The sequence below is a fragment of the Salarias fasciatus genome, chromosome 11 (genome assembly GCF_902148845.1).
Source record: "Salarias fasciatus chromosome 11, fSalaFa1.1, whole genome shotgun sequence".
NCBI classification, from domain to species: domain Eukaryota; kingdom Metazoa; phylum Chordata; class Actinopteri; order Blenniiformes; family Blenniidae; genus Salarias; species Salarias fasciatus.
The window spans coordinates 13,866,542-13,971,899 of NC_043755.1; the positions used below are offsets into that span (position 1 = coordinate 13,866,542).

The 105,358-nt window shown below is 44.2% G+C and overlaps 12 protein-coding genes across 17 annotated transcripts; 7 read left to right on the forward strand and 5 right to left on the reverse strand.

Moving 5' to 3' along the window:
- Nucleotides 1–4,007: 4,007 nt before the first annotated feature.
- On the reverse strand, nucleotides 4,008–32,068 carry lars2 (leucyl-tRNA synthetase 2, mitochondrial). Its single transcript, XM_030102736.1, has 21 exons — nucleotides 31,929–32,068; nucleotides 28,736–28,980; nucleotides 27,160–27,291; nucleotides 21,218–21,309; nucleotides 21,081–21,141; nucleotides 20,899–20,988; nucleotides 20,452–20,595; nucleotides 17,425–17,532; nucleotides 16,333–16,492; nucleotides 15,819–15,923; nucleotides 15,335–15,450; nucleotides 14,948–15,228; nucleotides 12,051–12,149; nucleotides 10,190–10,327; nucleotides 10,012–10,115; nucleotides 9,648–9,827; nucleotides 9,197–9,366; nucleotides 8,441–8,518; nucleotides 8,252–8,363; nucleotides 6,319–6,446; nucleotides 4,008–4,406 (listed from the first exon to the last, which is right to left on the reverse strand). The coding sequence occupies exons 2-21, from the start codon at nucleotides 28,967–28,969 to the stop codon at nucleotides 4,227–4,229; spliced, it is 2,712 nt and encodes a 903-aa protein (XP_029958596.1). The 5' UTR covers nucleotides 28,970–28,980; nucleotides 31,929–32,068; the 3' UTR covers nucleotides 4,008–4,226.
- A 10,448-nt stretch (nucleotides 32,069–42,516) lies between these two features.
- tmem158 (transmembrane protein 158) lies at nucleotides 42,517–43,960 on the forward strand. The gene has a single exon (XM_030102772.1). It carries the CDS (start codon nucleotides 42,660–42,662, stop codon nucleotides 43,359–43,361), a length of 702 nt encoding a protein of 233 aa, XP_029958632.1. The 5' UTR covers nucleotides 42,517–42,659; the 3' UTR covers nucleotides 43,362–43,960.
- Nucleotides 43,961–45,821: 1,861 nt separating this feature from the next.
- cdcp1a (CUB domain containing protein 1a) lies at nucleotides 45,822–54,016 on the forward strand. The gene is made up of 9 exons (XM_030102741.1): nucleotides 45,822–46,071; nucleotides 46,705–46,908; nucleotides 48,390–48,752; nucleotides 48,843–49,211; nucleotides 50,535–50,726; nucleotides 50,814–51,188; nucleotides 51,271–51,627; nucleotides 51,796–51,883; nucleotides 52,010–54,016. The coding sequence occupies exons 1-9, from the start codon at nucleotides 46,002–46,004 to the stop codon at nucleotides 52,452–52,454; spliced, it is 2,463 nt and encodes an 820-aa protein (XP_029958601.1). The 5' UTR covers nucleotides 45,822–46,001; the 3' UTR covers nucleotides 52,455–54,016.
- Nucleotides 54,017–54,355: 339 nt separating this feature from the next.
- Nucleotides 54,356–55,849, reverse strand: clec3ba (C-type lectin domain family 3, member Ba). The gene is made up of 3 exons (XM_030102774.1): nucleotides 55,461–55,849; nucleotides 55,287–55,385; nucleotides 54,356–55,169 (listed from the first exon to the last, which is right to left on the reverse strand). Exons 1-3 carry the CDS (start codon nucleotides 55,561–55,563, stop codon nucleotides 54,769–54,771), a joined length of 603 nt encoding a protein of 200 aa, XP_029958634.1. The 5' UTR covers nucleotides 55,564–55,849; the 3' UTR covers nucleotides 54,356–54,768.
- A 1,239-nt stretch (nucleotides 55,850–57,088) lies between these two features.
- fez2a (fasciculation and elongation protein zeta 2a) lies at nucleotides 57,089–62,881 on the reverse strand. Of its 3 annotated transcripts, XM_030102762.1 has the most exons (10): nucleotides 62,454–62,881; nucleotides 61,235–61,343; nucleotides 60,944–61,060; nucleotides 60,641–60,773; nucleotides 60,154–60,419; nucleotides 59,935–60,015; nucleotides 59,726–59,801; nucleotides 59,576–59,641; nucleotides 58,349–58,372; nucleotides 57,986–58,003 (listed from the first exon to the last, which is right to left on the reverse strand). In XM_030102762.1, exons 1-9 carry the CDS (start codon nucleotides 62,801–62,803, stop codon nucleotides 58,362–58,364), a joined length of 1,209 nt encoding a protein of 402 aa, XP_029958622.1. In that variant the 5' UTR covers nucleotides 62,804–62,881; the 3' UTR covers nucleotides 57,986–58,003; nucleotides 58,349–58,361. The 3 variants fall into 3 exon arrangements, with proteins under 3 accessions (XP_029958621.1, XP_029958623.1, XP_029958622.1); XM_030102761.1 differs by lacking the exon at nucleotides 58,349–58,372 and having other exon boundaries at nucleotides 57,089–58,003; XM_030102763.1 differs by lacking the exons at nucleotides 58,349–58,372; nucleotides 59,935–60,015 and having other exon boundaries at nucleotides 57,089–58,003.
- Nucleotides 62,882–63,975: 1,094 nt separating this feature from the next.
- On the forward strand, nucleotides 63,976–66,591 carry ubxn11 (UBX domain protein 11). The gene is made up of 12 exons (XM_030102379.1): nucleotides 63,976–64,186; nucleotides 64,279–64,379; nucleotides 64,460–64,511; nucleotides 64,590–64,660; nucleotides 64,735–64,831; nucleotides 64,960–65,165; nucleotides 65,240–65,317; nucleotides 65,396–65,528; nucleotides 65,598–65,698; nucleotides 65,808–65,890; nucleotides 66,235–66,363; nucleotides 66,450–66,591. The coding sequence occupies exons 1-12, from the start codon at nucleotides 63,976–63,978 to the stop codon at nucleotides 66,589–66,591; spliced, it is 1,404 nt and encodes a 467-aa protein (XP_029958239.1).
- A 257-nt stretch (nucleotides 66,592–66,848) lies between these two features.
- Nucleotides 66,849–77,656, reverse strand: cep85 (centrosomal protein 85). Of its 2 annotated transcripts, XM_030102742.1 has the most exons (14): nucleotides 77,560–77,656; nucleotides 76,006–76,065; nucleotides 75,778–75,909; nucleotides 72,525–73,318; nucleotides 70,962–71,092; nucleotides 70,633–70,750; nucleotides 70,340–70,525; nucleotides 69,919–70,071; nucleotides 69,668–69,822; nucleotides 69,432–69,549; nucleotides 69,276–69,326; nucleotides 69,081–69,188; nucleotides 68,742–68,967; nucleotides 66,849–68,650 (listed from the first exon to the last, which is right to left on the reverse strand). In XM_030102742.1, exons 2-14 carry the CDS (start codon nucleotides 76,043–76,045, stop codon nucleotides 68,487–68,489), a joined length of 2,376 nt encoding a protein of 791 aa, XP_029958602.1. In that variant the 5' UTR covers nucleotides 76,046–76,065; nucleotides 77,560–77,656; the 3' UTR covers nucleotides 66,849–68,486. The 2 variants fall into 2 exon arrangements, with proteins under 2 accessions (XP_029958602.1, XP_029958603.1); XM_030102743.1 differs by lacking the exons at nucleotides 75,778–75,909; nucleotides 76,006–76,065; nucleotides 77,560–77,656 and adding an exon at nucleotides 73,831–74,143.
- A 2,569-nt stretch (nucleotides 77,657–80,225) lies between these two features.
- Nucleotides 80,226–87,506, forward strand: wdtc1 (WD and tetratricopeptide repeats 1). Of its 3 annotated transcripts, none has more exons than XM_030102748.1 (16): nucleotides 80,226–80,244; nucleotides 80,856–80,996; nucleotides 81,127–81,210; nucleotides 81,317–81,363; nucleotides 82,150–82,261; nucleotides 82,712–82,899; nucleotides 82,983–83,165; nucleotides 83,245–83,339; nucleotides 83,424–83,539; nucleotides 83,634–83,709; nucleotides 83,796–83,880; nucleotides 83,987–84,157; nucleotides 84,250–84,485; nucleotides 84,615–84,783; nucleotides 85,615–85,807; nucleotides 85,936–87,506. In XM_030102748.1, exons 2-16 carry the CDS (start codon nucleotides 80,931–80,933, stop codon nucleotides 86,131–86,133), a joined length of 2,019 nt encoding a protein of 672 aa, XP_029958608.1. In that variant the 5' UTR covers nucleotides 80,226–80,244; nucleotides 80,856–80,930; the 3' UTR covers nucleotides 86,134–87,506. The 3 variants fall into 3 exon arrangements, with proteins under 3 accessions (XP_029958608.1, XP_029958606.1, XP_029958607.1); XM_030102746.1 differs by having other exon boundaries at nucleotides 80,231–80,751; XM_030102747.1 differs by having other exon boundaries at nucleotides 80,231–80,348.
- A 1,314-nt stretch (nucleotides 87,507–88,820) lies between these two features.
- On the forward strand, nucleotides 88,821–91,873 carry LOC115396761 (transmembrane protein 222-like). Its single transcript, XM_030102776.1, has 6 exons — nucleotides 88,821–88,997; nucleotides 89,215–89,299; nucleotides 89,496–89,527; nucleotides 89,608–89,704; nucleotides 89,792–89,922; nucleotides 91,157–91,873. Exons 1-6 carry the CDS (start codon nucleotides 88,879–88,881, stop codon nucleotides 91,242–91,244), a joined length of 552 nt encoding a protein of 183 aa, XP_029958636.1. The 5' UTR covers nucleotides 88,821–88,878; the 3' UTR covers nucleotides 91,245–91,873.
- Nucleotides 91,874–92,309: 436 nt separating this feature from the next.
- LOC115396748 (trophoblast glycoprotein-like) lies at nucleotides 92,310–94,462 on the forward strand. Its single transcript, XM_030102760.1, has 2 exons — nucleotides 92,310–92,599; nucleotides 92,819–94,462. The coding sequence occupies exons 1-2, from the start codon at nucleotides 92,340–92,342 to the stop codon at nucleotides 93,786–93,788; spliced, it is 1,230 nt and encodes a 409-aa protein (XP_029958620.1). The 5' UTR covers nucleotides 92,310–92,339; the 3' UTR covers nucleotides 93,789–94,462.
- Nucleotides 94,463–96,997: 2,535 nt separating this feature from the next.
- Nucleotides 96,998–100,938, forward strand: kdf1a (keratinocyte differentiation factor 1a). Its single transcript, XM_030102764.1, has 4 exons — nucleotides 96,998–97,335; nucleotides 97,597–98,642; nucleotides 99,026–99,100; nucleotides 99,761–100,938. The coding sequence occupies exons 2-4, from the start codon at nucleotides 97,616–97,618 to the stop codon at nucleotides 99,847–99,849; spliced, it is 1,191 nt and encodes a 396-aa protein (XP_029958624.1). The 5' UTR covers nucleotides 96,998–97,335; nucleotides 97,597–97,615; the 3' UTR covers nucleotides 99,850–100,938.
- Nucleotides 100,939–103,756: 2,818 nt separating this feature from the next.
- Nucleotides 103,757–104,637, reverse strand: nr0b2a (nuclear receptor subfamily 0, group B, member 2a). Its single transcript, XM_030102769.1, has 2 exons — nucleotides 104,103–104,637; nucleotides 103,757–103,998 (listed from the first exon to the last, which is right to left on the reverse strand). The coding sequence occupies exons 1-2, from the start codon at nucleotides 104,635–104,637 to the stop codon at nucleotides 103,757–103,759; spliced, it is 777 nt and encodes a 258-aa protein (XP_029958629.1).
- Nucleotides 104,638–105,358: the final 721 nt, after the last annotated feature.

Below are 105,358 nucleotides of genomic sequence, written 5' to 3' on the forward strand. Positions count from 1 at the left end.
TCTCTAAATCTAATTTTCATAAAGGAAATCTATACTGGGACACTTTCCAAACTCCAGAGAATCTGTGGCGGGAAACTGCACTGCAAGGTTCCAGCTTTGGCACAGGGGGGTGTCAAACATGCAGCTCACGGGCCAAAACCGGCCCACCAGAGGGTCTAGTCTGGCCCAGAAGATGACAAGGATGAAAAAAAAAAAACAACACAAAGAAAACTCACCTTTAATCCTTTAAAAAAAAAGAGAGAAAGGGCAGTCATGTAGTATAATTTTAACAGTATTTTTCTGCTGTGCAGAATGTTTTGAAGAGTCTATATTTAATTAGGCTTCGCACATTTTTCCATCCATTCAGTTACTTTGATGATTGATTTATATTTTGTGAGATGGGTAATGTCTTTGAAGGAGTTATTGTCTCCTCTTGCATGTTTCAACCTGCTGTCTAAACAGTTTTACCAATGCATGGTAATTAACATGGTAAACTTTTCGATAGCGCAGCACAGCATCCACTGACAAACTGAGAATGGTTTTAACACAGACAGTGGCTTTTAGTAGAAAATATCAAAAAATGACAAACCAGAATCTCACAACAACTTGCACAGTGCCATAGAACTGTACTGTTACACCTGTTGGAGTGGAGCGGTGGGGGGCATTTACAGTAATCTACTGTTTCTATTTCCAACTAAATGACGCCACAAATTCCTGCTCATGAGCACATAAACACCGCTATAGCTCCTCAGTTTGTGATCTTACTGTACACCCACACAGGTTGAGAGTACAAGAACTACTCCTATTTTGACACATTAATATCGCTTAAGTTAACTAGTCAGTTTGTCTTCAAGGAAAAAATAACAAAAGGACCCATGGACCTTGACAGGAACTTGGGGATTACATTAACGATATATTTAAAAAAAAAAACGAGCACTTCATATTCCACTCTCTAAAAAATATTTGAAATGGTAAAAAAAAAAAAAAAAAATCACTCATTTAGTCATATTTTGCCACTGGGAGTAAATAACTGTTGTTCCAGGGCAAACAGGTGAAATACAACAGTTTTTCTTTTAAGAACTTTAAAGCAGACAGGTTGTACTTTGGCATCATTTAGACTCATTCTAAAACTCCTTCACAAACAGCAGTGCATTACGCCGTCTGTGTCATTAACTCATTGCAGTCATTTTGAACGCAACCGGAAAAACATAGGATGTTACCAGATATGTTTACTTGCTGATAAAGGGTTCAGGAAACAGTTCCAATAAGACATTACCATAATATTGACATTACCATGTCAATTATTTACTTTTTTTCTTCTTCTTCCTTAAAAAAAAAAAAAAGTAGAAGGAGCCATTTTCTATAAGGATAAACAGAAATAAGTTGTGTTTAAAACTATTGAATATTCTATGACAATGCACATTATTATAAGTGAATTTATTGTAACTGTAAAGAAATACCAAATAAAATTACACGTTAATGCAATAGAAGAAGCGCAAGTGTGACAGTTATATTCTCTATTATAAACACAAATATTTGAAATTCTCATTAGTCTCTAACCAGCATTCAAAAAGTGGTGCTTTTTCAAATGACTCCAACATCTGATGACAATAACTTCTGGAAAACTCCAGCACTCAACCACAAATCACTTCCTGGAGAGACAAGGCATCTTCTGCGTCACATTTCAGAGATGTAGTTCAAACATAGTAAGCCTCTGACATGCAACATCTGTCAGGCTGAGGAATTTATTCAAAACATATAGCTCTGCAAATAGGTTTAGGAAAGCACTCATTTGTGGCTTTCACTGGTTTAAGCTTTAATCAGGCAGAGTTTGCTGTAATGAGTTGCTCTGCTGTGCGCTCAATTAGACAGCTGATCGGCTGACTGGATAAAAACAGATGGAGCCAACGGAAAACTCCTCCTAAGTCTGAATAAAATGAGAGGAGTGGATGAGGGAAAAACACATCTGACAACACCAGTACGATATTTGCCATTTCTTCTTTGCAGCGATGATTTCATATGATCTTCAATACAGACACATGACTGAGAGCAGATGCCATTTTCCATGTGTGTTGTTGTACGCAGCGATGGGATGGAGCCAATACAGTAAATAAATGGCCGGATCCAACATGACTAATGGTCTGTCACCATGGAGAAAGGCAGTAAATACACGAACAACTTTGGCAAGTGTCATGAATTTACACACACGCTCAGAGTTCAGCTGTTTCCTGAACACAACTAGTGAAAATCTGCTGACAACGATGAGCTCACGCACAAAGCATCCGTGAATGACCACATTAACCGGGCCCGAGGGATCATGAGCTGTGGCATTTAGGCGTCCCCTCCCGGGGACGTCACAGATCGTTGTCATGCTGCACATCTCCTGTGCAGGGGGGAAAAAATGAAAAAAATGCTCCGGCTGTGGTTCAAATTCCAAATCAAAAGTAAGTCACAGCAGAGTATTGTATGTTTGGTCGATGATCCTTGTCGCCATGGAAACTGCAGAGCAGAAAAGTGTTAAATGAAGCCTGGGGGCTCGCAGTGACAAAATTAATTATTAGAGGAAATGCATGAGTAAAGCTCTGATCTCATTTTTACCGAGAACACTGTGCAGAACGATCACACTTTAAGTCTTGCGAGGCAACTTCAGCCTGGGAACTGTTTCCTGTCATGTTTGCCGCATCTAAAAACGGCCATCCTTTTAATGACACAGCAACTTCAGCCTATTGTTCGGGGCCAGTTCAAGTTCAGGCGTGTTTATCAGCCGCCGCTGCAGAGGAAAGTGAGGGGAAGGTGTGAGGAGAGCAGCGGTGGAGACACAAAGGGAAGGGAGCAGGGGTTAATAACGAGCTCCCAGGGATGCGATGGGTTAACTCGCATCGCCGGGCCGAAGGTGTGAAAGAAAATATGTCAGACACGGAGAGGGGAAGATAAAATGCCTCTGTGCAACGCTCACCCAGTGTTTTGTGCTGTGACAGCATCTGTTTGAGATAAAAACCCCTGTAATCCGAGACGCTACAGAGAATGGCGAGCGGAGTTTTGGCCCTGGGCTGCATGTGCTCCTCATATTCCGGATCTCTCTTCCTGTTATTCTGTCTGTCCTCGGAGCTTTTTCCAGTCACCTGATGGTCAGAGATAAAGTAAAAGCAAAGGTTAGCGAGATCAGGCAGGAATGTGTTGTTTTTTTTTTCTCCCTTTCTTTAACTAAAGTCACAACATCAGTCACATAATGAAGCGCAGCATTATTTTATCAGACGGAAGATGCTATCTTGATACTATTAAAATAAAAACAAGCCCTGAAACAGGAGCTGACTCTGCACGCCACACGTGACGAGCATTTTTCATGGATCAAATCACTTCAAGTTCAACACACCGGCAACCGGCAGAAACATCAGACGTGCGCAGCTACCAGAATCTCAGTCTGAAAAGAGATGAGAGCGCCGCAGCTTGTGACAGACAAACGCTCTTATGTATCAGATAACTGCTTACTCACACCAGCTTTAAAGATAGGTCAGTGGGTGGATGCGCGGATGCATTTCAGCGGCCGTGGCGCGTAGCGAGCCGAGGCCAACAGCTGAGTCATAGGTGGCCGACTGTGATGAATAAGCACTGCTGGAGATGAAGCTCACAACGGCAGAGAAACCCCCCCACGCCGCGGTGGCCAAAGAGTAAAACCCACCGATCGGACGGGGCTCTTCAGAAGCACAGCGGCGCGTCGAGAAGTCAAACATGAGGCCACGGATCAGATGGAGCGGTTTAAAGCCGCACCAGAGGTGGACAAAAGCACCGATAAGGCCGATCGGGATGGCGTGAGTCGGTCTGAGGCGTGTGGGAGACGGAGACGTGTGAAGCCGTGCTCATGGGTGCAATGCTGAAAGAGGCATTATGGGAGAAAGGAGAGAACGTGAAAAATGACCGGCCTCAAAGTCGGAGTCTGAGCTCATGTGAGAGTGTCAGCATCTGACTAATGGGAGGTTCATCTGGAAGAGACAGGTGCTTGATCTTCCACACAGATACCGGAAAGCCACTGCTTTTTGATTCTTTTTATTATTCAAAATAATATAAATAAAAAGCCTTTAGAATTATTTACATTGACAGTACGACAGCTGATGTAAACTGGATTTCATCTGTTCTATATATGACATTTAGAAATCCACATCTTTAGCCTCTGCTGAGTGACAGACATCCACGTCCATTTAGTTGCAAAAAAAAAAAGGAAAAAAAAAATAGTGGCACAGGTCCAAACATCACTCATCAACCAGGAAGTTGATGAGCGCCGTCCTCGGGGAGAGGATGACTCGCTTGATGCTGCGCTGGCGGAGAAGCTTCTGGCCGATGGAGCTCTCCAGGACCAGCTGCTCCACCCGGCCGCTGTCTTTAGACGCCTGCAGAGGCACCGTCACCGTGCCGCAGGACTTGTTGTTTATCTGAGGGTGAGAAATGAAAGAAGAGAAGAAGATCAGAGAGAGGACTAATTGTCTTTGAAGATCTCCTTTCCTGTTCATTTATGTTCCATTTAGCAAAAGTTCTCCCATGTGAGGCTGTGTGTAAAACTTCTTCTTGGCGCAAATGTTCTCAAAATAACAGACTCTGCCTCTCCTATATTTCTCCTGAACCCTTGAAGACATGTAGTTAGTGGTAGGTACAGGGAGGGCACCGGGACTTGTGTGTTTAGACACAAGTGCACATGTGCACATGGCAAATATGATCCCATCTCTGGAAGCGGCTGCAAATTAATGGTGTGGGTGTGTTTCTGAGGCCGCCGATCCGCGGCCTCCATTCTGGGACAAACCCAGAAACGTGATTAGAGGGCGGAGTGAGTGAGGAGGCCCACAACAGAGAGCTCATTCTGCGGGAAACGCAACATCAGTGTCGCTGAGCACTAACTCAAATATAGAGACTCTGACTTACTCTGTCTCTGTGTGTCTTTGTTCTTCTACGCTGGTGAGGCCTTACATCATGTTGGAGTGGGGACAGAAAAAGATTTACCCCAGTGGGGGTGAATCAAACTTTTAGAGCCGTGATGAAGGTTAGGTTAAGGCTCGAGTTAAGTGAGTGGTGGTTAGGAACAGTTTACAACACTGTGAGACACTGACCCCGCTCACATGTTTGGAATAATCATGGATTTCAGGATTCAGAGCGACATAAAGCACAATTAAATACTCTCACTTTAAATTATCTGGCATTAATTGCTATCGCTTGGCATATCTATTAAACTTTACAATAAATCTTTAATTAGAATACTTAAAAAAACAGAGAGATGTTTAAAAAATGTGTGTTTTAATGAAATACAAGTGTTCCAATTCTGTAAATTTTGATCACGTTTCAGATCTCAAAAAACAAATTTATGGCCTCCACTCACACAAATACTGGGAGTGTATACAGTCTTTCACTGTGTGTTTCTTTGTCAGAAGAAAAAACAGCTGAAAATACGTTGCTTCTATTCGTCTGGCTGTGTTTTCTCTTATCGCAAATCACATGGGGATTAGGACGCTCGCTGTCAGGAGATACAGCTCTCTGCACCGAAAGCAGAGCTTTAATCTATTAGCTCACTTGATGTTCAAGGCAGTGTGTGTGTGTGTGTTTGTGTGTGTGTCTTTGTGTGTGTGTGTGTGTGTGTGTGTGTGTGTGTGTGTGTGTGTGTGTGTGTGTGTGTGTGTGTGTGTGTGTGTGTGTGTGTGTGTGTGTGTGTGTGTGTGTCTTGGACCAGATTCAAGTGGATTTTGTGAAAGTCCTAATCACAGCTGGATATTCCCGGTGATTGTTTGATCGCCTTTGAAATGCAGACGCTCACTTTAACTCCTGGTGATGAAACCCGCCGCCACACCGAGGCCCTCTGGTGTTCGTGAGCAACAGACGACTGACAGAGCAACGGCGAGTCAGAGACCACGCTAATTCTTCTCTTGACTTTTAATTATTGACTAAATTGTCCATCTGAGCTTGGGGTGCTCCACTTGACATGCAGAAACCGCACACACACACACGTGCACACACACTTAGAGGCATGTTTGCTAATCATAGGCTGTCCTGAAAATTACAGACTTTGAACGCAATCATAGAAATAAGAATTTAAGAATGGAGCTTTGAGGGAATAACCTGCGGGATGCAAGAGTGAACATGCACACATTACCGTTCATTCACCGTTCACTCTCTAATGACTGAGCATTTATTTTGAAAATATCTCTCTAAAAAAAAAAATTCAGTTTGTCAAGATAACTTCAGCTTTCAATACCTGGTTATACAGTACTGAGAAGTTCATGTTACAAGTCTTGCCGGTTTTTTGGAGGCTGCTGCTTCACTTCCTGCTTCCTGAACGCTCAGGACACTGTGAGAACCTACCAGCACAGCCAGCTCTACGAAGTCAGGGGCCTCCAGGTACTGCGGGTCCACCGCTGGCCAGGCCTGCTGCAGGACGTCTCCTCCGCGCTGCAGGACGGGGCTGAGGGGGTTTTTCACCTGGCACAGACCTGACGGTAAAGAAAAGAGCCGAGGTTGCTAACAATGCCTCTCTCAAAGGGAAGAAACACGTTGCCACAGAGCCGTTACAGCACGTCTGCCAAAGAGCAAGGAAATACGTCTGAAAATAGATGAGAACAAAGTAGGCAGGGGGGGTGAGTGACGTTATTTTTATTTGTGATCCTTCGTGCTGAGAAAACATCTCGATGAGGGGTCACGCTACAGCCTCCTCGCTCTCAGTTAAAGCAGTGAGTGTACGTCCTACTGGAGGCTCAGGGGAAGGATGTGAACTTCCTCTATCCTGCAACATGTGTTTAAGATTACAACGGACGAGCGAGAGTGAAAAGTACAGCGAGGGCAGCAGAGGTCACGAGTCCGTCACATGTACGCGCTGTCTGAATGAGTACAAACTCATTTTTTAACGTATCTATTTGCACGCAGCACCTTTTTTTTTTTTTTTTTTTTTTGAAATAAACACACACTTGTTCTTCGTAGCTGCAGTTTATCCGTGAGTGTGACCGTCAGCTGAGCGCCGTGTGTTTCCGGAGCCTCGCCGCTCTCAGCTGAGACCTTGTGTAAAAGTGTCAACAACAATACAGGGATGTCCTACGGGCCAAGAGGAGCACAGACGCCATCAGGGGGGCATGACACGTGCAGTAAGGTCTTCCCTTCAATTGTTTGTTTGTTACAAAAGGTCTCAATCACTTTGCATTTTGCCTCATTTCATTGCAGATATGTAGGATTTGAGTGGTTTTAGAAAAAAAACTCTTCATGTAGCATCAAAGTCGGGGTTTGTGTGGGACTTACAGTGCTCTCACACCTGCTTTTTACAGGAAGTCCCAGTTTAATATTGAAACTGAGCACAGCGCAGTTTCAATGAACACAGTAATCACAGGATCACACATCGGCCTGGAGGGTTTGTCTCAGAGCGGCTCCGGTCACACTCTGCTGAGGTCCTGAGAGTCGAAGCCAAATCATCCTGGCTTTGGATGATTTCAAAAATGAGCAACTATCAACAGCTCTGAAGAACAGCTGATGTATCTGCTGTGTTTTCTTAATGATTCTTGTTAAGGGGCGTCCATATTTGGCGATTCATCTGGACCAAAGTGGAAAAATGCAAACTGTCAGAAATCCAAATGTGTCACACTTAAAATGTCGACTGCATCGATAAATTACCGGTGTTTAATAAGCTGTGATCAAAGGTTCGTTTATTTGGGGCCGGAGTTTTAGGAAAGAGGGATCACGTCGCCCCAACTGTCACGCTGCACGTTTTGACTCACACATCTCGAAATGGTTCGAGCGAAACTGCCGTTACGCTCATGGTCTGAGTAATAAAGAACAAATCCAGTGGTGAAATGTGTGTTTCAACAAAAATAAATAACAGTTTTACCCTGAAACTATTTTTTTCAAAGGTTCCTTATAAAATCTGCCATGAAAAATTCATGCTGGGAAAGGGAAGCCCGCCTTTGAGAGCTGCTGCAGTCTCTATGAAGATGGCATTCTCCAGGGAGGCCCGCCCCACGCTTTGAAAAGCACTCATGTGTGGCCGCTTCCTTTTTGAGGCATCGAAAATAACGTCAGTTTACCACAAACTCCACAGCCTTTTGTCGCCATGTCACTCTCACCCTCCATTCACAGCGAGGTTCTCTGATAGGGGTTAAAGCCTCAAGCTAGTAATTAAACATATAAATTGGCACATGTATGTGCGGCGCAGACATTACCCAGCTCTTTATCACACGAAAGAACTAGTTTTCATTGGGTTCCATGTGCAGGAGAACGTGATCCCCGATCAGTAAACACTGTGGACGTCACTGACCTGCCCACAGTTCGGAAGCCAAGTGAGGAGCCATGGGTGCCGCCATCTTGACCAGGGCAGCGAGAGCTTCCTCAAACTCCACGCTGTGCAGCAACACTCTGGCTGTAGCGCTCTGAAACACGGGGTTTGCAAAGCGTTACGACCGGAACGATTATACTTGCAACACGTTTCTTTCAGAGGCACACTCACATTGAGGGTGTTGGTGAGGCCCATCAGGCGGGAGATGGCTGCGTTGAAGAGGAAGTCCTCAGTGAAGTGAGCCGTGACCTAGAAGCAAGTTAAAGTAGATATGTGAGGATTTCGGTGAACATGAACGAATACCTCGAGGTTTATTGACAGTCATCACATTTGATCTGAGCCTCTGACTAATATAGAAACAGTGGCAAACGGAGAAGAGGAGTGTCGGCATTCCTCTGCTGAGCTTTCTGAGGAGAAGCGCCTCGGGGAGCAGCAGGTTGATCAGTGGAGCTTTTCTGAGGGACAGATCAAAGGACGGTCCCTGCTTTGAGGGCTTAAAGCAAACAGCCTGAGGTCCTTTAAGAGCACTGGCCCCTGTGAGGGGAGGGGAGGGGGGGCAACCTGGCAGCCAATAGAGGCTATTTATAAACGGTGAAAGGAGATGGAGCGGATTTAAAATCAATTTTCATCCCTTCTGCCATCACTCTTTACACGGAGGGTTTCACGTTGCGATGGATGGATCCCGGGACTATTTACTGCGGGGCTGTGTAACGAGTGACGTGTCACCGGAGTGCCATCGAGCTGAACTCTGAACCTGGGACAGGCCATCGTACCTTCATACTATGCCATTCATTTCTTTAGTGAGGCGTTATTAATACTGACTGCAGCTCAGGGGAACTGGTGGAAAAACGCTGCAGCAATCTGCCGCTGTTTAATAATAAAACCGCCATGAGCTTTGGTGCTGGTTTCTGGATTTAGAGCAGCTACCTCCTGAATGGTGTAATTCTTGTTCTGCCAGATCTTTTTGGCCTCTGCCAGCTCCTTCTTTTTCAGCAGGGAGGGGTTCGGGGGGTCTTCGAACTGCCGCGCTCCCCTCAGCTTGGTCACCAGCTGCCACAGCCGAGCCTGCCACCGAATAACTCCCGGAAGAGTGTCCGCTGAAGTGGGTCAACGCACAGAGAGGGATTCAAAGGACAATTTGAAATGCTGTTCAGACGTAAAAAGAGCACAGATAATATGGAAAAAAATCCATTAATCCACCTTCACACCGACTCAAGATCAGAACGTTTTTTTTGACTACGGGAGGAAAAACCAGAGTATTTTAAGAAAAACATGTAGACTCTGCACAGGTGAAAGTGAGTTCTAACCACTACTCCACTGTGTTCCCATTCTGTTGATGCCTATGCCAGTGTAACTTTGCGGCGGTGAGTCGGCTCACTCTTGACGTTCCAGAGGATGTCCTGCTCGGGCGGCGCGGCGGAGAGGATGTAGAGTCGAACGGTGTCCAGGCCGTACTGCTGGACCACCTCCTGGGGGTCCAGGCCGTTGTGTTTGGACTTGCTCATCTTCTCCCACGTCACTTCAACGCGACCGCCGCCCAGTGCGACGGGCTCTTTACCTGACGAGAGAAGTTCAGGAGGACCGGCACCAAAAGCATACATTACATTTTTTTTCTCAGTGTATTTGCATCTACCATTAACTGTTAGCTCAGATCCGACCACGGGCAGGAAAACTCGTTCTTGTGTCATATTTTACGAGTGTGTTACATTCAGAGTGGCTCTCTAGATTCAGCTAGCGTTTACCTGTGAAGTCTATTTCTTCTCTTTTCAGGTACTGCCCGCTCTCAGCGAGTCTGAAGGTCTGGCCCTTGATCAACCCCTGGACAAGGAGCTTCCAAAAAGGTTCCCTAAAAGAAGGTTAGAGGACAATAAGACTTGTACGCACACAGAAATACAGCATGTATGGGAGTGCGCTCTCCACCTGTGAGCCACAAGACCCTGATCCCTGCAGAAGTGGCAGAGGAATCGAGCGTAGTACAGGTGCATGACCGCATGCTCCTTCCCTCCGATGTATACGTCCACTGGCAGCCAGTGATCAGCCAGGCGGCGCTCAAAAGGCCTGCAGGAAGGAAAACAACAAACCCGTCGATAGGTATTTGCAGGTGCATCTAAAAAAAGGAATTTTCATGAAAAGCTTGTTTTTCCCCATAATTTAGAGACACATTACATTTATTATAAATAAACTGAAATATTTAAGCCCTGTTCAATTTATCTTTGTCTTCATTTTAAAGTCATGAAAATCAATAATACAATAACTCTATTGATCATAAAAATCAGAAATACGTTTGAAATAGTTTAGCTACATGTATTGTGTGTGCAAAAAGCTGATAAAACAATCCACAATCCGTTTAATGTACTTCAGAGGTTGAATTAAGAAAGTGTATTTTTTTTTAATTGCAAAACCATCATCTTTAAAATATTCATCCAATGACAGCGCTGCAGTAAAGTTATGCTTCCATGAAACATTCTTAAAAAGCATTTTGTCACACTGGTTGTTTCATGCTTTGTCAGACATGCACACACTCCTCCTCCAGGGGGCAGGCTCAGTCTGACACACAGGAATCCAGACAAACACAAGAATCCTCAACCCTCTATTTCACTGGTATTCAGAAAGAAAAGTTAAACATTTTTTAAATTTTACGGTGGAAAGACTTCTCTCCTCGCAGTCTTCTTCCCCAGGATTTTGACGGGGCGGCAGCATGTGCTTAGCCTGGCTGCCATGCCGGCCGGCGGTAATGATGTCTTTTAGGGCAGGCAGACTGCTCTCCGTGTTCGTCACCTTCCACACAAGTCATTACTCTCCTTCACACCTCTCCGCCTCCCCGGCTCCCTCTGGGGCCGACGGTGTCTCCGGATAATTGACCCGAAGGGGTGAAAAGTTATAAACCCATAATGCTGGAAATAATTTGGCCAGTTTACTGGCATGAAGCCAAAGTACTCTAACACACACACACACACGCACACATTCACAGTCACAGTCACACACACAGATACTCCCATCCAACACCAGCTCTCATTTCCTTCCTCTTACTTGCTACTTTCAACATTTCTTCCTTTTTCATCCCTCTTCACAGCCCCATAAGGCTGGCCGGGCCAAGTGAATTGCACAAATACTGTAATTGCTTTTTCTGTTGTGGCATAATCGGTCCAGCTAAGAAAAGTGTTGGAGAGAGTCGCCCCCCCCCGCTGCCGCCATCCTTTGTAAAGCAGCTTTACTGCTAGGTCAGGGCACTGGGAAATTAATCTCTTTTGTTAAGCTCAGGGTATCGCCACCATCCCAGCAGGTGACAGCCACGGCTCCATAATCTCCACTGGCAGAGTGTGTAACTTTCAGGGAAGTGTGTGTGTGTTTGTGTGTGTGTGTACCTAGTTTATGAATGTTTGGAGCAGGGAAGAGTGAGAGAGAGAGTGGGTGATCTGACAGAGAGCTTAATTATGCGCTTCAGTATATCTTTCACAAATGGCACCTATAGAGAAAAGTGTGATGGAAGCGTGAAGCACCAGAAAAATCCAGTTTGTATTTATACGCATGGATCACACAAAGGACGGTGTGCTTTTGTACTACACCAACAGATATGTTGATCTATCATCTTGAAAAACCTTTTTCTTACATTTTTGAACCAAAAAAACTTGAAAAAATAAAATCATTGCAATTTCTTCTAAATTTATTGCAGTGAAAAATGAAAAAAGAAAAAAAAAAACTCTGCACATGTTGGTCTCAAGTAGTCAGGAATAGATGAAATAAAAGAAATAATGAGATCTCAGGAGGCGACTGTTGGTACCTGTGTTGGTTCTGAGGGTCTGTGTATCTGAAGTAATACCATGCTGAGTCCACAAACGTGTCCATTGTGTCGGTCTCCCTCCTGGCCGGGCCCTTACATCTGAGAGAGGGAGACGGAGACAGAGTTGGCAAGGGGGAGCACGAAATTAATATCGATCGGACAAATTAGAAAGCAAAACAAATGAACGATCCACGTTTGTGCGCTGAGGGAAACGGCTCATTATGTGCTTTGGGTGGGTGTGCAAGTGTGCATGTACACACATGCAGAAAGTGTGCAAAGCCGGCTCCATCTGGCTGTGGGGGGTCACGTCCCTGCAGAGCGGCGCTGCTGACGCCAGACTGGCACTGGAGCTCTGTTCTCCCGCCCCGACTAACAGGCTGTGCTAACAGGGAGCGCGCTGGCAGGCCGCGCACACGATTGTTGTGTGTTTGTGTTGGAAATGCCACCCCGCGCCCCTTTTTTTCCCATCCAAGCCAAACAGCGCTCGGGTACGTGACGCGAGAAGAGGACGTCCACAAAGACATTGGAGGAACGGAGGCTGTTTCTTTTTGGTTTCTGATTGAAATCATTCAACGCAAGAGTGAAAGCATCTGCCTTTTACTTTGTAATGAGTCCCAACAGACCTGAGAGCAGCGTCCCAGAAAGATAAACAAAGAAACAGCCCTGAGCCTGGTCACAGTCCGTGGATCGGAGCTGCTGTGATGCAGTGGGCTGTTGGTGACACTGTTGTTTTGTCTTGCCGTCTGTACCAGTGTGACACACAAACATTCATCTGTATCGAGTTTCTGCAGTCACACACTGACGGGCAGACAGACGCAGCCCGAAAAAAAAGAAAAAAGAAAAGAAAGTCGACCAGAAACCTCACCGGTCTATAATAAGGATGTAATGATGATGTTAGAGCCGGGGGTTGCCCGGCAACAAGGCGAAGGTGTAGCGAGGTTAATATTTGGAAACCAGGTGTTGCTTAACATGAGGAAAACTCTCTGCACGACAGCCAGGCTCCTTCATCCGGACTGGAAAATGGAGAAAGTTAAAAAATAAAGATGGTTGAGAGACTTCCCACACCTCCTCCTGCTTAAGACTGTCCAATCAGAGGCCAGAGGGTTTTTTTTTTTTTTTTTTTTTAAAGACAGTCAATACTAACTCCAGCCAGACTGTAGTGGAGTAGGTCAGATGACACAGAGAGGATTCACTCTGAGGTTTTCCTTTCTCTCAGCAACAATAAGTTAAGCACAAAATCGAGTCAGTAAATCCGGGGCGACCTGTGTGTTAGGAGTCGATGTGTGTTTGGACCACGAGCCAGAAAGAGTCAAAAGGCTCTCAAACAGATGCAGCGCAGGAGGCAGCTGCCCACTCCATGAGAAAAGCTTCTTTTTTTTTTCCTAAGGAAATCAGCACTCCATCTGCTGTGCGTTCGTGTGTGTGTGTGTGTGTGTGTGTTGGTTGGACGTGTTGGCTCAGCAGTCTCTCGCTCGTCGTCTTTACCTGGGTATTCATAGAATAACGCACAGAATCGCGCGCACCCCGGTAATCAGTCTAAACCACGGCAGGGTTCACTTGGCAGGCCAATTTCCAGTGTTGCGGAGGGTCGGGGAGACGAGACCGGCGCACAGGAAATGACTTCCTCAAGGACAGATAAAACTCCATTTCTGCCGCCCATCTCTCATCATCCTGCTCGTCTGTGTTCCACTCGAACTTTAATTGGACATGGTCGACGAGTGAAGGGAACAAATTTCGACAGACACTTAACAACGGAGGGGAGACGGGGGGGGAAGAGAGGAGATAACGTCCTGGCGATTATAGCCATCAATCACCGCTGATGGGAGAAATTATAGCAGCTTTGTGGAAGTGAGTGAACATAATCTGATGACTTGTGCCATCTGCAACCGAGCGGGCCTTTGTTTTAATCAACATGGCTCCACGACAGTGATTAGTTCCATTCAGAGAGGAATCCCCATGTCAGCGAGGGTCTTTTCCAGAAAGTCGCTCTGCGTTCAGCACGCTCGCTGAGACGAACGCCGAGTAGGAGGTGTGTGTGAGTGAATCACCAAAGGTAAATGTGTGCGCGCCGTATTTATGAGTCTCACTCGAGGCACAGCTGGCTTATGTAACCCGCCATCATTATCATCTCATGCTGCTCCTGTCACAGATGCCACTCATTATGTAACTCCGCCTGAACAAAAAGTATTCATCACACAATTTGCAGGCTGGGCTTCTTGTTGCTGTGTGTTCCTGTAAAGCTGTCAGTCCTCTTCGTCAGCGCCGCTCTCCCGAGGAAAACACAGGAAGCGCAGAGGAAAGGCAGTCACCGGAGAGGATTTACACATAATTCAATTCTCACTCGGCAAACGCCGTAATGGACCATCTCTCTCTCTGATGTCTCACAGTCCGACAAACGCAAACAATACCGCATCCCGGGTTCAAAAACCACACGACTGAGAAGAGCCGCTGTGGCAGTAATGGCACCAGAGCTTCTGGAGAGGATCGGTGCCTTACTCAAGGGCACTTCAGAGGGGCGGGTTTCTCACTGTACAAACAGGGTCAGACGTTCACAGCTCAGGACTGACAGTGAAGGAGCCACTTCACTCTCACCGTGCAAATACAGTCACGAACCTCTGTCAAATCCAATACCAAGTTCACTGGTCCTCCAGGCCATCACAGCCTCCATGCAGGTAACAGTAACAGTAACTGATTACCTTATCATGGCACCTTTTAGAGGGTCGGATATATTCGGCAGAGTTGAAATGTTAGAAGCAGGAGAAGGATTTGAGTGATAAGGATCTGGAATTGACAGTGCATCAGTTTGTTCAGGCAGCAAACTCAATTTGTATTCCAGTGTTTCTGCTGTCTGCTGTTACCTTGAGATAAATAAGTCTGTATCAGTTCTCCGTGCTCACCTGGGACACTCGCAGTTCACCCAGTCGTGCGCAGCCTCCAGGGGCGACGCTCCTTTTCCCGTGAGAGACAGCTTCGGCAGGGTAACCGGGAGCTCCTCCTCGGGGACGGCGACTGGACCACAGGACCCACAGTGCACCACGGGAATGGGCGTGCCCCAGTACCGCTGCCTGGATATCAGCCAGTCCCGGAGCTTGGAGCTGGTTAAGTGTCCTCCAACCTTCTGCTGCACGGCCTTCTGGGTGATGGCTTCAAAGCCCTGCTCTCTGCTGAGGCCTGAGAACTGCACACAAGACGGAGAGAGCTCAGGAACAAGACGCCACGGCTGAGTCACAAAAGAGGCTGGAACGTTTTCTGCATGTTCATGATGATCAGATGTTGTTGGAGACCTCGGCAGAGTTGATCAGGGTCTGCGTCCCGTCGTCGTCGGTTTGCAGCACCGTGGTCCAGCGCAGGTTTAAAGCAGAGGCGACAGACAGATCATCCTCACTGCAGTCTGGGACACCTGTCAAACCCGAGCATGAGAAGACATTAAAAAAAAAATAAAAACATGAACATAAACATGGGTACAAAACAATGACCCATGGAGACGAAAAGAATAAAATTCCCTGTGGTGATGTTAAGTGTGTGGTGTTAACAATCCCCCGAGTCCCGCCGCACTCAGCGACACAAACGCCCACACATTTCACATCTCCATGAAATCAACAATGCTGCCGAGCGAATGTGTGTGTGCTGCACACACCTGACAGTCTGAAGACACTGAATGTTTTCACTCATTCATATATTCTCTTTGAGCGTCGGATTCAAAGGTTCCACCGATAAATTGCAAATGAATGTGAGACGCATTCGCCCACACAGACTCCAGGAGCTCACCGAGCACCGTGTCCAGATAGTCTTCGAAAGCCTCCTTGCGTGAGATGACCAGGGGAACATCCTGGCCGGTGAACAGGTTGTGAGCCACGACCTCTGTCAGGGAGTCTGGGGGGGGGTGGGAGGCAAAACGGAGGGAGGTGTGAGAGACGCGGCTTCCCCTGGCAGCTCATTATCCACCGCTGAGACCACTTCCAGGGAATCCCAATTAACATACACAGAGGCTTCTACCACCATAACCTGACAGCGCAATGCTTAAAACCAACATTTGCATAAGTCCAAGTCCGAAAAATTCACACAGTGGTGATTTGCAATATGTGAAATTTGTACACGTTTAATTATAAAGCACGTACTGCAGTTGATCCAGTGCTTCACGTTTCAACCAATTTTCTTAATTAGGAACGGCTCAAATGACATCCCATGCTGCTGGTGGGTAAAACACCTAAAAAGGTGGATTTGCGTCTGAAAATGAAAAGCTTCTCCGTGCTTTCAATCATTTGCTGAGAAGAAAACTGACCTCGGCCAGGCTGGAAGTGTTTCTGCAGGGCGGGGCGGACGGCGCTGCTGCCGTTCAGCAGTCTGTGGGAGGGCAGGATGGCCAGGTAAGCCCCGCCGAACACCGCCTCCGGGGAGGAGCAGTAAGCCGACAGGGTCTCCGCCGTCTCCTCACCGTTCACCTGGGAGATGAGAGCAGAACAGACAACAGGTTTAGAGACCCGCTGGCGTAGGTCTGACCACGCAGTCAACAATCAGTGAACACAAATCTTCTTTAATTCAATCAAATAAGGAATCACACCAATCTTGGGAATCCCGTATTTTAAACCACTCAATTTGAAATTACTGTAATACAAAAAAATCCCACTGGAATCTATGTGATACATAATACAACTCCAGGATGTAACATAATCCCATAATATTATACAGATGACACACACTCACTTAACGCAGTTTTAACTGGCAATTAGTAAACATCATATTTAAAGCGTTAATACATATCTCCAGCTCTCTGAGGGGCTCATTCATTAAAGAGTTGCTGTAAATGTATAATGAATAAATAACATAAGCAGCCACCCAATTAATTAAACCACCTCTGGTTTAAGCTTTAATTATTCAAACAGGCAGATAAACGCCTTCTTTCAACACAGAGACAAAAACACACACACAAACGTACACTCACATCCTGTACTTAGAGAACATGAAGACTTTTTACATTAAGGCGCTGCCTTGAGTAATCCTTTTTTTCCCTTTTTTTTTTTTTACAAGGAGAGTGGTTTAGTTGAGCTTTTTTCGCCACTCAGTTTGAAATAAAAATGTGTCTCTGAGAAGAGCCGATAGAAACTAATGTGTAAGGGGTAAAGTCGCAGATGGATGCGCCCACCGACGATGAAGATTGAAGTCAGGATTTCTACGTCCTGGTTCGCAACATTTATCTCGATAATAGAAACACATAAATAAAGAGGGGCGGCACGGAAGCAAGCAATCGGTGCATAGAGTGAAAAAGATGAAAAGCAGAGGAGCTGAAGAAAGACACAACAGGAAAGCAGTTGGTGGAAAGGAGACCGAGACAACGTGAAAATGTGGAATGATTATAAAGTGAGCTGGGATTCACCTTGAGTCTGAAATCGAAGTAGCAGCCGGTGCATTTCCCGATCCAGTTGGCCTGCATGCCTTTGACCCCATACCACTCCGGAAGGTCCTGCAGGGCGTCCAGTAGCGGCTGAACGGAGGCAGACGGGAGCAAAAACACAAATTTACAAGTTTGGAAAGCAATCATTTTTCACAGTGAAAAGTAGTTTTCCCTTCTGCTTTTTTTTTTTTTTTAAATCACACTTACATGCTTTATTTCATCAGATAAATGTTAATATTAGACAAAGGTAACCTGCTGCTGCATGTACTAGTCAGAGAGGTTAATCCTTCGGTTTCCACTCACAGCTGAACATGCTGAAGGTCGACTGGCAGCTCTAAACTGTGAATGTGAGCAGCGGTGACCTGAGACCTTCCCATCGCCTACGGTCAGCTGTAATCGGCTTCAGCGCGGCGTAACGCTATGTTGCTATAGTGAAAATGGACGGATGGATAAATAGATGTAGCCATCTCAATTTACTGTAACACAGTGTGCCCCCCCCTAAAGCAAAGCAATTTATTTTGACATAGCAACAAAGCCAATCAGGTCACATTATGCAGACAAAAAGGATTATTTAAAAAAAAAAAAAAAAGTGACCTTTACTGACCCTACGTACCTGGATAACACAAAGCAATCGCCTATAAAGTACACAGTTTCCTCATCTCCCTTTCTCACGCCAACAGTATTTTTACATGACTAAAATAAGCTATGCATATCAACGAGGCTCGGGCCAAAAAGCCACAGCTGGTTTGAGGCTGCAGATCTTATAATTCGCTTCCCTTCTCTGCCTGCCACAATCCATTACCCATAATCCCTTCCGTGGCGCCGCTCGGCGTGCCGCACCTCATGAGAAAGTTATCAATACAAACATAAACACTGCCTGTCGTCGGCACTAGCATGTCTGCAGAGTGTGTCGGTTATGGACTGGCTCCAGAAAAGGGAGACCTACATTCGAACGAATGTGTGTCAGCGTGAGAGAGACGCACTCGGAGCAGAGGAGACGGAACCAGAAATTAAGTGACAGGAAAAGCCAGAAAGAGCAAATAACAGTTAAGTGAAGTGTTTTCAGTTCACTGGGCGAGAGTACAAAATATCCTTTAGCACACAAAGTGTGCAAGTGAAATTTTTAACAGCAAGGACAAGAGTCTCCATGGCAACAACAAAGAAAAAAAAAAGCGTGAGAAAATTCATGGTATAGCGATAATCAAGGACGAGTGTGAGTGTGTGTACACGAGAGAGAGAGAGAGAGAGAGAGGGAGAGAGAGGGAGAGAGGGAGAGAGGTGTGTCAGGAATCAAATCGATTGAATGTTTCCTGAGTCACATAAACAGTCGAGCACCATCAGACGGGCTTGTTTGTTTTGTTTTTTTTTCTTATTTTGTATAAATGATAATTACAGTGAAATTACTTGTTGTAATTGTTGGTTTATGAACAAAAGTGAAACAAAAATAAATGAGCTGTACCGTCAGCGAGTTCTCACTTCTTGAATCATTTAGATGTCGGCGTGGCGAAAGAGGCGGGCGAAATTTGTCTGAATGCAACAAGTGTGATTATGCATGAAATTGAAAACTCTGCTTCTGCCATGTGATGATTTATCACGCTGCGAGAGAAGAGGGAAAAAAAAAAAAAAGAAGAAGAAAATCCATCTAAGAAATGACACACAATCATTATGCAACACGGAACGACTCACAGCTGAACTGAATAAATATTGTCTGAGGTTAATGTTGTCTAACAGACGCGGACTCATGTCGAGGCGAGCAGGCAAAATGCACATGTTGGAAATCACAGCCCAATTACATGGCTTTTTTTTTTCCTTTTCTTTTTGGCAAGCTCCGCTTTGACTCGGTCCTGGTTCCTCTCCATCTGTCTCTCTCACTTCTTTCCCTCAACACATTCCTCTTCCTTCCTTCCCTCGCACTGCTCTGCTCATCAGAGAAAATTAGAAATGCAGGAACACATTGTCACAGCGGGCCGCTTCCGCCTCCTCTCACACCTCTGCTGCGGACGAGCACGGGCGTCTTCGGCGTCGCACCTGAGACCCGGTGACGCCGTCACCGAGCGGCCGGCCGCAAAATCAGCCGCAAACCGGAACAAAGGGTTTGGGAACTTTGTCACTGTATTAGGGACTGAATGTATTTGAATTACAGCCAACAAAATGTTTAAATCAAGGACGTATCTTTTGAAAATAGGAGAATACAGATTTGTATTTGTTGGACTGTGAGAATAAAGTGGGAAAAAAGTGGCAAACTGAGGTGACACCAAATATAAACTCGATTCCTTTTCTCTTCTCGCACTGCATTTCTTAATAGGTGAAAGAAAGAAATAACACTGTTATTTGTGAAAGTGTTCTTAACTTTGCAGCTTTCTTTCCACACATGCCAAATACTTTTACACAGTACTGTATTTTTAAAATTTTCTTCAAATTAATCACCTACAATTAATAACGATTGAAGCTAGTCGGCTCCTTGAGCATTGATTCATGTGCTTCAATGTTTTTGGTTCATTTTAAAAAAAGTTCTAGTCAGTTGACTTTTGCCTCCACATGGAAATAACACATTTATGTCTAATAAACTCCCCGCTGTGCAGCGTCCTGCAGCACGTGCACCGTCACACGCCTGGCAGCAGGCAGGTCCTGCATGCAAAACACACGTCGCTCAGTCTTCCCGTGGCTGATTGGTGCGATTCTGGAGGGCCTGATTCGCCCTGCTGCAGACCTGGAGGTTTCTCATCAGCCAGCCAGGCCACCTGGTGGTCTTACCCCGAGTCCGCTGGTCTCTTTCAACTTTGATAGAACGCCGCGAGGCTGCAGATGACGGTCACCGGGGGTCTGATTGCAGAACCGCACAGCTGCAGCTGCTGCTGCCGCGACTGAAGCGTCAGCCATGATTGTTTTTTTGTTTTTCTGGAGGGATCCGCAGCTCATTTTTGTCTACATGATGGTGTTGGCCAGCCACTCGGATGATATGTATCAAACACACACGCACACACACATACATCCTTTCAGCAGTGATACCTTGGCGTAGTTTGTCGTCTTGATGAACCATTGTTTGAGTAGTTTCTGCTCCACCAGAGCCCCAGACCTCCAGGAGCAGCCATTTTCATCCACCTGCTCATCAGCCAGCACTGTCTGATCGACGGGATCCCAGTTCACAACAGCCTGGATAACGCACACACAGACACACACGCACAGCACTGAAAAGAAAGAGCAGAGCTCAGGAAGGGGCCTGGATTTAATAGACAGACCGAGGGCTTATTTCAAGGTCGTCCCATTTCATTACACATAATCAAAAGGGTCCTACACCCGCTTGCTTCTTTTCATTTGATTCATTTTCTTCAAAAGAGCGACGGGTGAGCTGCCTCAATCATTTCTGTAGCAGTCAGCGACCTCAAACACGAGCACATCATATTAGTCCTTCCAAAGGAAAACCAGGATGAGCTCCAGAGCGAAGGCGATTCCCACCTCCTTCTGGTACGCCAGGCCCGCTTCAAAGAGCCTGATGAAGAGATACTGCGTCCATCTGTAGTAGTCTGGAAGACAAGTGGTCACTTCCTGTGCGGAGAGAGAGGCAGAGTCAGTTCAGCAGAAAACTCCTCAAAGTAGAAACAGACGGCTGGAGTCTCTGGTCGGTGCTTTGAACACACCCGGTCCCAGTTGAAGCAGAGTCCCAGGCTGTCCAGCTGCTCCCGCATGGCCTGGATGTTACTGAGGAGCGAGAGAGAGGCAGCGGTCAGGATGAACAACGGACACTTCTGATATACAGAGGTGTAGATTTGTCTACCTTTTGGTCCACTCCTCTGGATCGAGACCTCTCTCTATGGCCGCATTCTCAGCTGGAAGTCCAAAAGCATCCCAGCCCATTGGGTTCAACACCTTCACATGAAAATAATAATAGCAGTCGGCGTGAGTTAACTAATAATAACATCATGTATTTGAACAGAACATAAATAGAAATAGTGTTTTAGAGTGTTGTACCACAGTAAAAACTGCATAAAGTTAAGCGTACTCTGTGCATGTAATTAAAGTCCAAGGACAAAAAGGGTGTATCGCAAGTAATTAACTACAAGAAGGTCTTTAGATAAGACTGAGTCTTTAACAGTGATTTTACAGTTGATGCAGTGAACCGGAGCTCCTCTGGCAGTTTGGGCCACAACCGGACTAACAGGCAGTCCGATCCAGCCCTCGGGACAGTGTTACAGAGTGTAAAAACAAACATACAATTAAGATATTAACTGCAAATCATTAGAAACAAACAAATGAAGCAGTGAGTAATCGCTACTGAAGCTACATCAACATCAGTCCATGCTGTGTTTCCTTTCTTTTCACACTGTTCATTACAGATGTTGCAAAAATAAAAAAAATCTAACTTTTGTTATTATGCCACTTCTGACAAACCAACTTTAAAACTAAGCATCGGGAAGCGTTTTAGACTCAGTCTTGCATATCAAACTGTCCAACACTAAATTACTATCATTTATATATTTTAAAGAAAATAATCAATTGTTTGATCATTACATAATTTTCCTCCACATAGTTTTTCAGTAGTTTGATAAAATCTTGAAGAGAAAATAAACTGATGGAGTCAGTCTTAGTGCTTTCAACCTCCTTACAAGCTGAAAATTGGAGAAAAATCAAAGCTGACATGTGTCTCTATGGATAAAATTAGCAGCAAGTAAAGTCCTGTTGATCTCAAGCACTGGATTGTTGTATTGATCGGACTGTGTTTCAGATCAAAGCGTCCAGGTCGATATGCAGCAGCCCTGTTTGATTCCACTAAACGACGGGTAATGAAGGAGCTGTGTCCTGACAGACTGAGCTCCTGCAGCGACACAAACGCTTTCTGCTGAAGCCTCCATCCTCACAGCAACCACTCTTCTCTCACCTGAACAGAAACTTTAACTCTGGCAAGCCTCTTCTCCCCTCTGAGTACTTTTTTTTTTTTTTTTAATGCTGTTGCTCCTGGTGGACTTCCCACTCCATGATGTGTATCTTCTCTCTCCCCAAACACAAACGTAGTTTCACCTGACTGGAAACTGCTTGCCCAGGAGCAGACGCTCCCTCAACATCTGTCAGGAATCGAACCCGGTTCTGCTTCGTGCACACAGTCTACTCCATTCACGCCGTCTCATTACGAATGGTGCTATTAGCATCTGCTTTACGTTTACCAGACAGTACACCTGAACGACTCTCCATGTAACTTCTTTAAGTGAGACAGTGGATAAAGGCACGTTGTTTGTACTGCTGTGACTCGGTCTTCTTAAGGATTAGCTCGATACTGCAAGGTTTACACCAGCAGAGGCAAGAAAAAGAGTGAGACTCCATTCATGGGAGCAGATGATTTGTGTGAATACCTGTCAAAATGTTGAAATGTTTTCAGAAGTCAGAGCGGCTCCACACCGCGGTCTGAACTCATTTCATTGATTGGACTCTAGGAATGCTAAAATCCTGACTACATTTAGCTCTTTTTTTTCAGTTTTGAGATCCTTTCTGTGCAAAGTTTACATATTTTCAGTGTGTATGTGTGGATTTCCTCTGGGCTCCTGTTAGTGTGACTGTCTGTCTGTGTGTGTGTGTGTTGGTCCAGTGATGGACTGTCGACCTGTCTGGAGTGTGTTCTGTCATTACCCACAGCCAGCTGGCATCGGCTCCAGCAAACCTCCGACCTTCAGTTGGATAAATAATTTAACAAGAACTGCTTTTTCCACCAAAACAAGTAAAAATTAATTGATCATGCTGGGATTAGGTTATACTTGTGACTCAGATCATATAATATTTTATGGCCAATCTATGCAAACAAAATATGAAATTCCAACAGATGAATAGACTTCTCTTGTCACTGTATTTGCTTCTGCACAAGACATGCTTTGAGGAACCTACGACCACGCTGCGCGCCGACACACAGGTGAAGCTGCATCTGAAAGCTGAGTGGAGCGGAGCCGTGGCTGGAGCCGTGTGGGCGGACACTCGTATGTAACAGAGTGACTCCGCTGCCTCGCCGCTCTCCTGTTCCTCCCCGTCATCCAGCGAGCTGTTGGATGCACCGATCCATCTCCGCTTGGCACCGACTTGTTTCGCTTAGCGGCGGACAGACTGTCATAGAAATCACTCATCACGGACTCCCACATCCTTCTTCCACAATCTCTTGTCACTCATGCCTCTGAAAAATGCACCGATTCTCTCATAACCAACTTGGACTCTTGTTTCCTAGCTTTTTGGCAGTGAAGAGCGAATTATTTAGCTCATTAATAGCCCGTCCATCATCGCTTGTTACCGTAAGGACGCCACTTCCAGCATTTACATTTACTAATCAGCAAACATCCTGACAGGATGTATGCTTTTCTTCCCCCTTGATATTCATGGAAGTGGTGTTTTGAGGGTACCGTGCTCGCCGTGTGCCTGTATTCCTCCCGAGCAGTCACACCGGCGAGCCACACTGAGCTCTCCGAGCTTAATACCATCCAGCTCGGCCGTACAAATGAGGGCCATGCAGTTACCAAGGATACAGATTCGTCTGAAACATCAGACCTGTTAGAGTCCGTACGACGATCCTCTCCAGCCCTTGTCTCCTCGTCACCATGCCTCTGCTCTATTTTGCTCACGCCTTCCACTTCTGTGCTTTCATCTCATTTCTCTCTCAGTGAGCACAGAAAAGGAAAAAGAGAAAAAAAAAAACAAAAAACAAAGATGAAGAGCTAAAGAGACGAGTGAAGGAGACGCTGTCTGGAGCGTCTGTCGGGGGGGGGGGGGGGGGGGGGGGGGGGGGGGGGGGGGGGGGGGGGGGATGTGGGCACCGAGAAGTTAGAAAGCGGATGTTGTTCTTCGGGAAACAACTTTTGTAATCAGGGTCACGCTGGCTACTCTAAGCTGTCGCATCTGGATTTTCTACTCTCAGAATGCCCTTTCCCGCTTATTGTTAGATTACATAACAGCTGCACTTCCATAAAAACTGTGTTCCGACTCTGAATGGATTAAACACCATGCGTGGTGAAGTGGAGATCTCAGGGAAACAGTTATATCAGGTCAAAATATGCTACATTTCAGAGGGAAACAAACTATTTCACTGGAAACAGCGAGAGGTTAACAGACATAAGTTTCATTATTACGATATAGATCACAGAAATCCTCTTATCACTGTGAAGGAGCAGTCAGTGGGCAAAACCCTGCAAAATTAAACCTAAATATCATCTTTTTTTTAAGTTATTGTTTCAAGAAAACGTTCAATGGAAGATGTTTTTATATTCATTTACTGAAGATGTAAAAATGCTATGATCTGAAATACAGTTTATATAAAGTTTGTTATTGAAACATTCTCCTGTCACCTTGAATGGATACTGGCGCGCCTCGAAAAATTACAATATCACCAAAATGTTCATTGTTTGAAGAGTTATTTCTAGTCTTTCAACTGAGATTTCTCTCAAGGTTTTTATATTACACATCCTGTTTAAAAAATAAACCTTTATCATTATGAAATAATAAAATGTGATAAAGATAAAAGTTTTAAATACGCTCTTTATGTTAAAGCAAATATCCAGTCAGCCAATCACAGGCAGTTTGCTGGAATTAAAACCACGAAAGGGGAAGATTTGTGTTACCCAGAGTGACGTGGAGCACTTATTTTAGAAATGACTGATCTACTGAGACTTACAGAAAACGGTCCAATCAAAAATAAAACATGCAGGGAGCAGCGGTCTGCGTGGTAGAAACAGCTCACTGAGAGCGGAGAGGGCAGAAGGACTGAAGCAGAACACGGTGATTAAAAAAGAAACTAATCGGGAACCGACGATCACTGCTTATGCAAAGGAGCCTCTGTGAGGATGAAACATGGTGACCCTCCAAGCAGATGGGCACCGGAGGACGGAGACCACGGCAGACGGTGCTTCTGTCGGCTAACGACAAGAAGCCCCGGCTCCGCCGAGCAGTGACTCAGTAAATCTGGACAATGGAGGACGAGGGAGTCTGGTATCTCATGGAAATCCTGGAGGAATTTCCAACATATCTCATAATATGACTGCATTTTCTTTGTGTCAGTGTTTGCAAATCGCAAATATTTTCTTAACTCAGTTTAACAAATAATTTGCAGGACTTTCCAGTGTGTGTGAGTTTGTGCAACACACGAGTCCCAACACCGTAATTCCAGGTGAACTCTTAGTTGATTTGTAAACTTTGTTGCATTCCTGTGTTTTAACCGAGTCCTATATTGTTACAGACCAGTGAGGTTTGGGGTTTTAGATCTTCACTGGTCCAATAAGCCTTGATCAGTTTTTCCTCATCCCGATAGTGGAGTGAGAATGTAGCTCAATGATGGCGGTTTTAAGGTAAATGGGATTTTTCTTGGCGTTGGAATGGCCCCTCATTGTCTTGTGGTGTGAAGATCAGTTAAACGCCAGCAGCTGTTGCTGCCCATGTCCGTCTCACTGCGGCCGCAGAGCAGCAGATCTCTAATGGCTTCTTCCAGCGGGGTCATGTTCTGCGCGCCACATTTTTCTCCATCATCATCTCGGATGTATTTCCACTCACTGTGCTCAGATGGACACAGTCACCAGATCTGTGTGTGTGTGTGTGTGTGTGTGTGTGTGTGTTGAAACAGGCATCGGGAAGGTGTTATTCACAAATCTGCAGCGATGTGTGATGCCGTCATGTCAATCTGAACTAAACTCTCGACGGGTTTCTTTTTCCTTCGCCATGTTTAATTCATGCAAAGAGGAATGGAGGCTGTTTAAAAGAGGAAAGGGGGCCGATATCATTACTAGCACCATGTAAATGACGCATGCAATTAGTATCAGGCATTATAATTGCTCGAGGACATTTTTCACGGGTGAGATCTCGAGTTTAAAGGTTACATCTATTCTACACTAAAACTTCCATTGTACATTCCTGTCACTTCAACAATGAGCCAATCACAAATGAAAGCTTTGAACTTCTAATGCAGCCCCGCTTTTCCATTTCTCTCCCCTTCCTCAGTCTGCGGCATTGAAAAAAACATTTACAGAAAGTATCTACAAAGGGAGTGCCTTCCTGGGAACTGCGTTGAGGAAACTACCATTACTGCGGCGTCCCTGCTCCTGTCTGCATTAAATGTTGTTTATAATGTTCCTGGTAAACCATGAAACGCGGAAGCAGTCGGTCAGCTTTCCATGAATTAAAGGCTTCTTATTAGATAGAAAACAGCGCTCAATAATGACATTACAATGGCTGCATTCGCATTATGAGGCTGCTCATAAAGTCCCAGTGTGCTGTGAACAAAAAGCCTTCATCCAATGCTGTCGTGTGTAGTACAGTTTGTTAAAATTACAATTTATAGTGTTTGAATGTGTTTACACTGCTCCATTCCATTTTGTATCGCCGCTTTAAACTGTTATGTTTAAAATCTATTTAGAGTTTTGCTTAAACCAGTTTTGACTTTAAAAGAAACTTTTCCCACTGAGTCTCTAAGAGCAGGTACATTATGAATAATTACAGCTCCCAAAAACATAACAGGTTTTGTTTTGCTTCATTTTTCACAGGTGCTCTTTAAAATGTGAACAGTGCTCTCTTCTGTACAGGCGTCACTGAGAGACAGCCCGTTTTCATGCATGACGGCAGGATCCTGCAGCACCAGGCAGGTGAATGGACCTGTGGTGCTGCTGGAAGAGCTCAGTGTGTCGACCCGGCCTGTTTTTAGAGAGACAGAACAGACACACACACACACACACACACACACACACACGCTAAAAGCAGACGTACCTGATGACCTCTCATTCTCTGGAAATGGCCGATGGTGTCGCTGATGGTATACACTCGAACGTGGCCCATGTGCAGTCGCCCCGACGGGTACGGAAACATGGAGAGGACATAAAACTTCTTTCTGTTGGAGTTCTGGGAAGAACCAGGAAAACAGTAAAAAGAAAAATAAATAAATATTATATATATAAACAACTATTTGAGAGAGAGCTTGATATTAATCCTGAGAGGCCACAATAGGAGAGAGCAGGGTAAAGTTCTCTCCATTATCAGTCAGGCTTTTGAATGAGCGCTGAATAACAGAGAGCATTAAACTGATGGGGTCAGGACAGGAATAATAACTCATCCCGCACGGGGCAGAGGGAACTCAGACTGACTTCTGCTGTACAACTGCATGAGGCTCACAGCGGCTGATTACGGTGTCAGAATCTAAATGGCGCCGGAGCGGATTATAAATGGTTTACAGTCGCAACACTGTTGTCACGGCAACGGAGCAAGTACTGGTTACACCCGGCCGTACGTGATTACAGGAAACCTGAGTCATGAATTTTTCAATAAATTAATTAGGACCAGGGTCTCGTCACGAAAGCACTAAATCACTGTCGGCGTGTCCGAGGAAGCCACGCCGTCCCACCATTAGGCTCCATAATCAGCCGCAGCGCAGAGCCCGAGAGGAAATACAAGCGCCGCTAATAGTCCAGAGGATCGTTTGGATTGAGGCGTCACTGTCGATCAACGTGTTAGCACGAGCAAAATTTGAAGTGCTTCAGTTGTATACAGATTTGCATGAAACAGTTTCACAGAGCAAATAGTTTACCACTGAGAAACAAAGATGGAAATTCAGCAGTCATAATGTTTGGTTTGTAGATCATACACTGTTGAGGTGATACATATGTTCACACATCACTTAAAAAAAAAACAAAAAAAAAACACTGGTTCTCACAGTGGAAAAGGTCTCCAAGTACAGCGGAGCTGCGAATTCAACTTTTTAATCAGTCCTGGCTGCTGCTTTCACAGTGTGTGAAATGGGGCGTTTACCAGTCAGAGAGCTTTTGGTTGTTTAGGTTGTGACATAACTTCTACAGGCAGCAGGAGAAGCCTGATTACACACTGGTGTGTGAACAGAACTGTACGCCAATTTGCAATCATTTCTGCAGACATCAGCCACTCATATCAGCACCCATTTATGTTTCTCCACAACCTTCTTTCTGAGTTTTTGTGGAGTGACAGCGCATTAATCTGCGACTATTTTCATATTTGTTTAAATTATTTTTGGACTAAAAACGCCAAAACATTTGCATATATGAATATCTGCAGCTGTATCCTGTGCTTTGAAAGCAAACTTCTGAAGACTTTGGCTCTGAAAAGGCAGCTTCATTTATTTTCTGATGTTTGGGGGCAGATGACGATCAGAGGCCACGTGGTGCAGCAGTGAGCTCATCCAAGTTTATCAAAAGTAGGACGGGATTGAAAGAGTCGCATGAAAACATTAAGAGAAGAAAACTAGTGCAAAAATCAACTTGCATTTTGACTTGTATGATTAAAGCTTTAGTGGTAAAAGAGTAAAAGCTGCGCTCACCTCTGCCTGTGCGTCCTTTTGCCACTGTGCCATGATCCGCGGGTGCCACCATTGTTCCACTTTGTGTCTGGTCTCGGTCCGGTAGTCTCGCTCCCACACCCCGGTCTCGCTGAACAGGGTGCGTGCGCCGGGCGACAGGTGGCGGGCCGCTACGCACAGGAGGGTCCCTTTGCCTCGGCTCGCCCCAGCTGCACGCAGGGGGTAAAGAGCCAGCCGTCTCATACACACCTGCATGACTGCGCCTCCTGAAACACAAAGAAAAACAGGAAGCTGGAGGTAACTGGGTTGATCTGTTGAAGAAAACCCACCTGCACACAGGGAGAACATGCAAACTGCAAGAGAAAGTCACCAAGCCCAACAAGGTGAAAATCTCTTCTTAACTTTAATTTGTATTTTGCTGATATTTCTACATGCATGCACCAAAAAGTTTGTTCCTCTCCAGTTTTAATGCTGTGAGATGATCTGGATCGACACACTGATGAGTTCACTTGTCACCAACAGCCTGAGTGACAGTGAGGATGTTTTTTCCTCACTGCTGCTGTTTGGCAGTTCTGTGTTCTTCACACGGCGTCACTCACACAACACCATGGTGGTGTGAAGTCAGATTTGAGCATGATGTAACTGCGGCTCAGCTTCACTGTGAGGTTCTGGACCGGTCCCTCTGACTGAAACGCCGCCACAGAGGTGAGAATGATGTGCGGAGGAGCTCCAGCTGCCTCGGGACATCAGCGAGGGAAAGCTTCAACAGCTGATTATACAATCCCAAAACAGGAAGATCCTGGATAACAAGCTAATAGTTAAGCAGTCTCTTGATTGTTGGCTATTTCTGTACAAATAAGTTCTCTCCTATGACTTAAAGTAGGCCAGTTAGTAAAGAAACGTATGTAAGAAAAACTGTTTGACCTTAAAGTGTCTTTCACTCAGAACAACCACACACGCAGTTGTGTGTACATAAACACAGTTTCCAAGGTAACCTGAGACATTCGTACCATCTCTCCATCCTTGGCTGTGGAGGACAACTGCTGCTAACCTGACCTGTCGAGAGAATAATTTCACAGCAGTGACGCATCTGGAGCTCAGACAGTGAGACCTTTATAACCGCCGAGCGGACGGAGCGGTGATCCTCCCTCCCTGACATTAGAAGGACATGGCAATGGAAATTAGGTAAATAAATATGACTGTTTATCTGAAGCAGCGGTGGAGGACTCACTGAAAAGGTTACTCAGAATTCTTTAATACTAGAATACTGCAGGGATTAAGAGAAAATGTTTTCATTTGTGAGTTGTAACCTCAAATCTCAGCATCAAAATAGCAATCTGTCCTCAACAAAACTGTTCTGTGAAATCACTATCAGCCTTATTAATCACATGAATGTAAAACATTCCTCTCCTCCACCCACCTGCTTTGAGGAAAGTCTTTCCCTCCTGTTTTCTTTTTACTCCTCTTACTACAGTCCCTCAAATGGAAATTAAACTACTGATTTAAAGAACTTGTCTCTGGGATTAATAAAGTGGTTCTTTTCTATTCTATTCTATTCCATTCTATTTGTCACAGCGTCGAATGCTCCTCCCTCAGGCTGAGGCCGGGAGAGCCGTGCACTCAAGACAGTGCACATCTCGGAGTGAGTGGGCTGTGGCGAAGGACTGAGATAATGTTTCCATGGAAACCAGACTCATCCATTCGCGTGTCTCCCATGAAGAGTCACTGGAAACTTATGCAAACAACCTCCTCTGGGTGTATGCAGATTGGGTCTGGAGGGGGAGTCACACTGTCCATATCAGGTCTGAAAGGAGGTCAGGTCTGTACTTTGCAAAGTTATAAAAAAAGCAGGAAAAGTTGACATGAGTGTCCTATTTAAGATGCTTTATTCTTTAAACACATTTTTATTGTTTTATTTAACACAGCAACTAAAGCACTGTTCACTCAGTGAAAATATTTGCATTTTTTAATGATCATTTTAATATTTTTTGGGGGGGTAAAAATGTTTAAACAACTATAGCAATATTAAAATGTAAACAAGAACATGCATTACCTGTTATAAAGACGTAATACAAAATTGAGAGAAGGTAGAAGATTATGTCCCTGAGTTTGGGGTATTAATATTATAATTATTTCCTGTTAAAGTCAGGTGAAACGTCACATTCACATTATAAAATATTCATACACACTGAAAATGAAAATTTAAACACATGACAACACACATGCTACATACTACCTGACCCTTACACCTTTGACAAAAGTCATTTAAAAAGGAAAAAACATCACCATAACAGCATTACCAACACATAAGTTGCCTATTAATCATCAATCTTGGAAGCAAATCTCAGTCTGATTTGCTTGGATAGGTAAAACTGTGAAATACAGAAAAGTTGCAAATAACAAAAGGCCTTTAGACATGCAGCTGATTACAGAATTTGCTGTTTATACTAGGACTTGTTACTGTTTACTCAATACCAAAATGAACTGTGTACGGAAAATACAGGCAAAGCAAGCACTAATTATACAATAAAGAAGTTAAAACAAGAATGTACAATAATAACAAAAACAGGCCAGTTCATGAAAAACTGCATGTATTCCTCGACGAAAGACCAATAAAATATATTTTAGTTACATTAACAGTACAGACAAAAAAACAAGAGTTTTCAAGCATCTTACATGAATGTTTATCTTCCAAGCTTTTACTCAGCCTTCCAAGATTTTTATACAATTATCGCAATTAAAAAATTATATAAAATATAACATAACGTTCGTTTGAAGTGGACAAAAGAAAGACATGTAATGTTAAAGGCAGTGCATAGCACAATAGACAATACAACAAATACAGTTGCATCACATGACAAGTAAAATAATGGCAATGAATAATAACATCACATAAAGAAATTGTGATTGGAGGAACAGAATTAATTTCTAATTCTAGTTGTTTATTCAGCTCACCCAACATCCACGTGCAGTATTAAGTCATCCTGTACAAGGAAGGACGTTTAATATCTTAATTTCATTTATATTACAGGAGTTGTCAAAGTTTACCAACAAAGACAATCAAAGACTCGTTTATTACGAGCAAACAAAATACTGACCAATGAAGTTTTGAGTCTGCAGGAGATAAGCTTGTTAAAGCTTCTTCCTGACTGACTGGTTCTACATGTCAACTAGAGGACGTGAACGAAAATAATGTCTTTCTGGCTGTACTTACAGTTTACTTTATTGCTCCTTTCTTTCCGAGTTAATACCACGAAGTGATAAAAACAATAATCCATGTCAAAAATATTCCTCCGTGCGCTAAAAAAGGCTGTAAATGACCTGTCTCTCCATATCACTGTCTCATGATGGGCGCCGCCATCTTGGATTTCAATAATCTTTATTAACACCCTCACGTCGACAATAGACAAAATGTAGTGAAAAAGAAAAAAAGAGGCAGGATTTAATTTAGTCATTGCTTCACCCTTCTCAAAATGCTTGCTCCCTAACTCTTTTTGAAAACCTTTCTCAATAAAGTGAGTTTTATTTTGCAATTTGTGTTCACTAAGATGACCTAAATGTCACATTCCGGGCTTCACTGCTCATTTCAGTGAAAAATGCAATAATCAAGTCCTCTTTTCTATTTATTTTTTATGAAAGTCCAGTTTGTTTATCTCCTAACCCAACCTTTCCTCCACAGACACAAAGACTGGTGGTAGCTGCTCAATAATGCAAATTTAATAGCACAAATAAAAAACGAAAAGGAGTTCAGATACTAACGAATAGATCTGTCAGACACTGTCCGGAAATATCAAAAAGAGACAAGCAAAGATACCCAGAAACTACAAAGTGATTTAAAACTGGCCGGAAATATGGCACAGTCACTAAAACACGCAAACGCAAAGACATGCACAGTGGCTCAAAGCATAAAGACAAAAACAACAGAAAAGTGAGATAAAATGATAGAAAAGATCCCAAATATCTACAGGTATATAACATCAAGAAACAGGCATTATGTAAATGGATGCAGCTCTAACAAAAAAAAAATGATCACAATGAGAAGATATAAAACTTTCACAAAGGAATACATTATGATGAAAAAAATAAGTTCAGACTGGCACAAATAATAAAATGAACAACGCATGCCAAATACACTTTTAAGGCAAAAAAACTAACCAGAAAACATGCAAAATCACAGCCAAAAAGCACAACGACGCCTCTTCATTGTGTGTGTGTGTGTGTGTGTGTGTGTGTGTGTGTGTGTGTGTGTGTGTGTGTGAGAGAGAGAGAGAGAGAGAGAGAGAGAGAGAGAGAGAGTTTCAAATGACGCAAGTGGAGAAAAGCCACTGTAAAAGTGAAGTCCATTTGAAGTCCATTAAATAGAACATAAAGAGCCACAAACACACACCAAATGGCCCCTAATGCCTCTGAGGAAGGCGGAGAGCCTTTCAGTCTCCACATATTTATAACAGTTTACCAACAAGACAAATGATTTATACTCCAGGTTTGAAAAATAAGTCTGATGGCTGAATAGCGGGAGACGTTTCTTGTTTTGTGGAAATGTGATGCTTCCTTATTAATGGATGTCTGTTGATCTGTGAAGCATTTTTAAAACTTCATTGAGCACAAATGAAGTCGTCCTTGTGAAGGGTGCCTGACATCTTGCCTTGATCTTATTTGATCTTTAATTCAGGACCAAAAAGTTGAACTTTCTTGTCTAACCTACTTGTTTGTTTGTTGAAAGTGCGTTTTATTTTATATTTTGGGGGGGTCAAACTTTACTCAAACCAAAGTAATCAGCTCAAATCATTAAATAATCATGTCCACACAGGGAGGCTTGCCATTAACACTCCACTGAAATAATTCTGTGACACAGATTCACCGCCGGCAGCGCTTCAAGTGCCCGATCCTCCGGAGGGGCTTTCATTATATGTGATTTCTGAGTGCAGTGCGATTGCTTTGATGCCAGTTTTCAGCGTAAAGCGATTGCTGAGTGGTATAGCACCTCGACTCGCTCTCAGCTTCATCACAGAGCGGAGAGGCACTGAGGAGGGAGAAGAGGAGGCAGAATCTCACCAGCCTTTCTTTTTTTTTCTTCTTTATTCGGAGAGCTCTCCCTGTGGTTCTCACCTTTGATCTGACATGCAGACAGAAGTAATGAAGAAGGGAAGAAGTCAAAGTCATTGAGAGGAAAGCGGGGTGCGACATCATTAGCAGGAGATAAAGAAAGTTCCTTTGTCTGACGTCAGTCGGCTAAACCTGGGGATTCGCGCCGTCCTGCCGCCGTATGGCAGACTTAAACGGCAGAGGAGACCCTGACTCCCACCAGAGGCTCCCCAATGGATGCCCGATCAGTTTGTCTGCAATTCAAAACACTTTCATCACTATTGTGTTTTACAAGGCGACTTTGACCAAAGTGGGTTTCACCATGCGATGCAGAGAAAAGGAGGCCCATAAAAGCTCAGCTTGAAGGTCACATTTTTCCGGTCAGGCCTTATTGGAGTGCCTCCCTGTTGACAGTCAGCGTTGTTTGAACTGGACCAGATATGGAGTCGTGGAGAGGAAGCAGAGCCGGATTGAGTCATCTGATGACCGAAGCACAAAACCTCATCACAGCAGGAACCACAGAGGTCAGAACACCATGATTTGTTCTGATTAGGCCTCGTTCCACATTGTAGGATGAGGGAAATGTGCTTTTTTTTTGTCTGTATTCAACATCAAAATGAGCTGATATGAAGTTTTAAATTGACGAACATTTTTCACTTTAAATCAAGCTTTGTGTGAATTTGATGAGTTTTTGAAAATCAGGATTGGGACTTCTATAGCTTTGATTTCACTTTTGAGACATTATTGTGGGTGTTTTAGAACACTATGTTCCTGTTTTGCACAGAATTCTGATGAATTTATCACCGAATGCACTAAAAAAACTCTGTTTAAGAGAACAGTGTGGCGACATGTACAACCAAATATTAATGTTGACAGTGAAAAATGAAAAACTGCTATCAATCTTTTTCATTAAAGACACACCATTAAATTAGGCAACACAAAACAAGATGGAGAAATTAACACAAAAACTGAACAATTAAGAAGCTGTTGTTACTGAGCTGAACATTAAAATCAGAGACAGCCTTTTTGGGCGCTCTCCGCAAAAACCTGACACTGACTTTTCAATCTGAAACAATCTGATCAACAAAAACGCATAAATGAAAACTGGTTGAATGAAGGGTTCGTGTCAGTTACAACTACAAAGGGGGAAAAATAATGATATGGTATCCAATCTAACAAATTACTTTTTCCTTTTGCTTTTAAAAACTATTGATCCCCTTGAGAAATTCATTTCTTTACATTCAACTCATCCTGTTGACCTTTAACCTCAGCTGCACATCCTAGACTCAGTGAGCCGCTGCAGTGCAGATCTACAGATCAGCTGGGGGTCAAAGGGCATTGATCCGGGACCCTACAGTGGCGACTGGTCAGCAGAACGGTTGGATGTGAATGTGAGAGCCCTTTAGCAATGAGATTTATGAATCACATGAAATGATGCACTTGGTGCAGATGTGCCAGAACGCATGAGTTGACAGTGCTGTGGTGTCTGCTGGCTTCCAGTAAACACTGGAAATAAATGAAGGGGTCAAATATCCCAAAAGAAAATATTGTTTTTCCAAAATTGATGAAGACATCTAACTGCTTTTAGAGTGAAATGTGCAGCTCCAGGTCAGTGTATTTTGACCAATGTAACCCCCCCCTCCATCCCATAATGTGACACTTAAGTAATAATGATAGGTGTGATATAACAGGAGCAGATGGAGGCCTGCTGTCCTCAGGGCGTCTCTGAGGGAACAAAGCCAGTTTATTGCAGGAAATCTGTGGAGAAACAGCCCACTGGTATCAAACATGGAATCGGTTCTGTGAAAGTCTCGTCCTCTTTCTAGCTGCCAGTTTTGTCTCAGCGCGCCACTTCTTTATATTTTTTCTCTAATTAACGTTTCAAAAAAAAAAACTTCATGGCATCCGTTTCTCAATTTAAGAGCAAAGTCTTTTTAATGAGTTATTCCTGGCTGGATTAAAGTTGTGTATTTATAATGCCATCTCAGGAATGAGCAGTCCCTGAGTAGTTTTTCAAACAAATTACTTTAGAAAGCAACCAATCATCCTCCTTCTTTTTTTTTTTTCTTTGTTGCCCCCACTTCTGCCTCCTTGTTTTCACAGTGACAAACAACCCATGGTAATCATCCCCTCTCCCCCGTTTCGGAGGACGATTGCCTTTCACCAGCAGAGAACCAGATGACAAACGACCACACGGAGCTGCCAGGGCAGCGGCGCGTCCGCCGGAAAGCAGATGAGGGGAGTCGGAGGCTGACTTGTCTTTACCTGTCCAAGGTGACCTTTTCGTGAACGGGCGTGTGATTCACAATCCGCATCAATGAGAAGTGGGCCCGTGGCGCCACGGGAGAAGCAATCTCACACCATCTCGGCTCCCGGAGACCGAAGGGGGGAAGATGGCTGATAGGCCTCTGCACGCCGCTGGCCGAGGTTCGGGGGGAGCCTGATAAGTGTGATGTTATTTCCGCGGCTTATTTCACATTGACAGTCCCGCGTGTCCTTTACTTATCGGCTCTCGTGGAAGACCGACGCCTTCCAGAGGAAGCATGGTAGTGCAAAGGAGAAGAGGAGCTCTGGAACCAGGTCTCCAGCGGTCTGTTGGGAGCTCTCCGTCTCCACCAATCCGTCCTGCCCTCGTTTCTGTACTCCGCTGGATGAGAAGAGACAAGCTGTTCTACAAAATACACATTTGTTATGTCTCCCCGTTCACTTCGCCTGATTTTAGTGAAGCCACTTAGCAATTAATGCTTGTAATTAGTGCAGGAATCCTCACTGCCTCTAATCCACAGCTCTCAGTAGAGTTATACGTGCTCTCCTGCCAGCCTCGGCTCTGCCCGGGGTGGCAATCTGATTAAGAAATCCGTCCGATGCGTCTCCAAATCCTCATCTTGTGCCCTCGGGTTGAAATTATACTTCTTCCTGTGTGCGTGTGCCTGTTATAATTGCAGTCATTTAAAGGCAAATAATGAAGTTAAGACTGAATCGCACATTGAGCAGTAAATAACTGGTCGATAGCGAAGCTCGTGACTGAATAATTCAGTGTAAGGCCTATTTTGGCAGCAGCTGGAAGGGTGACCATTTCTTTACTTTTTTCTACTCCAATCCTTTAAAAAAAAAAAAAAATTCAAATTTTCGCACCAATTTGACCTGTTCACTTTGACATGGAAGATTTTGTCATGTGCCGGTTTATTAAAAACAGTTCACATGTCCAAAACATCTGCGACGGTCCTGATTAGTACTTACTGCTGTAATTTCCACTCACACCAGCTTCCTGCTATGAGTTCAATTACCGGGAGTCGTCTCGTGTTTAATTTAACTCATCAGTCATGTGGCGTAAAACGTTGCTCGCACAAGAGCGCATTAATAAAAAAATAATCAAGAAATGTAGAGGAAGAGTACCACCTGATGGCTTTTTTTTACTTTCAGTACTGTTGTCTAGATAGGAAAAAAAAAATAAAAACAGATGTACAGGTTTTTACTATTTTGCACCAAACTCCAAGAAGGTCAAATACTGTAGATCCCATAATGCAAAGCAGCAAAATGTTGAACCACCTTTCATATTGAAGCTCGTAGCAAATTACAAAGACTCAGTGAATTGCAGCAGCTGACAGGAGGGAGAAGAGCTGCTTCAGACAGCGGCGGCTTTACAGAGCCACTGTCAGATGATTGAGGAATTTTTCTGGGATTCGTGAAGAGTCACTTTAATGGAGGCACGCAATGTGAATAAAGAAAAGGAACACGATGACGGCTATAACTACATCAATCAGTTTATCCTCTTTATATTGTACAGTTTAAATGCAGGCGTTTCACAGGCGATTGACAAAAACAAAAAGAGACGGAAACATTTGAAAACATACAGTATTTAAACATGACACACAGATAAAATGATGATGATGAGTAAGCTAAACTTTTTGAAAGATAAAAGGTGTCATGGCCCTCCAAATGAAGGATGAACTCCTTATTTGTCTTATTCCAAGTGAAAATAACTTGTCATGTGCGTATTAAAGGTGCTGTAGGCAGGATTCGGCATCTCCGCCATCTTGCTTAGGCTTACCTAAGCAAGATGGCGATTTGACCCATCTAAGATGGCGATTTGAAACCCAGCACAGCCAATCCTGTCCTGTTTTCTCTGACATCACGCCCTTAGGCAAGTTAAGCCCCTCCCACAAGAACATGCAACTAACGCCCCTTGACCAATCACGGTTAGAGCCTCATGGGCTCTTCTGATTGGTCAAAGATACCTGGAGCTGTCGAGATTCCTTTTCAGCTCAGAACAGAGACAGATGGAAATGCTGCGCCCTCGCGGTAGTGCAGTTATGCTGCACTCCTAAAGGATTATCAATGGATACTCTAACATTTAATCCAAAGAAAACACAGAAAAATTAGCATTGACTAGCAAAATCCTGCCTACGGCACCTTTAAGTTACAATGACAGTACTGAAACGATTCTACTCGTTTCACTGAACCAAGATCAGCTGACCTGAATCCCTTGCCTCAACAAATGAAACCATTCAAACACGCTCGCTTTCTGACTCATTTCAAACAAACAAACAAACCAAAATAAATACAGTATGATGCCTGCATGTCATTTCATCTCTCTGAATTCTTCTAACATTTAGACTGTGATTGTAATATCTTTACCACATCATGGACATTGTTTGCTTTCATGGCTGTGATTTAGTTTGCTTCGTCCCAGATGAAATGGATGAGACACAAACTGCGGTCTGATGCGATCTGACCCGCCGTTTGGCCCGGATTGCTTTTGAACACAACGCTGTGATGGATATTTCAATCTGTTCTGATCTTCGGCGGTAACAACACACATGACAGTCGTAATAAAGATGTTATTAGTATACCATCCAGACAAAACGTGTATTTTCCTCGACGCGCCGCCGCTTCCCTGCTTCTCTGGAGTTTTGTTGCCGTGGTGATAAGTCCTGGCAGTGATTGGTGGCATGACAGGACTGCTGGAGACAGATAGAGGATTCAACAGGCTCAGATATAAAACAAGAGATTTACCCTCTGACGACAAGGACACACATTACCAATCCCCAACTCCTAATGAAGCCAGCCAGACTAACGGAGTGAGATCGAGCGCCGGGCTGATGAAGGCCAGCCAGGAGACGCTTCTTTCAGCTTCCTCAATAAAGAGTCACATTTGGAGAAAATAAATCTTCCATCCATTTTTTTTCCCCCCCTCTTTGAAACACTTTTATCTTAGTCCATTTGCATTTTTTGTCACCAAAGCAATTTACATTTTTATAGCATAATTAATGAACAAGAAAGTCATTTACATTTCCTTGCTCTGTTCACCAGCACTTTGTCTGGAGCGTATCTGATGCGGAGGGACCAGCATTTGGAAAACGTGTGGGAGTGTTTGCAAGCACTAGAGAGATGTCAGAGTGAGCAGAAAAGAGAGAGAAACAACTACATGATTGTTTTAAAGAAAAAAAAGGGGCCGAGCAGAACGCGCCGCCATAATTAAACAAAGAGGAGGGGACGGGGGGCTTTCAGGTGCAAATTGAGGCCAAAGCATCCTTCACTTTCGCTGGCCCTCACATCAAATACACAGAGGCAGGCCTGTAGAGCAAATTACGCCGTTTAAAGAGCACAGGGGGGGAGAAAAAAAACGGCTAATACAAGTGGCATTCATTTTTCTCTGTCTGCCAAGATGAAACAGAATAATTCATCTCGATTTCATATCTGGTCAACGGCCCCATTCTGTCAACAGCTTATTGTCTTTTCTGATGCATTGTATATACATTGTTATATGGTATATACATAAGAAGCTACATTAATTATTCATTCTAAGCTGTATCCCCCGTTAAGAAGCAGTTTCCAAAAGGCAGGATGCTTGAACCATTAAGTGATTGACAAACGAGGATGTTGTCTCATGGCTCAGACTGAAAGGAAGACAGAGTGAGGAACAAGGGAAATATCACGGCTCTGCGCCCTCTGAAGACGACAGCGTCCACGTTTTATTTTGAAACAGGTCAGAGAAGTGTTAATTTGAGTTTTTACAGGTTTGACGCTCTTGCTCTGAATTGTATTATCTTGTGTCAGATTTAGGAGAAGTGATGAGCGTGAAAATGGCAGAAAAAAGGGGATATATCGGCTTGACTGTGAAGGGCTGCTAAGACACTGTTGGTCGTCTTCCTGTCCCGAGGTTGGAGGGTCTATTCCCCATCCCATTGTGTGTGGATGGGTCCTTGAGCAAGGCACTGAACCCTGTTCTTATGTGTGAGCTTGTCTGGCAGTCATCTGAGTAAGTTATTCTTTTTTTTTTCTGAGACAAAAGTCTGCGTTTCTGTTCGAGAGAATCAATCATGACTGTGGAAAAAGTATACGTTTTCATTATAGATGCTAAAAACACACGCCATGATCACAGGAAAGATCACATTCGAAAATAAATATCTTCATTCTTCTGTCTTCTGCACAGCTTTATCCAATTCAGAGTTTTTACAATGGAAACAATGGATCAAATGAATACAAACACTGGATCTGAAATGATAAATGCAGTTCAAACAAGGCCTCCATAAAGCTTTGTTGTCCAACCTGGGGTCACGGGGCAGTGACGCCGGTCCCAGATGACTCAGGGCAAAGACAGGGCACACCCTGGACACACACACACACACACACACACACACTTTGATTGCATGTGTTTCTACACACAGGAAAGAGACTTAAGCCAAAGCCTCCTCAGTGACCGCAGCTCAAAACCCTTCTGACCAAAACCTGACCAGGTGTTCCACCCATACCCCTAATATTTAAACAGGTATTAAAATTCTCGGAAATTGAGAGTAACCACAGCTGTGTCTCCGGCTGTAAGTGTAATCAGATTTGCTGTTTGAGCGGGATCCAAAACACAAGGAGGGCAGGGCAGCGGAGGGCAGGGGAGGAGGAGGAGGAGGAGGAGGGTGACTGAGTCCTCCTCACTATCAGACACAGCAGCCAGGTGAGACACGCTGTGTACAGAAACCCCCGCTGCTGCGCCGCTGCACAGGCACATGTTTATTGATGTGTGCGGCTTCCCCTGAGTGCACAGCGAGAGAAACAAGCAGCGACGTACAGAAAGCTCACAAAGCACCGAGCAGATGAACAAACAAGTCAGGGGATTACAGTGGGCGGCTTTACCTTTGCAACAACACAAGCTACAAATACCAGATAAAACTGAACAGTTTGGAAACAACTGGAACTGGATTCATTATTTAAGCTTCGGTTAAATGTTCTTTCCTCATAAATCCCTTTTTGGCTGTGGGAGGATATAAATACAAATAAATGTGGTTTTTCACAGGATGGAGGTTGAAAGTGGAAGGTATCTCTTCAGATTTCCTATCATCATATCTGTTCCACTTGTTATTGTTCAAGACACTCCATCATTTCAAGGCACAGACATGCTGCTGCCTTTTCTTTTCACCTACTTTACACCGCTACAGGTAGCTATAGTAACTAGTCTTGTATAAGGAGGATCTGCAATCACGCCAGAGTGAAAACAGGCAGATGTATGAATTGTAGTGCGAAGAGATTTCGTATGATGTGTGTCCTTGTTTCAGAGAAACATCCTGTGAGAGAGCGGCGCCACTCGATTTTCCATCTGCGCTCCGACACTGAACGGAAGGAAACACTTTGAAATGACTTGACTTCATTAAACTAACATTTTGTCAAGACTATTGGTACATTTTTCACTGCAAGCTGAAAGTGTTTTACATGATGATTCACTGTGAGAGAGTCGCCCTGGACAGGCCTGGACTTCTACATATTGATCACAAGTTTCCTGCATGTGGAACAGATTGCCTCATTAAGTCAGTCAGTAAAACAGAACAATAATTTGTTTGAACATGCTGAGGGACTTTTTCAAGTCAAAAATCCTTTTTATTTGTCGTCCCACAGAGATCAAAACTCAGTCTGTAGGTCATTTCTGGTGATGGGCTGTGCTGAATTCTGTGGTTTATTGCAGGAGACCAGGATCACATAATCCTGAATGCACCTGGTGGACCTCCATGCACCAAATTGCAAGGTAAGTCAGTTGGCAATTGTTTGAGAGATTTCAATAAATAAAACCTGAACAAAACAACCTAATTTATCATCTCAAAAGCAGAATATATATTAAGCATTTCCCACAAAGTGAGCACAAACTATGTCCCTCCTATTTGGTTTAATATACTCACGAGTGACTCTGTTTGCCTTCATTTCGTTGTCAGATGTGGCTCTATGTGCTGTTTAACAAAGAGTGAAAAATATTCCCATTATTAACCAGTGATGAACCACTACAGACCTATAAACATATTTAGACTTTTTTTTTAATCAATTTTCAGAACTCAGGTTGCAAGAGGGACTACTCTTAATTCGATATTCTTTGTTCTGTGGCACTGCTTCTCTTTCCTCAGCTGACTTTGATGAAACAAACCACATGCCTTCCCTCTCCCCTCAGATATAAGTAGAGTTTGAGTATTCCTCTGAAGGCTCAGAGAAAGTTTATTGAGCATGTGCATGTGGGGATGTGCGCTGTCCCTGCGCACTGGAGCTCCCAGCTCCCCCTCTCCTCTGTGTTTTGGTGCTCGGCGCTCACACCTGAGCTGACAGCAGAGGAGAGACGCGACCACCGAGCCGGCTGGGCTCGGATCATCTCCGGGAGGAGAGAGAGAGAGAGAGGGGTGGGAGGAGAGGCAAGATGCGCGACAGGCTTTGGATCATTTCTTCCAAACCAGCAGGGACGCTGAGATAAACACCCCCTTTGGGAGCTGCGTTTATTTTTTTTCTAATTGTTACAAATCAGCAGCGACTGGCATCACTCAAGCATCGGAGCATCCTCGTCCGTCGTCGTTCTCCGCACCATGCCAGCCGGAGAGACGCGCCCGGTGCCATGCTGAACCACCCCGCCGCCCTGCTGCTGGCTGTGGGCGCGCTGGCCGCGCTCCCCCCGCCGTGCCGGGGCTGGAGCGATGAGGACCTCCTCCTGCCGCCCGTCAACTCCTCCAACAGGTTCCTGGCGAACCTGGAGGTGGACGTGCGCTTCTCCAAGCGGTCCGTGGAGGAGAGCGAGGCGTCGGCCGACGCGTCCCCCCTGCAGAGCCTGTCCCAGTGCAACGTGAGCGTGCAGCGGCTGCTGCCCACCTCGCTGGTCGCGCGCTGGGACAGCAGCTTCGGCTTCCAGTGCGACGTGCTCATCTACACCACCAACAACCACGGCAGGGCTTTCTTCTCCGCGTCCTTTAACCGGGCGATCTCCCCGGTCGTCATCGAGCACCTGGGGGTCACCGGGGGTCAGCAGGAGCTGCGGCTGTGCGTGGGCTGCGGGATGTCCCGCTACCGGAGGTTCGGCCAGGGCCGGGCCAGGGGCCAGCAGGCCGGGGACCAGGTCACTTTCTGCTGCGTGGATTTCAGCCTGGACGAGCTGAAGGGGGACAAAAGTTGGAGGCTGAACAGGAAGCCCATCGAGTCGACCCTCGTGGCTTGCTTCATGACTCTGGTCATCATCGTGTGGAGCGTTGCTGCTCTCATATGGCCGGTGCCCATCATTGCAGGGTTCCTGCCCAACGGCATGGAGCAGAGGAGACCGAGATAACTGAAATAATCAACCTAATAATTATAGCCTGTGCTGCCTATACTATAATTGTAGCCATTCAACTGTTCTCATGAATGATTGTGGAGGTTTTGGGGAAACTTTTTGATCAAATGACTCAGTTTTGGATGTTCTTTGACTCTTAGACCTCCTCTTCTTTAGGACAACCAAGGTAAAGTATGAAGGATTATTATCATCATACTAGCCAATAGTACTCTATATTCTGGGACCAACACCAATGTGTTTTGTATACCCTTGTAGGCCTTCCTATTAGTAAGCGTAGACTGTGCAAACCTTTCTCTTTAAAACAGTGTTTGTATAGTTTTTAATCTTTCTAGAAAGTCTCTTGCCTTATCTCATGTGTAGGACTTTTGCACTGACAGCTGGACTTTAAGGTGTGCCGTCTCATATATAGTCATGCTCTGCAGAGGTACATGTAATAGTTTTTTTCCAATTATTTCTGAACAATAGATGTTGTTTTTTGACTGAAATTGAGCAAGTTTCAATACTTATATTGTTAGATTTCTATTGTCAAGCTCAATATATGTGTTTATTTGTAATCATGTTTTGACGGTTTCAATGAAAATAAAACTGACTAGACTGGAGCCCATCAGAGTCTTTCTGATATGTTCTTTGTAACCTTTGACTTCAGATTTACTGAAGACTGAAAGCCATGAGAGTCTCATGGAATCAGTTGCAGGGACACAGCATTGTCATCAAGCAAAATAAGAAGTGATCAAATTATAATTGACAACATATTCCTCAAATTATTCGGCACTTGAATTTGTCAAATATAAAGAAAAGCCTCAATTCAACATACAGAGGTGAAACAGACAGCTGGGAAAGGCTCACATCACTGTGTTTGAAGGATAAAGTCAGTATGGATGGATGGATGGATGGAAAATCTGTATTAGTAAAGATAAATAAACCTGAGGTCAATCTGGATAAAGAAGTAGCAGAGCACGTAGAGCAACCAGAGGTTTTTTTAAGCTTGGTTTGCGCCTGGAGCTGACTGACCACTTTTGTTTTCAGCAAGCTTCAAAATTCAACTGTGGTCAAAAAGTACGCTGAAGAATGTTTATTTGTACTTACAGTAGTATATCAAACCGTTTTACTGACCATCACAGACACTTACAGTAACATCCTCCAGACTTTTATAACATAGTGGTAAGTTTCATGTTCGCTGTGAAGTGATTTTTTCCCCCTGAATCAAGTACATTATTTTGTGGAGGTAAATGAAAATATATCAAAAATCTATCAAAGACAAGGAGAGCTCACAACCCTGTCAGTGTGTGTAATATTGGTAAAAAAAAAATTAATGAATAATACAACCTGGAGAGAAAGTTTGACGTGTTAAACTGGAGTTTCATATCAGTGTCTGACTGCATGTTCTGGCTCAGCTGTTTAAAGTTTGTCATTTTAGATAACAAAACAGTGGTAAATCAACTCTGACCATGACGAATTGCTTCACGTTTCCTATGTACTGTACCCAACAACTCTTTCAGTATAAATGTTTAGTTTGCAACAAAAATAGAAATTAATTTATTAGAGTTATTTCAGCAGTCTATGAATTAAGTAATTTGTGAGAATGGTTCTGTCAGGTGCTTCTGACTGATGGATGTGTGAATAATTGATCCTTATAGGGGGTTAGGGTTCAGGGACATTCCATCTATGGAACTGAAAAATACACAAGATGGTTAGTTTGCCCAATTGTAAACCTATAAATGATGGAGATGTTGCAATTATTGTGTGCTAATCTGTTTTACTTTCGACAACCTAATCAACATTTCAAAACTGTACAAAGTGATTTGCTGATCTTTTTTTAAAGGTTTTTTGAATACCACTCATTTTTGTTATTTGACCAATAATAGCCTGAATTTACTTTAGTGCACTGAGATCATTTTGGTTACACAGGTGCAAGAATACAATGAAAATGTTAATTTTCTATCATTCATTTCAAAACAGTGAATCCTTCATGTAATTTCCATTTATTGCATATAATTAAAAATTATTTCTCGGTTTTATTTGTTTATTTGTTTTATTCTTAACTCACAAGTGATGAAACATCATAATGTCTCTCAAAATATTTTTTTATTGAATCCCATTCGTTTTCTTATTTTGTAACGGAGCCTATAATAAACCACAATTAAATTTCAAAGATCATTTAACGTTTTTAGTTGATATCCTTAGAGTGCAATGAGTGTTTTGTGATTGAATTGAATATTTGTCAGTTATATATGAAACCCCCTTTGGCTTCTTTTCAATAAATCTTCACATAACCTCCCATATCTTTAAAATTAAATAAATACATACTTGGATGTGCGGAGCCTTCTTTTTTTTTAAAGTGCCTGGGAGCCTCGCAGCATCCATGCGTAAAAGGCGCACGGACGGACGCACACCGCACCTACCAAAATGGCTGTCCTGGCCACGCCTTTGTTTTACCTAGGTTAGAGAGAAGCCCTGTTGACACACTCTCACATCAGGAAGTGGACGAGTTGTGACTCAACACCTACGAGCTGAGCTTCACGTAGCAGGGGAGAAAAATGTGGCGCACAGGGATCCCAGCTCCGGAGACGGAAGACGCGCAGTGCTTGCTCTGATTCGTCCCAGGATTGAAGTTTGTGTCCTACAATATAAGACAGCATGTCCTCCCCGGCAGGTAGAATCTCCCTACAGGGTTTTCTTCTTGTACTCATCGTATCCACTGTTTCAGGTGAGTGAGAGTTTAATTATTAACCAGCGGTGAAGATTCACCGAGAAATGGTCGAGAGGAGATGGTGACGCTCCAGTTTAATACTGGAAATGATTGACATTCAGATTACAGAGACACTGTAGCACTTTTACTTGTTTAAATGCATTTTTCAAAACTGTTCCCTGCAAGTGTGTATAAATGTACCTGTAAAGCAAGGTCAGAAGAGGCAGTGTTGAGTTTTTGACTGTTTTCCTGCCAGGTAGTGCATGCTGTGTCATGTGATAGATGATAGGCTGTGTCTGTTTTGTTCACTTATTTATAGACGGACATATCTCAGAGTGAACCAGGTTATCTGGGATAACAATCAACCGAGTGAACCAGAGCATTAAGGTGCTGCTGTGTGGGAACATGTCTCCCTGTTTGCTCAGCGGCAGCCTGCTTAGTCAGAGAGGGAGTAAAGCCAAGCCGGTGGTGGACTCATCCCTCAACACACTTAGTCACAATAAGGTTTTTTCAGCTGTTAATACAACCACAAAGTTAGTAATAAGATATATGTGTTCCCTTTAGTCTCATCCAGAAGATGATTTGATAATGAGTGTGTTTATCCCCTGTCTTCATGCCGGATTATGACTGTGACTGTGCTTTTTTTTCCAGGAGGACCCAAGTTCACCGTTTCTCCGGGCCATGGCACCGTCCTCACCTTCAGCAACAGTCAGGGCAAAGGATGCCAGGTGTGCACTGGATCGGGACGCTCACGGAGATGCAGCGTGTCTCTGTCATTAAAGGACAACACTCTGGTGGAGTTCGACTGCACAAGGCCTCAAGATGTTTTTACCGTGGAAGTTGTGCAAAATATTGGTAAGTGTTTAAGATAGCATTTTAACCTCAGTGAATGTTGTGGTGCAGTGGACTTTTTTATGCTTATGGTCTACAAGTCATAGTCCAGATTATGGATAAAAAATGATGCTGCCTCTATTTTTGTGTGTGCAGTTTCTCATGCAGGTTTAATTATTCTTTCCTAAAGGGTTCACATGAAACATTTGGCGTGCTGAGAACCACAAGTTGAACAAAATTTAGCCAAAAAGTAATAGATTTCTTAATGAAGAGAATGTCTCACATGTTTAAAATAGGGCTGGGCACGTTAACGCGTTAATAACGCGTTAACGCACTGCTTCCTTAACGCCGACAAATATTTTCATCAGGCGTTAACGCCCCCCACGCCGCCACCCCACGCCCCCCTCCCCAACACACACATTGTGCTCCAGCTGAGCTTCAAAAACGCACACACATCTGCTGCGCTTTCTGCGCTGAAACACGGACCAGTCCTGATTATTTGCCATAATGAACTCAGCCGAATTATCAGAACAATCACGAGGAAAAGGCTGGTTTGAGACACAAACTGAAATGAGGAGCGCAAATATGACAAAAACGAAAGTGAAACTTAAATCGCGTCTTTTGCCGGCAGATAGTTTTCGGCCTGCTGGGCAGTCTTCAGGCGCTGAAAACACGCAAAAATAAAGTCAGTTTCCCTTCAACACACAATCTGTCTTAACGAGGCACAATTCGGCTTGACTGAATTTCTCTTTCTGAAGGTCAGAAACAGAATGAAGTTTGAGGAAGTGTGTGCTCATAAAAAAATTAGTTTTTCCTCTGCTCTGCTCTGCTCTTGCTGGTGTGTGTGGGTGTGTGTGTGTTGGGGGGGGCAATCTTGGTAAAGACTTAGTATTTTACATTTTTATGTTACTACAAATCATATTTGATGAATCGTAAAATTATTATTGTTAAATTATGCTATTTGCAAAATTCTTGCAAAAAAACAAGGTCTCTGTCCCCGACTGGGGGCAGGATGATCATTAGAGTACTTCTGAAGTCATTATTGTTTTATGTGCGTAATGCAATTAATCGCGATTAATCGCAGAAAAACTATGCGATTAATCGCAATTAAGAAATTTAATCATTGCCCAGCACTAGTTTAAAAGAATAAATACATCCAGTGTTATTGCTCTGCATCTCTACTCTTCATCTTTTATCTGGATATTGTTTGAACACATCTGAGATCTTCTGCAGACGCCGATGCACAGCTTTACCTTTCAGTGCCTAGATGTCCACGTCAGTCTTTTCTTTTTCCATTCAATCAGTGGATGTTGGTACTGGTATACAACATGGTGAAAATGGGTAAAGAGGTGCTACAAGTGCAAACAATATACACAAAGAAAAGTAAAGCTATTAAAAAGGAGAAAGTAGTGGTATTGAATGCAAAGTGCTGCATGTTGCTCATAGCCTGTACAATGTCCATATTACTGTTAAAATGAAATCCCTGTCATCCTTTTTTTTCCCAGAATGCACTGCGAAGACGTGCAGTGGCCACATCGTCCCGACAGACTCCGGCTCCCTGCCCTTCTTGGACTTTACCCGCAGGTTTATCTGGAATCTGAAGGCTTCAGCACCAAAAGCTCTGAGAATGGACTTTACCGACGGAGGGCTGAGACAGATTGCTCCGTCTGAGAGATGTCCAGACGGCCACATGTACACCCTGCAGGTTATTCAGACCACAGGGACCGTGGCCGTGGGGAAATACTGCAGACTGGGCTCCATCACCAGCGCTCAGATACTGAATCAGGGGAGACTTACTCTGGAAATCCCAGCAAGACAAATGCTGCAAAGTAGCCAGTTCGACGTGTCTGTAGGAGAAGAAATCAAATGTAAGTTAGCTTCGTCGTTTTACCTGCCTGACAGCTTCTCTCATGTGTGTCTTTCTGAGTCAGAGTCTCATTTCATGTCCTCCCTCTCAGCTCTGGCCAGAGTTTCTCTCATGTTACCGAAAGGAACCTCGTCGTCGGAGCTGCTCTCGCCAAACTATCCGGACACTTTTCCCGACGACGACGTGATGGAGTGGTACTTTCAGGTGCCGCCGAAGCACAAGACGGCCGTTCAGTTCCTCAATCTGACACAGCCTCAGTGTCTGAAGAAGGAAGCGGCCGTGGAGTACCACAGCAAAGGAAGGGGGGCGCTGGTCCTGGGCCTGACGGACGCCCAGCCGGCCCAGACTGAGGGGGACTTCTCTCTGACGCTGAGGAACTGCGAGATGGACCGAACACGCTCCGGTTCTCCTGGACTGTCTCTAAACATCAGGGTGTCTGCCAAAAGTACAAGTTCAACAGGTTTGTACGTTGTTGGGTTTGGCTTCATCGCAGCATTCTTCATAATAACTGCCTTCTGATTGGTTATTCCTCTAAACATTTGTCAGATATTCATTGGATTTCTGATCGTAACATAGATGAAAAACATCATACAACAACATAACCATGCCTTTAAAAAGGTTAAGTTTTTCTTCCAATCAACTAAATCAAACAGTGTAATTTGTATATCATAACCAGAAACTAAATGTTTCTATAGGTATAATATTAGATTTTACATCATAGAAATGAAAAATACTGTCTCAAAATATTACACTGGATGGTTTAACAAGATTACGTATCATAAATACATTTTTAAACTTTAATAGAACACGAGTGTTAAAATAAATGACAGAGCACTTAGATTTTCAGTGAAGCTACGATATTATGACATTTATACAAAGGTGCTCATGTGATGCTTTGTGGTTACTCTCATCCCAGAACCTGAAACGCACCAAATATTTTTGGATCTAATTTTTTTCCGAAGCTTTATTGTTTGGACTCTTTCATTCCTCCCTCATTTGTTTAGTTTCCAGATTTTAGTGGGTGGCAGCATATTCCTGCCAATAAGCTCTAAAATCCCACTGATCTTCACTGAGACGCACAAGTCATTAACTCAGTGTGAGTTTGTTTTTTTTAGTAACTTTGCCTCAGCTTCGTTGCTCGGAGAGGAGCTGGATACCTGTATTTCTACAAAAAGAAAGTGAATGTTGGGCGTTAAGTAATCATAGTATTAGTAATTCTAAACAAAAGCTCATCCATCCACTTAACAACATAAACATTCCTGTTTTTTGTGTTTCACAACTGTTTGTTTATTTAACTTCTGTATTTAAAAAAAGATGCACAAAATTCCTTCCTGAAAATGATCTACAAGTCTTTGGAACATCATTTTTTTAAATAGATATTATAAAATGAAAAGCCGACCATTTCAGAGGTTAAAACTTTAAACATTTCCTGTCTGATGGGCCCGTTTTAAAACCTTGTTGATAAAGAGTGATGCCACTTCAACATGTCCTGACGCGCATGTTTCTGATTTGGCTTTTTGTCAATTCCTGCCACAAGCGTAGCGTTTCGCAAGTCAGGAGCACAGTCAAAGATTCCCCGTTTTTTGACGTTGCAAGTGAGTAATGGCGAAGAGGAGCGTGGGTTGTGTGTGTCCGAGCCCCCGGGTGACGGGGAGCTCTGAGATTGCCTCACGTCTGACTCACCAACGACGACGGCGTAACCCACACAGCTGAAACTGCACGTGCGTCCCCGTCCTGAGAAACTGAGTGAACCGGTGGTTTGTGGCGTTCTGCTCCCTCCCAGTGATGTGCAAAGTGGACGCCGGCAGGCTGGGAGACCTTTCCCTCCACATCCACAGAGTGAGGCCGGCCTCCGACTGCGTGATGAAGATAAACTCTGCGGCGAAGGACAAGATCACCGTCACCTCAAACAGCGCGCTGACTTTCCAAGACTGCCTTCCAGACGATGTGAACGTCACGGCCACAAGAGTCATAGGTCAGAGGAATCAGCCAACTACATTTCCAGTTATCACTTCTTCACATAATTTCCTGAAAAACGTCTCCTTGTCTATTTTCTTATCAGGGTGCAGTGACCTAAAAGACTGCCCCAAGGCTCCAGTCGCTCTGCTGGTGCCCCTGCTGCCCTCCTGCCTCCCCGCCCCCCTCAGCAGCGTCACCTGGACCCTCCGTCCGCCGCAGCAGGGCACCGTTCAGCTCTCCTCCCCCGCCGGACCCCTCAAGCAGTCCCTCCCCGGTCAGGTATGCAACGACAGCATCCTCTTCAAAGTGGACGAGGAAGGCGGAGGCACCGTCGGGCATTTCTGCCCTCGGGGAGCCATCCAGAAAATCCAGGTCCACACCAACGTGTCCGTGACGTGGTTGTCCAACATGGGGGCCCGGATACAGAGAAGCTACTTCAAATATGTGCTGAACGCCAGTTTTGAAAAGGAAATAACAGGTAACACACAGCTTGACCTCAATCAAACAAATGAATGTATTTCTCAGAACGATAAGCATTTTTGTTTCATGCTTCTCTTCAGAAAGGTACATCTTCACCGTCTCTCCGATGAAGGACAGCCCGGTGCTGCTCGCCTCTCCCGGCTGGCCGGTGGGAATGGAGCCTTACTCCACCGTCTCCTGGATCGTCTCCGTTCCACCGAAGATGGAGGCCATCCTCATGTTTGCCAACCTCAGCCAGCCCAAGTGCAGCAACCGCCACACCAACATCAGGGTGCAGAGGTTCGGCAGTCCCGAGGAGGACTACAGCCGCCGGGAGGACGAGGAGGCCGAGATGGAGATCAGCGTCCCCGAGAGCTTCTACCTCAACATGTCCAACTGCAAGCCCGAAAGAGGAGACTTCAGCGTGATCACCAAGATCACCCTGCAGAAGGCCCGGAGTAAGAGCAGCTTTTATTTAAGTGTAATGGGATGAGAGAGAGGGATAATTTCTCATGTCTTCATGTTTCAATTTGATATCAGTTACAGATTAAAACATCTGTTCATATCAGTCAGTGTTTCACAGAGAGGTGTTAAAAAGTGGTGTTTGTTGTTAATTCCTTCTCCAGACCGTCTCCTCACCATCATCCTGAGTGTTGTGGCTGCTCTGCTCGTCATATTTGCCGTGGTGCTGGCGGTGGTCTGTGTGGTGGTGAGGTGCGTCTTCAATCCTTCATTCTATTTTGAGAAGTTTCTTTTTAAATTGCTCTATTTTGTTTTTCTTTACCACATGACAAATGTTTAGCTTACCCCTTTAAACTTTCACGTTCTCCTCGCAAACAGGAAGAAGAAGAAAAAGCTTGATCATCAAGTGTCGGTCTACAACCCAAACGGCACCAGCTTCCTGCCGGGGCCGAACGGACGCCCCAAGTCGGACGACGAGAGCGAGTACCACGTGTACGCCTCCATCGAGGACACCCTGGTTTACACACACCTGCTGAAGAAAGGCGCGGAGATCGGCGTCTACGGGGACTTCGACACGTACCGGCCCTTCCCGGGACACTCGGACTCTCAGAAGCCGCCGGTGTCTACAAACGCCGACGGCGTGGAGGTGGACACCTACCGGCCGTTCAGACCCCCGTCTCAGCAGGGGCCCCCTCTTCCCAACAGGCCCCCCAGCCACGTTCAGTCCCTGGTCGACAATGAGCTCTACCACGAACGGAATCGGACCGAGGAGGGGAACTCTCCACACCTGGGGCGGCGGATGGAGCCAGAGGGAGGAAACTGAGCAGGAGATTGGATTCGGCTTTCTCATATTCATGTGACCCTCGTGAACTTCGGGATATTCATTCCCAGGCCCAGTGATTGCCTGCAGTTCAGCATCGTCAGAGCAATTTTTTTTTCTCTCGAGTGGAGCTTTTTCAGCAAAAGTGAGACAAAAAAAAAGCCCTCAGACCGTTTTCAGCCCTGCCTGTAGCTGTTACCACGTCTTCTCTGGAGAGATCGTTTGAAGCAATGACCGCTTTAATTTGAAAAGTCTTTATTTGTACTATATCCGTGTTGATGAGAGTGGACGGGAACGCCTGTGTGCTGCTTCCAGGCTGAGTTTCTCGTTCCTGATGTTTCATTGGTCATAAAGGGGAAACATGCTGCATTTTGCATCTTTAAACCGGCGTGTGTTTCAGTAGACTGGAGTGGAGGACACAGTCACTGCTATTTTTTGATCCATACACCACAGAGATGCCTTACAGAGATTAATACACTCCTGATAATGTCGCTCAAGGTGTTGGTTGTCTTAAATAGATTTTTATTAAGGAGAAAAATATTTCACTTTGGAGTTTATGCTTTTATGTCTCTGAGAATCACTGCTGAAAGACTTTATTTTACTGTTTTATATGCACAGACAGACTAAACTGCGTTCTGTGAAGAGACAGTGATCACAGTGTGAATGACTGAATGAGAGTTAGATTGTAATATGATGTATATTTGCATGTTCAGGCGTCTCTGGTCCAGCGCGCCTGCTGTCTGGCACATCCTTGCAGTTCAGACAAGGAGCAGCAGAGGGAAACAAACTTAAGTCTTCCAACCAACTCAACCATTCCCATGAAGAATCAGCTGGTCTTTCGACTTCTTGCATCTCTCTAAGTAGCAGAAATTTATTTTTTTAAGTGAGTGAAGTGTGTCCCCGTGTGCTTTAGAGTCACAGCAAGCGCTTGAAGGACGGAGAAGAGGCTCGACTCTCCGAGACGTCCAAACTTTTTGCTCTGACGTTCGGGTGACTAACATGAACGGGATTTTTTTCTGATGAAGAAACTCTGTGGGCGGAGACACAATAAGTGACTGTACTCAGCAAGAGGGGGAGTTCACTAGAGATGCTTTGAGTGGGGGACTTACTGAAAATGTTTATTTTTTTAATGAAAGAAACTTGTTTTTGGAGTTTCATGAAAGGACGTTCATCTTTTCTGCGCTGCTGCTGGTTTTATCTCGACATCCTCTTCAACTGTTCAAATATCTTGGATCCCTCGATAAGAGGTCATGTCTGTTGCTGTTTTGATGCTTTACAGCCGTGGTTTGTCCCATGCTAGAAAATATTTTTGGGTGAATGTTTTCACCTTATAAGATCTTGTTAGTTTTTTTTTTTTTTCCAATTGAAATTTAAAGAACAACTTTTGTCCTGCTGCTTAGATTCTTTGGAAATTAAATCTCAGTTGTTGTCATTGTTGCGGCACAAAAGCTCATCTTTACTTTTCTTTACACGTACAGTGAATTTAGTTTTAAAAACGTGTGTTAATGAAACAAATAGTTGATTTTCTCATGTCATCGTGATTAAAATCTCTCTGAAAACGGGCATTTCCATGATCACAGACTGTTTTCTGTTTCTTCAATCCATTTTTAATACTCCCCAGAGGAGCCCTGCCCCGATCTTTAAAAACTACCACTGGTTTAAATAATTTCACAGTTTGAACCACTAGAAGCTCATTTTGTAACTGAGTAAACAACTGGGGCCTAACAAGTAGGCTGTGAATTAGACTTGACTGTTTCATTACTGTTTACAAGAGAAAAATAGCAACCATGAGAGAGTTTTAACCTTCACTGACGGACGTACTCTGTTACATAACTCGTTTTCCTCCTGTGAGGATCCAGTAATGCTCTTTCTGACTTGAGCAAGAAGGCAACAGGAGGCTCGTATGATGACATACATGTTTATTCACATTATATAATAATAATAAAATGAGGTTTTAAGCAGCATAACTTTACATTTAGGTCTGAAAATAAAAGGTTGCCAAACAAAACCCAGGAGGATTGTTCCTCAACATGAAAACCTTTTATTGTCCTGATGAGCGGATAAGACAGAAGTGAAAAAGTTAAGCTGTCCAGTGTTTACTGTGATGAATCTAAATTGCTGTAATGTAGGACTGAATAGCTTCTCAACATACTGTATCACAGCGGTCTCCCTGCTCTGGACCAACATCTGGAAAGCTTTAAAAGATGCAGCACATTATAGGTTTCCAATGCATTGCATGACTAATAGCTGTAAAAAAAAAAGCTGTGAACGTTCCTTTGAGCAAGCAGCAGGTGTCTATCAGGGGACCATCAGTCTCTCAGATGATGTTGAACTCGCACACCGAGGCCTTCTCGGCCCTGCAGCTCTCGTCGAACCACTTGCCGTTGGCCGTGGTGGAGAGGATGGCGCAGTTCTGGGCGCGGCCGCCGTCGGGCTGCAGGGTGATCTCCGTCTCCCAGTTCTTGAAGCGCACGCCGGCGCCCGACTGGTCCACCCACTGGCCCTCGGTCACCATGTCGTTGATGCCCAGCCAGATGTGCTCCTCGGGGCCGATGCTCTGCCGCACGTAGCTGTAGAGCTGGTCGTTCTCGTCCCCGGTGACCGGGGCGCCGAGCGTGCCCCCCTTGGCGATGCAGTCGTCGCTGGCCGCATGGAAGCTCTTCTTCACCGGGTCTGCAAGGAAACACTTCCCGAGGACCTTTGTGCCTCTCAGGCAAACTACAAGGGAATTTTTACAGATTACTTGTTATTTTGGGTCTACATCAATATAAAGTTAAGAAAACCTGAATAAGTTAGTGGACTATTATCTTCTTGAACATCATTTCTGAATAATACCTGTCTGCAAAGCTTGCTGCTCTTTCAATAAATTCAACTCTTGAAAAATGTCTTGAACCTGTTTCTTCAGTTCCTCGATAGCAGCATTGGTGGTGGAATCTGTTTGGAAAAGCACGGGAGATAGAAATGAGCCCAGACACTGGGTTTAGGTGCTGGTCTCCGTCAGGTTCCTACCTTTCTTGCCATTCCTCTTCTTGGGGGTCTGCTGCAGCGAGCAGTGTGTCAGCAGGAGAAAGCAGAGCGCCATCCACATGCCTCTGACCTCCATTATATTCATTAAAGTCAAGTCCTACGAGTCCACGGCGGAGAGACTGTTTTCCGTGCAGCAGCTCTTGCAGCTCGGAGTCCTTCCCAGACTGTTGTGTTTTACAGAGTCGGAGTGAGAGGCACGGCAGCTAAATGAGGAAATCTTATCTCAGAGAACAAATGCTTCACAGATGTCTAACAGCTCTGGACAGGCTGCAGGGAGACGGGCGGCGACAAGGCTTCTGTGGTGTTTAACAGGGTTCAGACAGGCATGACTTGAGCTCCCAACGTGTTTAAAAGTTAACGGTAAATCACTCAGGAGGGGGGGGGACTCGCCCGTTTCTCCCTTTGAGTCATTCATCAGAAATGAATCCATAAACACACGAAATCAAATACACACAGCGAACATGATGAACTGCCATGTCCCAAACACTGGAGGTTACCTCCGTGTTACCTCTTTTCATTTCGAGGAGCCACAGGCTGAATGTCCCGGTTTCTCCCAGACTCCACATCTGGATCTCCTCAGCGAGCTGGGGAGGCACGGCTGACATTCGGAACACACTTACATAATGAATAAATACTGTTGTGTAATTACTTTTGCTGATGTTTTGTTTCACCAGAGTTTTGGTGGACTAAGCCAAACGTCTAAACGTCTGACTATTGCCTGAAAAACCTCACAGCGACACTAAGATCCACTGAAAATCTGCATAAACATGAACAAATATGCCTGATTTAAAAAGAAAGTTCTAAACTCAGAGGTAGACAGATTGATGATTTATTAAAGCTAAGCTAAACAAAGGAGAAACAAATTTCTGTAGCAAAACGGTATTTTTGAGTATTTTTTCACATACATGTAATTTTACTCATACTTTAATAAAAGTTTCAGTGTTACTGAGTCTGCTACTTGTACTACATGCTTCGTCACAATTAATAATCAAACTTTTATTGCCCATAAGTTTGTTCTTTTAACAATTCCTGTTTATTTCTGAAAGTTACCCTTTCCTACTGTGTGTATGAAATACACAATACATACTTCAATAGTATGAAAAACAATACTGCAGCATTGTCTGAATAAAGAATCCGCAACCTGCAGCATAAACTTTTTTTTTTTTTTTTTTATCAGATTTTCATTTTGTTATATCTGCACATTTTGGAAAGTAGAATTATCTCCCGGTTGAAAACATAAAAAAAATATATATATATTTTTAAAAATAATTACAAAGGGTGAAATTATTAGTATGGCTGAAATTACCTCTAAAAAATGGGGCAAAGGTAAAGAGCTAAAGAAGTTAAGTCAAAAAAGAAAAATACAATTTGATAAAACAGCTTAAATACATAAAGAAATAATAAAACGCTGACCATGCTTATGGAAATTAATCACATAAGACACAGTTTCACGAAAACTATCAAAACTATACAGTTTCATAAACAGTGTTATCCTACATTAGTATAAGACGGTCTGGCAGTAATAGCTGTGACTATTCCTTTCATGTTTGGCAAATAAAAAAACAGCAATAAGACAATTAAGACAAAGAGACAAAAGAGATTAAATTTAATCTATATTTTTGAAATACAATATTTACAAAATAAATAAACAGTGAAGCAGGTTTTCTTAGTAGTCTACTCTCATAACAAACATTCACTGAAAATTGAAAATAAGTTATTTATAATGTACAAAAGTTCAGGCAAAGGCAAAGGCAGCTTGTACAGAGTCTCTATATATATAACACACGCGCACGCGCACACACACACACACACACACACACACACACACACACACACACACACATACACGCACACGCACGCACGCACATACACACAATGCCCATTGGTGCTGTTTTTCCCAGTCAGTTATAAAAAGTTGAGACAGTGCAAGGGTCACAATTCAGTTTTCACTTAGATGCATAGTTAATAGTTAAGTCAAGTGAATTAGCTACCATCAGTCAGATTTGCATTACCTTCAGGAAGAAAACAACGGTGGTGTGTACGACTGAGATCTGGAAGGTATTTATGGATTTAGGACTAAGTGATTCTGTTTTGATCTGCTCAACGCTCTGCTGCAACACCGAGGATCAATCTCGTCTTGAATACTCCCTCATACTGCAGGGTTCTCCACCCATGTGCTTCATGCAATTGTTCACTGCTCACTCTATGACTGAACACTTTTTTTTCAATTATAGCTTTGCGCAAACTCATCACCAAAAAGAGCCAATCTCATACTTCTTTCATCATTTCAAGGAAACACTTCCACAGTGCAAGAGAATCCAAAAAAACACCAAAGAAAAGAAAGTCAAAAACCACAGGAATGCACAAAAAACAACTGCAACCCAATAAAAACAAGAACACAAGAGAAAGGTAAGAATATACAGAAATAAATTAAGTGTGCTTCATGTTTTCGGCGAGTCTCCTTTAAGCGGCGACGCTGATGTTGACTCTGCAGGGAGTCCGGCTGGTCTACGTCGGGCAAAGCACTGGAGGAAGAGGAGAGATTTAACGTTGGGTTTGATGGAGCAGACGCAAAGTGCAAGGTGACACAAATAACAAGGTGAGGAGAGAAAGCAGAGGAAAAAATAAAGAGGAGAAATCAAAGACTGAATGGAAAATAAACCTGCTGCAAGGTAACACCCGGAGAGGCGGTGAGTCTAAACACTGACAAGCACAAAAAAGAGTGCAGCTGCTCACTGTGCAGGACAGGGGAGGGGGGGCAGTGAGGAGGAGTGAGGGGGTCAGACTGCACTACAGCTGGACGGTGGAGGAGGAGCGCCCCCCTGCTGTGAGTGACAACACTACACCGGTGGAGACCACACCATACAAACCTGCGTCCAGGCTTCACACCACAGCTAGGCGATGTAAGGCAGTGAGAAATTAGACAGAGCACAGCATGAGGAGTCCAGAAGGACTGAATAAAGGAGTGGAGACAGAGTGTGAAACGTGAAAGAAAGCACAAAAAGAAGTTGATTATCGCTGCACGTGGAGTTTTTTTGTGTCCTTGCAGGGTGAAAGGCAGTTTGCTGGTAAAATGAGTTGATAAATATAATCTCATAAGCCTCTGCTAAACCTGCGTTCTCAAATCCTGGAGAGTTAAATTCCTCCCTGCGTCGGCGCATCGCATTCAAATGATTCTCACAACTCATACAGAGCTGGTTATATGAGTCAGGCGTGTTGGAGCCTCCTGTGGAGAAATAAGATCTCAGACCAGGAGCTTTCACAGCTCCAATTCACCAAAACACTTCTTTCCCTCTAACCGTTACAGTTATCTAGTTAAATGTCAGGTTTATTACTGTTTTTCTACATCACAATTTATTATTTTTATTATATCTGATTGCATATAAATAGAAAGAGTTGTGGTTTTCGTTACATGTTTGCAACCTTCCCTACTCTAAAAATGCTTTTCAATAAAACCAGGCATATTTTATTCCTTCACTTAAAAAAACAAAAACAAACAAAAAAAAAAAACCCAATTTCTTCTCAAAGAAATAAATAGGGAAAAAGGCAAGTTGTACAAGGGTAAATGGCCCTGATACTTTGAAACTCTATTAGGATTTTGACAGGATAAAAACCATCCGAGCTGATCACATTCACCTTCCAAACAATAAAGGGATTCAATGAAAATTTGGAACAAAAATCTAATTTAGGAACGACCTTGAATGTATCTTCATGAACTGATTTCAGAGGTGGTTCAAATACGATAATAGGCAAACGCAATTAATGAAATTGGCAAATTAGGCCAGAAAAATGAGAGCAAAGGGATGCTCATACTGGCAGAATTGTCTGAACAGAGATCGATGGACGCTTCACATTTATGAGCTCAGTTTGTCACAGACACTCCAAAAGCCACTTGAAAAATTTGTGGATTACAGTAAAAAAAGGTTGTAATAAGTTTAGTCGTGGTCCTTTGAGGTTACACCATCAGCACAGATCCCGACAGACGACCTTTATTGATCTTGTGGCTTCAGTGAAATGGGAACGGCGGTGCTGACACACTGCCTGCGTAGCGAGGCACGGATGTTGAGAGAGTCTCAGCCAGAGGGGGAAGCGCTCACCTTTGAGGATGTAGTCTGTCAGGAGGCTGGGCACCTTGTCGCTGTCGTCTCTCATTGCATGTAAAACTGCAAAGTGAATTATTCCGTCAGTAGGGACGATTTAAGAACAGAAAACAGCTCAAATGGCATGGTGTAGATGAAGAGGCTCACTCTTGGTCAGGATCTGGAGGTCTTCAATGGAAGGGGGGTGTCCTTTCTTCTCATAAGGAATGACTGTGGTCAAATACTGCAGATCGACAAAAGAAGTCAGGGAAAGTGGAGAAACTAAACAACAGATGCGTCAAAGTTGAAGAAAAGCAAACAATCTGATTCTGATTGTGGTTCAGAGGAAACAGATGAAGGAGGAGGAGGGAAGTGACCTGTCTTTCACTGCACCCGCTCCCAAAGGTCTGCCTGAAGCTGTTCTGAATAACGGAGGAGAGACCCTCCATGCTGAAGCGCTACAGAGGAAGGAAGAAAGGTGAAGAAACACAAGAGAAGAGGGGAGATCACCAAAGAAGGAAAAAGCTTTCAGGAAGATCTGATTGGCTTAAAAGTTGAAAAAGTCTTTCAGCCATGACTGGATGTGAAGCACTGACCGATCCCAGAGTTTTCTCAGCGATTCCCTGCGACGCTCCGGCCCCGCCTTTCAGCTTCTTCTTCTTCTTCAGCGACTCGCGGTGCTCCTTCTGCCGGTTCTGCACGTCGATGAGCGCCGAGATGAAGCAGTTCTTCACCTCCTTCTCGAAGTCCAGCTCGTCCCGGAGAGCCAGCTGCTGCACCAGCTCCTCCGAGAACCTCCGGATGCTGGTCTCAGTGTCCTCCAGACGCACGTTCAGCTCCGCCACGCTCAGGCTCCTCACTCCTGGAGCAAGGAGGAGAAGAAAGAAATGTGTATTATTGAATAGACAGTGATGCTTAATCCCCTGGACTGTCCTGCCAGGAGTCCTAATCACATTTGTGTGCTAAAACAACGCTTTGAAGTGACTTCTTTCATCATTTTGTATAAAAGCTAAATGATTTATTACAAGCCCCCTTTTCTGTTTTCTGGTTTTCTCCTCCAAACCCTGAGCAGCAGACACTCACTCTCCTCCAGTCCGGGGCTGCAGTTGTTCCGCTCGATGTCCAGCGACAGCATGGACAGGTCGGACTGGGAGGGGTTGTGCTCCGCCTCCGCGTCGGGGGAGTCCTGCATCATTTCTTCAATCTCCTCAATGACCTGCGGAGCATCAAGTCATCAGAGAGGCGGCGCTCAAAATAGCCGGCTGATGAAACCCAGATGGACGTGAGCCACGTTAAGCCGCCGCCCCGCTGCCCCGCATTTAAAAGCTCCTCTCGGCGCGGCTGCATCTGGGATGGACTGAAGATCCGTCTGAAGCGTTACAGTACCTGCTCCGCTGTGAAGAGAGGCTCCTCCGCCAGGCAGGAGACGATGATGGAGTGCATATCCAGCTGCTCCCTCAGCTCCTCGTCGTCCGACGGCTCCGTGGCGACGTCGGGGTTTGTCTAGCCGGCAAGCCAACAGGAGGAGGGGGGATTTAATCAGAGCGCTAAACCCCGACACAATGAATATGTGAGATTTGTGCAAGGGAAGGGCGCAGAGATTTGGCGGGTGAGGAAGAGGAGCAGGGGATGATGGGAAAGTGGGGCAGAGCCGGGATGGGCGGTGGCGTCACTCACAGGTTGCTTTTCCTGGTGGATGGCCGGGACGTGCAGGGAGAAGGTTCGAGACCGCCGCCAGTCCACCGGCATCACGCGGCCGTAGTTACTGGTTAACGCGTTCCAGATTCTGTAAACACAATAAGAGGTCAGTGACACACCTAGTCTACAAACATGCTGCTCTGTGAAGAAATCATCCAGGTTATTTTAGCAAAGACCCTGTTGTCACGTGGATTCCAGAGAAATACTTTTTAATATCATATCTAAAAATATAACAGGCAGATTAGACAGTGCTAATGCTGAGGTTAAAAGTATAATCCCAACAAGTTGGAAATGGCTTTGCGGACATCTGAAAGGATCACTGTAACTCCAACCAGTGGCTTTAACTCCGGATTCATGAATGACATATTTAGCCGATCGGCAACATTTATACTTTAATATTCATAATGTGGAGCGGAAACCGTTTTTTTTTTCTTCTTTGGATCTTTCCCAGATTTTCTCTTAAGCCCTGATTCGATCTCTGATTTGTCAAAACATCACAGTAAAGCCAAACACTGGGGACACACACTCATGACTGTAACTTTGAAGCGTGTCTCGCTCTGTGTTTGCCCTGTGATGGACTGTTGACCTGTCCAGGGTGGATTCTGCCACTGCCCTGCTGGGACAGGCTCCAGTCTCATTATCCTGAAGTCCAGATCTGCCAGACTCAGAGGAACCAAAAGCATCTCGCTCTCCTCTGATCTCTAGTGATCCACAGGTTTAGACAGAATCTTTTCCAAGTTAGAAATGATCTATTCACTATGACTATTATTCTACAAATGCTGCTAAATCTAAATAGGATATATTTAAAGACACAATAAGTCCGATCATCGACACAGGTCAATTATTTCATGATAATAGAGATAAAATAAGCTTTAATGTAAAGAGTATGAACAAATGGCTAAGAAGTAATCACAAAACAGCAAATGTTAAAATTTTGACTATATGAATCAGCCAGTATTGGGTTTTAAAAGCCTTTTAGAGTCAGAGAGAGAAGGTTTATCGATGCCTGAGTATCCAGCTCTCTTTTATGTTTGTATTTGTGGTGTCGGGTTTATTGGGATGCGGCTCCACAGCAACTGAATGAAATGTCCTGCAGCGGAGAACATGCATTTGATGACAGATGATGAGAGACATGTAGCCTGCGGACAGGCCACACACACACACACACACACACACACAGAAACACACACACACTCACTCGTCTTTCTCCAGCAGCGCGTCCTCGCTGATCGCGCTCACAGGCGCGATGCTGTCCGTCTTCACCTGGAAATTTTGGAAGCACAAAGATAATTTCTCATCGAAATCGTTCACCAGGTCCTCCATGGACCTGAACCCGGCGGCTCCCCCCGGGGAGAAGCTGCCGTCGGGGAGATCCTCCTCCTCATCCCCGTCCAGGAGCGGCCGCGGAGCCGCTTCCCCCCCGGCGGCGGCGGCGGCGGCGGCGGGGTAACCGCGGCCTTTCCCCGGCAGCTCGGCCGCCTCCGCCGCCGCGCTCAGGACACCCAGGCTCGGCCAGTCCTCGTCGAAATGAGCGATGGGTGCAGCCATAGCCCGGAGCAGCCTAGAGTCCCCCGGTGGACGGCGGATGTGTCGGTGTGGGGCTGGCGGGCCTCCGCATCGCCTCCGTCTGCCGCTCACATCCAGCAGCGCGGCGAGGCGAGGCGGAGGCAGGCCGACTAGCGGCCATCCGCAGGATTAGAGCCCCGACCTGGCCCCGACACAGTCCGCAGGAGGAGAAAACTGCCTGAAAACACAAAAAAAAAAAACAACTCTAAACACACATCTAAATGTCACGTAAAGTGGAAGAGTTTGGACAAATATTTATTTCTTCTTTGTGTAATGCTTCACTGCAATTCATTCTGACACAAAGTCCAAGCATACTTTTTTATTTTGTTACAAAACAGCCCATTTTTTGAGTTCATTATTGCTAGTATAAAAACATTTAAAAAGAAAATATCCTGTGAGAGGCTCTCAAACAATAAACAAAATACAGAATGTTCCATTTATTGGCTTATTATGCCTCCATTAAACATTAGCTGGGTGATTATTACAGCCTCTGTCGTGAAATATATTCAATCTCTAGAAGTTTTAATATTGCAAAACGCATGCAATAAAAATCAAAACTATCAATTAATTGAGAAGAATAATACCACTCTTGTGAAGTTTTAGGACAGCTACGTTTTAATTCAAACTGCTGAAGGAAGAGCGCCCTCTGGTGGGTGAAACGGAACTCCCAGCCCTCTCCTCGATAACAACCTGCTGTGTCGCTCATGGCAACACACTCCAAACAAACTTCAAAAAGGCAGGAAATCCCTCTGAACAGTTCTGACCTCCAACAGAGAAAAGATGAGTTCCCCTCTCTCCATGCTGAAGAAAACCAGGCGCGCTCCTCTGCTGGGTGATCCTGAACTCAGGTAGGTTCTGTTTCCCCCAGCATGCATCTAGAAGTGTCTGTGACTCTGTCTGACTCTTTTGTGGAGTTACTGACGGGCAGGATCAATGCAACTGTGTTTTACCCGCAGGAACAAGCAAAAAGTACCTTTTAAAGGTAATCCAGTGCCAGGTATGAATCATTCCAGACCTTTTATTCAGTACAAAAATCACCCGATTTGTTCATATTCAATAAAGGGGAAAAAAAACTGCAATTATCTGATTTAAGTAGTTAGAGATGCTCACATTTAATTGGAATAAATAATGATAACTTTTGCATAAATTATTAAATGATCAAAATTGTTTCCCAATCATCTAGTAGTATCAAACTGCTTCGACAACCTCAAACCTGTTCTCTATTTGATTCAGTGTTTGTGTGTTTTATTTCAGAGTTTCAGGAATCATTGCTTCCTGATGATTCTTCTGAGGGTCCTCCAGTATCATCTCACATCTCTGCCAATACTGCGTCCACGTCAACATCCAAAGCTTCACGTAAAAAAGGTAAAGCATTGTGCTTTAGTGCTGCAAAAAATTACTTGTTCTGAGAAAATGAAAATCTGATGTCTGGGTGTAATTTATTTGCGACATTCAAGGCTCTGCTCCAACCGACTTTGAGCTCATGTCTCTCATGATGCGGCGAGTGACGGCGCTGGAGAAAACAGTGAGGAGACAAGCTCAGGAGATAGAGAGCAGGGTGAGGAGGCTCCTTTGAAGGAAACATTAAGCTGTCTGGAACTGAATGAGCATTTTCAACTTTGACTATTTTATCTGAAGGATAAAAAGATTTCAGCGCTTCAGAGGAAACTTAAGATTCAGAACCAATCAGGTATCAAAACATCAGCATGAACACTCCTGAGGTGATGATGTTGAATAGAAAAGCTGTGAGGACTTTGCATTCATTCAGGGACTGAACTTGCCGAAGACGATCTTCACCGAAGGAACCAGCAGCTGCAAAACCAGCTGTTTGAAATGGAGGTAAGACGAGTTCATGAAGCGTGCAACCATGCTGTCCACCTGGACGCTCAGTCCAGCTTTCCTTTATGTTGCAGAACTTTCTGAGTGACTACGGTTTGATCTGGGTGGGTGATGCAGAGAAAGAAGGTTCATCTGAGGATGAGCAGATCCTGGATCCCCCTCAGCGAGGTAGTGTGACCTCTGCTGACCCCCGCACCGTCCGCTGAATAACCCCTCGATGGTGTCGAGTTATTTGAACCTGCTGAGGTAAAATGTGCTGAGCGAGTTCATTTGTCTTGACGTGCTTCTTCCTCCTGCAGACGGGAGCTTCCTGGTGAACTTTGACCTGGTGGTGCAGAGCATCAGAGAGCTGAACATCCTGGCAGGGGAGGGAGAGTCGTTTGTGCGAACGACAGCGGGACGAGCGCAGCTGGCCCAGAAGGAGCCCATTCAGCTGAGTCTCTACAGCAACGGCATCCTCATGTTCGACGGTCCTTTCCGCTCTTATCGGGATCTCAGTACACAGGTTGACCCTCTCACTCTAATCAGAGCTACACACAGGGCGAGTCTGTGGAGTTTTAAAGCCTCTTCCTCCTGCAGCAGTGCGTGACAGATCTGATGGATGGGTACTTTCCCTCCGAGCTTCAAGACAGATTTCCAGACGGTGCGCCCTTTGAGGTGCGTCCGTTTTGTGCTTTTTGTTGTCTACTAACTTGTGAATCTGTGTCTGATGAGAAAATATATATTTTTGTGCAGGTCCATGACAGGCGAGATGAGGAATTCATCCCCACACTCCCAATGGAACAATTCCCCGGTGAAGGACAAGCGGTCAGAGGTGAAAAACCTCAATCAGCAAGCACAGTCAGCTACAAGCTACCTGGTCTGTGGTGTAATCCTCTCTTTGTCCCGGCCTGTAGTTGAAATCCTCTTTGTTAATGTTCTGTCTTCTGATTCACAGTAAATTCCAGAGCGGATCAGTTCCTGGACAAGCTGCCGAAGGTGGTGGTCAAACGTGGTCGAGTGATCAAAATCAGAGAACCGATAAGAGCAATGCTGCAGGTGAGGCGGGATCAGGCTGGTTCCAGTCATAAATACTGGCATCATCTGGATTTATACACACTCTTGTTTCTCACATGATGCATTGCTCATTGTCTTGAGTGTTTTCTAGGGTGTATCTGATGTCCAGAGCAGCGGCAGCAGCTCGGTAGTTCTCCTACAGACACCAGCCCTGCAGGAAGTGACAGCGAGGTAAACAAAGCCTGCAAGACTTCAGGTTTTTTAAAGTAAAACTTAATTGACCCGCCAGCAGGGGTCAGTCATTACAAAGTCTTGCTGTGATTTCAAGTTGATGGAAAAGACATAATCTGCAGTAATCTCAGGAGGGATTTATCTGCACTGCAAACTTTGCTCGTTTACACTCACAAAAAAATGAACACGCATAGTAAAGAGAAGAAACTTGGTCAACTAATGCCAGAGAACAGACCCTGCAGAGACACATCCAGTCACCAAGAAGGCCATAAGAGACAGAACACATCTTTAAATAAGTTTTTTTTTATCTTTTGCTTCATTTCTAGATCATTGGCATCGACTGGCAGCCACCAGTCACCCCTCAACGACATCATCACCCTCAAGGTGCGGTCTGAGGACGGAGACCAAGTCTACATCGTGAAGATGCGCTTATCGGAAACGGTGGGTCACCTGAGGAAGTACCTGGACCAGCACAGGTGAGCCGACGTCCCCCTGCGCTCGGTTCTGCTGGAGCTTCCGTTTATCGTTTCGATGCCGACTGTCTGATTTCTCCACGTTTCAGAGGACGGGGTTTTCCACCTGCGTACGATATCATCAGTGCCCACCCCCAGCGGCGGTACGACGACGCACACACACTTCAGTCGTACGGACTGACGACAAACACCACTCTGCTGCTGCAAAAGAAGCAGGCGGCCGTTCACTGACTGAAGCCAAGGAATCGAATAAACACTGGTTTTAAACTGTTAATCTACTCTATTATTTACAAACTAATGACGGCTCTGCAGGATTATTCAATCCTTGCTTTCACTTGAGCATTAGTTGAGATAGAAGCCCGCCAAAAAAATAAATCAATATGAAACAATACAGCTTTGATGCAACCAAATGTTGAAAATCTTTATTTCCAGAGTATGCAAATACAAACAAAAGGACAAAAGTATGAAAATATAAATGTCTTTTTCCCTTTTTGCAAAAAAAATGAGATGTTAAGGCATGCGGAGCCTGACTTTCCCAAGAGAAACCTTGTGCTACTAAGTTTAAAGGTCCCATGAAATGAAAAATGGCTTATGTGTCCCTGGGTTCTAGTTTCCTTTTTTTTTTTTTTTTGCACATTTGTCAAAAAACAAACCTCAAAAAAAAAGTTGCATATTTTTAGGTTAAAATCCCTTTCTCTTCCTGTAAAGTGTCTAGTTCTCTTCTAAAATGGCTTGAAAAGCAGTCTGTAAATATAAAAACTCCATTCAGTGCAGTGATGTGGGATCCGGGGATGAACCAGCCAACCCCGACCAACCGCCATCAACACGAGGGATTCAAACACCGACAGAACGTCTTTCCTGTCTCACATCTAAAACAGACCTTAGGAGGAAAAATTCAAACGCGAAATGCACTTCATGGGACCTTTACGCAACGAGATGCTCAGACACATCAGCACAACAGCAACGCATCAGGAGGAAAGCTTTCACAATGAGTTGTCAATGCGAGCAAAACAGTAAACGGAAAAGGAAAAAAACAAAATACTGAATATTAACACTCTTTCTCAGTCATACGAAAGTCTTTGTTAGCAGTTATCAACATGAAGTCAAATCTACACAGAGCAAACTCTAGGTAGATCAACAGACTAAAGAGTTCACTTCGTTCGTCTACCAGGAACAAAGACTGTCGGGGTTTCCACGAGCTTCGTGACGTGACGGAAAGTTTCCTACTACATTCAGAGTCAGGGAATGTATTGACTATCCTACTGTGGGTTGATGATGCTGAGAGGAAGGTCGTATTGGAAGAGTCAGCTGCAGACAGCCCTTTGCGCTCGGTCTGAAATGAATTCGCGTTGCGGTTGTGAACGTGACGGGAAAGGCACATGTCGGTGTTCATTCAGAACGGCGCTCCAACCTTCGCAGACTCGCACACAGCTGCTTCCAGCAGAGATTCTTTGGTTTTTAAAACGGTCGTAGGCCCGTTGGTGTGGGAAGCTGATTTGGTATTGAACCCTTCAGTTGTTACATCCTAATAGCTCACAGCAGTAACTAATATTACAGTGCTCGCCATTTTAAATAATGGCGCTTTAGTAATGTCTCCTTGCAAATTCGGTTAGAAGCAAAAGTTAAAATATTTCCAGTTGATTGTCAACCACTTCGAGGATAATTCCCCTACAGAGGGAAATTCAAATAAATTAGGAGGGATCTCTACACAAAACATTATCCGCTAGGACAAAAACTATAAGACTGTTTGGTAACTGACAGCATCGCTTTGTCATTAAAAAACACACACACCACGCTCACGCTCTCACGACGCAAAAGGATCAAGTATTCGAGGTAAGTTATTCTCTGTTAGCCCTTGGACTGAAATAGATGAACTCACCGGGGGGGGGGGGGGGGGTCTGAGCTACAGGCAGGCTTGAGACTTAACGTTCAGTCAGCTGAGGACAGGAGGAGCGAAACCGTTTGAGGATTCCTCTGTCCTCATTAAAAAAAAAAAAAAATGAAAAAAAAAAAAATCCAACCCTCTTTCTGACATTTAATAACACTTCAGGAAGGACGGGCCTGTTAGAAGAGTCAGAGGTGAACAGAAGCATCCGTGAGTGTCCTTTGCCACCTGAGGGTCGAGGTTATTGAGTGATGCAGTTGTCCCCCATGTCTTGAGCGTAACGGTCCAGGATGACGTTGCGGAGTCCCTCGACGTCACGGCGGAGCTGCTGAGCCTCGACCAGCTTCTTCTGGAGCACGTCGGGATTCGTCCAGTCCTCGTCCTGCTCCGTGACTGCTGAAGAACCTGAGAAAACGAGAGAGTTGGGACATTTCACGCCTGCTGTAACTGTAACTACAACGGAGACATTTCTAACTTCTAAAATCTAAAATCTTACAGGTGAGGCCGAGCAGCAGGGAGAGGTTGGGGTCTTGTCCCTGAGCTCTTTGGGTCAAAATGCTGCACAGGGAGCGCAGGTCGCTGAGGCAGGAAGCGATCTCGGCATGTAGCCTCTGTGTGAGATGAGTCCCGGCCGGCTGCACGTGGCAGGAGGCCTGGTCGGAGCTCCTCTGCTCCTGCAGAGTCAGATTCTGCTCCATCAGCTCCTGGTTCTGGGCCGACAGCTACGACACAAGAACGAGCACAAACATCAAGAAAGCTGCAGCTGGCCTTCCTTCTCTCTTTTTTTTTCTCACTCAGTTATACAGAAGATGGTTAGATAAGCCGGTGAGCTCACCTCCTTCATGGCCGTGTGGAGCTCCACCACATCTTGCTCTTTCGCCAACACTTCTTCTCTGAGAGCCTGAGAGCTGCTCTCTTCCTGAGAAATCTGCTCCTCCAAAGCCTGCCGACAAAGAAAAACAAATGCTTTAAAAGATGTCAACCACAAACGCCACACTGCGATGCAGATTCACTAGAGCGAGTCAAACACCTGGATCTGGGAGCCCAGCTGTTCCATCATTCGGTGTTGCTTCTCAATAACCTGCACAGAAAAGTACTGAGGTTTAAAAACAAGCAGTGTAAATAGTATCATGAGTATGCCTTAGGGACAGTAAGCACACAAACTTTTCACAACACAAACAAAGACCTTTTTGAGTTTTTGCTGCTCCTCTCTCAAAGTGTTGTTCTCCCCTCGAAGTTTCTCGATATCCAGAGAGGGGAGTCTGGCTCCGTCCTCCAGGCCCTGCTGCACACGCTGCTGCATACTGATGAAGACAAAAATACAAACAGAGCGCTCATTATGCCGAGTTAATAAAGTCTTTGTGCGCGCAGGGAACAAAAAAAAAAAAAAAGAGATATGACTTTGGAAGTCTGTGCTCATACTCGGTGATGGTGGTCAGCAGGTCTCTCTCCCTGCGTTTCTGCTCCTCCAGCAGAGCGTCTTTTTCTCGTATCTGTGAGCGGGTCGTCTCCAGACAGGCCTCCAGTTCCTTGACTTTGTCCTGGAGCTGCGCTGCTTTCTGCTCGGCCTCCAGGAGCTGAAGGGAAAAAAACAAACACATCAAGTGTGATGATTGACCTGAGTGAAAGGGAAGAGCCGGTCAGTGGGAGTGAAGCGATGAAGGCATCCTGACCTGCTTGTTCTGGCTCTGGTAGTCCTCCAGAGTGGGCAGGTCAGCCAGGTAGCGCTCCAGGGTTTCAATGCGCTGCTGGTTCTCTCTCTTGAGCTCCGCCTCCTTCTGACACTTCTTCTTCAGGTTGTTGATGTGCTTGTCTCGATTGCGGATCTGCACACATTGATATGATCTTAATGGGAGAGGATCCGACACATGGAGGGAGGACTGAGGCCGAACACCCAAACTGAGAACAGTTTATCGAGATCTCATCAACATGTGTCCTTTAATCAGAAAAACGGATTCTTTCAAAAGCCTTGCATCAGAATAGAAGCAAAGGTTCCAGTTTTAATTGGAGGCTGTCTCTGTCTTCACTCCATGCCTTAAAGTGGTTCTCTGGATCACGTCACGTGTTAAAGGGAGGTATGTGGTAAGCACGAACCCTCTCTTCCTGTTTCTTCATCTCCTCTGCATGTCTCTCGCAGGCTTCCTTCAGGCTGTCGGTGAGACGCCGTGTTTCGGCCTCCACTGCTCCCAGCCTGCGCTCGGCCTCCGCTTTCTCCAGCGTAGCGCAGTCGGAGCGCTCGGTGAACTGTGCCCTCAGGAATGCGTTCTCCCTCTGAGCCTCCTGCAACAACAACGGCGTGCGATATCAAAGATTCAGCTTTCGGCTGCGTTTTCTGTGAGCGGCAGTGAGAGATACACGTAATGACGGCAGAGCATTTCTTTGCTCACCTGGAGACGCAGCATACACATGTCGCCGTATGAGGTGCCTCGGCCTAAGAGGGCACCGTGGACCTGCAGCTCGCTTTCCCGCAAACGCTGCTCCAACTGAGTCATATGCTGCTTTTGTCTGCATAAACATCAAGTCCGACTATTAACTCTACTGCACAAGCACCAGGCGGGGACAGAAAACAGCTGTTGTGTGATTATCAAGTTTGTAATACATTATGACAAAAAAAAAAAGAAAAAAAAAAAAAGGATTAAAAGCATGGGAAACAAACATCTGACAACCTCCGCTTACAAAGTTGCACTCTGAGTATTTAACTATTCGAAACACTTGCCTCTCGATGATGAGTTCCTTCTCCTTCAGCAGACTCTCACTGGCTTTGACCAGAGCGTCCCACTTCCCAGACTCCGAGTGGACCGGAGCTGAATACATCGATGGGTACTGACCAACTCCGGCACTCATTAACTGCAAAAAACAAAACAAACACAGAATCATGTTAGAATGGAATATCGCCCGCAAAACTTCACTCAGGGAAACGGTACAAAATGAGGAAAGACACAACAACTGGTGCACATTATTGACTTCAACCCAAGTGATATTTTAACGCAATACACCAGTGCTTGCTTTAACCATCCTTGGTTGTAATTTCTAACTATATTTTAGAGGTGTCCCACCACTAACACACCTGGTTCAAAACAAATGGGTCACCATAAGGTTTCTGAAGAGCTTGATGAGAACAAGGGTCAGAGAGACATCCGACACATGCCGGGTTACTCCAGGACCAGACGGCCAAATCTACAGACTGCATGCAGCACACGTGATACGTGTCGCCACGAACAAAACTATAGATAGATCAGCGTACAACACAAAGTGCTAACAGCTCATAAGTCACCTGCAGCCTCAGTTACCCCAGTATAGGACACAGCTATCAAAATAACCTGGTATAATTCAAATGATCTAAACTAATAAATGCTCCAAGTACATTTTGATTCAATGTCTGGAGTTTGAGTTAATCTCACTTCAGCATTTGATTAGTATTATGAAAAGAAATACCAAAATTGTATAAGGCACTCAAAATCAGCTATTCACAGCTCACACACTAATGATGCAAAGGAAGGAAAAACCAATACTGGGACTGAATGAAGAGTTACAGCGGTGAAACTGAAGTGTCACCACCTCACATGCAAAAATCGCCACATGCCAACCGTCGCTCTCGAGTAGCACTCAGTCAGCATCTGCCTGAACAACTGAGAACACAGCAGGACTGACAGAGAGCTGTTGAGTAACAGCTTTTTTTTTTTTTTACACTATTTCAACAGCCGTTTCTTCTTCTTTTTTCACCATTTCAATAGTAGTTTCTTTTCTCTCTCTTTTTTAATTTTTCAACAGCTTTTGTTCCACTATTTCAACAGCTTCTGCTTTTTTCTCTTTTAAAGAACGTGAAATAAAGACATATTGATGAAACACAGGACACTGTTTTCACTGTGTGATAACATGTATCTAACAGGGAAGCCGATTGATTTGACAGATCCCTCTTTGAATTAGGACAAGGCATCATCTTGCCTTTAGGCATTTTTTAGTGGGACATTATTTTGCTGCTGGTGACCTATATATGTGCGCAGGAACTGAATTACTCGCCAATATACATGACCAACTGACCCCTATGTCAACCTGATTTGGCTTTTACCATGATACTTTACCCAGAAAATACATGGCCAACGCAAAAATGAAACTTTTGGCACTCAGCAAACCTACTGTGATCAGATGAGAAAGAGCAGCTTCTACACTGTGAGCTGAAAAGAGCAGTAAATTTGTTTGTCTTTTTAATCTATAGGTCCAGGTTTGTCATTTCTTCAGCCACAGTGTCCTAAAGTCTCTATTTAAAGTGAATACTTGCCTGCATTTGTTCCATTTGTAGGCGTAAACTCTCCAGTTGCTGTTTATGTTGCTGCTGCTGCTGCCAGCTAGAGAGTTCACTACAACGGTCCTGCCGCAGCGTCTCGTAACTCTTGGATGTGGCATGCTCCCTCAGCAGGGCCTGTGTCTGCAGGCTGAGAGGACTCGAGTAAACTCCAGCAGACCCGGCTGCGCCGGGCTGACCGCACCTCTGATTAGAGGCTTCTGCTGTGCCAGGAATGCCAGGCCTGGCTTCAGGCAGAACCTTATAGCTGTGCTCCATTCCACCTCTGTAGGCCTCAGACACACAGTCCGGGACGTCTCTCATCCCGGCGGTCTGTAATCGGAGTCTGACATCAGGGCACAGCCCCCCCAGCAGTGCCGACTGATTTAGCGTGGGCTCCACAGCAGGAGTGTCAAACCGCTGGCCCTCCTCCACCCGTGTATAATCTGTGGGGAAAAGGGAGTGGTCCAGCCCATTGACGAGACTGCGGTAGCGGCTCAGGCAGTCTGGCTTGGGCCCAACAGGATCAACTCCCACGCCAGCCTGAGCATCCAAGTTGGGCGAAGATGCAGACTTGGATAGAGAGGAAGACTTTGACGTTGTGCCGCTCGGGGTTCTGGAGCCAGAAGAAGACCTGAGGCCCTCAGCCGAGGACAGAGAGTCCTCCTGGACACATAACTGGGGCTTGGAGGCCGGGGCTCCGGCCGTGGATGGCATGACATGTGCAGTAGGTATGGGGATCTGACTGCGGATGGGCTGGAAAGAGGGGCTGCTGCTGGAACTGCAGAAATCTGGAAACAGGAAAGAAAAACAATGCCATTACAAACGACATTACATTTAACGCAGTCACTGTGGAATACATAATGTGTGTTAAATCAGAGTTCAATATCTAGAGCAGTCCTGCAGGCCTTTTTCTCTATTTTCAGTCACTGCTGTAAAATAGGCAGTGAAAGGTTTATGGGTGCCCTACTTTGATGATGAGGTGTCGCCATGAAAAGAATTAAATGGCTCCGACTGACTCAACTTGGGGGAATAGGCTTTTAATAGACGCCTGCCAGTGTGCAGAATAAAACCTCTGCATAACATGCTAATTAAATATGTCAAGTGTTCAGGATCCACAGATTAGTCTCCTCACATTCTGCTGCAGAGCACCGCTAAAGCCACTCCATTAAGCATGAACAAAACTACCTTCCTCTGGAAACCTTATCATCAACAGCAAGATCACTGCAACCAGCCACCAAACGTCTCTACAAGCCTCAACACAATTTCAAGTTACGTAAGTTTTTCCAACAACGGTACAAACCTGAGAGACCTGTTGAAGTCGGGAAAACGGGCCGTCACTCGCACGCAGCCAACTTATCATTAGCCCAGGCATTTTTTTCTGAAGCGGAGTGTCGCGGCACGATGCTTTAAATCAAAATAGAAAACAGTCTTCCGCATTTCCGGACGACCTCTGAAGTGAAGACTGACGGCAGCGCAGCAAGCAGGCTCTGTGCCCAAAGCTGTATTGTCCTCGAGAAAACCAAAAGCCAGTCTGCAGCAAGGTCTGAGTGAATGCATTCAAACAGGCGCACAGAGGAAAGGTTAGGGGTATTTATAGCCCACCTCTCATGTTACAGAGTGATCTGTGGGTGCCGCTTATTTAAGCACCTTGCCTCCTCCCACTGTAACACACATCACATGTCTACATCCAAAAGAAACTGAATGGGTTTTCTCCCCCCTGCTCACTTGAAATAAACAACTCAGTCGAATGAGAAATCGTGTGCAACTACTGAGTAAATAATGGTGATCATCATCATCAATCAGTGTATTATAACAAAACAGGACCAAATTTCTGAGGTATGAGGCATCAGATGCGAAAGGAGCCTCAAGGCTGCACAGACTCATGACTGGCTGGAACAAGTCTCAACTACTCGGCAGGAGGACCATTTGCGAGATGTTTGCTCCACAGACATTCCTGCTCTTGAAAGTTTAGGACAGTATAAATGCAAACCTTTTTTTATTCTTCGCTGAAACACGAAAGCTCATCCACAGTGTTGTCTATAAAACACTTAACTACAGTTGAATTTGAGGTGGATTGTGGTTGTTGCTAGGAATCACTGTGAAACAGTCCCGGCCGGGACAAAGCTTGAAGCTGCTTTCATTGAGATTGAGACACGAATGCAGAGCAAATCTGTGAGAGGTAAATCCAGACACTCCATGTCAAATGTCCAAACCCGACAATGTATCAAATGACACGCTAGGCCACTATTGAGTTGAACATAGCTTATATCCTTTAAAAATGCTGCTTTACCGGCCATGACTTAAATGACTGATGTTTTCAGAGCTTGTAAAACAATACTGTGCCCCCAGTTCTAGGAAAGCTTTAGCACAAATGCATGTTCATACCAAAGGTGCAGATGTAGAGCTTGGGGAGGCGTGACTGTTTGTTTCACCATAGATACTGGGAAAAACACCAGCGCACACCCCGATCTGTCTGCTTCGGTTCACTTGGTCACTGGGAGGAGTGCACTCTGGGACAGCATAATGTGGCTGACATTACTGCAAGACTCAAAAGGTTGCCTGGCAGTCCTTCCATAAAGGGGGGAAAAAAACTTTGAAAGTCAAACTCCATGGTGCTGATGGACGATCTGATCGTTGTATTATTTCAGATTGTTTCCTGTGGAAACAGGGACCACCCATCCCTGATGACGATCCACTTAACACAACATTTGAACATATGAGTACACACATGCACCATCCTCAGGGGGATACTCCCATTTAAAGCTTTCAAATGGGGGCTGTGACAATTCCAACAAGCACAGTCCACCTCTGCTGTTCTAATGTATCCGTTAATCTTCACATCAGGACCAAGTCATGCTCTATTGGCCCGAATTCCCAATAATTGTGAGTTATTACTTGCTGAGGATATTTTTTGACAGGGAATTTGATCAACCTTTCCAAATCTCTGTAGCACCAGTAATGGATTATCAACATTTTCACACTCTATAAATAGCCCAATAAACAACACCAGAAGCTCGACATTCACCACACAAAATGATTCAAGCCTGACTGTGTCTCTCTCCACAGAAAATACTGCATGACAGTTCTCGACTTTAAATTCAAATTTTACATGTCCATCATTTTCATGATAAACTGTGCTTGTGTTGATCAAGACACAGACTGGGGGTCCATCGCTGACAGACAGTATTCAAAACAATGTTATGCAACACACGCTACAAGCACAGGAAGAACAAGCACAAGTCATCACCTTCTGCGCTGTCAGATGCTGAGGTGCCAAGACCAGTGTCCCCGCTGTCCGATGTTCCCGGCCGCCGGCCAAAACGGCTTTGGAACTTCTCTGACACAGCTGGTGTCTGCCACTCCATGTCAGCAAAACGAGCTGATGTATGTTGGGGAAGAGAGACGACTGAGTGGCACATAAAAACACCGGGGACTGACGCAGTTCATGTATTTTGACAGGATGGTGTCAACTTACCCCCTGGCTTGGACTCGATGTATCTTTGTGAGGTGGTCATTCCAAACAAAGTAGAGCAACCTGAAAGAAATAAGGAATACACTTGTTATTGAGTAACACTAGCACAAATAACCCAATGTTGTCCTAGTTTCAATGTATACTGCCAAGCTTTTAATAATCAAATGCATACTGCTTTTCCATCTCTTGAGTCGTAACCAAACATACAGAATCTGTTAATAGTTTAAAAGCACCAAATATTCGGAACATGCTCTCAGGAATCTGCAGAACTGCTCCAAGTATGAAAACATGGTTTTCTCATTTGTAGCTATTTTTCTGGATACTTTACTCTTCATGTCTGTACATTTAAAACGCTTTGAATTGCCTTGTTGCTGATATGTGCTGAACAAATATAGGTGTTGTTGCTTTACATAGTTACAAATGGATTCTAGATTTAATTTTAATCATTCTGTGTCTAAGTCAGATCACAAAGGTGATGCAGCTCTCGCCCGTGAAGCGTTCCTAGAATATCTTGAGACTGCTTTCCGTTTCTATGCTTGTAAACTGTGGAACTCAGCGCCTCTGGCTATCACAGAAGAAAACTCGAGGTAGTTTCAAAAGCTAATTCATGTCCTTCCAGTTTCATTATTCAGTACTAATCGTGATCAATGCTGTGCAATGCAGTATAATTCTGAATGAATTCAGGAGATACTTTATCAAGCTGATTGCCTTATTTGTATCTTTCACCTATTGTGTGAACTGTTACTACAAATCACTTCAGGCTGTATGTTTGAATAATCAATACAAGTACAATACAACACCTAAAAGAAACAGTGTCGACACATTCTGAATATAAATCTGACTTGGAAAACAAAAGGTAACGTGTGTTTGATTAGTTCAAGTCAGAGGCAGAGTCACCCCCTCCAACAACAAAGCCTTCTTTCTCACATGGAGCACAACATGAAGTGGACGGTCGTGTCCAAGGACTCAGCAGCTGTTGGCCATTGACTGATTCACTCACCTATCAAATTCATCTGCCCCTCAACGACAACGACACAAAAATAACAACACGAGCACATGTCCAACCGTTACATAATATCTTACACAAACCCCTAAGAGGCTCCGCGGAGTTGAACATTATTTGTGGCAAACAAAGACCCCTGAAGGACACATATAACAGGATAAGATGCAGCCAGGCTCTTTGAGACTAATCCTCTTCACAAGCTAATTCGCACAGGAAATAGCTCGTTAAACAGCCACCAACTCGACTAACCATCTATTTGTTCAAAAAAAGCCTTACGCCACAACTAGCTGTTACTTCTCCCCACGCTCGGGCTGCTTCATGGCGGACAGTTTGTTCAAGATCCGTTTGCCTCAGCCTTCACATGTTTCATCCTGCGATGTACGACGCTGTTAACCATTTTAGCTAATCCAGGACAAATCCGTTGTCGTCGAACAAGCTAGCTAACAGCTAACGCAGAGTTCATATTAACAGTACATGTGCTTCTTAGCCTTTGTACTAATGCTATAGCAAATAACCTGGCTTCCGGGGCTCGTGAAAAAAAACCACTACTTTACCTTTTGTTTCAGAAAAACATTGGGCGCGATTTTAAATCTCGGTGTCAGTCTCTGAGATGAAGCGGAATCTGTAACCATCCGCTGCTGTTGTTCCGCTAGCCAACTGATCCCCTCAGATGGCACAGGACCCACCGACGACGCTGGGTGCGCTTGTTTAGTTCTGCAGCGCCGCCCGCTCACCACCGTAGACTTGGGTCGTTTGACAAAATGATGCAGGGATTCCCTCAGTACGAAATAAAAGCAGTGTTTTGCAGGCTACAGTCACAAATCCCAGCTAGTAACATTTCATGAACATCTTAGAAAAAAATGCTGTTAACGTAACATAAAAAGACGACTGCATTTCTTTTCGTGTCATATGACAATGTACAGGCACTGCAACACAAAACAAGCGAACCTAAGCGAGATGCGTTGGCAGGGTGAATAACCCAGAAACGAATCCACAGATTTACAACACAACTCTCTATCGACACATGAACACGGAGTGTAAATTAAAAAGGTGCATACTTATTGTGGAGTTAATATGTTACATTAACCAGCTAATGCGACCATTAGTAACGTTTCAGAAATATTTTCTTTTGTTTGTCTTTAAATTATGGTCAACTTCTGAAGTATTTTTAAAATGTCTTTTTAAGATTTTTTTTTTAAATTCTAAGACATCTTGTACCTCATAAAAAATTGTTATAACTAATCCCGTTGCAGATAAAAAATTGTTTTGTAGTTGTAAATGATTAGAGATCCATCTCAACTCATGATGTCTACCTAAGTAATGTTCCAGTTTACATGAACCAAAATGAGGATGATGTTTTGAAATGCTAAATGTTTTCTAAAACCTTTTTCACTTTTTTGCAATTAGTTTAAGGGGGAAATCTTTGAAATTAGGTTGTAAAATATGTAAATGTGTGTGACAGTTTGTGTGTTGCTTGTTTTTTTTGTGGGACTAATATATATAATTTTGTTGTTTAACAAACATGGAGTTTCTTTATTGTCTGCCTATTCATTTTCAAGAAAGTAGACCATTAAATACATGTGTTTTCTGATGTAATATATGTTGGCAGCTTGACAGTCTATTGCTCAGTCATCTGGCTGCATTCTGAATCACCAGTCTCCTCATGTGAGCAGTATAGAAAAAGATGGTGCAAGCAGACACATTGACTACCATTAAAAAAAAAAAAAAACACAAAAACACTTGTCCATTTGATCAGGTTCACATATGCAGATATAGCCTCTGAAATATACATGAGTATTAAATAGGACATTCTGACTGAGCATCAGTTCATCGATTTACAATATAAAATGTCCCCCCTCATTAGCTCCATGGATCAGGAAAACTTCACTGAAACTGCTTCACTGTTAGCGTTCACTTTCATCAAAGTACTTTTCTTTTCACAGACAGCACATTCAGTGGGTGTATGTGTTGGTACTGAGTACAGTGTGTGTGTGTCATTTTGTCTACTCCATCTAGTGGAAACTGTCATGTACTTTGCAATCATTTGTTTCCATAAGCCACAGATGTTCTATGGATACACAAAGAGATTGTATTTGGTATGTTATTTATGTGGTAATGTGTCCTATCAATAAATAAATCACTCTGTATGTGACTCTTTGGCCTACCTGCAGAGACTATTGAGGTTTTTCTGCTTGTATTAAGTCATAGAAACTTGTTCATGTGTTTATTTTCATTAGATTGGGTTATTGTAATGGTGTGCATACAAGTCTCAGTAAATGAAAAAAAAATCTGTTATCCAGATAAAAAGGTTTGAATGGTCTTGGGCCTATACAAATCTCAGATTTGTAGAATATGAAACACCTACGCCCTTGAGGTGTTCAGGAAGTGGCTTACTGAGTGTTTCAGAGTCAGAAGAACCAAGATGAAACAGCTTTCAGTTCCACACTCAACATATATGTGTGTAACTTCCTGAACATTGTAGGACTGTGGACACAATCACTTCCCATAAATAAAGCCTTAAAACACCATTAATTACTCAGGCTTTCCATTAACCAAATTATTCAATTATTTTCTGACCATTATGTTAATAAATTGTCCTCTTTATGTTTTTCTGAATTGCTTTGTTTTAATGTATTTGTACATTTTGTTAATCAAATTGCATTTTTGCATTTCATTCATTTCTGTTTTAAGTACCATGCACAATCTTGTGTCTGAATGGTGGTGTATAAATAAAATTACCTTTTCCTACTTGGTTTTGTTTTCTTTTTTTAACAACAATCCTTCAAGGGGAGCTTTTTCTTGCAGATTAAGAAACGTGACACCTAAATTTAAACAAAGTGTCATAATTTGATCAACTGCTTCGTGACCTGCCTGTGACCTTTGACTGGGCATTGATTGTGAGTTTCTTGTTGCAGCTCTCTGCTTTAATCATGATTTTTTTTTTTTTTTTTTTTTTTTTTTGTGGAATTTGCAATGTGGAGAGAAATCAGGAGGAAAGGAAGCATAAAATATAAAAACATCTACAGCTTTCCTGACTTAATTTTTTACTGTAGCAAAATTAACTACAGTTCTTAGCCCATAACTGTTTTGGTTGTGCGCTTTTACTGTGAAATTTTAAACGCTGTCAAGAATTTCTGGGATGGAGCTTTTATTATGAAGTATACCGGAAGTGCCGGTGGTGCCGGGGGCCTGTACAGTAGTGTGGTGACGTCGGAGGGAGGAGGTTCAAGTCACAGAAGGTATTAGCCACAACCCTGTCAACAAACTCACACCGAGTCCACTGGATCACTTTTTTTTTAAATGGACACTTCTTGACAGAAGTCTTTTTGTATCCAGGAAAGCGGTGAGACTGAGTCAAGTGTCGCAGGTTGTTATTAAAGCGCTGCAAATGTGAACGTTGCATGAAGTGGAGGTTTTGTTTAGCTAGCGAGCCTCCGTCAGGACGCTAGCGCTGCTTGGTGAACGACAGGTCTCCAAAAAGGCCCGATGCAAAGCTGGCTAACACGTCCTGCAGGCTATCGGGGCTTTGAGGTGGTAGTAAGTGTCGCTGTGCGGCCGGACTGGCCACTGCTGCGGCGGCTCGGCAGAGCTGCGTCGCTATCATTAGCTTGTTAGCTAATGGACTCGCCTGGTCGGTGTTTGTTGTCGGGAGCAAACAGTCTGTGGAGTGGGCAAAGTCTGGACACCAGCTAACACGACTGGATGTGCTTTTGTTCAGCAGACGGTCAAGGCCATATAATTGATATGTAAATAAACCAAATGCATAATCATTATCGTATCTAATCTTAGGACTTCGTCTGATATTAACCTAATATATTTGCTGTGTCCAATTGTTTCCCATATCTTACAGTGTAGCCATTATTAAATAGGAATAAATGTCATCAGAGCTCTGACCCCAGGACACCTCCAGCCCAAGACCCAAATAATGTTGTGTGGTGAGGCCATGACTACTTTCAACATCACCAGAGATATCCTGCACAGGCAGATCAGGGTAAGTAAACAAATGCCAGGGCATGACCTGAATTACACCGGGACACAGGCGATGTGTTTCTCATATGCAGGAATCTCATGTCAGTGCTCATGTGCAAAGGTTTGACCTGATTGTTTATTGATGTCTTTAGGACAACAGAGCGCCCAGCTTCCAAAGGTCCTACCATGTGACTGACCCCTTCATCAAAAGACTTGGGCTGGATGCTGAGCTTCAGGTCATTAGATAACTTTCACCATTTTTTGGGATTAAGATTTCAACCTTGATGGGATGCTGATGTGTAGTTTTCTGATGGTTTTATTTGAAATCCTTTGTTCCAACAGGGCCATACGGGCTGCGTGAACTGTTTGGAATGGAACGAACGAGGAGAGTAAGTCTGTATAGAAATGCACTGTTATTATCAAACTCTATAGATTCAAAATTCTGTGGTGGTGATTTCAATGCACGGTCTCCAGACTAACATTCATTTTCTGTGCGATGTTGCACTGACATGTCAGAACAACTGTGGTCTACCATTGAATCTCTAGATCTATTCTGTAAAGAAGGACACAGTCCTGCCGCAAATTTTTCTTTACTTATTTTCTTTATTTATTTGGTGTTTTGACAAGAGGGATTTCACCATTATCGTAAACAAAGTTTCAAAATGTCCCAGAGGTATTTTAAAGGCAACAACATTTCAACATCAAACCACCAATGACTCATTCCCCTCATCCGGGAAGAGATTTATCAGATCTTTCATCCCCGGTTTAAAAATGACATCTCCTCATAACATTTTGAGCAGTGGTGTTGTGTGTCATAGAGCATGATAATAAGTTAATTGTTTAAATGCACCGTGCATTACGTCTACATTTAATCTTGTTTGTCCATTCACCTGTTCAGTTACTCATATAATTTCTCACCCCGCTGTGAGTCCAGGTTGCAGTGGCAATGCTATACTGTTTCCAGTCTGAATGTTGTCATTGCTTCATTTATGAAAGAATTTAAACTATAATGTTCCTCTACACTAAGTCTGCTCCAAGGAAGTCTCTATAAGTTCATAGAACCTATCTAAGATCTATGTATAGCACCTGTGTTCTCTGCTCTTGAACCAGAATGCTGCTTCCTGTCCAATAAGGTAAACGCAGATTTTTATTGATTTGTCCTGTTTATTATTCAGTTTGCTGGCTTCAGGGTCGGATGATCAACATGCCATCATCTGGGACCCATTCAGGCACAAGAAGCTTACAACTATGCACACAGGCCATGCAGCAAATATATTTTCTGTCAAGGTAAGCTACACAGATCGAAGGATAGATGTGTTTAGTAGTGTTCAGTATGGAATACTTTCCAATACTCTCCCAAATACCACTGCTCTGTCCCACCTGGTTATGAAGGAATAACATCTGTTCCGAATAAAATCATGCAAAGCTGTTTATTTTGAATATAAACTTGTTTTTTGTAGTTTTAGCTATACGTTTTTATTTAATATAATAAATATTGATTGTTTGATTAAAAATGTGACTCCTCTATGTACCACTAGAGGGAGATCTGTATCACTGGAATGCACCAGAATTTGAGAATTATTTAATAACTGTGTCATTGAATTGTATTGGTAGCACAGGTTCTGACTTTAGATCAAATGCTGGAATGTAGTCCGCTGGTGGTATTAGCTGGGATCGATCGATACATGTAAAACTCAGTGTTTGTGCTCACTCTGCTCCTTCTGTCTGTCCTCACAGTTCCTCCCTCACTCCGGAGACAGAATTCTGGTCACAGGCGCTGCTGACACTAAGGTGCACGTGCACGACCTCACCGTGAAGGAGACCATCCACATGTTTTCTGACCACACTAACAGAGTGAAGCGCATTGCCACAGCGCCCATGTGGCCCAACACCTTCTGGAGCGCCGCGGAAGACGGGATAATCCGGTGAGGGCTGGAAATGCATGAGGTGCAAACAGGAATTTAGCGACCGCAAAGTTAAATGGTCCCCTTCCCCTCGGTCACGACAGACAGTACGACCTGAGGGAGAGCAGCAAACATTCCGAGGTGCTGATCGACCTGACGGAGTTCTGCGGTCAGCTGATTGAAGCCAAGTGTCTGGCGGTCAACCCACGGGACAACAACTATCTGGCTGTGGGAGCCAACGGGCCGTTCGTCCGTCTCTACGACATCAGGATGATTCACAACTACAGGTCTCTTTCGATGTTCATAAATATTGGAAAAACACTCAAATGTGATCATTTGTCATTCAGTTTCTCGCTCTTTCCACAGGAAATCGATGAGTCAAGGCTCATCGGCAGCCGTGCACACGTTCTGCGACAGGCAGAAACCCATCCCAGATGGAGCCGGGCAGTATTATGTTGCAGGTCTGTATGTGAAAAACATTAAAAGCAGTTCACAGAGAAGTTGGACGTTGAGGATGACTTCACATTCCCTCTCAATGCTTTCAGGGCATTTGCCTGTGAAGCTCCCAGACTACAATAACCGCCTCAGGGTGCTGGTGGCCACCTATGTGACTTTCAGTCCGGACGGCACCGAGCTGCTGGTGAACATGGGAGGAGAACAGGTAATGTGTGTTACAGTCGGAGTGAAGATGGATCTTTTTCTGATTGTTGCAGTTTCCCGTTGTTCACTCTGTTTATTTCCTCCCGTTGCTCCAGGTGTATCTGTTTGACTTGACATTTAAACAGAGGCCATATACCTTCCTGCTTCCAAAAAAATGCCAGTCTTCAGCAGGTAGAGTTACACCATTTATAGTAACAAACGGCATCTAATGGAACCATTGGAAAAGGGTTTCATTTCTTAAACGCCTGCTTTTCTAGGTGATGTACAAAATGGGAAGACCACCAATGGAATTCATCTTTCAACCAGCCATTTACACTTTGCTGGAAATAAATTGCACTCTAGGTAATGCTCCTCTTTAAGCATTTTAATGTGAGAAAAATATCAGGCGCCTCTTTTTGTTTGCACTTTCTTTTGACAATGTTTTTTTTTGTTTGTTTGTTTGTTTTAGTTCTACTGAGCTCCCTCCTCACTTGGAAAGGATAAAACAACAAGCTAACGACGCGTTTGCGAGGCAGCAGTGGACGCAGGCCATCGAACTGTACAGCTTGGGCATTCATCAGGCCAGCTGCAACGCCATGCTTTATGGTAACCGGGCTGCAGCGTACATGAAACGCAAGTGGTGGGTCTTACTACATTGAAGTTATACATACTTTCATGAAGGTTTTAGCGGCGACAACCCAAAAAAATGCCTTGGCTTTTGTGATTTCTCAGGGATGGAGACCATTACGACGCCCTCAGGGACTGTCTGAGGGCCCTGACGTTAAACCCCGCCCATCTGAAAGCACATTTCAGGCTGGCACGCTGTCTGTTTGAGCTGAAGTATGTGACTGAGGCTCTGGAGTGTCTGGATGATTTCAAAGGAAAGTTTCCCGAGCAGGCGCACAGCAGTGCCTGTGATGCCTTAGATAAAGACATCAAGGCCGCTCTCTTCTCAAAGACAGAGTCAGGTGGGTAAAAGTGAAAAAACACTTCACTGGTAGGCATTTGGCTTTATTCATTAAGTGTGTACACAGATGGATAGCGACATGAAGAACGCCCTGCTTTTGAATAATATATAATATGTGTTTCTTTACCAGCTGACGATAAGAAGTCCAACAGCTCCGTTCGATTCCACTCATTCGGCCGTAAGGAGTCCATTCCTGAGGATGAGCTGGTGTTGAGGGAGCGCAGCTTTGACTACAAGCACAGATACTGCGGACACTGCAACACCACCACTGATATCAAAGAGGCCAACTTCTTTGGAAGGTCAGTCCAGCTCGCTGTCAGTCTGCAGCGGCTTCACTAGAGGGCAGTCATCAGCTGTAGGATGAAAAGTGATCTGGCTTTGTCAGTGTCGACCAGGGAGGCAGAGTCACTAAAGTTCCTTCACTGTCAAAACCATGAGAAATATATGTGAAAATAGGCATGGTAAGTGTGTATTGAACTGTTTTTATTTCAGAAATAATTCGTCATAATAATTTAAAAAAGTGCCCAAAATGAGCACATTCTCCAGATTTACTTTCATTATCTGGCATGATTTTCTAGACGTGGCTCAATTAAGATTAAATTAGTTTGATACCCCTGATGCAGACACATAAGATTCCTCCTGCTCATACCAGAAAGAAGTACTGAATCTCTGGATATTTTTTGTGCACATTTTCTCCTGTAACTGTGTTTTTCTTTTGTTTTCACATGACTTTACCAATCACATGATATGTTACAAACATACATTCAAACAAACATCCATGCAGTAAGAAATGAGAGGATGTGGTATAATTCTGAAGGAAAACCCCTGAGCTTTATCAGATAGAAAAGCATTTCTCTGAAAAAAACTGTGACTATTCTGAGATTGTTATAAATGTGATTATTTCTGGACTTCACAACAATATGAATTCATCATGTCGGTAAGATCCACCTAAATGTGTAAATTTAGGTTGTCACTCTACTTTACCTTTCCCTCACAACCTTACAATGTCCTGTAATTGATCAAACGGTGAATGTGAAACAGTTTCTGAGTGAATGAATGATTTTCATGTAGAAATGTCTCAAGAACATTGCACATTATGAAGCTCCGAATTCTTTCCTTTCCCTCCAAAGCAAAGGTCAGTACATTGTCAGCGGCTCGGACGACGGCTCCTTCTTCATCTGGGAGAAAGAGACGACTAACCTGGTGAGGATTCTGCAGGGAGATGAGTCCATAGTCAACTGCCTGCAGCCCCACCCCAGCTACTGCTTCTTGGCAACAAGCGGGATCGATCCTGTGGTGCGATTATGGAACCCCAGACCAGAGGTGAGCAAAGTTATTGAGTCTTAAAATGCCTCAGTGAAAGCAGTTCGACACAGTTAAGGTATTTACTGATACCCTGTCACTGCACCGGTAACTATGATGCTTTCGCCTCTGTTTTTCTCGTCCCGCAGACGGACAGCGACAACGGGCGAGTCGTGGAGGACATGGAGGGAGCCGCTCAGGCGAATCAGCGGCGCATGAACGCCGATCCGCTGGAGGTCATGCTGCTCAACATGGGCTACCGCATCACGGGCCTGCGCGGCGTCGGCCCCGACGGCTCGGACGACGAGGACAGCTCAGAAGGACAAGTGCAGTGCAGGCCGAGCTAAAGCAAGCGGTCCCTCCATTCTGTGGAATGGATCTTAGGAAACAGAGGCACTCTCCCAGCTCCCGCCGGAATCTCCTCCCTCCACCGTCTGACAGAACACTGAGCGAATGTCATGTCACATCTCTGCACTATGCATCACCCTCCCCTGTCCTCTGAGAGGACCGGTGGAGGCCACTCTGGGAAGAGGAATTCATCGAGGGTGGATACGATGCCCCTTCTCGCCCCTCTGACACCGACAGCACCTCAGCCATTCCCGCTGCCCCGTGGTGGCATGGTGGGGGGGGGAGGGGGCGAAGCACCTTTTGGAAGAGCACTTTCCACGTCACTCCCCGGTTTCTTCAAAAGAAAGATGGAGCTCAACAGTCATCCCTCCACGGGTTTATGTTGAACGCACACACACACAGACACACAAACACACACAGACACACACACACAGGACATGTAAAAGGAGAAGCCTGCGGTCTGGTGACCTATTTTTCAGGTCAGTGCGACCAGAGAGTGAACTGTGACGGATCAGATCGCACACCAGAGGGCGGAACGGCGTCACATCCCTGGTTTGATCCGCAGACGGAGACCGGCGTCGCCGTGCCCGCTCATTTCTCAGAGGCTGCTTATCCAAGTCATTGATACTAAGTTAGACGCGCGCCTAATTTCAGTCCGCCTCTCGTCACGGGATCTCTCCAATAAACGTCACTCGCAGAGTTTTGAACGTCGTGGGTGTTGATCTGACGAAATGTATTTTTACGCTCTTTAGTTTACATCTGTTAGGAAAAACAAGAGGGTTCTTCTGCCAAAGGTTGTCATCTATAATTTCAACAGCCAAGGATTAATGTTCGATTTGTCTGTTTCATTGATTCTTAGTTTTGGCTCCTTTTCAGTTGAGAACATTTTTCCACAGAAGAATATTGAAAAGTCTGTAATTTATAAAAGTGACATTACTTTACAAAATCAAACTTTCTAATGCCGTGTCTCATTTTAGTGCTGCTGATTGCACACAATCTTTTTAAGTTAAGATTTCCGTGTCTAACTTGCAGGGTCTAAGTGGGACACAGCAGAAGATGTATGGTCGATGACGGCTGGGCACAGTACGCTGCTGTGATGAGGTTTCTGGCGACTCGCTGCGCGGCTTAAGCATTGTCGTTGCGCTGCTGCAGGTGTTCACTGCTGCTTGCATGGGGCTTCTCTGACCGCCATTGTGGTCAAACTAAGAAAACAGCCACCTCCATCCTGATGCCCCAGCAAGTCACCCAATGGGGTAAAACGTCAGTGAAGGGGCTCGCCGGGCTTCCATGTGTCTTACTTGGGTCATTATGTTGTTTTTCTTTGAGAGACCATGTATTGAAGTTTGTTGGAAAAAAGATGATAAAATAAACACCTTCTTGTTGGTGATTGTCTGCTCCTTTTGCTTCTCTTGATTTTTTTTTTTTTGCCTTTTGTTATGCCAGTTGCTCAACACATGCAGGTGTAATGCTATCTAGGTTAGAAAGATATACTGTCTGTGAAGCTACCGTGTGAACTTTCTGCTCATTTATCAGTGTCTGCTTCACTCTGGCTTTCTTTTTTTGCTGACTATCGGACGACAAATGGGAGCATAGTACATCGCAAGCATGAGTAGTTAGGGGAGCCTTTCATTCCCCGTGTACTGTACAGCAATGAGGCGACCCAGCTTCAGGTGGCGTGTAGGTTACAGTGATGAGGCTGTGTGAGCGCAGGCGAGTGGTGGAGAAGCGAAGCGAGGCGAAGCAAACGACAAGCTCTGTGCACATGTTTGATGAATGAGTCATTAAAGACAATATGAAAACACATTGAAGTTTTTTTTTTCTTTTTACTGTGCATCAAAGTAGCTATGGATGAGATATGAGACAGGCCTTTTAGAGGCTCCAATCTCCCCAAGACACTAAAAATGTTCATTATGGTTTTTTTTTTTTTTGTTTTTTTTTTTTTTTATCAAGACAATACCATTTTAATGTGACCTACATCAATCCACTGAAAGATGTGCCACCCACTAACCTTAAACTACACCTACCATATGAACTTTGTTCAACAAAGCACTGACATATGCCTGATGTGTTCTGGCACTTAAGACTTTTCAGATACATTAACACCCCAACTGGGATGGTTTTGTCGAAACATTTAAGTTCATTTTTATACTTCTTTAAACATGAACTTTCTCCCAATAACTCATGTCCATATTGAGTCTTTCTATAAATGCTTCAGGGGAATTCATATTAGTTTCCTATTTTGATCAGTCAGATTATGAGTTTTAGGGTTAGTTGGGTCACAGAATAATTATGATTTTATTTTAACATGGAGCTTTGGATGGACGGATTGACAGGATGACAAGAAACAAATACATTAATGAACATTTTGTTATTCTGTCTGCCACACCAGCACGTGCAAAAATGACAGTTCATACACTGAAAATCAATCTGCTCATTTATTGAAATTGTTTTGTAATTTTGCATTTCTCTGATGAATATATAATCTTAATTGTGCACCCTTTTTCTTAAAATCTTATGTGAGTAGTTGGTAAATTTGCGTATTTTTCTGTTCTTTTTTTGTTTTAAGTCATCTGAACCCTGCAGGATTGTAATAAATCCGAGCTTGTGCTGGTCCTCAAACGCCTCAGTCCCCGCACACAGAGAACGGTGTTGCATTCACGGTCCGCAGTAGTGACGTTTTTGCGTGCTTGAGCGCTGCCTCACTGTGCGTCACTGTTATCTCCCCGGTGTCGCTCCGAGCTGTGATGGCGGAGGAAGACGACATCGACATAATGATGAACTACCACGGCGATTTCGTCAAAAGCGACAGGAAACTCAGTCGTTACCCTTACTGCATCGTGTGGACGCCCATCCCTCTCTTATCGTAAGACACCGAGACGCTGTTAGCCGTGCTTGCTAGCTTAGCACTTCGTGTGACAGCTCGGCTCGAGCTGCAGGTTGTTGTTTTTTTGCAAAGATGAAAAGAAGCAGACTTATGTCAGATGCTCGTGCAATTAATCACCTGTGGAAAATGTAGCTGTGCTGCAGTTTGCATTGCGCTGCGTTTGTGACTCGTGGTCGTGTTTGGGTGCCTCCTGCAGGTGGGTGCTTCCCTTCATCGGTCACATGGGGATCTGCACCTCTTCAGGCGTCATCCGGGATTTCGCAGGTTCCTACTTTGTCTCGGTGAGCCAATCTAATCCACATGTAATTCAGTGGGATTAATATTACAATGCACTCCTTTACCTTCAAGCCAAGGTGCAGGGATGACAGTGAATTAATGGTATTCCCTGTTTATTTATGTTGTGTCTGTTAGTAACAACTAATGAATTACAATAACATGCACGATTCATGTTAATGAAATCTAACCTTTTCTTCGCAGGAGGACAACATGGGGTTTGGTAGACCTACAAAGTGAGTACATTCTTGAAAATCTTTATTTTGATTGGTTAATTATTTTGTATTTACTCTCTGATGACCTGATGACTTTTCAGATATTGGAAGCTTGATGTGGACAAAGTCTGCGGCAACGGTGCAGCAACATGGGATAAAGCGGTGCACGATGCATCCGAGGAATACAAATGCAGGCCGGTAGGACAGTATTAAACATCACATTAAGTAAGACATGCTTCTACCGCATTAGCAATGCACTAACAATTCTTTCCTGTCTGACTGAAGCACAATTTGTGCTTTGACAACTGCCATTCCCATGTGGCCATGGCCCTCAACCTCATGCGCTACGACAACAGCACTTCGTGGAACATGGTGAACCTGTGTGGGCTGTCTCTCGTTCACGGGAAACACGTGAGGTGAGGGTTTGAGTGTTGTCTTCCATTCCTGGTGTTGGTGGTTTGATCCACCAATGTGTGGCTAAAAGGCCATGTATGTACATCTTAGACAGGCTGTATGTCCTTCACAGGGCAAACAGGTTGACAAAGAAAGAAAGTGCACATTTCTACACATTTATACCCGTGGACAGTTAAAAATTAACATATACAGTTCAGCTGTAGAAGAAATAAAATGGATTGGAGGCATGTATTTCTACATAGATAAACAAAACAAGTGCAGGTTCGGGCTGAAATGATTTGGTTGATAGGTATTTCATTCGATTTTATGAATGGCATTATCAACCATTCAAGATTTTAAATTAGTCTGCCACACAATTTTCAGTACAGAAGGATAACTTGAGTCTACTTTTAGGTTTTAGTGCATTTACATCATGACTTCTGTTGTTGATGATTACACATGTTGTGAAAGAAATCTGGTTATGTCTAAATTAAGCAGTATGACAGATTGTTATTGTATTGGATGCCTTTACAAGCTATGTTTCCCTGTGTCCTGAGAGGAGGAGAGCATTGAGGGATGGGACGATTGAGAGCAAGGTTTAAGAATGAAATAGCCACAAAGGAAAGGGATTCTGTCTTGGATATATTGTTTCTTTAAAGTTAAAGTTCTTATTGGCTTTAAATGCTATGGCTTACTTATTTCTTCAAATTTCAACCTGCCAAACAACGCAGACCCTGGCTGAGAAGATTTGGCCAATTTTTCATGCGCTCTGCTGTTGGATACTAGTGAGTGTTAGGAAACATATGGCGGAGAGAACCCCCCTCATCATTCTCCGCTGACCCACATAGAGATTGCTGGCGTCACAGTTTGCGCCGGCTCCGCGCCCCCGCAGCACGGGGAGCTTTTTAAAAACAGAAGGAGAGTCACGTAATTCATCACCGACAGCAGCGCCTCCCCTCTGTGTCACCGCTGGAGGTCATCTCTCCGCTGGGGCTCCCTGCGCCGGCCGGGTGGAGAGGACGGTGGGAAGCGGGGTAGTGGCGGTGGGGAGGGGAGGGTTCCTCTGGGACTAACGACAATGGATCATGTGATCGCTCCACACACACACCTCGCATTGCCCTTGTCTGTCTGAAGTATCACCTGAAAAGAACGCAGGTTTACCTTCATCTTCCGCACGCTGTCAAGCATCCAGGTGTTTGTGACGCTGTTGACGTGGAGTCTTCACACTTAACACGCTACCCTGTTTTCATCCTCCAGCTGGGCCGCGTTCCTCAAGACCTGGCTGCCCTTCCTCATGCTCTGCGGAGTCCTTGCCACGTTCGTCCTGACATTGAACCTACAGTAATGTAGCGAGAGCGGCAACGGGATGACTCACAGACTCTGACTGCGCTTCACACATCACCGTTGACGTGCATAACTCCTTCTAATGGGACGTTTGTCGGTCAAAAAAATACAAAAGAGGGAATTCATTGCCTGTCGTGATCTGAAGGGTAGTTGTGGTTAGTTTTTAATTCGACTGTATGTTGTCACAGTTTAGAATTTTCTTTAATGAGAATCCTTTATTACAACTCTTAAGTTATTCCATTACACTTTTTCACATCGTGCATTTTGTGGTAGCAGTTTGCTCATTTACAGTATAATGGATGACAGTTATCCTCCTACAGATTAGGCTTCTGTGGAGCGATGTACAAATACATTTTTTATGAATTCCAGTGATAAATATGTTTCCTAGCCGGTGAATGTACATTTCAGTGATGAATTGCTACAAAATATATAACAAAAATCTTAATTCTGAAGGTATTCATCAATTATTTGTCTGTGAAAGAAGAACTTGCTCCCAAAGATAGAATGATGTGAAAAAATGTAATATTCTCCTCTCCATAATAATTTTTATTTTATTGTGTAGAGACATACATGTGTGTTAAAGGACTAATATTATTATTGCTGCTCTCACCTGTGCATCTTCATGCTGTAGTATTATAATCCTGCTAAATGAGAAAATCTATTAGCAGTCCTACATTACATTTTTATGCGTTATGTATTCTTTGTTGTTAAGGCTTCATTTATCATTCTTTCCTATTGTAAATCCTCATATCAGTATTTATTCTATTTATTTGTTTGTCGCTGTTGTAACTTGATTTTGGATTTTGGCTGCGCTCCACTCTGCGCCCGGCTGGCTGTGGATGCCCTGGTCGTCCTCTGTACCTTTAAGGGAACCCAGCATACCTTTCTCATCCAGCAGATCCTCTGTGATATGAACCACCATCAATTCACAGGACCCCTCATTTCCACCGTGGAGCCGATGAAGGAGGGCAGAGGCTGGAAGCGAGCGGTCTCCTCCATCTCTACATCAGTTTACTGCGTTAAAATTCAATTTTTGTAACTTTTTTTTTCACATCTTTCTTTTTTTTTTTGGTTTTAATTGGCTACTATTTTAGAAATGAGTATTTTTGCACTCCGCGTGTTTTGGGGGATTCTGCTCTGTGCACCATGCCGGTGCTCGGAGTGTCCTCTGGGCTGTGAGTGTTTCGCCGTTTCCCACACAGTGAAGTGTGTTTCTAAGGATCTGCACTCGGTGCCACAAAACCTGCCAGGATACGTCCGGACTGTCATCATCACCGGGAATGATATACACCAGATCGGACCCGACTCGTTTGCGCAGCTGGAGAATGTCACAAATGTTATTTTGAGCAATAACAGGTGAGAATGTATCTGTGTTGTTTTTTTTTTGTTTTTTCTTTATGCATTTGCTTGTGTTTATGAAGCCATATCTGAATCGTGTGACTAAACTTCTGGATGTGTATGGAATAAATCTGGATTTCAGTTAATGTGTTGATTATTCATTTGTCCTGGCTGCTCACTGAGATGCATCACTTGTTTGGTAAGAACCGGATATTAAAATGTTAGTGGTCTCCTCAGCATTACAGAGATGGCGTCCCATACCTTCTCTTCCCTCGCCAACCTGCGGTTCCTGGACCTGAGCGGGAACCGGCTGGCCCTCATCCACCCGGAGGCTCTGTACATCCCCGGCAGTCCTCTGCAGGAGCTCAACCTCAGCCGCTCGCTCTTCAACTTCACCGCCCTGACCGACCTCACCACGGCCCTGCGCTGGGGCGGCCTCGGCGGTCTCCTCCGCCTCGACCTCTCCGGGAACCACCTGGCCCTGCTGCCCCCGGGGATGTTCTCGCACATCCCCAGCCTGCAGCAGCTTCTCCTGACCAACAACTCCCTGGAGGCGGTCTACGGCGGCACCTTCTCCGGCATGGATCACCTCAAGGTGCTGGACTTGACGCGCAACGGCTTCAGGACGTTCAGGGCCGACGCTCTGCAGGAGCTGGAGAGGCTGGGGAACGCCAGAATCCGTCTGGGCGACAACCCCTACTCCTGCTCCTGCGAAATCCACAGCTTTGTAGAGTGGCTGAATAGAACGAGAGCCCAGGCGGATACGGACGACGTGAAGTGTGCCTCGCCGGGCGAGTTGGCCAACGTCCGGCTGCGGGGGCTCAGCGTTGAGGCCGTGGGGTGCGTCGCCCCGGTCCTCGCAGAGGTCGCTGACCTCACCCTGCAGACGTCCTACGTCTTCTTGGGGCTGGTGCTGGGCTTTGTGGGCATGGTCTTTCTCTTCGTGCTTTACCTGAATCGCAAAGGCATGAAGAAGTGGATCACTGACATGAGGGACGCGTGTCAGGACGTCCTGGAGGGGTATCACTACCGGTACGAGATCGACTCGGACCCTCGGCTGGGGCGCGTGGCGGCCGGCGGCGGCGGGGCGCAGAGGGACGTCAGGTTGTCTCTATCTCAGGAGCTGCCGAACGACACCTGCATCGTTCAGGCTCCCACAGACACACGAGTCAAACAGGTGACGTTATCGCCGCCTGTAAACTCATGATCCTTCATTAGAATGCCTGATGAAAGGTTAAAGCCAGGGGATTTATGATCAGCATTTGATTTACTGTAACATGCATCAGTGATCACCAGTTCAGATGAATCTGAAATAATTACATTATTAGAAAGTTATTTGTTTTGTCAGTTATTTCTCTAATAAATTGTTCCAACATTTCAAAAAAATTGGTCTGATGTTTGGAAATGTTCAAATATTTTGAAATACCGTATTTTTAATTTTCATTTAAACTAGGTAATAATGAAACAAAAAAGCCATGAATATCTCGTTGTGTGTAATAAATGTGAACTTCATCAATAACTTTGTTTTTTGGAATTTTTTAGAAACGTACCTGGAAGTCTCACCTTAAAAGTGCCTTTGAGTTGTTGAGGCACTGGAGTGTAAATTAGTAATATGTGTTGTCAGACATTTTTCTAAGAATATAGTCTACATGGCCGAATGGTGTTTGTTGAACGCATTTTGTTTGCTTTTTTATATTTAGAACATAACTTCAAATATCTTCATACTACTAGAGAAACATTAGTGGCATAGAAAAAGTATTTTACCCTTTAAGACCTATTACTCATAGAAAGTTTGTCAGTTTTAGAATACTGTCCATTATTTAGTTGTGCACTTATTAATTAATTAGAACTTCTTCTTGTGATGATTATGTCTCATTTATGTCTTCCAGGAGGGTCAGAAAATGTTTTTTTTTTTTTTTTGTCAGAAGAAATGTGAAGATTAATGACTCAATAAAGATCATGACTTTTTAAATGATTATTTTGTTGTTTTAATGTTTATTTTTTTTATTGGGAGATTTTTTTTTTGCAAAGTAAAATGAAGTGTTGACCCACAGTGAATTTTTTTCTGGTGTTAGTATTGTGGCCCCAATGACAGATGCACAAATGATATACAGTTTTTTTTGTTTTTGGTACACTTGATGTGTTATTTTATTGGCATGTTTATTAAGAAAGTTTTACAGCAGATATCAGCTATGTGTATGTGTTTCAATAAAACAGATGTCACAAGACTGTACATTTACTTGCCTGCACATCTTCATTGTTCTCTGTTCTGTCCTGTAAATAATCAGAAATTAATATTGGAAATACTGTATTATATAAAGCATGTGTTTACAATAAATACATTTTTAAAAACCTGTGCTTGATTTTCTTGTCCTCTTCTTTTTTATTCTGCCTGCAATGATTATGAGAGTCAGGCTCATTGTTTTTCCTGGTTAGGTGGCCCTACTGCAATTGAAAGAGGGGGTGATTAAGTGTTTCCATACAGCAGAAAATAGGGCAGAATGAAAGATATTGTCTGGAAATACACCTGCTGGCTCTGCAGCTGTGTGCCCCTGTGTGGCTGTCAGGCCTCTGTGTTAACAGAGTGTGTTTGTGTCTGTGTGTACACATGAATTAGAAAGCCCGAATGCGAATATTTCAAGTGCAACATTTCTCTAATACATACAGTGGGTACGGAAAGTATTGAGTATTGAAATTTCTCACACTCTGTGTCATTGCAGTCATTTGCCTAATCGGTCCAATCAGTTTAATTAAACACAGCTGGACTCCAATCAAGAAGCAGAACCGAATGTCGCTGCAAATGGTCTGAATACTTATGACCTGGTGATATTTCAGTTTTCCTTTTTTCATAAATTTGCAAAAATTTCTACATTTTTGTTTTTTTTTTCTTTCAAGATGGGTTGCTCAGTGTATATTGATGAGAAATAAAATTTAATTTTTTGATTTTGGCAAATGGCTGCAGTGACAGAAAGTGAGAAACTTAAAGAGGTCTGAATACTTTTTGTACAGTTTTCAAAGTCGGTCAACAATCAGAAAATTTTGGATTAGAAAAAAGCTCCACACACTTCAGTAATTACAACTTTGCAAATAGTAACAAAGTTGCTATTCTGAAGATAAGAGCTCCTGATAATGGTCAGTCTGTGAGGTGAAAGCAGTTTAAATATATCACATTGGAATTGATTATAATATTGCTTCTGGTGATTGCTGTAAAATACAACCTTCAAGGTCAGTGGTTCCCAACCTGAGGTCTGTAAGTGGAAAATTAAATTTGCAAAGTCTTGAAGAATTAAGATATAAATCAAAATAGCTCAAAATTGTTTGTAAGAATGCAAACAAGATCAAATATAACTCAGTCACTCAGTCTTAAATCTTGATAGCTCTGTGAAGTACAGACGAGGTATCTTCTTTCTTTGTGGTTTTTATGAATATGTAGTGTGAACTTTGATTATGTGTCACTCTGCACATTGCACCCTCACATGGATGGTATGCTGTTGTAATTTATTTGAAGAGCTTTGTTAAACTGGATAGACTGCTGAACTGATATGACCCTGAATAGGACTGAATGAGATTGTCTGTCTGAATGTTTATCCTCACCAAACAGTGTTTTCTGGATCAGTTGGGTTCTTCCCCATCTGAAAATGTATTTTCTTTTGGCTATGCTTCATCTTATATGACCATTTATACTTTGATTTTACCTTTATTACACACTTTCTTTGTCCAACATAAGCTAATGGACATGCAGTGAAGAAAACGAATTCATAGTTAGAAACAGAGTCAGTTTAGAACAGGGTTGTCAAACACCCGGCCCGTGGGTCTATACTGGGCCAAAGTAGGATCTAATCCTGCCCGCCAAGCCACCAAGCAAATGGTAAAGATTTTGAGCTCCATGTTGAGAATGTAGTCATTTTCAGGAGTAATTGTTTTAGTTTTGCAATAATATGATATTTTCGTCACATATACTATACACCACAAAAAAAAGAAAAGCATTAAAATGTAAGGCCTATTATGGCACTTTTAACTGTGTGGCCCGCTCAAGATGAAACCGGGTTGTTTGTAGCCCCTGGACTAAAATGTGTTTAGAAAGTAAACCTCACATGCATGTTTTGGGGCCGTGGAAGAGAAACCCCAAAAACCCACACAGTGCAACACAGGGAGAACATGCAAACTGCACCCAGGAATGCCCTCTCGAGCCCGACCTGGACTGAAAAATAAGAAATAGAATTCAACTGGAGGGAGTTAGGAACTATAGACAGATGCTTTTAAAAGAGGAGATGCATTAAAAGTTCCCGTCTCTGTGAGTTTTTTGGGGGGGAATCTGGCGGAGAAACGGAGTGTTGTTGTTGCGTCTCGCGCAGCCTTTACGTCCGCCTCGCGTGACGTCACGCTCACCTGTGGGCGGGTGTCGGGTCTGGGATTAGCTGTAGCCGCAGGTAAAAGCCAAACACTGGCGGACTCACGGCTAAACTTTTATCGATTTCTTTACCAGCGCAAAGGCGACGAAAATGAGCTGAAGGCGGCCGTCCCGTCGAGAGGATATAGTCGAAGCTCTCCGGGTTTTTGCTGGTTCGTCCGGGAGTTTGTCAGCGGTGGGAGATCCGTGTTTCTCTCCGGTGTTTGAAGCGCTAGCAAAGCGTTTGTCCCTCTCCGAAGACTTCCGCGGTTCGTTCGCCGGACAAATCACTTGGGATAGAAAAACAAAAAAAAAAAACAAAAACAAAAAACGAAGCGCAACCACGACCGTTTCCTCTTATGCGGTAAGTGGAGAGATTTGCAAGTGAAATGAAGTTGGGTTGAATGTTGAATGAACTGTTCTCCTCCGCATGACTGAAAGTAATGATACCAAGACAGTAATCCGCGCAGTGGGTTTTATTTACATTCTTTGAATGTCATGAGAATCACTGGAAGCTGTGTTTTCAGTCCTGGTTAGTTCCATTGGTCCTGTTGTTTACCACTGCCAGCCTGTGTGTGTGAGCTCTAACCCCCCCTCTGTCACCCCCACCCCTGGTCCCTCTCAGGTCCCAGGCTGTGTGAGCCATGCCTGGCCACAGCACAGGGGCCCCCCAGGGGTCCCGCCACCACACCAGCCACAACCCCAGCTCCAGGACGGACAAATACCGTCAATCGCGGTCTGCGTCCAAGGAGAGCGCCGCCAGCCAAGACTCCTATAGGGACCCTCATGGAGATCATCTGCGTGAGCACCACGTTGACCCCTCCCGATACTCGGAGAACAAGTACAGCCGCAGCAGGGGCCACCCGAGAAATGGCACGGCACGGGGCTCGGAGACGATAGGATTTATCCCGGGGTCGGCGGACAACGCGCCCCCCAGCAGGCATGCCTGTGGCTCCTGTGCCTCCATGGGCTGGAGCGGCTGCAAGGCTGTGATCTGCTGCGTCCTGACCTGTGGGTTTTACGGCAGCCGGGAGCCGTGTCTGCCTGTCAACGAGAGCTCCACAGATCATCCCCCTAAACCAAGTGAGCCTCACCCTCCTAATGGCATTGCAGTTTCCAACCCCACCTGTGGAGTCCCTTTGGAACCCAGCAAGACCCCCAAAGCCTCCAAGTTGCCCATAAGTGAAAGCTTCCGCTACCACGACGTGCGCATCGCCGGTCAGACTGTAAAGTATCCAGTCGCCGCCCCTAAACGGACCCGTGCCCCGACTAAAGGGGAAAACCAGCGGCCAGTCAGCAACACCAGCTTGATATCGCGTGAGGATTACGAGGACGACAGGAGCGATACGGGCACGGACATTGACTCCCTTATCACCAAGAAGCTGCTGGAGCTGTACGCGCTGCATCAGATCGACCAGCTGGCCAAGTGCACCTCTGACTCGTCCTTCTCCCGCAAAACCAACGAGATCAGCGAGCTGATCTACAGCATCGCTCAGGACTACAACCTGGAGGAGCAAGAGGCCGAGTGCAAGCTGGTGCACGGCGTCATCCGCATCAGCACGCGCAAGGGCAAGAGCAAAAACAAGGGCCACCAGTCAACAGGCCAGCGCCCGAACGGCAGGAGCGACGGGACTCTTCCTGACAGTGGCAACGAGACCATGAGCAGCGACTGTAAGAATATGCTCTTAAGATTTCTCAGAGATCAGCTTGAATATGTTTGGATAGATATTTATGATACAGCGAGAAAAGTATTTGCTAAACAACCTGGCTGTAACATACCAGATATACCAATCATCTGACCCGTCTTCCTTTAATGACTCATCGTGTCTGTTGGAACGCAGCTGAAGCTCTTTTGTTTGCCTCGTAGTTGTGAGGCATTTATACACCAGGCATTTATACAGGCGATGGCCTAGTAAGGAAATGGTTTATCTGATGCAAGTTCACACAGGCTCACAGCCTCTACACAAACACCGCTCCATGAGAGGTGGCCGGATTAATTATATTGAAAGAATTTAATAGCAATTGTTGAAACTGGCGCTTGTTCCTTGCTGCAGTGCCGGAGGTGAAAGTGTCGGAGCAGACGCCCTCGGATGAGCTGGCAAGGAAAATGAGGCACTACAGCGGGAGAAGTGAGTAACTGTCGGGATTCCTCTTTCTAAATGTTTGCTGTCCTCTTTTTCAGTCACTGCATTAACTACATGTGTTAAACGTAATGTGCTGAGAGTAGCTGCTGTTTTATACATCTTGGTCAGGTGTAGGTATAATTACACCCCCCTACTGTGTGATTCAGGGTGTTAAGACCAGTCTTTGTGCCTGCTGCAGCTGTAGGCATTTTCTCACCCGATCTGTACTTCCCAGTAACATAGCGCTCTTGGAGCAGTGAAAGCCCCGCATTCCTGCCCTTTTCTGTACACGTTACAATCCCTGGCTCATTACAGGCCTCCTCCCCATCTCTGCCACCCAACACCTCCCGATCGGTCCAGCTCATTCTGCCCCCCGGCTCGGTTTTCATGCTACACCGACAGCCAAAGTAGCAGATCAGGTCACATTAAATATATACCACATAATGTCTACTGATTTATTATGTAATTTAAGAGAACAGCTTGGTTAACAGATGGATTACCACACAGCAGACCCCCTTTTCCCCTTGTTGTAGTGCAGAGAGGCTGCTAAAAAGACGGGGTGTCCTGTTACATGTCTTTCCACAGTTTCATGTCTCACCTAAAAAAAAAAAAAAAAAAAAAAAAATGTTTTTTTCTACTTGTGTTGAAAATCTTTCTCTCTTGCAGCGTATTCCTCCAGCGCCACCACAGCCTATTCGGCCTACCATCGCGACACTGAGACGGACTCCTCGGGTGCTCCCCTGCTCTCTCTTTGAATGACAACACAAAGAAGAACACCTGTCCTGACAGTGGATGCAGCCATTTCCCTGGATGGTTTGAGCCTCTTGCTGTTAGCAGAGCGCCTCTCACCCTGGGTGGTTCTACAACTTAGTGATCTGGCTCAAGTTTGCAGTACAAGACTTTTTTTTTTTTTTTTTTTTTTTTTTTTTTGTTTTGCGTAGCGATGACAGTGTAAGTTTTTATGAACTAACGCGGGTGTAAAGTGATGGCCCTCACTATAAAAGCAACAGTCCGGAGGTCGGAGGATTGAGCGCGATAGAAGAAAAGAACCGTCCTCATTCTTGTCTTTGTTTTTGCAAGCCATTGTGCACGAACAGTCTGTTTGTATGAGTGCATTGACTACTGCCACTTTTCTTCTCTCTTAAGATGCATGTTTTGACCTGGAAGCCTTATTAAGCCATATGTTGTTGCTTTGTTTTGTTTTGTTTTTTTAATTGTGGCGTTTTGCCACGTTTTTGTATTAACCTTTTAGCACAGTTTTTAATAAAATAAAAAACCTCAATGTGTCTTTCTTTTTTCAGTGTGTAGATCTCTCGTTGATGTCTTTTTTGCAACATTATTTTCTCACTTTGTTGACCCACACAAACTGACAATGCAAACACTTTAGCACATGTTCCCAGATTATCCAGGCTGAATGTAAATAGCTTAATCAAATTGAAAGGCTTTCTTTTTCTTGTACATCAACAAGCATTTCCCTTTGCATACTTTCCTGTCTCTTTAGCCTACTTCTTTTTTATCTTTCGGATTATTGTTGTCAAGCTCATCTCCCCGAGGTCACTGTTGTGGCAGGCAGGCAGGCAGGCAGGCCGGCTTTTTTTCCACCCTCAGCAAAAGAACAAACTTGTTCGGCTGGTTCTGACAAAAAGGAAATAAAATCCCGGGGTTTGTCTTTTCATTTATTGAAAAGAGAAGAAGCCGTGCAGGGAATCAGCCTCATTACAGGAACCTGTCTTTTAATCCTGCTTTGGATCATACTGAAGCTTTCTTTGTTTATTTAATCATCCTGTGAATTTATGAATTTTAAGAATGAGTTGTTACGACCACCTCTGTAAATGTATGCCTTTTTTCCACAGTATTAATTTTTAATTTCAAACTTTTGGCATTGGAAATAAATGTGAGATTTTTGTGCCTTTAATTCTCTTATTCGTATTAGGTATTCATTTTGAGGTTACAGATCTTTGTTACAGTTTTGTTACTGAAGTTATAGCAGTATGCTACAAAACGAGGAAAGCCTGGATTTACCTCAAGAAAGCAATTCTTTTTTTATATTTTGATTTTAAATAAAAGCAGGCTGAAGTGATCACAGCATTAGACCTTCTCTCATACAGAAAAACTAATTTGCATGCATTGAAAAAAAAGCCTTTTTAGTGAAAAGTTAGAATTTTGTTTCTCACTCAGTCACTTTAGAAGAAAGCCTTGCTTTTTTGTGGTGTGCTGCAATTGCCCTGTGTAACCCCATTTCCTGTGGCTCTGCCCCCACCAGCACATTCCTGTTTTACCTGTATGAGGTGTCATGTAGAGACAACTGTTTCACAACAGGCATACCTCCAAGGAGAATGAAATCAGGAGGCCTTGTGCTCTATAACATTCCATGAATCCTGCAAACTGTCAGTGAGGGAAGCTCAGTGTGTCACTGCAGATTTCATCTAGACATGTTAATAACTTGTGCAGACGTCTGTGGGACAGATATGAGTGATTGCATATCTTAGATTTCTGTGTGTGTGTGTGTGTGTGTGTGTGTGTGTGTGTGTGTGTGTGTGTGTGTGTGTGTGTGTGTGTGTGTGTGTGCGCGAATGCATGTCACTTCAGTAAAGTCTACTTTTCTGTTTGTCTGAGAACTGTGTAATTTACATGGGTTTCCATGAGAGGGAGTCAAAGTACCTGAAGAGAGACATGAGACTTTGGTACATTACAGACACATAAACATGAATCCAGACTTTCACCATGACATGAATCCCTTTCTACGCCTCAAAACTAAAAATGTATCCGGTTATAAATTAGTAACCGCTGCAGTTTGTTAAGAAACCAACATGAAAGCTTTATTGACACACTAGCAAACCCTAGCAAAAACGACAGCATGACAATTTAACATGGTGAAAATACTCTCAAATCAGATCAAAACACTTTATCTGTGGTCAATTTCCATAAATTACGCTCGTTTGTTTGTTTGTTTGTTTGTTTTTTTCTATCGGTCTCAGCAGCCTTTTACAGTGATTATAGCATAATATTGTGTATTATTATCATGATGAACTCTGGCTCACCTCGCATGACATTTGCTGAGTCAGAATTTGCTATCTTGCTTTACATTGATTTATTGATACATTTATTTGGTCTTATACTCGAGGCAGTTTTCTAACAACACCTCTCCAGGAATGATTTCTATAATCAAAACACAACCATCATTTTTACTCGTATCATATCTACTTCTTTCAGTTCTCACGTATAACTCTTTCTAACATTATTTATTTTCATTGTATTTGTTTGGAATATATTTTAATTTTTTTTATCTTTCCATTGTTATTGGATGAATTCTATTTTGTATTTTCTTTAGAATCAGGCATTTGTCTAGCTGTCATCCATCGCATAATGAGTCCAGGTTGACCTTTCTGTGCGGCATTGGCATGTTTTTGAAGAATGACGGAGGATTTTCTCCCTAACTCCAAAAAAATTGGTAATTGGTAACTGTTAGTCGTATGAATGTCTGTCTACCCATGTTTGCCTGGTAATTGAGTGGCGTCATATCCAGGGTGGGATCCAGCACACCGCGACCCTGAGATGGACGAGGAAGTAAAGAAGATGGCTCAATGGATGTTTGGTTTTAATAATAATAATAATAATAATAATGCATTGGTTTTATATAGCACTTTTTCTGGACACTCAAAGACACTTGACATTGCATTATTCATTCTCTCCATACTGGGTGGTGGTAAGCTACGACTGTAGCAACAGCTGCCCTGGGGCAGACTGACGGAAGCAAGGCTGCCAATCTGCGCCATCGGCCCCTCCGACCACCACCAACCATTCACTCTCACAACTTTCATACTTAGGCAAGGTGGGTGACGTGTGTTGCCCAAGGACACAACAACAGTTTTATGCCTGCAGGAGGCGGATCAAACCGCCAACCTTCCGGTTATAAGACAACTTGCTCTACCAACTGAGCTCCTGTCGATAGTCTTGTTCATGAAGATTAAAGCAATGCATTAAAAAAGGGGGTATACATAGACCAGAGGAGAGACCAATCTCACCAGCCTATCTGGAAAAACCCCTACTGAACTCTTTCCTCTATCCTTAGATACAGCTGACAGTTTAGTGATGACTTGGTGATACAATCTACAGTATAATGACACTGTAAATTTGGTTGACTTGAAATTGAGCTATGAGACGTCAACGTAATTTTCCACTCGCATCTGTTTCCCCTTCCTCTTTAGAAATTGCATGCATTATATATGTAGTCATGATGGAAGATGGCTTTTTTTTTTTTAAAGCTTATAGGTGTGCATCCTACAAAGATACACAGATGTGTTTCATAATATCCCGGAAACGTTATCAAACCATTAATGCTTCGTCATTGCTTCCAGTATGGCTGTCTGTAGGGATTAATGCGTTTCAACAGATGTTTCATTTAACATTTTTGAAGTCAGAATATCACAGATATGATCATGTATAAAAAATATATTTATTTGAAACACTCTGTAAAGGCCAACAATACTTATTTACAACCATGAAACAAAGAGAAGGTCTCCGCCATAAGATCAAGTAATGACAACAGGTACTGCCTGTTTTTAGTGGGTGAAATGACAAGATAAAGTTCTGCATTGTCACTATAAATAAAGGATTCCACTTCCTTTGTTTAAGTCTTTTGTGGTCTGTCTTTTTTTTTTTTTATCTGCAGAATAACATGTCGACCAACAGCTCCAAAAGATCAGCCTGGCCTATGACTGGCCGAAAGAAGAGTTCAATGATGAGGCTGGGCGTGATGCTCTGCAGCATGGAGGCTGTGACCAGGATCCGAGCGAAACGCTCCTGATTCCCCGGGTGGAGGAGCTGGACCACCTCGCTCAGGGCGTGCTGGGCCTCCTGCTGCAAGCCTTCAACGAAGATGCCTGCCTTTAAATCCGGTACATCTGTTGACGGCAGACAAAAGAAAGAAGGGTTACTAACACGTCCGATGCTAAAGCTGCAATAAGAACTTACATGTATTTCTTTATTGAGGTAATTCAATACACACCTGGGTTAAATATCGTGGTCCCCTTCAGGTACGCATATTCCTTTGGGCTCAAATCCAAACTCCAAAACTTCTTGAGGCATGACTTGAGCTTGCCGACGCCGGCCATGGTGGGCTGCTCTCTCTCCAGCTCGGGCCTCCCCTGGCGGTTCAGGAGGATCTTCTTCAGCATGCTGTCGGCCGGGATGTCCGTCACCTCGAAATCCACGTGCTCCTGGGCCAGACCCAGTATGAAGAGCGGTGCCCAGCAGCTCCTCAGCAGCGTGAACTGGTCGTTCGGCGGCAGCTGCTTAAAGGCGGGCAAGTTCTTCATGAAGTGGAGAGTTTTGACCAGCACGGCCGACGCTTCTTTGCAGATCTCCTCAGGCCTCCTCAGGCACACTGTCCGTCGCACCTCACAGCTGCATCTGTGAGGCACGGCGCCGTAACCGAGGCTGCCCGCACTGCGTTTGCCGCTATCCATTTGGCTGAGGATGTTGTAGAGGATCGGATTTGAAAACCTTTCGCTGTTGGTGGAACAGTGGCATTGGTTATCCATTTTGTACTCAGAGATGTCGTGAAGGCAGTTAAATTGAAGCGTCCCCTCACTGGACGGGCTCTCGGTGAGCTTGTGAGCCGTGCCTCTGCTACTGCCAGCGAGCCTGCATTTATAGGGCAGACCCACCTTGCGAGGTGGACCTTGACTTGTCAATACACTCTGTGAAAAACAGCCGTGTGCTCTGCCAGGTGACTGATGGTATAACCCTGGACAACTGATAAGCTTTTCTCAATGAAAAGGAGCTGCTGGAGTAACGCCTGGGTATCAAGTAAGGTTGGGCCTTATCTTGCAGCCGGTGTCATTAACCCAGGCCGTACCAAGCTACCAAGGACTGCGGAGGTAATCAGCCCCATACTATGTCCCTGCACCCTGCCAGCTCACACCTGTAGAGCTGGAAGGAGGCCAAAGCAGTAAGGGGGCTTTGAACTCCCGGTTAAAACCTGCTGTAGTGTAAATTTTTTTTTTTGGATTGTTTGTATATTCTTTTCATCCCAAATCAGTTACATGAAACTTAACTTTTAAAGCTTTGGAAAGCTTTAAAATTAAACCTTTGGTATCTTTAATAAATTTTAATCATATACCTTTAACACAAACCTGGAACTTTCACTTCAGTGAAGAATCCATCAGTTAAAGATGTAAATATATATTTTTTTCAGCATTCACTTTTAATACTTTTAATGGGTGGATTTTTTGGAGGGTGGAAATTTCTCTGATCATGCAT

Excerpts from the sequence above, each read along its gene's own strand:
- cdcp1a (XM_030102741.1), top strand. The coding sequence starts at position 46,002 with ATGTCCTCCCCGGCAGGTAGAATCTCCCTACAGGGTTTTCTTCTTGTA. Across the intron at positions 46,072-46,704 it reads CATCGTATCCACTGTTTCAG|GAGGACCCAAGTTCACCGTT; the intron begins GTGAGTGAGAGT and ends TTTTTTTTCCAG. Across the intron at positions 46,909-48,389 it reads GGAAGTTGTGCAAAATATTG|AATGCACTGCGAAGACGTGC; the intron begins GTAAGTGTTTAA and ends TTTTTTTCCCAG.
- LOC115396761 (XM_030102776.1), top strand. The coding sequence starts at position 88,879 with ATGGCGGAGGAAGACGACATCGACATAATGATGAACTACCACGGCGAT. Across the intron at positions 88,998-89,214 it reads ACGCCCATCCCTCTCTTATC|GTGGGTGCTTCCCTTCATCG; the intron begins GTAAGACACCGA and ends TGCCTCCTGCAG. Across the intron at positions 89,923-91,156 it reads GTTCACGGGAAACACGTGAG|CTGGGCCGCGTTCCTCAAGA; the intron begins GTGAGGGTTTGA and ends TTCATCCTCCAG.
- clec3ba (XM_030102774.1), bottom strand. The coding sequence starts at position 55,563 with ATGAATATAATGGAGGTCAGAGGCATGTGGATGGCGCTCTGCTTTCTC. Across the intron at positions 55,386-55,460 it reads GAAGAGGAATGGCAAGAAAG|ATTCCACCACCAATGCTGCT; the intron begins GTAGGAACCTGA and ends TTTTCCAAACAG. Across the intron at positions 55,170-55,286 it reads GCAGCAAGCTTTGCAGACAG|TTTGCCTGAGAGGCACAAAG; the intron begins GTATTATTCAGA and ends ATTCCCTTGTAG.
- tmem158 (XM_030102772.1), top strand. The coding sequence starts at position 42,660 with ATGCTGAACCACCCCGCCGCCCTGCTGCTGGCTGTGGGCGCGCTGGCC.
- fez2a (XM_030102761.1), bottom strand. The coding sequence starts at position 62,803 with ATGGCTGCACCCATCGCTCATTTCGACGAGGACTGGCCGAGCCTGGGT. Across the intron at positions 61,061-61,234 it reads TCCACCAGGAAAAGCAACCT|ACAAACCCCGACGTCGCCAC; the intron begins GTGAGTGACGCC and ends CTTGCCGGCTAG. Across the intron at positions 60,016-60,153 it reads CTGAGAAAACTCTGGGATCG|CGCTTCAGCATGGAGGGTCT; the intron begins GTCAGTGCTTCA and ends CTTCCTCTGTAG.
- lars2 (XM_030102736.1), bottom strand. The coding sequence starts at position 28,969 with ATGCAGGTGTGTATGAGACGGCTGGCTCTTTACCCCCTGCGTGCAGCT. Across the intron at positions 15,451-15,818 it reads CTATCTGGACACGGTGCTCG|GTGTCCCAGACTGCAGTGAG; the intron begins GTGAGCTCCTGG and ends CGGGTTTGACAG. Across the intron at positions 9,367-9,647 it reads CATCCTCTGGAACGTCAAGA|CGGACACTCTTCCGGGAGTT; the intron begins GTGAGCCGACTC and ends GACCCACTTCAG.
- ubxn11 (XM_030102379.1), top strand. The coding sequence starts at position 63,976 with ATGATCAAAATTGTTTCCCAATCATCTAGTAGTATCAAACTGCTTCGA. Across the intron at positions 64,380-64,459 it reads CTCAGGAGATAGAGAGCAGG|GATAAAAAGATTTCAGCGCT; the intron begins GTGAGGAGGCTC and ends TTTTATCTGAAG. Across the intron at positions 64,661-64,734 it reads ACCAGCTGTTTGAAATGGAG|AACTTTCTGAGTGACTACGG; the intron begins GTAAGACGAGTT and ends TTTATGTTGCAG.
- nr0b2a (XM_030102769.1), bottom strand. The coding sequence starts at position 104,637 with ATGGATAACCAATGCCACTGTTCCACCAACAGCGAAAGGTTTTCAAAT. Across the intron at positions 103,999-104,102 it reads GACCACGATATTTAACCCAG|ATGTACCGGATTTAAAGGCA; the intron begins GTGTGTATTGAA and ends TGCCGTCAACAG.
- wdtc1 (XM_030102748.1), top strand. The coding sequence starts at position 80,931 with ATGTTGTGTGGTGAGGCCATGACTACTTTCAACATCACCAGAGATATC. Across the intron at positions 83,166-83,244 it reads AGGATGATTCACAACTACAG|GAAATCGATGAGTCAAGGCT; the intron begins GTCTCTTTCGAT and ends CTCTTTCCACAG. Across the intron at positions 85,808-85,935 it reads TATGGAACCCCAGACCAGAG|ACGGACAGCGACAACGGGCG; the intron begins GTGAGCAAAGTT and ends CTCGTCCCGCAG.
- kdf1a (XM_030102764.1), top strand. The coding sequence starts at position 97,616 with ATGCCTGGCCACAGCACAGGGGCCCCCCAGGGGTCCCGCCACCACACC. Across the intron at positions 98,643-99,025 it reads CGAGACCATGAGCAGCGACT|TGCCGGAGGTGAAAGTGTCG; the intron begins GTAAGAATATGC and ends TCCTTGCTGCAG. Across the intron at positions 99,101-99,760 it reads GAGGCACTACAGCGGGAGAA|CGTATTCCTCCAGCGCCACC; the intron begins GTGAGTAACTGT and ends TCTCTCTTGCAG.
- LOC115396748 (XM_030102760.1), top strand. The coding sequence starts at position 92,340 with ATGAGTATTTTTGCACTCCGCGTGTTTTGGGGGATTCTGCTCTGTGCA. Across the intron at positions 92,600-92,818 it reads GTTATTTTGAGCAATAACAG|CATTACAGAGATGGCGTCCC; the intron begins GTGAGAATGTAT and ends TGGTCTCCTCAG.
- cep85 (XM_030102742.1), bottom strand. The coding sequence starts at position 76,045 with ATGACCACCTCACAAAGATACATCGAGTCCAAGCCAGGGG. Across the intron at positions 70,751-70,961 it reads AAGGAACTCATCATCGAGAG|ACAAAAGCAGCATATGACTC; the intron begins GCAAGTGTTTCG and ends ATGTTTATGCAG. Across the intron at positions 70,072-70,339 it reads TGAAGAAACAGGAAGAGAGG|ATCCGCAATCGAGACAAGCA; the intron begins GTTCGTGCTTAC and ends CAATGTGTGCAG.